This window comes from Talpa europaea (genome assembly GCF_964194135.1).
Source record: "Talpa europaea genome assembly, chromosome: 1".
Taxonomy (NCBI): Eukaryota; Metazoa; Chordata; class Mammalia; order Eulipotyphla; family Talpidae; genus Talpa; species Talpa europaea.
Window position 1 is genome coordinate 131479731 of NC_140073.1, and position 133223 is coordinate 131612953.

A 133223-nucleotide genomic window follows, 5' to 3' on the forward strand; every position below is an offset into this window, starting at 1 on the left:
TGTGAAAAGGTTTTAAAAAATATTGTTCTTTTTCTGTTTTCTTATTTAGAAAATTCCTAACACAAAAAATGAACCCCTCTACAGCCATCACCAACTTAAAACAATTATCAGTGTGTTTAGCAATTTTAGTTGCCTTATCCCCAACATTATTTTTCTAGAATAGTTAAAAGCAAGGAAATTATGTCATTCCACATATAAGTACTTAGATTGCACTCGAACTATAGAACTGTGCTAAAACCATAACAACTATGCAAAATTAAACAATTTCTTGTTTTTAAAAGGATAATTAATTTTACCCAAAGTACAATTATTATCTATACTTTGCAAAAGGAAGGAAATATCTTCCATGAAGACAAATGTGGGAAATTTAACTCTAATGTCAGTAACAGAAATGGTTGTACTTTTTTTCTTTTTTAAACAACTCAAAGTTATTATCTTGGAGTTTCTATAGATCAGAAGTCTTTTTTTTTTTTAGATTTTATTTTATTTTTATTTGCGTATACAAGAGCTGGGGTGTAAGCCAAAGGTGTGGGGGAGGGTGCAGGGGAGGGATATAAGAGGATTCACCAGAAACAGTGGGGAGCAGAACAGGTGGGCTGACTGAAATACAGGATTGAACTCATGCTGCAGTGGTGGAGATAGCGTCTTAGTGATGAGTCTTGACCTCTTGTGCCACCAGGGAGGCCCTAGGCCAGGCTTGATAAGAGCATGACTTGATTGTTTCCTCAGGTCTCACTGGTCCAAAAAAAATTCTTACGATCACCTAATACCGTATTTAAATTTTTATACTTGTCTCAGAAATATCATTTTAAAGTGGTAACCAGGGTTGATGCAGTGGAAAAAATGGGGAAATGTTGTCAGAAGTATACAAATTTTCGTTTATGCAACATCATTGAGTTCTACAGATCAAATGCGCAAAAGGGTGACACTAGTTAGTAATACTGTATTGTATCCTTGGCATTTGCTAAGAAAGCAGATGTTAATTGTTCTCATTTTTTAAAAAGATTTATTTATTTATACATACAGAACTGGGGTACAGGCCGGAGATGTGGAGGGTGAGAGGATTCACCAGAGACAGAGCGGGGAGCAGAACAGGTAGACAGACTGAAATACACTGCTGAGGGGAGCAGTGGGCGAGACAGGAGAGGTCTGTCTGCTGAGCCATGTGGGTCTTCTCCCTGGCGGGGGATCCAGCTCCTGCTGCAGTGGCTGTGGATAGCTTCATAGGTTGTGTCTTAACCCCTTGCGCCCCCAGGGAGGCCCTCTAACTGTTCTCATTTTTAAAAGTTATGTGAGGGATAAATATGTTACATTAGCTTGATTGTGGCAAACTTTTTGTAGTTTGTATTATTCATCTATCAAAACATCCCTTGTACATCTTAAATATATACAATTTTTATTTGTCAATTATACCTCAATAAGCTCAGAGGTAAATACCATTTTACAATCAATTTGTTGAGATCAGGATCCAAACAAGGTCTACATGTTACATTTTTCAGCTCTATCTCTCAAGTCTTTTCAATTCTCTTCTTATTCTTCTCTTTAATGACATTGATTTGTTAGCGAAATCATCCTTCCTGATTTAATTGGTTGTTTATTTCCTTAGGTGTTAATTCACTTCTCTGTCCTCCTTTTTTCTTGTAATCTGGTTTTAGATCTACACAGTTGATTAGATTCAGGTTAATTTTTTTTCTTTAGTCAAAAAATGCATCATAAATAGTGCTGTGTTCTTCCTTTGTGTCCTATCAGGAGACTCAAAGTCTGCATGCCTAGCCTAATTTTAGTGGCGTTAACATTGATCACTGGACTCAGATGGCATCAATCTGACCTTTCATTGCAAAGATTCTTTATCAATCTTTCACCAGTGATTTTAGCATTCATTGATGATTGTTGCTTGGATCAAATATTGCACTAGGGATTGCAATAGTGATTTTCTGTATCTATCACTTCTTTTGCATTTATTAGCTGTAATTCCTCTATGAAGGAGAATTTTCCCCTCATTAACTATTTGATAATACTAGAGAAATAATGTCTATAGAAGATACAAAATATGTACTTGGTTTTTCCCTTTTATCAATTGTCAGAATAATGAGTTGGTATACTAGAAAACTCCAAATGACCATTTTTATGTACTCACTATAAACGTATAGTTTATATCTTTCATGTATTTTAATTTGTTGTGGCCATTATTGTTTTTGATCTTCAAATTGTCCCATCTTAAGCCAAATGGGAATCCCTTCGCGTTGCTTCCTATGTTCTTCTGTTATGACTTGCATTGACTTACGATGACTGGGGCATCTTTCTTGATAACTTTCCGGATTTCATCCTCCAGACATTGGCCACCATTTCTCCATGGATGCTATGTTCGTTTGAATGGAAACTGATGCTTAGAGACCACAGATTAAGTATTAGAGTTGCTTACTGTTATTGAATTGTCACTGTTTCTAAGTCTTTTTGGTTGACAGGTTTTTTTTTTTTAAGAAAAAAATGATAAGTTTAGACTAATATTTTCAAATCAAATTTAAGATTTTTTTTTACTTTACTGGCTAAATTAATAAAGACAGATGCAAAGACTGGAAAAAGTGCAAACTTTCAACTGAGCATAGTATAATGGTTTGAAAAAACACCGTTGGAGAAAAGAAAAGGACTCCAAAAATGTAGGCTGGGAAAATCTAGCTTTAAATTATCAATAACCTATAATTTTACTGCTAATTAAAAAATGACTGCAATTTGACTTAACACAGATTCCCTGGAAACAGCCAGAAGCAAAAGTTTATGTGCTAACACTTAATTTGATGGGAGGGCATCATTTGCAATGTCAGGGAAGTAGAAGTGAGGGGAAAGGGGAAGTAAGGCCGAGAAGCGAAAGCAAAGACTTGAGGTAATGCCACATCAAACAGTGCTGGTTTCATAATGGTGGAAGCACATTCCATGAAAATCCCTGCACTTCTTGATCTTGTCACCTAACCCTTGCAGAAAGTTGCTGGAGAAGAACCTTTGTTGGTCCATTCAAGCTGATGGCCAGGCACTGAGGTCTGTGCTTGTCAGTCAGTTTCATGTGTGGGGCCTCTTTGATCTGTGCCCTTGGGAGGGAGCAGTAACAGTGGCCAAACCACAAGTCAGAGGAATGGCTTCTCCCACTATGAAGTCAACCAGGCCATGGAGGTAAGTCAGCCAGCTAACCTGAGTGGCACATTAAACTGGGCCTGATTTACAATCCAAAATGAAATCATCTGTCTTCTGTTCTTATTTAGAAATCTTGGGTAACAAAAGCTGTTTCAGACACAGAACTAGAAAACATCTGAAGAAGTCATCTAATATTTTTCCTTAACTTTTACAAGACCATAAATTATTTTATTTTTGAAATTCTGAAGGATATTTCCCAGTTTCCCTCACTAGTTCATTTTAGTAGCTAAACAGCATTTTAAGCCTTAAAAAATGGAAAGCTATTCTCTTTTAGCATACTTGTAACTAGATGAATGATCCTCTGCACTAATAAAAATGAGATTTAAATTCTAAAACTTAATTTCTAAATTCTGAAACTTTTGGTTGATAAAAAAAAACTCAAACCTGGTCAGACCATGTAACTTTATATAATGAGAGTCACAATCTCCCTTTAGAAAGAAATCAGGGCCTCCGTGGTGGCACAGCAGGTTGAACGCAGGGCTGTAAAGCTGTCCGCAGCCTCTGCAGCACCGGTTTGATTCCCGGCTGGCCAAGGAGAAACCCATATGGTGCAGCAGACCTCTCCTGTCTCGCACGCTGCTCCCCTCAGCAGTGTGTTTCAGTTTGTCTACCTGTTCTGCTCCCCGCTCTGTCTTTGGTGAATCCTCTCACTCTCCCCGTGCCTCTGTTCTATAGCCCAGTTCTTGCATAAATAAATAAATCTTTAAAAAAAGAAAGAAATCATATTTCTGACAAAATTATTATACTCAAATTATAATAAATTCTAATGAAATTAATAAATATTCTAATGAAATTAATAAATAAAAATTAATACCTTCTGTTACTCTGTTGATTGTCAATCAAAAGTGTAATGGCCTGTCTTAGTGTAACTAGTCGCTTTTAATTTTTACTAAATATCTCTAACTTAAGTAAATATTTAATTTATTCAGTTTGGAGTCTCTTGTGGAAATTTTGAAATAAAACTTCAATGTCTACTCATATTATATGAAGGGGTTTTTAAAAGCCATCATGAGATTCATATAGCAAATATCCATAAATATTGGTGTGGTAACAGACATGATATGTTCGTGCATGCATGTGTGTGTGCCCCACATTCTGTCTTGTCCTGATTAGCGTATTATAATTATAATAACCTTAGGAGCGTCTCAGAGAAAAAAGTTCTGTTCAGAGCCTACAAACGAGCTTGAACTAGTTCCTTGACTTGCTGTGCTATTAATACAGTAAACATTAATTACACTTATGTGGAGGACAGGAGAGAGGGAAAGAAAGTGGTATTTCAAGCAAACCTCACTCTCCCTCATTGGGTAACATCATTTTCTATATAATAAGAACACAGGTGGTCACTAGATAATTTTTGAATCAATGAATGAATGACCATCCCTCTGGGACTATCAGATACACTATTGCTTCAATGCAAAGAGATGAAGTAGATATCTCCAGCTTTCTTCCTGTTCTATGACTCTGTGGTTTCTCTGACTATTAAAAGTTGGCTAGATTGCAGATGTATTCTAAAATTTGAAAAGCAAAATGCTTTCAGATGAAAGGCAAAGAGAAAATATTTCTCAATCTGCCCACTTTAGCATCAGAGAAGCCTAATAAATATCATTATTATTTACAAGGATGAGAAATATAAATAAAAAAAAAAGCAGTGCATACCAACAGCACTAACTTGTGACTGGACTAAGAAACTTTGCCAACTTTTATTCTACCCAATAATTAGCCACCCAGTTTTCAGTTGTGCTCAGAGGAATGCAGACAGCAGCCTTTCAGATGTATAGTTTCTTAAACCGATAAGGAAAAACTGCTGAAGTCATGAGGCTGTTCAAGGCAGAGCCCATGTGAGTCATATGAAAGCTCCAGCACTGCTGACCTCTGGCAAAAAGGGAGTGACCGAGGACAGGAGAGGCAGAGGGGGAGAGGTTCAAGTGCGGCTTTCTCCTTGAACCTAGAAGATTATGGGTCAAGAGCTGTGTGCAAAGACTCTCCAGCCTGGATGCAGCTGCCATCGCTGTTGGGAGGGAGGCGATGCACACAGCTGTCAGAGGAGCGCGCCTGTGACCATGGAGGCTGCGATCGAGGTATCTGTATCCCAGGAGGAGCATCTTCCTCTTTAGATAGATGAAGGAGTTCAGAGACTCCTTTTCTGAAGTAGGGTCAGATTTTTCTGTGATGGCTTTAAACCATTAAAAAAAAAATCTGTTATAGTCACAGAATTTATGGCTGTTGTTATCAACTTTGGGATTTTTTTCTTGTAAACCAAAGGGGAAGAATTATGCTATGCCTGGGCTGCAGGAAACTCACTTCAAGTGACAAAGTTGTTCTCCTGAAATCTCTGAAGTATTAAATTGCAGAGCTGACCCTCAAAAAACAAGCTGCAGTATTGGTATACTACAGATTCAAAATTTCAGTAATTAGCTCATGTTTATTAGCAATAGTAAACTAGATAATTATTCTCCTGAAGAGAGAAAATAAAGGGACTTGGGGGCAGGAGGGTGGGGGAAGGCTGCGTTAAATGCAGAAAATTAGAAACCATCCATCAAGAGAGTCTGGCTTACCTAAGGATTAAAGACATATTTTTGGGTGAAGAAAATATGTGGTGTTTCAGCAGTTGATATCATTATGGTCTCTTTTAGTGATCTGACATTTAGGTTACGGACTTCCTTTTTGAGGGTGTAGGAAGCTTAGAAAATATTTGAAGAGTGAAAATTAGGCAAGTAAAGAAAAAATGGTTTATGCCAGCTACTGAGTCTTGACTTTGCAAAAATTTTATTTGTGTTTTCTTTTTTCTTTAGCTAACAGACCTAAAAGAAGCATCATGTTCTATGACTTCATTTCACCCCAGGGGACCTCAGGCTGTCCATGCCCGGAAGTTCAAGAGTAAAGGGCCAGAGAGTAACAGTGATTCTTTTCAGGAAGAGGATCTGAGGCAGGGTTTTCAGTGGGTGAGTGAGCAGCTGATGTTGATCCAGAAGAAATTAACATTTGCTTGTCTAGGACTTAGCAGGCCTTCCCAAGTATATTGTGGGAATACTGTCTAATTTTCCCTGGGGGGGTGGGTGGTGTGGGGAAGAAGGGGAGGTAAGGGAGGATATGGGGGGAGGGAGCCAACACTGAAAAAAGTGCTCTTTTTTTCTTTTCCATCTCTCACCCCTCCCCATTCCCCTTAAACAGAGGAAGAGCCCCCCTTTTGGGGTGGCCTCATCTTACTTGAACTTGGAGAAGCTGGGTGAAGGTTCTTATGCTACAGTTTACAAGGGGATTAGCAGGTGAGTGACTCATAGCTGGTAGAGACTTCAGACTTGAGGAGTCCCCCACCCCAATCCTCACTTGACATTATAAAGCCAGGTGGCACATGGCAGAAGTTCAAGGCTTCTGGGACTTGAGCACAACACCAAAATCAATAGGAAGAGACAGGTACTTTAAAGAATCTTGAAAGAAAAACAAATATATCCTGCCCATATTTGAATCTCTAAAATGTTATCAGCTTTTCTTTTCTTTTCTTTAATTCAAAGAAAGTAGACTTTCTCTACCTGCTCTTCAGCCAGGTGGGAAGTGCAGTTGGTAAGGTGTCTCTAAAGGGTTTTTCATATACCTCCTTAAATCAGTGACATATTTGCAGTAGCAACCTTGAGAGTTTCTTCATTCTTCTACTTTGTCTTCACAGGAAAAACTGAAGTTGGTTTCTACAAAGTATGACATAAAAAAAAAAAACAATCCTGGATTTTCCACATGTGCTAAATATACAGTGTAACTGGAGAATAAAAACACTGCTTTTCCAGAAGTCAAGTGCCCATTTTGACTGACAACAAACTGTCAATCATGCTTGAAAGCTCAATGGGCTCCACTGCTTTTTAGGCAAGATGGGGAAGTCAGAAGTTCTGGTTTCCATATTATGTTACTCCATTGGAGCAAAACTAATGGCTCAAAGGTGGTTAAATGTTAATTTACAAAATTTAATACAGATACAACAAGACTGATTATTATTTATCTTAGTGCTTTGTGTTATTGTTTTGACTTGTTAAGACAGATTTTAAAGGAAATATTTTTTAAATTTATATGGAAAAATAATTTAATTCACTTCCATATGCTGTCTTAGGAACTGAGAATATAAAATATTTCCTTCAAGGGAATTAGCTTAGTAATATAGCAAAAAAAAAAATTAGAAATACTTGTCCAAATGCACTGAGACGCAGAAAAGAGTATTCATGGCAGCAAGATTTGCAATAGAAAAAGCGAAAATATGATCACAAACACTGGCCAAATAATCACCATACAATGAAATAAAATAGATGTATTAATGTGAAAATTAGACAGTATTCCCACAATATACTTGGGAAGGCCTGTTAAGTCCTAGACAAGCAAATGTTAAGGTTTTAAAAGATGTTCAAGGTTTTAAAAGAAAAAGACAACATATAGAACAATATCAATCCTGTGATTTCATGTAGAAAAAAAGAACTCAGATGTACTGTACATGCATAAATTTATATGTGCATAGAGAAGTCAAGAAAAATACATAAGTGCTTATTAAAATGTGATACCCCTAGTGGTTGAAACTAGGGTAGGGAAAGAAGGATCGCTCAAATTTTTCTTTTTTCCCTACCGTGAAGGCATTACATCTATAATTTCAAAGCAAGTTTTAAAATATCATGGTACTAGGAATTTAATAAATTCAGCATCAATTACTAGTTTAAAACTCTAAGCAAAATCAGAATGGAATGGTAATTCTTCATTATGATGTAAAATATTAAGAGCCCACATACATTTTTTTTTTGTTGTTGTTAAATACTGGAGACATTACTATTAAGTGAGCGATAGGGCAAGAGTGTACACTATCCATTATTGTTAAAAATTATAATGTTCTAGTCATGCGATGAGAAAAAAATACAAAATAATTTTTGTGGATTATAGTATTTTTGACAAAAAGCCAAAAGAACCATCTAAGAAGCTTCTGGAAGTAATAATATAGAACAACAGTAAGGTGAATGGTTGTAAGATCAAAATATACTTATCAAAAATTATTTTATAGATTAACAATATCAATTTGAAAATGTAGCAGGGGAAATTACTCTCACAATAGCAACAACAAAAATCATTAGCATCAAAAATGGGCAGAATTCACATAAAGATTCACCAAAGGATATAAAAGACTTGAAGAAAGAGCCAGACAGGCATTCATTCAATCTACTAACATTTTGTTAAGTGCCTGCTATATGCCAGGAACTGTTTTAGCCAATAATGATTCATTGGAGAACAAAACAGACAAAAATCTCTACTCTTATGGAGTGTACATTCTCGTGGGGCTGAGAGAGGCAATACAATAATTAGTAAAATACTGAGTTTCTCAAAGAGTGAAAGTACTTTGGAAAATAATAAAACAAGTGGTGACACTGTGAAGTGAACTCTTGAGCAGAGACTCAGACACAGATAAGGAGTGATCTGTATGCATATATAGTGGAGAAAAACTTCAGGCAGAGTGAAAGCTAATAACACATCCCTGAGGCAGAAGCAGGCCTGGCATTGAAGGGGGAGAATGGAAAGAGATGAAGATGGGGAGAAGTTGCAGTAAAGTGGTTGCATAGGATCTTATAGATCATTTCAGGAGCCCTTGAAAGTTTAGGATTATTGATTAGAAAATCTGGTAGTGCAAAGATGTCAATGATTCTCTAATTTAGAGTTGTAATGTATTGTAAATGTTCAAAGGCTACAATAATTAAAACAGTGTGGCATGAGTATAAGAAAAGACAAATCGAGAACATTTGATTTTTATAAGTCCAGAACTGTCAAAAATTCAAACATTAGTAAGATCTAATATATAATCATGGTGATTGTATGTGTGTGTGTGTGTGTGTATGTGATTTAAAGATTTATTTTTATACAAGAGCTGGGGTACAGGCCAGAGCCACAGGAAGGTGAGAGGATTCACTAGAAACAAAGCAAGAAGCAGAACAGGCAGACGACCAAAATACACTGCTGAGGGGAGCAGCGGGCGAGACAGGAGAAGTCTGCCACACCATGTGGGAATCTCCCTGGCTGGCTGGGAATCGAACCCATGCTGCGGACAGCAACACAGCACTGCGCTCAACCAGCTGAGCCACGAGGGTGGCCTAATCATGGTGATTTTTTAAATCAACAGAGTGAAAAATAGAGCCCAGTCATTGGAGCTGGGATGATTTTTAGCAATTTGGAAAAAGTAAATATACAATATGAATTCCCAGTGGACTCATTTCAAGAGTTACAAGAAGAAGAAAACCTATAGCAATTTGAAGGATAGGGAGTTCTATGTCACCTATAGAATGGAAAAGTCTCTATTTGTAACACTTCAATCAGAATCCATAAGGAAAATTGGGAATGTCCTTCTAAGCATGTTCTAGGGAGCCCTGATTCTGAGACACCTTAATAGATATTTTATTGAAAGTTACCATTGTAAAATTGACACATGGAACCCTAGAACAAATCAAATGCAATCCTTTATTGTCAGTACTCTTTGCATCTGTAAAATGTCAGTACTATGACTGTCTAAGAAAGAATAAGAAAAAAATCTAAAAATATTAACCATTTTCTAAACATATTTGACCAGGAACATTTTGTGGGCTTGGGAGGCTTTCACAAAACTGCTCTGAGTAAAACAATTTGGAAAATATTAAAACTTTAAAGTTCAAAGTTTCAAAAATGTGATATGGAAAACAAAAGAAATCAGTACGAAGTGCATGAAAAATATTTTAGTGAAAATGTTGGCAATCGCTTCTCGGCCTTTTGGCTAAGATCAAGTGTAAAAATGTTGGCAAATTGCAAATAGGCAAATTGCAAAAGAACACTAAAGAACAAACAGAGTTATAAAAATTCAGTTTTATAAGTACTTATAAGTTTTATAAGTTAAAGAAATAAATTAAAATGTGATAAACCTTTTTACCTACTAGTTTAAGCATGAAGATTAAACAAAACATACCCTCCAAAACACACCCCACATTATGGAAGCATGTCAAAGGGATACATGAGCCAACTAAAAGAGCTCCCAGAGGACACACTTGAGCAACAAAATAAATAAACCAGTATTAGATTTTAACTCAGAGTATAAAATAAATAGCTATAAGTACATACTAATATAACTAAATCGTTCAATAAATTTGTGAATGGGAGAGAAAAGATAAATTTCCTGTACAGGAAAATTCCATATAATTCATGTAGATAAGCCCTCTCAAAGAGGTGGAGCTAAGTCCCTACTCTTGACGTGTGGCCTACACACTGACTTTCTTCCCAAAAGTACAATGTAGAAAGTAAGTGGGGAGAAGTGTAATCACAGTGAAGAAATCTGACAAACACTCCCTCCTCTAGGTGATTAAGGCCAATATCAAAAATCATAAATTATGATGATGCTATGAGCCCTTAAAATATTATGATAAAGATTGTACTTTATACCTTCCCCAAAATCAGTCCAATTATAAGAAAAACAGAAAAATTCCAGTAAGGCCTCCTATTGTTCAAATAATTGATCAGGAATGCCCCAAATTGTCAAGGTCCTTAAAAACAAGGACAGGGGGATCAGCACCATGAAGCTATCTGCAGCCACTGCGGCATGAGTTCAATCCCTGGCCAGGGAGGTGACTCATATGGCTCAGCAGACCTCTCCTGTCTCATCCGCTGCTCTCCCTCAGCAGTGTACTTCAGTCAGTCTGCCTGTTCTGTTCCTCGCTCTGTCTCTGGTGAATCCTCTCATCCTCCCGCATATCTGGTCTGTACCCCAATTCTTGTATGCATGAATAATTAAAAAAAAATGAAACCTTAAAATAAAAAATAAATGATACAGCACACAAGCCTGTCCAGTGCTGGTGAGGGAGAGGTGGCATGACCACTCTGTGGCATAACTTGGGAACAGGCATGCAAAACAATAAAATGTATGCATTGCATACTACTCGGTTTGGCACTTCAACCTCTGCCATAAAAAAATAATAGGGGCTGTGTGGAAAATTTTACCTACAAATATGATTATTACCATATTTTAATTTTTTTGTTTTTTTTTCCCTCAACCCACTGTACCACTGGGGAGACCCCTCCTGTTTATTTTATTTTTATTTTTAATATTTTATTTTATATAATATTACATCATTTTTCATCTTTGCACAATGTATGCATTTTCATTTTGGTTATATTCCCCATACTATTGTGCCCCCCCATTACCATATTTTTATAACAGCAAAAAAGTTAGAAATAATTTTAAAGCACTTGGAATTGGCTAATTATATCCTAGTGTATTTATAAGATGAAATATTATGTCATTATTACATATCACATAGAATAAGAATGAAAAAAGAAAAAGTTAAATAGTGCAAAACAGGTTATTGGTAATATGCTATGACTCCCACTATATTATAAACTTGTCTTAACTTGTATTTAAACGTGTATTAAAATCTCTTAGCATTTAGTGAACAAAATGATGAATATGGGAGGGCAGAGAAATATTCATGGGTCAAGGGCAGATCAGGGAGCACCCAGGAGGCCATTGTAAAACTCAGGCTTTTATTCAGAGTGAAATGTAGAAATAATAGCGTGTTTGAGAATAGAAATGGCTTGTTTTTACTTTTGTTTTAAAAGGATGCTTTGAGCCTACTCTGTTGAAAGTAGACAGTAGAGGTGCAAGTGTTCAAGCAGGGAAGCTACTGGAAGTGAATACAATAATTCAGATGAACATTAAGTATGGCTCAAATATGCCTACAAAGGGAAATAAAAGGAAAAATATGCATGTTAGGAAAAAATATTCATGAACATGTTATGAAGATGGGTTTGGTGTTTGGGTGGGGGAATTTTGTAATTTTCTGTATTCTCCAAATGTTCTAGAGTGAATATATAATACTTTGGTAAAGAGAAAAAATTGTTTTGGTACATATTGAATATATGTATATGACATTGAAAACTTTATCTTGAAAAAATAGATTCATATGCTAGAATCTATTTTGAAGGAAAACTACTTTGTTAAACTTAAAAAATTCTGTTGTAAAACATCTCAGTGTGTCCTTTCCCCAATTCTTCTAGGATAAATGGACAACTCGTGGCTTTGAAAGTCATCAGCATGAATGCAGAGGAAGGAGTCCCATTTACAGCTATCCGGGAAGGTAAGGACAGTTGGAGTGGAGACTTAAGAGATCTGTTTTAAGTCCTTGATTTGATTAAAAACAAACAATGCATGAGTGCCTCCCTAATGGAGCAGGGACTAAAGTCTCAGTGCCATAGACTTAAGAGATCTGTTTTAAGTCCTTGATTTGATTAAAAACAAAAAATGCATGAGTGCCTCCCTAATGGAGCAGGGACTAAAGTCTCAGTGCCATAGTGCTATCACCAGCCACTGCAGCATAAGTTCTATCCCTGACCAGGGAGCTGACCCTCATGGCACAGCAGACCTCTCCTGTCTCGCCCGCTGCTCCCTCAGCAGTGTATTTCAGTCAGTCTGCCTGTTCTGCTTCCCACTCTGTCTCTGGTGAATCCTCTTTCCCCCTGCACCTCTGACCTATATCCCAGTTCTTATATGCATAAATAAATAAAATCTTCTTAAAAAATGCATTGAATCCATCCATTCAGCATAATGCTTTTGAAATTTCTAGAATATTGTAATTACAACTTTATTTTTTTTTAAGATTTATTTTTATTTATTTATGCATACAAGAGCTGGGGTGTAGGCCAGAGGTACGGGAGGGTGAGAGGATTCACAGAGACAGAGTGGGGAGCAGAAAAGGTGGATCTACTAAACACTGCTGAGGGGAGCAGCAGGTGAGACAGGAGAGGTCTGCTGTGTCTGACTGGGGATTGAACTTGTACTACAGTGGATGCCGATAGCTTCATAGTGCTGAGTCTTAACCCACTGTGCCACCAGGGAGGCCCACAACTTTATTCTTTATAACAGATTGCCAAGTGTGTTTACACTATCATTTCATTATTTACTCTTGAGGAAACTAAAATTCAAAACTATTATATTAGTTGACCAAGATTATAAACTCAATGAGTATTTACTTAATACCTTTTGTGTGTTTTTGTGCCTTGCTAGGTGTTAAATCTAAAATCCCAGAAAAATCCACATAAAAGAGGGAAAAATAATGTAATCTCACAAAATCTCAGTGGGCATTTTACCTGAAAAAATTACAGATAGGTCTTGAATAACTCCTTGGAAAGCATGTGCTTTCAGTGTTGTGCTTATATTTTCTCTATACCCTGACTAGGATGGCAAATGGATAAGGAACTTGGTGTCAGATAGACTTTGGTTTTGAATCTTAGATCTACCAATCACTACTGGTATGACCATGGTTAGATTGCTTTATCTATTTTAGATTTAGTTTATTTCAGACAGAGAATAATAGAACCTATTTCATTAAGTTGTTATGCAGATTAAATAAGGCTATGCATATAAAGCACTTGTCACAGAGTTTCTTTCCAAAGTTCAGCAAATGTTGCTGTTATTACTCAATTCTTTCTCTTCCCTTAGTGATGTCTTGTTTACCATCATGATGACAGATACTTTCTAATATAAAAATCAAGAAACCAATATATGAAAATAAATCATTAAAATGCTATTTATTAGCCTTTTACATGAACCATTTGTGAAGAAAAGAGATAGGATTGCTGTCCATCTCAGCAAAAAAACAGAGAAATGACTCTTTCCTGGTCTTCATCTCCTGTTAAACTACTTTTCCCTTCTTAATGAGCAACATAATATATGCAGAGATTATTGTTGGATGTTGTGAAGGATAAAGGGGAAAAAAAAAAGACCTGATCTTTGCTCAACATAATTTTCAGTCTTAGCACAGATGATTCAAGTTACAAGTGTTATAATGGAGGTTAAAAAAAAGACCTTGTAAACTAAGATGAAAACCAGTCAGTCTCAGTATGGCTAATGGAGTCAGTAGATTTTGAAGTGAGTCTGGAAAGATGGGTTATGCAAACAGGCATGGAAAAATAATTCAGAAAATGAGTTTATAACTGAATTTGATGCCACTTCCAAAACTCTTTCAGAGCCTCTGGGAAATACATCATTTTGAATTTAAGTAGAATGGCCAAATGGCTTTGGGTTAGCCAGCCATTCAGCTTGGTGGGATCAGGTGTGTTCTGGAAGAAAGCATGGGTTTAAGTGTTTAATATAATGAAGGCTGCATTTACTAATGCACTGATTAGTGGTCCCCATGAAAGAATGATCAAATTTAGAAACAGATACGTGGATATGTTAAAAAGCATTTCTGAAGATATTGGAAATCCCTAGGTCCACAGCATAAGAGAGTGTCTCTAGGCCCAGGTTCACTTATTATCATGGTGGTGTTTGCTTTGTGTGCTCTTGAACTTGCCTGTTGCCTATAAGGCTTGCCTGGCTCAGATTTTGCCCACAGCCAAGTTTTTCAGGTAAAGACATTTGACTTAACAGTGAAATCTTTCGCTGGTTTTGCTAACAGATGGTTCTCAGCAGGGTTCAGAAAAGCTGGATCTGTATTGTTCTGTATGCTAAATGTTTCTTTTATTGCATATTTACCAAGGAATTGCCTCTCCACCACAGGTGTTTGCAATTACATTTAGTATTCAACTGTGAACTTTCTTGGTTTGTTTTATGGACTTACCTTACTGAATGCTTTGCTTGTATAATATTAAAACCACAAAAGGATTTTTTGACACATTGGAGGTTGTTAGGCATCCAATTTCCAACAATGAATGTTTCTTTTCTCCACCAATGTAAAGGCTGGGAGCCCTGGTTAGAGGAGCCTTCTCCCCTCAAGATGATATGAGGCCCCACTTGAAAACTTTGGCACTGTCCCATTTTTCCTGCAAGAACTTCAAGGATTTGAGACCAGAGAGACAGGAGGTTAAATGAGAAGGGCTGAACGGCAAAATAATAACAGCTGGAGTTCATTAGTTAAAATCCAGGGTCACTAGCTAAAAAGGCAACCGAAAGCCACGTGCAGACTTCTTTAAAAAGCCTTGAAGCAGTTATTTTCCTGAACAGTTTGGCTGCTCTGATGGTATATCAGCCAAAGATTTATTAAGTAGGATTTTATTGCATGTATGGTCTTTCTCTATATAGTTAGAATACATGTGGCAGTTTATTAATCAGGTCATTTGGAATACTATTTGATCTTAATGGGTAATATGAAATTAGCAAAAATATGAACAGCACTAAGGAAAACATACCTTAATACATGTGCCAGATACTTCTCATGTGTTACCTCTTTCAGTCCTCTTAACAATCTTTGGATGTAGATATTGCTATTAGTTTTCCAATATGTAGCCATCTGTAGGGGGGCAGGAAGACAAGGAGCAGGTTCTGTGATCCAGCAGACAGAGTAAAGGAGAAGAGAGAGGCCTGGAGCCCTCAGTGGCTTTTGCAGGCTTTTATTGGGCTTTACCAGGCACAAGGCAGGCAGGGTGCTGGGGGAACACAGCAGGCAGGGACACTGGGGGGCCGGGAGGCTGGCAGGCTTCCCAGCACTCTGCTTGGGCTCTCCAGCGTTCTCTGGTGGTCTCTGCTTCTCTGCTCTCTGCTCTTTCGTGGTTCTGCTTCTGCTGGCGTCCCCGTGATGCCGCCCTTAAAAGCCCAGTCTTAGCCCAGGTGAATCCTATCTACATATGCCCACACCCTATTCCAGGTGCCCTCCATCAGGCATGCATTCAGGACCACAGGGTTCCATCATCTATCCTAATGGCAGGAGGGCAGAAAAGCCTGATACTTTTACCTTATCCTACACCATCATTCAACCAAATCACTCTGATTCAAAAATCCATGCAACTCTCCATGCATTCATTCTACACACATTTGTTGAGCACCTCCTATAGCCAGACACTCGGCTGACTGTGGAGCACATAGTAGTGCCCTCAATAGGTGTGTTTCCTACCCTTTTGGTAGTGAAAAGTTTAGCTACCTCCATAGCCACTTAAAAAAAAAAACTTCCAAAACTGGTTCTAGAATTTATGTATACATACATATGTATATATAGTTTTTCAAGTGATCCTTTATTGAAACATTTTCCTTTGTGGCTCTTAACCAACTGTGCACTCCACCACATCACTATTGATGTAATTGATGATATCATGAAGGTGGTAGCATCAACATGGCAGCCCAGACTGAGCCAACCCCAGGATCTCTTTAATGGCGCCATAGAGTTCTCTAAAGATCAGCGCCGCATCTGTCAGTCTGTGCTGACAGTCATCAAAAGTGATATTTTCATTATGCTTAATGTTTTCCTGCATATTTCTGTCTCCTGGTGGTTCCTTGAGGGTGTTGATGATGAGGCAGAGGCAGAAGGTACCACCTCATCTGGACCTGTTATGCCTGGTCAATTTCACTGTAATTCTCAGACCCTTCCAGTCATAGGTTATCTTGGTGAAGCCCTCAACAATTTTGTGGGGGGGACAGACTTAGGGGAGCCAATCTTGGGGACTGGAGAAGACCTGGAACTGAGTTCCCCACTGGTGCACCTCAGGTATATGACTTTAATCTTGTTGAAGTTGAACTTAAGTGGCATGTGAAGCAGCTGAACCTGAATTTGGGTTGTAAAAAGTCGCTCCTTAGCCTTCTCTCAACCAAAAGCCTTAAGACCTAGAATTCTATTTTTAATGTTTATTTTTATAGTCTGGAGGAAACATTTTCATTTGACTAGGCTAATATTTTAAGTTTTTATAAAATAATATTTTCACTACTTTTATTAAACTATCAACAAGTTACTAATGTGCAACATTTTAAATATCTTTCTATAATAATAGGAACTTTTATTTAAACCCAGTGCTTTTAGACTCTTAGAAGCACTTATTTAGGAAACAGTGATATAATTAACCTTTTTTGTAAACTAGACCTATGATAAAATTTCCCACTCTCCTTACCCCATTATCTTTTTTTTTTTTTTAACTTTGATAGCAATTCTGGGAGGTAAGGTGTGTTATTTTAGTTGTAGAGGTGAAGAAATCGGCACCGCAGAGAGGTTAGAAAACTTGTCTGAGATCTCAGAACTGATAATCAGAGTTGTTAGGTATTAGAATCCATTCCATTCTATTAAATATCTGTAGGGTAAAGTAAAAAATGTCAGGCTTTTCTGCCCTCCTGCCATCAGGATAGATGATGGATCCTTATCCTGAATGCATGCCCGATGGCGGGCACCTGGAGTAGGGTGTGGGCACAAGGTAGATGGGATTCACCTGGGCTAAGACTGTGCTTTTTAAGGGGGGGCGTCACGGGGACGCCAGCAGCAGCAGAAGCCAAGAGAGAATCCGAAAGAGAAGAAGCCCGAAGCAGAAGCAGAGAACGCCAGAGAGCCCAGATAGAGTGAAGATTTGCTGGGGGCTGGGAGGACTGCCAGCCTCCCAGCCCCCCAGCACCCCTGCCTGCCATGTACCTGCTGAACCCCAATAAAAACCTGCAAAACCACTGAGGACTCTGACTCCTCCTTTACCCGGTCTGCATGGGATCAGAAAACCTACACTGTGCCCGTTCCTGCCCTTACAATATCCTTTCTACTTTATTAAAAATCTTTAACTCAAGCATTTCTCCTTAGCAATGGTAAAAATAAAAATAGAAATCTGTTTTTATAATATAGTTGTATAATCATTTAGCAAAATACAGACACACACACTTTCAAATAATATATAATAGTGTATATTTGTCAGTTCTGATTCTATCAACTCTATAGCATTGAGTTGTGATATTTAATTAGAAACAGTTTCAGCTAAGAATGTGTTTTTTTTTAAGATTTATTTATTTATGCATACAAGATCTGGGGCACTGGCCAGAGGTGGGAGTGGTAAGAGGATTCACCAGAAACAGAGTGGGGAGCAGAACAGGCAGACTGACTGAAACACACTGCTGAGAGGAGCAGTGGGAGAGTCAGAAGAGGCCTGCTGTGCCATGTGGGTAGTTCCCTGGTGGGGGATCTAACTCATGCTGCAGTGGCTGCGGGTAGCTTCATAGGGGTTGTGTCTTAACCCCTTGCGCCACCAGGGAGGCCCCTCAGCTGAGAATGTTTTAAGATCACTTCCTGGTAGAAAGCCTTACAAAGTACTTATTCCCAATCCATATGTGAGAAAACTGAGCCAAAGTTAACTAAGGAACTTCCCCAAGGTCATACAATGAGATAGAGGATACCAGATAAATCATCAGAGGATACCACTAAATCACTGCTCACTACAAATAGATTGTAGCATGTCTGGTTGGCGAGCATCTTTCAGTGAATGTAGTCAAATTTCATCACGGACATAGTACATGTGCACAGAGTCCTTTTTATAAAACAATATTATGCCAAGACAAAAGTATGTGATCAGGGTTATAATTACAAAGAAATTAGATGGTAACTATCTAACATTTATCTTAATATTTATCTGAATGTATATAGATATTTTATTAGAATGAATAAATCATTGACTCATTGACTTGATTTGTGACAACAAAGTCAGAGAAAATGTAACATCAGCAACTACACACTTTTTAAATCATTGCCCAAGGGGGGCTGGAGGTGGAAATGGCTTCATTATTGAACTCCTACATAAACTTATTACAACTGTCTGGTCTTTATTAATTCACAAGCACTTATTGATGTTCATATGCCAGGCCTGTGTTAGGTATTAGAGATACAAAAACAAAACAGAACAATCCATGCCCTCAAAGAGCTCATACTCTTAGCGGGGCCTTTAACTACTAGGCACTCACTACATATAGCCATGCTCCAGAACTTTGAGAGTCAACCCTGTTCTTGTCATCATCTTTTATAGACCAGAGCAGAGTAACATCAGGATGTTATGACCCATTGCACTTGCAAAGCATCAAATTTTTCAAAATTTCCTCAACTGCAAACCCCAACAAAATTGATAAAATCAAGAATTTAAGGTTTCATATCATTGCAAGATGAAAATGATAATTTTTAAAAATTGTTAAATATCTATATGAAAATCAGATTAAATTCCATTTAATATTCAACCAATTGGTCACTCTGGACACCTTGGACATTTAAAAAATGTAAGGAAATCCTTCACCTTTTTAAAATGAGCTGGGTAACATTTCATCATGGGTCATTTTTCCTGATTTTTGGGATTATGTTGTTTTCTTCTGGTTTTCTCTTTGGTTTTCTACCAAATTAGTATATGCAAAATTCTTAAAACAATGCCTTGGCATGTAATAAATGCTTAATGAATGTTAATTATTATTACCATCATTATAAACATATTTTTAGAAAGCTATAAAGACACCCCAGTTTATCCTTGTGTCTTTTCTTTGAAGAAAAATAAAGCCAAGTATACTTAGAACATGTGAATTATTAAAAAAAAAATTTCCCAGAATCAGAATTCTGATTTTAGGATCTCATCCCTTCTCAGCTGGCCTTTGCACCTCTCAGATGATTATCCTGCAGGACACACTACATTTTACTATGAAGTTTATGAAGTAGAAGATTTTTTCTTCTTGGGTACAAGACCCACACATCTGAAATTGTAGGCATTTTAGATGCTTCCAGTGATTGGAACGAACAATATACCAATACTTTAAGACAGATGCTTTAGACATCAGCTACTCTGCGATATAAATTCTCCATTACTACTCATTAATATTCACAGTTTCTGTATAAATACTTCAGTAGTTCTGAGTTGTTGAAAAAAGCAGTAATAGTTATGGCCATAACACAGATTTTATAATCTAAGGAAGAAGACAACCAAAATAAACAGAAAATAAAATTATCTTTAGCAGAAACAACCTGTTCCAACCTATATCATAGATATAAAAATGATAGCAGGTCATTAGTGACATTAGTTCAATAATAAATACTTATTGTGTGCTTACAGTATACCAGATATTGTTTTAGGCACATTGGCTATAGCAATAAGCAAAAAAAGACAAAAGCACCTGCTTTTGATGGAGTTTATATTCTTAAGAATGGAGACAGACAATAAATAGATGTATCATATGTCAGAGATGGCAAATGGAGAAGAATAAAGCAGGGTGCAGGGATAGAAGATCACTGGGTGGTGAGAAGAAGAGGACTGCTCTGTCATGGAGAGGCGTCAGGGAAGCCAAGACCATATATATCATTTGAGTAGAAACCTAGAGAAAACATGCAGAGCAATGAGATAGGATTCAGCAGAAACATTGGTTGTTTTAAGTCTTGGGGAAGCAATGTGTTTGGAAGTGTCTAAGGAATAGCTCGGAGAGCAATGTGGCCAGAGCCAAATAAGCAAGGGTGGGAGTGAGAATTGATGAGGGCAGGGAGGTAATGAGGCTGCATGGCCATTGCAGGTCTTTTAGATCTTACTCTGAGGGAGATAAGACACCCTGGAGGGTTTGGAACCAGGAAGGAGACATTTAAGAAGCTCCATTTAAGAAGGATCACAGTGGGGCCTCCCTGGTGGCGCAGGCGGTTGAGTGCAGTGCTGTGAAGCTGTCCACAGCCTCTGCAGCACGGGTTCGATCCGGCCGGCCAAGGAGAAATCCACATGGCGTGGCAGACCTCTCCTGCCTCACCCGCTATTCCCCTCAGCAGTGTCTTCGGTCCGTCTGCCTGTTCTGCTCCCCGCTTTGTCCCTGGTGAATCCTCTCACCCTCCCTCACCTCTGGCCTGTACCCCAGCTCTGGTATGCAAAAATAAATAAAACCTTAAAAAAATATATAGCTGGTCTCTCTGAAAAAAAAAAAAAAAAAAGAAGGATCACAGTGGATGGCTGTTCTGTGGAAAAGAGACTATAGGAAGGAAGGAGGCAGGAGACACTTGAAATAATTCAGGATATAATGGTGGTTTGGCCCAGCATGATGGCACAGGGGATGGCAAGAAGGGGGGAGTTCTAGACATGTTTTGAAGGTATTGTAGGCAGATTTGCTGTTAAATTGAATGAGGATCTGAGAAAAAATGTTGAGCAGAATTGCATGTGCTGCAGTGGAGACTTCTCATCAGATGGATTAATGGTTTAAAAGATTTCTGCAAGGAAATTGTAAATCAAAGATAAGACTAATGCAAATATAAGCAAACAACAGGGAAAAGTCAAAACCAACACTTTTCCTATTCTATAAAACAAAATTTATCAAGAAAAGCATTTAAAATATTTATACCCACTATTGTTAATCATGAGCTCCATCCTAAGTAGATATTATTCCTTGAACTGTTTAACAAATGAGAGTATGAAGCCATTATTAACAAAACATGCTATCATGATTTTAAAAGTAAACATCGGAAACTTTAGTAATATATTTAAGAGAGGCTAAAAATGTATTTAAATAAAATTAAAATATCTTAATATTCTTAGCAATTCCAGCTTTACCATATCTTTTCAATATCTAATTTTGCTGTGTACTTTGTAATGCTGGAGGTGAGGGAACAGGAGGGTGAGAAACTCAGGAACATAACTTATTAAAATAAAACACAAGCACTTTTAACTGATGTTCAGAAATCATTGTAAATATGGACAGTGTTGAACACTCTAGCAGAAACAGCACATAAATAAAATTTTAAGATGTTCATCTGGGAGTTGGGGGTTAAAAGTTGAAGGTGGGCAAAGCAGCTAAGTGCTGGGATATTAATTCAAATTTGCAATTGTATGATGGTTTACATTTACCAAGAGTTCCGTGCATGGGCTCTGACTCCATCCTCATGTCAACCCTGTGAAGCCAAGTTAAAAAGGGTGTTATTCACCATACACAAAAACCAACTCTAAATGGATTAAAGAACTAGACATAAGACCTGAAACCATAAAATACATTGAAGGAAATATAGGCGAAACACTACATGATATGCACATCAAAGACATCTTTACAGACACATCACCCAAAGCAGTGATAGTGAAGGCAAAGATAAACAGCTGGGACTACATTAAATTAAAGAGCTTCTGCACAGCAAAAGAGACAATAACCAAAACAAAGAGAAACCCCACCGACTGGGAGAACATATTTGCACACAACACTAATGATAAAGGACTGATCACAAAAATCTGCAAAGAGCTGATGAGACTCAACAAAAACAAAGAAAATAATCCAGTCAAAAAATGGGCAGAGGAGCGAAAAAGAAACTTCTCTGAAGAGGAAATGCAAATGGCCAACAGGCATATGAAAAAATGTTCAACATCACTTGTAATCAGGGAAATGCAAATCAAAACTACAATGAGATACCATCTTGCACCAGTGAGAATGGCACATATTAAAAAAACTAGCAACAACAAATGTTGGCGAGGGTGTGGAGAAAAAAGAACTCTCCTGCACTGTTGGTGGGAGTGCAAACTGGTCCAACCACCATGGAGAGCTGTGTGGAGATTTCTGGACCTACTAAACATAGAGCTTCCATATGATCCAGCAATTCCACTTCTAGGTATTTACCCAAAGGACACAGAAACATCAATTCCAAAGAGCACCTGCACCCCTATTTTTATAGCAACACTGTTTACAATAGCTAAGCTTTGGAATCAACCCAAATGCCCAAAAATAGATGACTGGATCAAGAAGATGTGGTACATATACACCATGGAATATTACTCAGCATTCAAAAAAGATAAACACATGCAATTTGCAGCAACATGGATGGAGCTGGAAGGGATTATGCTCAGCGAAATAAGCCAGAAAGAAAAAGAAAAATACCGGATGGTCTCACTCATAGCAGGAATCTAGAAAACTTAAATAAGGGACCAGGAAAAAGAATAACTATAAGAAAGAAAATATCAAAATCAACAAACAACTATGAACCAGAGACACTCTATGGGGGGGGGGAGGAGAGATTGGGGTCAAAATAAGGGGATTGTAATTGTATGGGGAATATAAAAATGAAATTTAAATAAAAATAAAATAAAAAATAAATAAACACTGGACACTGCTTTGGGTGAGGTAAGGGTCTTTTTTGGCCTCAGTAACTCTTTGTTTTTCCCTGGTTTGTTAAATAAATTCCATAGTTGTTGTTCCCTGAAAAAAAAAAAAAGTAAATGTCTATTGGTTATGCTATCCTGTCTATGCCACGTAAGTTGATTACAATGTGAGTTGACTAAGACATAAGAACTTTGACTGGCCTCTAAAAAATATTTTATCATAGGGCCTCCCCTGGTGGCGCAGCGGTTGAGCACTGGGCTGAGAGGCTGCCTGCAGCCTCTGCAGCGCCGGTTAGTTCCCTGGCCACCGTAGAGGGTCCCACCAAAAAAAAAAAAAAAAAAAAAAAGGTGTTATTATCTCTTTTTCTACGGAATGATTGAAAGTTGGGTTGAGATTCTTTCATGAGTTCAATCAGCTAGAAAGTGAAAGATCTGGGGGGCCTCTCTGGTGGTGCAGCGGTTGAACGCTGGGTTGCGAAGCTGCCCGCGGCCTCTGCGGCGCCGGTTCGATCCCCGGCTGCTCCCCGGCCACCAGAGGAGGGTCCCACATGGCGCGCAGACCTCTCCTGCCACCCGCTGCTCCCCTCAGCAGTGTACTTCGGTCCTTCTGCCTGCTCTGCTCCCCGCTCTGGCTCTGGTGAATTCTCTCACCCTCCTGTGCTTCTGACTGTACCCAGTGCATGTACAAACAAACAAACAAACAAACAAATAAATAAATAATACATGCCTCTTTAAAAAAAAAAAAAGTGAAAGATCTGGAACTCATTAGAGTTTCTGGCTCCATGGTCAGATGTTAAGACACTTGACAAATATATCTGATAAGTTAAGTGCTTACTCTAGGCTGAGGATTGCTCTAGATGGTGTGGTAGCCTTCGGAAAAGAGGAAAAGTCACTCCCTCTGTTCCCATGTAGCCTCAGTCCCAGACTATGGACATTAAACAGATGCCTGTGAAACTACATTTACAAAGCAATGTTCTTGTAAAAGTGGAGTGATAAATTTAGCTTATAAGGATTCAGGGGGCAAAAAGTAAGAGTTAGCATATGAGTCATTAGAGCAAAGGAGGATTTACAGGTGTAATAAGGGCTCTTTGGTGGTAAGCGTTTCCCACCTTTGAGCTTATGTACACAAAGAAAGAAATTTGCTGGCTCACAGATCAGATAACTGGGCTTACGGCCATCTCCCTGTATATGTCACCAGGAATCCGTGCTTTTCCATTCTCCAACACAGGTTTTTCTGCGTTAGTTTTATTCCCCAACATGCTCTCACCAAAGTTGGTAATCTGGGCACAGCAGCTCCTAGCTAAATTCTACAAGCTCAGTTCTCACCATGGACAAGAAAACACTTCTTTCCAGATGATACCATCAAAGTAGGGTTCTCCCAGGCTTGGGTTTTGTGCCTATAAATACACCAGTCACTATGGCTAGGGGATTGCTGTGCTTTGATTGGCCAGACTTGGATCACATATCCACCCTTGGGGGGTATCAGTCCCGCCAAATAGCATGGGGCTGAGTAAGAAGATTGTTGGTTACCCAGAGGAAAATAGAAGTGTCCCCACTAAAGAGAGAATGGCTGCCATAGGGCAAAACAATAGAGGATCATTACAGCAAGGTAAGATTCCTAAAGAAAGTCACTTTGTCCCAGAATTTGAAGGAAATATTTGAGTGTGTTTTAATTTTATAGAATTCTGGGTGAGAGTTGGTATAGGAGACTCATGTTATGCAGATATACCCTGGAGAACACTGACTGAAGTTTTGAAACTTAAATTTTACTTTCCTTTAAGTCTGAAGGATGCCATTTCTTCATGGAGGAATATCATGAGCTAAGACTCACCATTTCCTTATTGTGCCTTTCTGGCCTCCACCTTCCTGAAGCTAGGTGTTTTCCTATCTTTGGAACCCCTAAAGATAGCCTACTCACTGACTTTCTGAGGTAACCTCTCCCCTTTACGGTTTCCTTTAATCACCTAATAATAACCATTATTGAAAAAGCAAGAAATAGTCCTCAGTCCTCCCTACTTTTACCCCCCTGGAATCCCCACATTTGGCCTCTTTTCTTTTCATGTTTGGATTTTCTTCCTTCGATAGAAGTCCGTGGTTCTCCCTTTAAGATATCCTTACACTCTCTATTATATTTCAACAATTATTCATTCACTGCTCTTATCCCTGCTAACTACCAATCACATCCATGGACCCTGATGACCCACTATGGGACTTTGAATTTTAGAGAATGGTCACACTCCTGCTTTCCAATGACCTTCATATTTCCAGGCCTCCTCTCTTGTACCTCTGAAGTGGAGATGATAAAATTCCCAAAGGAAAGCATTTGCAAAGTGCTTTGAGTGCTTTGATGAAATTGATTAGGTAAATGGAAGCATGCGTTTTGCAACTAATCTAAACTGTAAGAAAAATAAATTATGTAACACAATGATTCATCATTTAGCAAATAAGGAAGGTCATTTGTAATTTTAAATGTTATTTAAAAATAAGAATTTTTTTCAATCAGTAAAAAACAAGACTTTGATTTGAAATGTTTTAAAAACAAATATTGCTTAGTATCTTTAAAACAGTACTTTCATTATCGATGACTGAATTAACATTTTGTTTTATTTTTCTAGCTTCTCTCCTGAAGGGTTTGAAACATGCTAATGTTGTGCTCCTGCATGACATCATTCACACCAAAGAGACACTGACATTTGTGTTTGAATACATGGTGAGTTGCCACAGCATCTTACAAAGTAAGGAAAAAGACTAGTGCTCACATAATGAATCTGTTAATATTTTATGGCATGATAAAACTTTCAGTACAATGTGGAAAGTGTCATGGAAATTTTCGTTATTGTGATTACTAGAAACTATTGTTCTCATGCTCATTCTTTAGTTCTACTTCTTTATGCAATATATTTGTTGTTTTTTCCCTCCCCCATCACCAGCAATAATAAATAAGCACTTTTGAGTTTGCTCCCTAAATAAAGCTTTTGCACTTATTTTAATCACTATGTGGGCATAACTCAACATTTTCCCAGACAATAAAAATGTAAATCACAAGGATTTTAAAAACTGTACAAAAGTTTACAAAAATAATAACTCATTTTATATTTTTGAAAGAAAAAGTATTCAAAAAACCAGGAATCACAAGTATGTGTACTTATCTTGCTTCCCTGGAAAGTGAAACATGCTTGTGTCATTGTGTTCAATAGCAGTCATTTAAAATTAGCATCTCTTTGTGCTAAGAAACAGGGTTCCTTCTAAGAGCAGTCAGTAAGAAAGACACATTGTGTTTGACCTTAACAGTGGGGGTCTCAAAAAATCTGGTTTTGTACTTTTTGCAACTTATTCTCCAAAATTCTAAACTTTGTAATACCTCTGACAATAAAGTCTCTGGTCTGCTTTGGGACCTTATCCAAGCATGGCTGACTCTGCTCTCCAACCATTTTGTCTAGCATACAGACTTGGCCCAGTATATGACTCAGCACCCAGGAGGGCTTCATCCTCACAATGTCAGGGTGAGTACTTTAAGGTTCAGGACTCCTCTCGCTTGCCCACAGAAGGAGAATTTTGAAGCAGACTGCTACCACAAGACAAAGTCTCATGATACTAAATCAGAAGAAAGACATCATTGATGGGCTAGAGAAATTTTTTTTTTAAAAGGGGTTGCCCCTCAAAATATGATGCAATATTTATCTGTTTTCTGGGCAGCCTAACACTGTCAGTCATTGTTATCATCAAATGTATCTTTAGAAGTGTAAGCCAATTAAAAGGAAAGAAGTGAAGCTAGGTCATCATAAAACAAATACCTTCTTTATGGTGGTCTATAATCAAGTTGGTGTTATGGCTATAGTTTCCCAATAGAAGTAGGAAGCAAACTAGTATCTTTGTTGGCTCTTAATCAGTTACCCTTTTGCCTGCTCTATAGATCCTATTATATGTGGGACCAACTTCCAGTTTTCTAGTCATTGGAATATCAATAACAACAAGCTCTTAACTAGAGGTAATGCACATTTGTTATACATTTTATTTTTTTATTATTTTTTAAAGATCTATTTTTTTTTTATTTATACAATAGCTGGTATACAGGCCAGAGGTGCAGGAGGGTGAGAGGATTCACCAGAGACAGAGTGGGGAGCAGAACAGGCAGACGGACCGAAAGCACTGCTGAGGGGAGCAGCGGGCGCAACAGGAGAGGTCTGCCACGTCATGTAGGAATCTCCTTGGCTGGCTGGAAATTGAACTCGTGTTGCAGCAGAGGCTGTGGGACAGCTTCACAGCACTGTGCTCAACCTGCTGCGCCACCGGGGAGGCCCTGTTATAAATTTTAGAAGCCATTTGTAGTTCATACTTTCCATTTCCATTAATATAACCTTATGAAATTTATATATAAAGTATTTATTCATTTAATATTTACATATTCATTGATTATTTCATTCAAGAAATATTTAGTATTATATTAAGTTCTGAGGTTTCAATAATGAATAAGTTGTATTTTTTGTTTTCAATGACCTTAAATAGGGCATAACAAGCAAAATGATAACTATGGTCGTTAGCTAAGAATATTATGAAGACTGCATAGTAAGGGAATCTCCATTCTTAGAGGCAAGAAGACAAAAAAGCTTGAAGTCACAAGGTTGAAGAGAGTTGAAAACCAATGTTATAGCTATTGAAAGTGGGATAGAGTACTAAGTAGGGAAGCCAAAAAGGAATGTCTAGTGATGAGTTAAGGGCCCTGGTAAAGATGAAAACCATTAAATTATCCGTATGATCATGGAATTCCTTTTAATGACAATATTTAGAAATTTGAATAGAGGTGCAGAGAAAGCAGTTGGACTGATTGAAAAGTGGGTTTTTGCCAGATATGTGAAAGGAAAAGACAGTTGGGCAAATTGAAAAGATGGAACTGAGCATAGTCTAAGGAAGGAAGTGAAGACATGTAGGTTACTGACAGGAATGGATAGAGCAAGGGATGAAAGGCATAGAGAGGAAAAACTGAAAAAAGTTTTCAGGCTTGAGTGCCCACACATAACAGATGCTGTGCTAAATGCTGTGAAGGATAAGAAGACATAGAAGTCATGATTATTTGTCCTCAAGGCACTTACAACCAAACACAAAGAAAGGGAAAAAAGAAAGGAAAAAGAAAAGAGCAATATACGCCAATAGTATTACAAAATATTTATGAATAATGCGAAGGAGGAAGTAAGACCTAGCATTGTAGACATGCAAGGAGTAACAGGTATCTTCTCATTTAAGAGGCTTCATTAAGTCAAGACATAAAACAAAGCACTGTATTTGAAGGGGCTGGAATAGGAGAAGATTTTACAGGAAGAATCTTCTCACCAAAGGTATGGAACTGGGAAGTGAGAATGTGTTCAAGGATTCAAAAGTCATAGACCGTTAGGGGTAGCAAGACCGCAGTGTCTTTCAAATCTTTGGGTTCTGAGCTATTAGTAGGTTATGAAATCAATTTGATGATTATAACCAGCACTTTTAGGTTTTTTTTTTTTAATAGAGGCATTTTTTTTATTTATTTATTTAGTTAGTTTGTTTGTTTTGTTTATACATGCACTGGGTACAGTCAGAAGTGCGGGAGGGTGAGAGAATTCACCAGAGTCAGAGCGGGGAGCAGAGCAGGCAGAAGGACCCAAGTACACTGCTGAGGGGAGCAGCGGGCGGCAGGAGAGGTCTGCGCGCCATGTGGGACCCTCCTCTGGTGGCCGGGGAGCAGCCGGGGATCGAACCGGCGCTGCAGCCGCGGGCAGCTTCGCAACCCAGCGCTCAGCCGCTGCGCCACCTGGGAGGCCCATAACCAGCACTTTTAAAAATGAAGTGGAATGGATGAGAGAGAATAGAAAATGATAGTATGTTACACTTAGTACTTAGTATCGCTTATTTTGTGCAATGTGTGTTCTAGTTGAAACTGTATATCTATGTATGGATGTGAATATTGGGTATGTATGTGTGTGTATATATGTGCATGTGTGTATATACATACAATAGATATTATATATCTATTTCTTATTGTGGATTGCAGTCAAAAAAGCTTTAAAAAACACTGGGCTGATCTAACTAACGTCCTCATTTTGCAGAATTGGAATCCAAAGCTTGAGAGGACAAATATTTTGCTAGAGGTTATAGAATTAGGGTTTGGCTTGGCTAAAAGTGATTCTTTGTTAAAATTTCTTTCTACTAGTGCCATACTCTGTTCCTGTTTGGCCTGAAATGTAGAATATATTCGTGAAATAGGATACGTAAGTCTGGGGAAATAGATTGGGGAGATGGCTGAGAGCCTCACTTTCTAAGATGTGGACTTTATTCCTTAGACAGTTGAGTCATTAAAAAGGTTTGAGTTGAGAGAGAATGACATGATCAGAAGGAAATTTATGTAACTGTGGTCTGTGGGATAGATTAAAGAGAGGAGACTGGAGTCAGGGATTCCAGTTAGGAGTTTATTGATGTGGTCTAGCCCAGTGCTTCTCAAACTTCAATGAACAGACGAATGACCTGAGGATCTGATGCAGTTAGTCTAGGGTGAGATCTGAGCTTGTGAATTTCCAACATACTCCTAGGTGATCACTGGTTGAGGACTATACTTTAGTTATAAGGGTCTAGATAAGAAGTCATAAAGGCCTAAATTATGGTAGTGAAGGTATGAATGGAAAGGAATGAAAAATGGAAACAAGAGGCAGGACATGGTGATTAACTGTGCGTAAAGAGGGAAAGGGTGGTGCCAAATCTGACCAGTTTTGAGTGTGGTTCACCAGGAGAATTGTAGCTCTGTTAACAGAAATAGTTGGCTGGGAGAGGAAGAGGAGTGTCTTGTTTTAGACATGGCGAGTTCCTAGTTGAAATGGAATATCCACAGGTAGATGAGCAGCAGGTAATGGAAAAGGAGATTCTACTCAGAAGGGAGATATCAGCTGGAGACACAGATTTGAAGATAACTGACTCATGAAGTTTGCAATTAAAGACTGCTCCCCGCTCTGTCTCTGGTGAATCCTTTTACCCTCCTGCACATCTGGCTTGTTCCCCGGTTCTTGTATGCATGAATAAATAAATCTTTAAAAAAAAAGAAATAACACTGAGAATCATATTTGACAGCAAGGACTTTGTAGGCTTTTGAGGGATGTACTAATAAACAGAGGGTTATGTTGGAGGTAGATGGAGGCACAAATGAAGAAGTTATCCAATCAAAATCAGTGGGGGTAAGGATGAGTTTCCCAGAGTAGAGGCAGCCGTGACAATGCAGAATGCCAGAGGGGACATGGTACATTCCAAGAGCTAAAGATAATTCAGGAAGGCTGGAGTTTAAAATTAGCCATCAGGGGTAGTTAGAGATGAGATTTGAAAGGTAGTGAGGAGCCATAACATGAAGGGTCATGCAATGTCAGGCTATTCTGTATAAAGAGTCATTAAATGATTTTAAACAAGGAGTTGATAAATTCTGAGTTTTATTTTAGAAAGATCACTCAGATCACATCAAACTACATAGATTAAAGGGAGGATAGCACTTTTTTTTTTTTACTATTATGATTCCCTGACCATATTCTCTAGTTTTTCCTTCTGTTCCCACCCTTGTACCCATTTCCTCATCTCATTCTGTAAATGCTGGTGTCTCTTAGGTTTCCAGACTTGACTAAGGCTCATCAGGGCAATAGTGACACAGGTGAAAGATGATGGTGGAGGAATGTAGACATTCATGAAATCAGTTTCTTAGAACTGATTGGAAATGGAAGAATCAGCAGTTATTTTTCTAGCCTTCTAGAAGGCCAAGTATGGAGCCCTAAAGAATATCAATATAGAGCAACATGGCGGCGAGGAGACGCTGCGAGTAAGATCTCCCATTAAAAAAAGTTAATAGGGAGGAAAAGCGGCAGGTCCCAGTGAGAACTGGGACACGGAAGATAAACGGACGACTCCAGCAAACTGCCCGAAGAAGAAAGTTGCCATAAAAGAGGGCGAGAAGGGAGGGAAGCGCAGAACCCTGCTCCCCTCCCCCGCCCACAGAGGCGGCACTCTCCGACCGGCAGAGACGAGGGAAACAACAAACCAAAAAGCCCAACAAGAAAAACGGATGCAGCAAGCGGGACTGTGAGTGGAAAGGAACTATTTCAGCCACCACACCCCGTGAACGGGAGCTGAGGCGAACCCTGCAGGATCCACCGCGGAGGTGAGCTCCACGCGCCATTAAAGAGAGCCCCACCCCCCAGGAGGAGACCAGCACCAGCACACAGCCCCAGCCGCCCGGTAAGCTTGCGCGAAAGCGGCCCTCGGATTGCAGCTGCCCAGGCCCCTGCGCCTGCGACCTAGGCTTGCGGGGAGACGGCGGAGGCCCTCCCTGAGTGAGCAGGAACAAGGTGCCCAGGCAGGGGAGCGGGATTCAAAAGGCGCCATTCCCGCGCCACTGATCTGGGCTACAGCCCGCGTCCTGGAACTGAGGGCTTTGGAACTGAGACCCGGGCGGAGGCCCTCCCTGAGTGAGCAGGAACAAGGCGCCCAGGCAGGGGAGCGGGATTCAAAAGGCGCCATTCCCGCGCCACTGATCTGGGCTACAGCCCGCGTCCTGGAACTGAGGGCTTTGGAACTGAGACCCGGGGCACGAAATTAGGGGCGTGGGTTCCCCACGACGGTGGGGCACAAGGCAGACACAGCACCCCAAAGCCGTTGAGGTGTACCCTACCATCCCCGCTCTGCTCCCTGTCCCACGGGGTGGAAAATCAGCTCCCCAAGGGCTCTAGGAGAGATCTCTGGCGCCACCTAGCGACTTGACCCCAGCACAGGCTACTGAAGGAGCTAGTGGCCAGCTGGGGAGTTAGCCCACACCGGGCCCCTTCCGAACAAGTAGTCTGAGCCCACAGGGAGAGCGAGCACCCACAGCCGGGGCAGACCAGGCGCGCAGAAGAGTGTGCCTGAGACCAGAAGCGCAGGGAGTGTGTCCCACATCACCATTTTAGAACAGGGACATTTCTTCAGTAAAGACTACCTGCAGAAGGCTTCCTCAGGAGCCAGAGGTGAGCGGGGGAAGTTCGCCCACGCCAGACCCCCTCTGGCCTGCAGTCCAAGCCCAGAGGGGAGCAGGAACCCACCGCTGGGGCAGACCAGGCGCACAGGGGAGTGTGTCCCCACATCGGCATTTTAGAACAGGGACCTTTCTCCAGTAAAGGCTGCTTGAAACTGACAGATGACTCCTGGAAGAACCAGAGGGGAACAGAGAAGCCCACCCAAGATGCCGGCAAGTCCCAACAACACAGTGTCCCAACACATACGGCAAATTAGAAAACAGACAGTAGGGAGGAGAAGAACCACACGCAACCTAGCAACTCTCCAGAGAAAAAGCACACCACAAAAAGAAAGCCAGCCCCCAGATTGCAACGACAATAACTTGGAAGAATTTCTGAGCCTTCCAGAAAGAGAATTTAAAATTGCCGTGATTAAAAAACTGACAGAAGTCATAAAGGAAAACAATGATAAGGGAAAAATAATCAACGATCAGAAGAATGCAATTGAGTCCCTAGAGAGGGAAAACAATGGTCAGAAGAAAGAAATTGAGTCCCTAAAGAGGGAAGTAAAAGAAATGCAGGAGATCAAAGAATTAATGGAAGAACTAAAGAATTCTGGGAAAAGCAATGAAAGCAGAATAGATGAAATGGAAGAACGAATAAGTAATCTTGAAGACACAGAAATAAAAAGAACCAAAACAGAAAAGGAAAGAGAAGTACGAAGGAAAAAGAACGAAGAAAGACTTCGGGAACTATCTGACTCCATGAGGAAAGGAAATATAAGAGTTATAGGAATACCAGAAGGAGAGGAGAGAGATGTAGGAACAGAGAAAATATTCAAAGAGATAATTGAAGAGAACTTCCCAAATGTGAAGAAGGAGCTGAAAATTGATATACAAGAAGCAAGAAGAACACCAAACTTCCACGACGAAAGGAAAAATACAGCAAGACACATAATAGTAAAGCTCCCAAGAATCCAGGACAAGGAAAAAATAATGAAGCTGGCAAGAGGGAAGAAACAGATAACATTCAAAGGAAAACCAATCAGGCTGACATCAGACTTCTCCGAAGAAACACTACGGGCAAGGAGAGAGTGGAGGGACATGGTCAACAGACTCCAAGAAAACAGATGCCAACCAAGAATACTCTATCCCGCAAAGCTCTCCTTCCTCTTTGAAGAAAGAATATGGACCTTCCCAGACAAACAGAAACTCCGGAATTTCATTGCAACTAAACCCCCACTCCAAAAAATACTACAAGGAGTCCTAAAGCCAGAACCTCAGAGCGACGAATAACAATGAAAGAAGGCCAAAAAAAAAAAAAAGTTATTAAAAGAATAAATAAATAAAATCAAAGGAAAGACAAACACAATGGCAAATACAGATGTTAACATATCAATATTAACTCTAAATGTAAATGGACTAAACTCTTCAATAAAAAGACACAGAGTTGCAGCCTGGATTAAGAAACAAAACCCAACCTTTTGCTGTCTCCAGGAAACACATTTAGCTACAAAAGATAAAAATAGGCTCAAAGTTAAAGGATGGAAAACAATCCTACAAGCAAATGGACCAAAAAAGAAAGCAGGAACCGCTATACTTATATCAGATAAAACAGATTTCAAACTCAAAAAGATAAAAAGAGACCTCAATGGTCACTACATTATGATCAAGGGGACAATACTTCAAGAAGAAATAACACTCATTAACATATACTCACCAAACGAAGGAGCACCAAAATATATCAGACAACTGTTGTCCTCTCTGAAAACAGACATCAGAGAAAACACATACGTAGTGGGAGACTTCAACACACCACTATCAACAATGGATAGATCAACAAGACAAAAAATAAGTAAAGAAACCAAAGCTCTAAATAAAGACCTAGAGCAATTGGGCTTAACAGACATCTATAGAACACTAAACCCCAAAAAAACGGAGTACACATTTTTCTCAAGCGCACACGGATCATTCTCCAGGATCGATCACATACTGGGGCACAAGACAAACATCAACAGATACACCAAGATTGAAATCATATCAACCATCTTTTCTGACCATGAAGGCATCAAACTAGAAATAAACCATAAAAAGAAGGCAAGGAACTTTCCTACCTCATGGAGATTAAAAACCACGCTACTGGAAGACCATTGGACTAATGAGGAGATCAAAGAAGAAATTAAAAAATTTTTTGAATTGAACGACAAGGAGGACACCAATATCCTAAATGTATGGGATGCAGCAAAAGCAGTAATAAGAGGAAAATATATAGCAATAGAAGCTCACATCAAGAAACAAGAAAGAACGCAAAGAAACAACCTAATCTCGAAGCTCAAAGATCTAGAAAAAGAACAACAAAAAAACCCCAAAACCAGTAGAAGAAAAGAAATAATAAAAACCAAAGCAGAAATAAATGAAATTGAAACTAAAAAAACAATCCAAAAGATCAATGAAACCAAGAGCTGGTTCTTTGAAAAAATCAATAAAATAGACAAACCCCTAGCCAGGCTCACAAAGGAAAAAAGGGAGAAAGCACAAATAAACAGGATCATCAATGAAAGAGGAGAAATCACAATGGACACAGCAGAAATCAAAAGAATAATCAGTAACTACTATGAACAGTTATATGGAAACAAGTTTAACAATCTAGAGGAGATGGACAAATTCCTACAACTCTACAATCACCCAAAGCTAGATAAAGAAGAAATAGAACACCTAAACAGACCAATTACAATTAGCGAAATTGAAATGGTAATCAAAAACCTCCCCAAAAACAAAAGCCCAGGACCTGATGGATTTACAAATGAATTCTACCAAACATTCAGAGACGAATTAGTGCCTATCCTTCACAAACTCTTCCAAAAAATTGAGAAGGAAGGGACAATACCAAACACGTTCTATGAAGCCAACATTACACTAATACCAAAACCGAACAAGGACAACACAAAAAAGGAAAACTACAGGCCAATCTCCCTAATGAACACTGATGCAAAAATCCTGAATAAAATTTTAGCTATCAGAATCCAACAATGTATCCATAAGATAATTCACCACGACCAAGTAGGATTCATTCCAGGGGCACAAGGATGGTTTAACATCCGAAAATCAATCAACGTTATCCAACACATCAACAAAAAGAAATATAAAAAACATATGATAATATCAATAGATGCTGAGAAAGCTTTCGACAAAGTGCAACACCCATTCATGATAAAAGCCCTTGAAATTCTTGGGATACAAGGAACATACCTCAACATCATAAAGGCCATCTATGACAAGCCAACAGCCAGTATCATTCTCAATGGTGAAAAGCTGAAAGCAATTCCATTAAGATCTGGAACAAGACAAGGATGTCCACTCTCACCATTGCTTTTCAATATAATACTGGAAGTCCTAGCCAGGGCAATAAGACAAGAGAAAGACATCCAAGGAATCCAAATAGGAAAAGAAGAAGTCAAACTATCACTATTTGCAGACGATATGATATTATACATAGAGAACCCCAAAAACTCCACAGAAAAGCTAATTCAACTCATCAATCAGTTCAGTAAAGTGGCAGGATACAAAATCAACACGCAAAAGTCAGTAGCCTTCCTATACACAAACAATAAATCTGAAGAAGAAGAAATCAAAAAGACCATCCCTTTTGTTATTGAAACAAAAAAAATCAAATATTTGGGAATAAATCTAACAAAAGAGGTAAAGGACCTATACAAAGAAAACTATAAAACACTGTTAAAAGAAATAGAAGAAGACACAAAGAAATGGAGAGACATCCCCTGCTCATGGATTGGAAGAATAAACATTATTAAAATGGCCATCCTTCCAAAAGCAATATACAGATTCAATGCTATTCCAATCAAAATTTCAATGTCATTCTTCAAAGAAATAGAACAATTATTGATGAAATTCATATGGAATCACAAAAAACCCCGAATAGCCAAAGCTCTCCTGAAAAAAAAAGAAGGGAATGGAGGCATCAGACTCCCAGACTTCAAACTATACTACAAAGCCATAATCATCAAAACTGCATGGTATTGGAACAAGAACAGACATACAGACCAATGGAATCGAATAGAAAATCCAGAAATAAACCCACAGATTTATGGTCAACTAATCTTTGACAAAGGAGCAAAGACTATGCATTGGAGCAAAGAAAGTTTGTTCAATAAATGGTGCTGGGAAAACTGGGTCGCTACATGCAAAAGAATGAAGCTTGACCACCACCTCACACCATACACAAAAATCAACTCAAAATGGATTAAAGAACTAGACATAAGACCTGAAACCATAAAATATATAGAAGGAAATATAGGCGAAACACTACGTGATTTGCACATCAAAGACATCTTTACAGACACATCACCCAAAGCAGTGATAGTGAAGGCAAAGATAAACAGCTGGGACTATATCAAATTAAAGAGCTTTTGCACAGCAAAAGAGACAATAACAAAAACAAAGAGAAACCCCACCAACTGGGAGAACATTTTTGCACCCAACACTAATGATAAAGGACTGATCACAAAAATCTGCAAAGAGCTGATGAGACTCAACAAAAACAAAGAAAATAATCCAGTCAAAAAATGGGCAGAAGAGCTTAAAAGAAACTTCTCTGAAGAGGAAATGCAAATGGCCAACAGGCATATGAAAAAATGTTCAACATCACTTGTCATCAGGGAAATGCAAATCAAAACTACCATGAGATACCATCTTACACCAGTGAGAATGGCACATATTAAAAAAACTAGCAACAACAAATGTTGGCGAGGGTGTGGAGAAAAAGGAACTCTTCTGCACTGTTGGTGGGAGTGCAAACTGGTCCAACCACTGTGGAAAGCTGTGTGGAGATTTCTGGACCTACTAAACATAGAGCTTCCATATGACCCAGCAATTCCACTCCTAGGTATTTACCCAAAGGACACAGAAACATCAATTCCAAAGAACACCTGCACCCCTATGTTTATAGCAGCACTGTTTACAATAGCTAAGCTTTGGAAACAACCCAAATGCCCAAAAATAGATGACTGGATCAAGAAGATGTGGTACATATATACCATGGAATATTACTCAGCATTCAAAAAAGATAAACACATGCAATTTGCTGCAACATGGATGGCGCTGGAAGGGATCATGCTCAGCGAAATAAGCCAAAAAGAAAAAGAAAAATACCGGATGGTCTCACTCATAGCAGGAATCTAGAAAACTTAAATAAGGGACCAGGAAAATGAATAACTATAAGAAAGTGAAAATCAAAATCAACAAAAAACTATGAACCAGAGACACTTTTAGGGGGGCGGGGGCGGGAGGTGAGGGATTGGGGTCAGAATGGGGGGCTGCAATTGTATGGGGAATATAACAATAAAATTTATAAAAAAAAAAAAATAAAATGCATAGTGAAGGACAAAAAAAAAAAAATAGATAAGTCTGTGCCACCCTCCAGACAGAAATTAATTAAATTAATTTTGATAACCTTAAAAAAAAAATAAATCTGGTTTTTACAATAAAAAAAAAAAAGAATATCAATATATTAGAGATCAGCAGAGAAGGTGGAACCTATGAAAAAGCAGCTAGAGCAGTAAGAGGACAATTAAGAAATGGTGGTACACCAATGAGAGAAAGAGCTCCAGAAGGGGGGACATGGGCAACACTACCAAAAGCTGCAGAGAGAAAGAGTGAGAGGTATTCATTGGATTTCCAGCACAAAAGACATTGGTGACCAAAGTAAAAACATTCTGAATGAAGATCATGGCAGAAGTCATTTTTATAGGAGTGTGAATTTGTTGTTCAGAGGACAAAAGTTTGCATTTGATGGCAAGATCCAGTGTATGACCTTGGGAGTGAGGGGCTGAAATGGAATGGAGAAGCAGATCTTATTGCTGAGGAGGTTGATTGAGCTTGTTCACATGGGAATTGATGTTAAGGAGACAACTGTCTCCCAGGTCCCCAAGTTTTTAGGAAATGATGGAGATTAGTGGGGAATAGCATGAATGCAGTGGGAAGATGTAGTCAAATGGCATAAAAATTCAGGAACAGGGGTTTTTACTTAAGGATGGATGAAGTAATGGTTTTGAAGTAGTATTGGGGAGATGGGAGTTTAATAGTCATGGGCCTCCCTGGTTGCGCAAGGGTTAAGACACAACCTATGAAGCAATCTGCAGCCTCTGCAGCATGAGTTCGATCCCCAGGCAGGGAGCCATCCACATGGTGCAGTAGACCTCTTCTGCCTTGCCCACTGCTCCCCTTAGCAGTATACTTTGGTCAATCTGCCTGTTCTGTTCCCCACTCTGTCTCTGATGATTCCTCTCACCCCCCACACATACCTCTGGCCTGTACCCCAACTCTTGTATGCATAAATAAATAAATCTTTTTAAAAAATAGTCATGGAGGCTTATATTTTGAGTAGTGACCATAGAAGACAAGAAGGTAATCATAGACTGGCCTGTGTTGAATGTCCAATAGAACAAGTTCCAGGAATCCCTGATGAGTGGGAAGGCCTAGCCTTCCCTGCTGGAGTTGGCTGACAGATCCGATTGTGTTTTTGAGGGATTCCCAGCCCAGGTGGCACTAGTCCACCAAAATTCTTTTGTTCCCAAGATCCTCATTGTGTTGGAAACATAACAAACCCCTGGGGAATGGGAAACCTCTGTGGAAAGAGTCACCCACGGTCTGGCTCAATGTTGACTGAGAAAACACCATCAATTTTGGTCATATTATTGGGAAAGCTTTGGTGGTGTTGAAGCAAGAATTCAGGTTGCAAGGGATTAAAGAGTGAGTGGGTGGTGAGGTGAGTTAGCAGAAACTGCAATTTTGAGAATTGTGGCTATGGAATATTATACCTTAATACGACAGTGCTTTACCATTTACAAATGCCTGTAGACATCGGTGGAGCCAGGGAGGAAAGGTACTGAAGAACAAGGAGGCTGGTGGGTGTGACTAACTAATTAGTGAGAACAGCTTATACTTGGGACATAAAAAGCATCTCAGACTAGCCAGTAGAGGCTGTCTCCCACTCAGCCAGCCAACTGTTTCCTTCCCTGTCATATTATAATTTTCTGACTTTTCTCAGGATAGTGTATGGAGTTAAGTAAGTCTGAATTTGAGTGCTGGCTCTCACTCTTTAGACATTTTAAAGTTTGCTTGAGCCCTAGTGTTCTTATCTGTAAATCACAAACAAGCATATTTGCCCCACAGGCTTGTTTTAAGGATGGCAAAAGGTGCTATGCATTTCCTCAATGTTATTTTTCCTTTCTTCCTTCTGTCTCTAGCCCTCACTGTTCACTGTCTTTCTATCTTACCTGTTTCCATTTCCCTCTTTCCTTAGCACTAGCAGATTGAATAACATTTTTAAGCACAGACTATGGCATCTTATCTGGAATTGAATTTATATTATCTTTTTATATTATATTATCTTTATATTATCTTTTCCATGGGTATTTAGATTTATAACTGATTGGACTATCAACATTAAATATCAGCATAGGAATTTTGTGGTTTGTTAGCTAATAGGATGATGAGTGGTAAAATCAGAAGTGTGTGTGTGTTTGAAGCACCGAGAAGAAAAAGCATTGGGAAGTCGGAGCCAGTGAATACTTGAAATAGGAAGTCTCAGGAAACGTTTGACATTCCTGGATGTCTTGTGAACCTGGTTGGGACCTGCATGGAGCCTACCTAGCCACAGCTGTGCTGTGCTACGTAAACTCGCAGGCTCCTACTTTGCTCATGCCATGTTGCTCATCAATTTACTCAGTGTCTCCAATTCACTGTTAGGTCTGTACAGGTCCCAGCTTCTCTGAAGCTCCTACTTACCAAGATGTGATGGGAATGGAGGATGTATCTACACAGGTCTGCATCTGCTATTTTGCCAGTATCCCCAGGAATGCCAAAAGTGACCCTTTCTTTTCTGAACTGCCAGAACATGTTCTCAGATGGCGTAGGTCTTTGTAAACATTAGTTGGTGATTGAATTCTCAAATGCCATTGCCAATGGAAAAGAGCAAAAAACACAGAATAGTAAGCATTCTTTTCCTCTCCTTAAGCTTTTCTATTGGCTGGACCATAATAATGTTTAGTTTCTGTACCTTATAGCCACAAATTGCATCTTCAAATTTGGTCCCAGAATATGCTTTTCTTGTTGTACCTGTCGCCCCACACCACTCTCCATCTTTCTTCTGTCTACTATTTATTCCTTGTTATCTTTTTGAGGGATAATTTCTTTTGGTTTCTCTTTCCTCTTTATATTATATATTTCCCTTGTTTTCAACGTTGAACTTAAGACTTTAAAAATAGGTTTAAAAAGATAATGGTTCCTTTATTTCCTAATACCATCCAAGAATATATTTCCTGGTCTGTCTCCTTGTGTTATGTTTTAAAAAGGATTCATATCAGAGTGCATGGGAAACTTAAACAGTTGTAAACCTTAGAATATCATTTCCGGGTCAACTTTGATCTTACATGCCAAGTTCATTGGTGGGGAAGAAAAATTAAATATCTCACATCTAAATCAATAACTAGTGTTCCAAAGGAAACTTCAAAGTTTCACTTTAGATTTTTAAGGAAGTATTATGCTTTCTGTATCAAAGACATGCGATGTCAGGAAAAGCCAGAATTCCTTTGTTTAGTACCTGGTCTACTTACTACCTTTCCTAGTCAGTCTTTTCTCCTCTGAATATAAAATTGCTTCTTCTTTTTCTTCTTCTCCGTTTTTGGTTTTTTTTTTTTTTTGGTCTCTCAAGAGACACTTTTACTATATTCTTTCAGATGACTGTTTTTGATTTAGAGGAGAAATCAACACATAGTAGCTCAAATCTGCTTAGATAAGGTGTTCATTCCTTCCAGCTTTTCATGTTTCAACTTTTGCGAGGCCTGGCATACATCCACCACCAACACGTTCTTCACAGGGACCTGAAACCTCAGAACTTACTTCTCAGTCACTTGGGAGAGCTCAAACTGGCTGATTTTGGTAAGTCACCCCTCGAGTCACTTTCTGGGATGTGAACAATGATGCTTTTGTGTGCACATGTTTAAAGCATTGACTAGGGCTGGCCTTTGAAAAGTAGAGGCCCAGGGAATATGAAGCTTTGTGAGGATATCAAAGCACCATATAGGAAATGTGAGGCAAGAAACAGGGAATCGGTAGCTTCTTAGGATTCCATTACGCCCCAGTCTAATTGGATCCTAAACGTGGGCACCTCTACTACCTCACATCATTCTGGATATAGAGAGATTTGAAGAATGAAGTATACTTAGTCTGTTACCCTAAATCTGCTTTGCATACACAAGTTCTATCAGAGTAGATCAAGGTTATCCCAGTAGGGCAGGATAAAGAGAGGTAAACCCCAAGATGTAAGGTAGATTTCTGCTGGGGTGGTGGCTTCAGGACACTTGTCCCTGTTTACATATATATTGATACAGGTGTCATGCTAAAGATATCTGAGATTTTTATTCTCATCAAAGTGATGCAGATTTCTCCAGGTGTCACTATATCTTTCCATGTTAGCACTTGCAGTTTTATAATTACACACACATATGTGTGTGATGATTCTGTTTCCTCCACTACACTGTACACATTATGAGGGCAGCCTGAGTCCATTTTTGCTTATTTTTATATCCCTAGTGACTGGCTCCATAGTAGTTGTTTGATAAATATTTGTTGAAAAACTGCTTTGCATTAAACATGGATTTGCTATTTGCCGTAGTAATTTCACTTCTAGGCATCTATCCCACAAATTAAAAAAACACTAATTCTAAAGGAAACCTGCACTCCCATGTTGATTGCAGAACTATTTACTAAATTACCGCAATAACCTAAGTGTCCCAGAACAGATGAGTGGCTCAAGAAGATGTGGTATATGTACACAGTGGAATACCACTGAGCTATCCAAAAAAAAAAAAACCCTGCCATTTGCAGCAACATAGATGGGGCTTAAAGGGATAATGCTAAGTGAAATAAGTCAGACAGAGAAAGATAAATGCTGAATGATGTCACTAATACTGGTTTGCATGAGCTGAGGACTCACTCTTCTGTTTGGTAGATGTCAAATGGTGGTAAAATAGCTGTAATCCTTTATTCTGAAACAAGGGTTATACTTTATGCAGGTCCAGCTTTCATCTGGACATGTTAACATTTAACTGATATTTGCTTATCAATTTCCCACAAAAGCAAACCTGTTTATTGAGGTTTCTTTCCCAGCTATATATCATGTCATTCTGTGAGATAAGGAACTAACTGACAAAAAATATTCTCATTTGCAGAGGAACTTGAGAATGACTCCTCAGAGATCCTACCAAACTAATTTGGATTAGCAGTTGCCATCCTATAGCCACTAACCTAGGAGTTTCTGGACTGCAAAAATGGAGGGTGGTCATATTAACTTGGACTGAGTTCTGTTGTTATTACAGAGACCCCAAACTATAAAAAGTAGAAACTTAACTTTCTCACATACCTAAGCAGAGATTGTATGGTGACTCCAGGGTATGTTGGCCCACACTCAGCTGTTGTGTGGCCCTAGCATGCCTCGGATATTGCCCCAACTGCATACTTCTAGATAGCTGCCACCTCCTTCTTTTAACAGTCTGAAGGAAGGAGAAAAGGGAAGAATGCTTAACCCCACCATTAAGGGTGTGATCTACAAGTTCACATGTCATTTCTGTTCATATCATATAGGCAAGAATCTGGTCACCTTACTACACTTAGTTGTGAGGGGGGCCACTTCTAGCTGTAAAATAGGCCAAAAATTAAGAAATTCACTTGATTTCACATGAGAAATTCACAAGGATCAAATAGTTGAGCAGTTGTACTAAAAGCACACAAAGTTTGTACATTATTTTTAAAGTGTTTATGTTGCCAGTTAACTGTTGTTGGCAGAATGCATCTCTGTGGATTTCCAGGAAAAAACAGGACAATGATTTATGTTTTTTCCCTTCGGTCAGGTCTTGCTCGGGCCAAGTCCATTCCTAGCCAGACATACTCTTCAGAAGTTGTGACCCTCTGGTATCGCCCTCCTGATGCTTTGCTGGGAGCCACTGATTATTCCTCTGAGCTGGATATGTGGTAAGGGTAGTACCAAAAATGAAGAAAATATGAATTATCCTACCTGTGAGGGTGGTATTATCATCTTCACTATATTTTAAATAACAGTAACATTTATATACAGAAACATAAAGTATTATCAAATACACATTGCACTTTACTTTTCCAATCATTCTGTGAATTTTTAGCAATTAAAGAAAGATTCTTCTGAATCTGATACTCTTTCTACCACACCCCCTCTCCTAGCTCTCTCTGTCTCTCTCTCTGCCTTCAGAGAAACAGACTATACTCCCAAACCACAGATACACACACTCACACACGTGTATACTCACACACATGCACACATACGTCTGCGCATGTGTGCCCACACACCCCTATAGTTCAATGACAGATTTAAAAAAAACAGACCAAGAGTCAAAGGACCCAATTTCCATGTCAATTCTATTTCTAATCAATTACTCTGAATAAATTGTTACCTTTTTAAAAAGTCATGTATCCTCTTTGTGTCTAGTTTCTCCATTTTCAAAATGAGAGTGAGTAACTCTCCTCATGAAGGTTTCAATGGAATAATAGTACAAGAACCATATAGATGCCATCAAGTAAAATGACATCTTTGGGGGGGCTTTTGAATTAAGGGAGTGCAGTAGTGAGTGTGGGATCTCAGCAATCATCATCTTAGAGGAGTGGTGTGATGTGATCTGGATCTTATTTCTGAAACTAACAGTCATTCAGAGACCACAGGAGAAGGTAGTAACTTTGCAGTCATAGTCACCTCCTCAAAGGTACTAAATATATTATTTATTTCAATTCCTTAGAAAGCTTTATATAAACAAAAACCCTGTTGCTTTTCTTTAGTTTATCATAGATTATAAAAACGTAACAGTATCCTAAAAGGTTAACTTAAGCTTTAGGATTTCCAAAGTATCGAGAAAGATTGTAGAAATTTTCTTCCAGTGTACCTGAAGTCACAGATTTCCCAATACCTCATATCATTTCTAGAAATATCTGTGGTAGTCAAAACCCTCCTGAAACCATCAGCTCCCACTGCTTTGCACTTTCTCATCAAAGGCCATAGGTGGACTCTAACTTTTTCAGCTCTTAATGATCTCTCCCTAGTTGTGATTCACAAGCAGAGTTTTACTTCTACTCATCACTTTCAAGCTGTCTTATTATGGAACATTTAAAATAGTCAAAAAATATACTTTAAGTATATTACATATATATTATATATTTCAATGTTTCTCAGCCAGGGTCAATTTTGCTCCCCAAGTGCATTTGACAATATCCAGAGCCATTTTTATGCCATCGCTATGTGGGGATGCTATTGTCATTTTGTGGGTAGAATGGCCAAGACAGCCCCCCACAACAAAGCTCTCTGCTGTCCAAAATGTCCATAGTGTCAAGATTGAGAAACCTGGTATCAATGAAGAGACACAATCAAGTGACTTCCATGAGTCTCACTAGTATACAGCTAGAACATAATCCACCAACAGCCACATTTTCTTGTTTTTTTTCCCCATCCATCTGCCTCTTCCTCAGAGGGGCTTCTAGCTTGAATTTTTTTTTTAATCTTTATACAAGAACTAGGGTATAGGCCAGATGCATGGGAAGGTGAGAGGATTCACCAGAGACAGAGCGGGGAACAGAATAGGCAGACTGACTGAAATACACTGCTGAGGGGAGCAGCTGGCAAGACAGGAGAGGTCTGCTACACCTTGTGGGATTCTCTCTGGCTAGCTGGGATCGAACACGTGCTGCAGAGGCTGCAGACAGCTTCACAGTGCTGTGCTGAAACGCCTGTGCCACCAGGGAGGCCCTTGAATATTTTTTTATCATCATTCCCTTACCTCTTTTAAAAATAATATTTTTTATTTTTAATTTTACATTGATTCTAAAAGGTATTGTTTTGTTTTACCTGCCTTAGAGTTATTATTTTAAAACAGTGTTGTTTTTTTTAGTCTTCTGTGACTTGCTTTTTTCACTCAATATGTTTCTACACAGCTAGACTTTATGTTGATGAACATCTTAATTGTTTAGTTTGTGTTGTATTTTGTTTTGTTTTCCTATCATGCTTATACTTGGATTCAAGATTTCTCTAGAGTACTTAGGAATAGATTTGCATGTCCTAAGGTATGTGAATGTTCAACTTCGTGAAATAGTGCCAGATTATTTTCCAAAGTGATTGTGATAATTTATATACCAGCAATGTGTGATAGGCCTTTATCCATATCTGCACCAACTTTGTAATAACAGATTTCTTAAAATTTGCTAATCAAGCCTGTACAGTGCTTTCACATTGTGATCTAATTTTGCATTTCCCTAATTACTAATGAGGTTGGATTTTTTTTCATGGATTTTTTTGCCACTTGTGTTTTCTCCTTTATGTGTCTTTATTTTATTTTCCTTTGGTTTCTCTAAGTTTCTTTCTCCCTCTCAGTCGCTCTCTTCCTTTATAGCTTCATTAATTCACAGGAGTTCTAATATTCTGGATAGTAATCTATCATTTAATTTGGTTACTCTCTTTAACTTGGTTACTCTCTTTCATATTTTAATACATTGGGAATTGATTTCTGTATATGCTAACCGATTGTCTCACTCCAATTTCTTCCTTGAACTGTCACACCAAATCTCTCATATACCAAGTTTCCATAAACACACAGGTCTGTTTCTGGGCTCTGTAATTCTGTTCCACTGGGGTCAATGTAACTGTCTCTGCCCCATATCCTAATGTATTCATTTCTTTAGCTTTCTAATAATGCTTGACATTTGGTAGTATAAATCTCCCCTCTTATTTCACCTTCTTCCTCAGAAGAGCCTTGGTTACTTTTCCCCTTTGAGTTTTCATAATTTTAGATTCAGTGTTTCAAGTTACATGAAAAATTCTATGGGATTTTAATTGGAATTACATTGAAAATATAGAACACTTTGAGAATAACACTTTTATAATATTGTTTCCAATTTTGAAACATGGTCTATCTCTCCACATGTTTAGTTCTACTTTAATGTCTTATAGTAAGTTTTATGATTTTCTCTCTAAGGTCTTGCATATCTAGAGCAAAGGTCCTTGTAAGCCTATTTCTACTGTTTATTGTTTCTTTTGGTTCTTGCATACAGTATCTTTTTTCCATGTATATTTAGTTGTATTTGACAGTGATATGCTAATCTTCCTTAAAATTTAATCGTGAATTTTTTGGGGGAGTTTCAAGGGGAATTAATGCCCTGCTTTCAGGCAGATAGGGGAGGCCACAGCTTGTCCTCTGCTTTTTCTTGATTGTCTTCAGCTTAAAACAATCCTTATACTAGAGTGGCATATTTTGGGGTGGCATATTCTGCTCCCCTATAGTTCTTCTCCTCTCTTTCATATTTTCCATCTCCTTAACTTTCTGTGCTGCATTCTAGGTAATTTCTGCAGTTCATCAAGCCAGTTCTGTAAGTCACTCTTAAACAATGTATCCCTAATCTTTTTACTCTATATACAAAAATGTATGATATCCCATTTGTAAATGGCTCATGAATTTAACCATAAATATTGATAAGACTTGAAAAATAAAATTTAATTATAAGTTAAAATTACTATCACTACTCTTATCCATTCCACTATTATTATTGGTTGCCCAGTACAACTTAAAAAGAAAAGTAATGTAGAACTAGAACAATAAGCATCTTTCATTGAGTTTACTGCATTTATTCACTCCTTAAATAATTGCTAGATATTGGGTGTTTACATTGAGAGTTTTCTTCCTCCTTTTTTAAAAAAAATTAAAGTAATGAGAGAGGAAATGAGTAGGGAGAAGATTTCTAATTGACAAACGAAGAAAAGCGGAGGAGAATCCTGTTAGGTCATGCTGTAACACAGGGTACAAACAGAATGCCTTTGTGGAGGCAGGTGACGCTGGGTGTGAATTACAGCTTTTGTGTTAAGGAAACTAATTACGACACATAGTTCAAGAATGTTTCCTTCACTATAAGCCTAGTGTCAGTGAGAGTACAAGAGCAAATTATTAAACTATGGAAAATGTGAGGTAGGATATATTGGTAATACCTAACAGTTAGAACCAACATCAGTGAGTCTGTAAACATCTTTTCTCGCTGCTACTTTTTCAGAACTTAAAGGATTCCACTAGTAGTTTCAGTGAGAAAAATCAAATATTTTATGATGAGTAACCTTTTGTTTTTACTTTTTTTGCATTGTGTTAAAATGTCATAACATAAAGTTTACTATTTTACCATTTTTGAATTGCTGTGCAAGTCATCACTACTGCCCATCCCCGAAACTTTTCATCATCCCAAATGGAAACTCTGTACCCATAACTGAGTATTACTCTTTCCCTGTAGTCCCTGGTAACCTGGTTCTTTCTGTCCCTAAGAATTTGACTACTCAAAGTACTTTAATTAAATGGAATCATGTAATATTTGACCTTCCATGTCTGACTTACTTCATTTAACATAATGTTTTCAAAATTCATCCATTTTGTGGTAAACTGGTTTTAAAAGAAGGATTTACTTTTGGTGCATAAAGTCCCCTATTCAAAACTGACTTTACGCAGTTTCTGGTAGTAAGACTACAAAAAGTTGTCCCAATCTGTGAGATTCTTTACAGTTAGATATCATACTGCAAACTTCCAAATGTAAAGTGTAGCCCAGGGTAAAGCAAATGGAAATGTCATGTGACTGCCATATATTGTGTTATTCTGAATTAATTTCAAAAAATTTTCATATGGGAAAATTTCGTATTTCATAATTTCTTTTTTCAAAATATCATATGGCTCCTTGCACCTCCAAAAAATCTAAAACTCCTGAGATGGTTTATTTGCCCAGAGATTGCCTAAGGAATTTGAGGAAATTTTTCTCTCTTGTGGAAGAATTTGTTCATGCTCAGAATAGAGAAAAGGTTAGAAAGAGAGCTAGTAAAAGCAGAAAACATAAAATATTTCCTCTAACTTAACTGAAGAGATCACAGTGCATCTCTCCTTTCTGGAAGGATTCATTGTTTGATCCCATCAGGTAATAGTCCCCTCAACCTCTGCTGTCTGTGAAGTTCCCCTTCATGTACATGGATTGCCCCAAAGGTATCTCCATAGAACATAAATCCTCTGAGAAGCCTAAAAATATGTGGGGTATAAAGAGCCACAAGAATGAAGATTTAAGGCAAGAAAGGGAAATAAAAATAAATAGGAACTGGTTCCCTTTCTGGACCTGAACATTCAGAATATTTAAAATGTTTGCTTAAGATTAGGCTAGAGTGGGCAAAAGCAATGATAGCCATACAACTTGTATTCTTAATTTTAGGGAGCAAACAAAAATAAAAAATGTTTCTGAAGAACAAATGAAAAAAATAGGAAGAGGAATTTTATGATTTTTTAAAAAAATTTTTCCATTTACTTATGCATAAAAAAGCTGAGGTGTTTGGGGGAGGGGTTGAGAGGATTCACACAGACAGAGTGGCGAGCAGAACAGGCAGATCTACTGAAATATACTGCTGAGGGGAGCAGTGGGTGAGTCAGGAGAGGTCTGCTGCAACATGTGGATCAGCTCCCTGGCCAGGGATCGAACTCATGCTACAGTGGCTGTGGATAACCTCAAGGTGCTGAGACTTTAACCCCTTGCACCACCAGGGAGGCCCAGAACTGTACGATTTTTAAAGAATAATGCCTAAACTAGAAAATGCCTTCCATCTTTCCAACTTAAGGAACACAGATGTATTTCTATATCATTCCATTGATTGGTATGTATGTTCCAGGTACCAAAGTAAAATTAATTTAGGAATGTTGTTTGTCTTAGAAGTATTCTAAGTGCATGTATATATGCACACATGCATTCACACACTGCATATGTAGACATAGATATAGATATGTCCTTTGATTCTTGATTTGTTAGGTGAATGAAGATTAATAAAGATGCAAAAGAATACCTATATGGCACTAACCATAAAAATGCAAATGGCAGATTTCAACCAAACATCAGTATTTTATTGAATAATACAAACATCTACTGTTGCTAACTTACATAATGGCCTTAATATCTAACTTTCTTCAGTTAATTTTGTATAATTTTGTACACTGTCCTTGTGATGTGGAAAAAATACCAGGAAATTGTATAACAAAGTGAATTCTTTCTGGCTCCCCCCAGCCACCAGTATGAAAAGAAATTATCTTCCAGTTTGATGATATAGGAAAGAAAATTAATAGTTCACCCACTTAATCTATTTTCAAATGCACATCTCTGATCAGAATGCATCTTACAATAGCAGCCAGCCAGCCAGGCTACAGTTGTGACTGTAGTTACCATTGCATATGTGTGAACATCAAAAGTGCCAGCATCAAAATTTGTAGAATGGGTGTCAATGACTTGGAAGAAGGTCTTGCAGACAGAAGAGGTTTTTTCTTCTTCTTTTTTTTTAATCCTTAGCAACCAAATGGTTGTGGGGAGAGAGTGAATCAGACACGTTTAGCAACATTCTTTAAGCAGGAGTCAAAAGTAGGCTAACCCCACATAATTGCAAGGTCAATTTAGGAGCCAGCATCAATGACTCTTAGTTTTTTTATGGATTATTTTAAGAGATGCTGCATCATCAAACTCCTGAAAGAGGACGATATCATGGATAAACATAGACATCAAAGAGTCTGAGTCAAATGCTGAACTTATTTCACTTAAGGTTCTACTTTTTTGCATGCACAAGTATGATATATGATAAAATAATTTGTCTAATTAAAAATAAAATTATAAAAAATTGCATTAGAGTAGGGTAAAGTAAAAATAAATATTATGTGAAAAAATTTTTAAAATTTTGTAACAGCCCTTTCAATAAGTAGAAAAGAGCCATTTTGAACATGTATGTCGTAGTTTAACTGGAAGGGGGTTTTTCTTGTTTGTTTTCTTAATGGTATATAAAATAATGGTTCCTCTTACCAGGACAGTATCTTATATTCAGTGAAACAGAGTCTTCAGTCTGGAAGTTGAGTACTTTCCCCTCTTCTCATTAAGTGGATAGTGGATGTTCTTGAATGAGCTAAAATGCTTGCTATATATAACATATTCCTAAATGCTAGATGCATTCCATTTGAATAAAAGATTGCATTCTTATTTTGGTGTGGCATAGTCTCTTTGCCCGAGACTTTTATTAGCATGTGGCCCCTACTTAACTATCCCCAAAATACTTCTTGAGAGGAGAAATGTTACTTCAGTTTCTCACATGTGGTTTCCTTGTAAGTGTCGGCTGACTCCTGTTTCCTTTGCTAGGGGTGCAGGCTGCATCTTTATTGAAATGTTCCAGGGTCAACCTTTGTTTCCTGGAGTTTCCAACATCCTTGAACAGCTGGAGAAGATCTGGGAGGTAAGAAAATTCTTCACAGGAAGATCTATATGCATTTCAAACTTTGAACCAAATTTGCCCGAGAGACAAATGAAGCAGTCCGTCTACTTTGAGATATTAAGCTATATATTCAGGTTGTGGAAACTGTGGTATTTGCTTTAGTAAAAGCACCTTGGAAATGAGTGGTCCAAAAAATATCTATTGTCTCATAGCACTCCATGAATCTACCTGCTCCCTATTACAATTGTCTCAATCTCACAGGACCACTCTGATACTCCTACTTAAGTATAGCCCTGATTTGCCAATCCCAGTTCTAATTCTATCATGTATTTGGCCGTGGATATTTTTCAGCTGAAAACAAGAACAAATTTTCATAGAACTTTGATAAAACAAAGACTTCCTATGTTAGCATGAGAGAAGTATACTATTTATCATGCTCCTTCCAAGCCAGATTCTTAAGATATCAAGCTGTTCTTAGTTATGGGGTTCCATTTCTTTATTCATTAGTTATTCCTACTTCATTCGCATTTAATGTCCTTTGTTTCTATCTCCCTTATAGATTATCAGCCATGTACTATAGTCATATTTCTGGTTTGGGGGTGATTGTTTTTAATTGTGGTAAAACATACATAACATACAATTGATCTTTGTATAAAGATCACTGGCATTAATACATTCACATCATTGTGCAGCCATCACTGTCACCCATTTCCAAAACATTTTCATCATCCCAATCTGAAGCTCTGTACTCATTAAACATTAACTCCCCGCCTTTCCTCACCTAGCCCCTGTCACTACTCCACTACCTTCTGCCTCTCTGAGTTTGCCTGTTCTAGGTAGCATGTGTAATAGGAATCATACAGTATTTCACTTCTGTGTCTGGCTCATTTCATTTAACATATTATGTTCAAGCTCATCCACACTGTAGCATGTACTTTAAATTGGGGGGGAAGGGCATCATTTGTTATCCTGGAATCTGTTTCCTTTTAAGTTTACTTGTTTCAAGCGGGTATCTGGAGAATTCTTGGTAACAGTCTCCCATACAGAAAGAAGTCTTGGGAAATATTGCCCTAATGGTTTTTTTGTGTGCAGGTGAGAGAACGTTTCTCAAACTCTTTTACATTTTTAATTTCGTTGCTGCAAACTTTTTGCTGGTCTAGGAATGTTGTAAATTTTTTATTTTTAAATTGTGTTCCCAATGTGGAGTCCGAGTCCTACATTTATTGTTTTAAAAAAAGTAAAAAAAAAAAAAAAAAAAGGGTTGAGTGCATATTTAATAACACATAAAAGTAAAGAAAATCCTCAGGGAACATTTATGAAAAGAGAAATGAGTTAGGGGGTTGACAGCTCATTTCTATGAAGAAATTCTATGCAAATCAGTCTAGTGCTGCAGACTCATGACCCAGAAAACCTTGTATTCTGGATAAATTAAAATGTGCTTTGTGAATTTAATATATTTTATAGAAATTAATCACTATAATTAAATTTTGTGGGGAAACATCAGAAAAATGAAGAACTTATTTTTCAAGCCAAAAGATTCTTTCTCAAAACTCTCCTGCAAGACAGATAAATGCAACCTTCAAATAGCATTAGTAGATGCTATAACATTATCTAGGCTAGGAGTCGCCTAACGCAATGGCTGTGGAATCAGATCTGGGTTTGAATTCTAGCTATTTCCTAGCTATATGAATGTGAGTAAATTATGTAGTCCCTCTGAGCTTCAATTTCCTTCTTGTTAAATGGGGCTAGAAACATCAACTATAACTGTAGAAATGTTTCAATAACCTGACTGCTAATAAGCCTTCCCTAACATTTAACTGATTGTTCTGTTTTTCTACATAGTATTATACCTTATACACAATAGAGGAAGCACAAATAACCTAGATCTCACCTTACAATAATCTTTAACCCATTTGAAGAGGTTTTCCTAATCACTTACTAGGGAAAAAACACTTATTGGACAGCATTCACCATATAAAATACTCTGCAAGGTTTTGTATGAAGTGACAAAGCATGAAAAAATGTGAAGAATAGGAAAATTGCATGATGTGTGGCTTCAAGTGTTGACCAGTCTAGGTGGGGCAAAAGGTGAAGTATATGTAAATATATGTAAAGCAAACACAAATATATATATATATATATATATATATATATGCAAAGGGATGTCTATATAAGTAATAGTAATCATAATACTGAAATAAGATATGCTATTGGTATATTTAAAATGTTCTATATAAACTGATTTTTTAATATTATATACTATGTTTAGTGATTGTGCTCTTGAAAGCAATAATTTACAATTCTTTGCATGTAGCACAGCACTTGAAGATCATAGAACAGAAAGAAAAGGCTAGACATTTCTCAGAACCTGATGACCCTCTAGCTAATGATTTAAGTTTCCAGGACTGATCTTGATGACTGATACCATCTGAAGGATATTTTAGGTAATTCAGTAAGTGAAAGAATTTGGAATAGAATCTGGATATAATGTTTCAAAACATGAGTGATGCAGCAAAAACAAGTGTGTCTTAATAAATCAGTCCAACTGGTCCTTACCAGGAAACCACACTCATTTCTACCATTATTTTTATTACCCTGCAATGAATCAAAGGGACTTATTTAGAACATTATGACAACTCATTACAAATTTAAAACAAGTAAACATATTAGAAATAACACTGGCCTGGAATCAGGAGACACAACTTCCGAACCCAGCTCTAACTTTAGGTAATGAAGTAGTGCAAGTCACATAACCAACCTCTCTGAGTCTCCAGCATCTTAAATTGTATTTGATTTTCTGATTCCATAAAGTTGTGACTTCTTTGGAGAAGGCATAAAGAGAACATTGTAGCTTCCTATCATTTTTAATCATATTTGTCTCTTCATTAGATTCTCCCCTGCCCATGAGTTATCAATTTGCATAATTCAATCTAACTTTCAATATGTACTGATCAAAGAAGTAAGTTTCATATTGCTTAGCTATAGCTGATGAGTGCCAGGAGCTCATATTTATTAAACCTCATTTCCCTTGGTCCTGTCCAATCAGGTAGAGACCATAGTTTTGTTATCACATGTGCAGTTCCACGCTCTGGGGACAAAGTGACAGTCATCCCATTCAGTAACGCACATCTACTCTGTCTTGTATATGACTACATCTCAAGCACTTTAAAAATTACAAATAGCTCCTGAATTTGTGTCTTACTAAACATAGGCTACCCAAGTGAAAATAGTAAAGCTATTTTGGGTTCTACAATATTGATGTAGGAATTGCTTCTTTGAAAGCAGTGGGTCCATCCTACTTCTCTCAACTTCTAACCACAACTTTCCTCTACATTTATCCTGAGATCTCACTTTCAGGAAGTAAGACATAATGAAAAGTGCTGCATCTTTATTTCACCATCTTTCTCAACTCTGTGTGTGTGTGTGTGTGTTCACATCTGAACAGTTGTCACCGCTTTCGGACCCATTTTTTAGAACTCTAATCTTCTCAATGAATGTTTTTAACAAATAATCCCAGATGCACTTCTAAAATCAGAATGAAATAAACTATGCAGACTTTAAATCCATTAATCAAAATGCCTTAAAGTTTCCATTCCAAGAAAGGCAGATAAACAGCCCCTGCAGCTCACTGTGGTTTCAAACATAGCACTCGCTAGCTGCCTTTTAAGAGCCTTCAGGGAGAGAGTAAATCAACAATTTTTGGTTTTCAGTTTCCCAGACAGTGAAGTGGAGCTTTAGTAATTTTCTCAAGTGAAAAAGAATTCAATAACTTTCAAATAGAAACTGAGCATCAAATTTCTAAATAAAGGATATTGAATTTTTGTTTGAACTTTTAACATCTTAAACCTTTTAGGACAATGTTTCAGAATTTTTTGGTGTCCATTTTACTGGTCTTAATTAAACATAAGACAAAATAGCCAACAATCCTAGTAACTTTCACCTTAAAGAAAATATGGATGTAGCCATTATTTCCTTTATTGTTTTCTCCTTGTTATCTTTACTTTCTTCTCATTGTGTTTTGGCAGCCCACAGAAGATGTATAGGTACATGTGAATCACACCCACTTGTTTACATGCACATCTGTGCAAATACATAAGACGGTAGGTTAAAAAAGAAGAATTAGCTTCCCGTCCTGTGGACTTCTTCGACAAAAGAAGAATTAGTCCAGTTGGTTTTTCAAAATGGATTCTAGGATCCTTAGTGTTCCCGTAGGCTCAGGGTGGCTGATAGGAAAAGCCTATAATCCTCTCAGCAGCTTTTCAGTTTGTTTAGGGAATGGATCAAAGAAAGAAGTTTTTACTGGGTGGGTGATTTTTTTATTATATGAGAGAAAATAGCACTTGAGTGTCTTTTGTTTGAGGACAAGCTAACAGGCACTACAGAGTATACTTCTCAGCCAGAGTTCTAGTCAGTAAGCTGGCAGATATTAAGATTCTGAATTCCTGAATGATTATTATCAGTCAATTGATTTCCTGCCATAACAGTTGGGCTGTCATCTATATTCAGCATTTTGCACATGAATTTGTATGAGAACTTCTTCTTAAAAAGATTTATATTGAGATATGATGCTTTGATTTTATACTCTGAGATTTTTGTTTTCATGTTAATTAAAAATTAGGGCTTCAATTTGATATTCCTCAAAAGAATGAGCTCTTTTTCAAGTGATATTACTATTACAATCCCCCAGTTAAAACTTACATACCGTATTTCTCTGTTAAGCCACAGAGAAAACAAGAAGTTGGTAGAAAAAAACAAGTTAGATTTGGGATCATTTTTTAGCCAACATTCTACTGCCTAAAGGTCAGTGTTTAAATCCTTTTTAATTTGAGCACCTCAGGGAACATTGGAATGTCCTTACTGAGGCATAATTTAAACTGACAAGGGTAAATTGTGTCTCTTTATAGCCCCAACTCCCTACATGGTGACCATGCAATAGATTTTCATTGATAAGAATATGACTTTAAGTAAGGCTTTGATCTGCCTCAGAATAACTAGTGAATTAGTGAAGACACAGGTTTAAGACCTGTGTGCATCAGGGTTCTCCAGAGAAACAGAACCAGTAGGATATATACAGATTTATAGAAGGAAATTTATAATATTATCACAGTTGGCTTATGCAATTGTAGAAGGTGAGATTTGCCACCTGCAAGAACTGGTGGTATAATGCAATCTGAGGCTAAAGGCCTGAGAACTGAGGGGGCCACTGGTGTAAGCCCTAGAGTCTTGAAGGCCTGAAAACCAGGACCAATGATGTCCAAGGGCAGGAGAAGATAAATGTCCCAGCTCAAAAGGAAAGAAGAGAGATTTTGCCCTTCCTTTGCTTTTTTGTTCTACTTGGGCCCTTAACAGATTGGATTATGCTCATCCACATTGATAAGGGTGAATCACTTTACTCAGCCTACCAACTTAAGCGTTCATTTCTTCCAGAAAACAACTCACAGATTCACAGGAATGACACATCCCTTAGCCCAGTCTAGTTAACATAAAATTAACCATCACAGGCCCATAGGAATATACTACAGCTTTCTTCCCATGAAATTATAAATGTTGGAAAAACCTAAGTTTCTTGTATATATCAGCTGGTCTACATGTCATACACCTAACTCTCCCTTATGCCTCCCTGATCGGTCTTTATGTCTCCATATCTGTTCCATCTACCCTGTGTCCCACCCCCTCATCTTTCTTTGTCTCTCTTCTCTTTATATAGGTGTTGGGAGTCCCTACTGAGGACACTTGGCCTGGGGTTTCTAAGCTGCCTAACTACAATCCAGGTAATGTTGATCTGAACTTCTTAATGCTCTGAGAATTAGAAGTGTGAGAGCTTGGCCACAAAACAGTATGTCCTTGTTTTATTATTGACTCAACAGTGATTATAGACCTGGACAGCTTTTTAGATTCATTTCTCCTTGAGCAACCCTTGTATAAGGAGGATACTGAGCTAGTAGTTGAGGTTAGATCAGCACCCCCACTCTATAAAACACAAGTAGCCAGCTGAGTAAGAATTTAAAATAACTATTAGTTTCAAAGATGACTACCATTGCACTGATTTGCTAGGTTATTGTGTCCATAAAGCACAAAAAGAGCTAATACAACAGAAAGGAAGTAGATGCTCCTTAAGCCTAGGACCAGCCAAGTAAGACATCTCTCCATTAGTGAAGAATCCATCCATTGCCTCTATACCTGACACCTGGTTATTTTCTGTCACACATTTGGTCCCTAGAACTGACTCCTAGTGTTGGATTTTAGAAGTACTGCAAGTGTTGTCCCTGGGGAAAGTCTCTGAGAAATGGTCCCATGGCTGTGTGTGTGTGTGTGGTTGGGGGGGGGGGGGGTGGGCTCAGATTACCTCATAGTCACTTCCAGAATGTGAAGACAAGGGAGGAGGTAAGCAGTGAGCTTCAGGGTAAAAGACCACAGTGGAGGCTGGAGAACCAGGTGATGGCCATTCCAAAACTATACTCTTGCTGGCAGGATTAAAGGAGAGGTTGGTATGTAGAGATAAGGACAAAATTAGGGTGAATGTGACCCAAGTCACACCTTCCAGTCTTTATCTCCTTGTGTCGTCACATTACTAAAAACAGCTTTTCCCCAAATTGTTATTTGTAACTTGTATAAACTATTCCAGGAAGGGTTTCTTGAAAGGAGACTCTGTAGGAAGATTTAAAAGATTAAAGAGGAAAACAAAAGACATAGAAGGCTAGTTCTTTGTCTTCTTTTCTCCAGCATCTAATACTTTTACTCAGCTATTTACAGAAAAATGACCAGCCTTTGATTATCAAAGATAGAAAGTATGGAGAGGGGGAATTAAAGGAAAGTGGTCAAAAGGTAGAAACTTGCAGTTTGTACAACATGTACAACATGATCGCTGGATGATATATAGGAAAGTTGTCAAGTTAGAGAGTAAATGCTGATAATTCTCATGACAAGGAGAATTTGTTTTTCCTTTTTTCCGTTCCCTTTTTATTGAGTCTGTATGGAAAGATGGCTGTTAGTTGAACCGGTTGTGGTCATCATTTCACAGTACATGTAAGTCAAACCACCGTGCTGTGTTGCCTTAAACATATGCAGTGATGTATATCATTTAGTCCTCAAAATTGGGAGGGAAAACCAACTACATGTAAGGGTCTCTCAGGCACCCTGAGTTGACTGGGCTATGGAAACCCTACAGCACGTCAAAGATGAACTGTAAAGTTAGGTCTGCTTTGTGAAGTCTCATGTGCATTGCTAAATGGCCTTAGGGTGACTTACAAGTAGTTTGCGATTTCTAACTATTTTTGCTACAGTTTAGCACCTGAGAAAAATGCCTCTCCAGCCATAAGGCTTGGGATATTTCCTTTTTTGTTCTGAGGTAGAAAAAAGAACATTGTCTTATGGAGGCCATGGTCCAGCCTGCAATAGGCTCTATCTCCAGTTGCTTTGGTTTCTAGGAGAATTTGTTTCTCTCCTTTTTCCACCTGTCTATACCTCTTCCTACCCATTCTCCTCTCCAGGTGAAAATGGGATCTCTCAGCTTCCTACCATTGCCACAAGCAGAACTTTAGGGTCACAGGTTGGTTGTAGAAAACAATGTGGATGATGTCAACACAAAGCTGCTATGATAACCATGTATGTCCCTCAAACTTCAAACATTTGGGTTTCAGATTGGTTCAGGCAATAAACAGAGATCCTTAATACAGAATGCCTTGATGAGAACAGGAATGATAAAAATGTGGCCAAAATGCCTCCCTAACAAATTCTGTATGAAATAACATAACTGAGTTCCAATAAAACAGCAAGAAATACATTGCATTTTCATTTTGCTGTTGCTGCAAAGTGATGTGCAATTTTTTATTTATGAAGAGAATTCTCCAGGCCCAACATCAATAAGAATCTTACTTTGCATTGTTTTTCTAGTAAAGATTTAACTCAAATTAGTAAAAGTTGTCAAGCTCCTACTACCTATCAGGTGCTGTATTATGTGTTGGGTCTGCACTACATTCTTGAGTCCCTGAGATTGGGTTTGTATTGATTCATCCCCTCTTTCACCAGCTCTTTCTACTGGCACACTCACTTGTGAGCCCCACTCCCAAGGAGCTGGGCAGAATGCAGCGGTGGGCCAGACCGCTTGTGGAAGGGAGTCATAACCATAAGTTACGGCCAAGATGTCTAATCCCATATTTGTAAAACTTAAAGTCCAGCATATTTTGGTCATGGAGTCAGTGCTAGTAATAAAGCAGTCATAAGGACTATATTTTAAAAGGGTCACTCACATTTGTATTCCATGGACATCCCCTTACGTGAATCAAGAAGTCCCTTTGAGCTACCCGCACTCCCACCCTCAACCCTGAGCTGCTGCTGCTTCCACACACATGAACACCAGTGATTAAGGGAATAGGAGAGAGGGTGGGAGCCAGAAAAATGTCACAGAGAGACTGTTAACACCATCCTGGCTGAGATTTCCCTTCCTTTTCTTTTCATTCTAAGCAGTAGTAAGATTCCCTAACTTTGAATTCAGCTGGTATCGGGGTTATGAAGGAGCAGGAGAGCTCAGATCTTGGCAGAACAGGGCCTCCACGGTGGCACAGGGGGTTGAGTGCAGCGCTGTGAAGCTGTCCGCAGCCTCTACAGCACAGGTTCGATTCCCGGCCGGCCAGGGAGAAACCCACATGGTGCGGCAGACCTCTCCTGCCTCACCTGCTGCTCCCCTCAGCTGTGTCTTCGGTCCGTCTGCCTGTTCTGCTCCCCACTCTCTGGCAAATTCTCTTACCCTCCCGTGCCTCTGACCTGTACCCCAGTTCTTGTATAAATAAATAAGTCTGGCCTCCCTGGTGGCGCAGGGGGTTAAGCACCACACTATGAAGCAATCCACAGCCACTGCAGCACAAGTTTCATTCCTGGCCGGCCAGGGAGCAACCCACATGGTGAGGCAGACCTCTCCTGTCTCACCTGCTGCACCCCTTAGCAGTGTATTTCAGTCATTCTGCCTGTTCTGTTCCCCATTCTGTCTCTGGTAAATCCTCTTACCCTCCGCATCTCTCTGGCCTGTACCCCAGGTCTTGTATGCATGAATAAATAAATCTTTAAAAAATAAATAAATAAATCTTAAAAAATATATTTTAAAAAAAGAACTTGACAGAACAATCCAGTGTCCATCACTGTCCACACTGTCATTTCCAAGCTCTGTCTGGACAATATCTGGGAAGACATTTTGTGTTTATACCAGTTTAAAAAAACAAAACAAAACACCTGGTGTTTACCCAGCTGGACAGATTTTTCTGATCAGTTACCTGTTTTCTTGGGGCCCTGATAAGTAGGGTTATAGATTTTCTAGGCATCAAAGTCTTGTGCCTGATTAAATCTGGGCAAGGTAAGAGAGAGATATAATTTTAGAGACAATTGACTTCCTTCCTTCCTTCTTCCTTCCTTCCTTTCCTCCTTCCTTCCTTCCTTTCCTCCTTCCTTCCCATCCTACCTCCCATTTTAAGCAAGCTGACTGAGAGCTCTGTGTCCTCCACTTCAAAGGGCCAGTTGTCTTATTTTGATGTGGGTAGATTGAGAAGTAGGCTTTGAAAAGTAAGAGCTCTTTTTTTTTTTTTTTTTTTTTTTTGTTTAATCTTTTCTCCTGGGATAGCTTTCAGAGCAATATATCCAAGTGTCAGTGAGGAGGTTCTGACGAGCACGGATTCCCAGACTCTCAGCAGGATCATTCTCTAACAGAAATATAAAAGTGAAATATTAAAAACCCTGGAACGTGAACTCCATCTGCAGAGTAGCCAGTGTCTTGCCTGCTTGCACCATGGGAAAAAAAGATCTCCTTGAAAAAAGAGGGAGGAGAAAAAAAGTGCTTTGAGTAAGAGGTTTACAGGTTTAGTAGAGCATAGTAACATCCCCTCAAAGAAGTGGGTGTTGCTCTGTGACCCCCCAAAATGCTCCTTCTTTGACTCAGCCGCCGAACACTAACCCTCCCCCAACAACACACCCCCTTTTCACATGCTAACTGAGGCGCCTGTGATTGGCTGAACAATAAACTGGTCACACTTGCTAAAGGCCTGCCATCTTTCACACAATTAGCTAAGACACATTAATCAAACTGGCGGGGACTGTGCTGGCCTCCTGAAGAGGGGGAGGGGAGAAATTTTGGTGATCCTTAATAAAAGTCCACAAGAAGCAATAATAAAGGACAGCATGCTGAGGAGATTCTACTATCAGAAAGTCTAAAAAGATGAAAGCCCCAACTGATACCCCATCTGGGATATGCTGGGTTTGTGCCATAGAGGATCCCAGAAGCTTAGAGAAATTAGATATTGGGCTTGGCTACAATCTGCTAATATGAGGCAGTCGTGTGAATTTAAAGGGTAGACATTTATGTAAAGTTCCTTTGGCCTTATTAGCATCCCCCCTGTTGTGCCTCAAACCCTTTGGGTCCAACTGAAACCAATAAGGTATAGAAGAAGTATGTTTAGAATCAATTAATACAAAGTATTAACTGCCAATGTGTTGCTCTTAAATTAAGTATTTGGAGAATGTTAAAAATAGTTAACTTTTCAAGGGGAAAAAAGTCAACTTTCATGCTTTCAATAGTAATATTTTCTGACTTTACTTTTCCAATTCCCCTTAAATAGATTTTCCAAGCAAAATACAGAGCTAATAAGAGCATACCTTGGAGACCAGTCTGCAACAGAACCATGTAGGACTTTTAAGAGAATCAACTAAATATTTAGACATTTCTCAGCTAAAGTAAATGGAAGCCTTACTCCTCGGAGGTTGTTCAGTCACCATCTCATTAAATGCAAAGATCCTGTGATAAAGAAAAACTTTTTTTTCTGCCCACATGATTATAGCCCCGTTGTGGTTTTTAATGTGTCATTGATTGTTTCATCCAGCTCCTTTTGCTCCACTGAAAGGGTCTGTCATGGCTCTGTTTGCTTCCTTAAACACGGTTTTTGAAAGCGCTCATGCTGTGTGAGCTCAAATCCTAGCATTAATGTACTGCTGGGTTCATTTCACAACACTCAAAAGCACTGAGTTTAAATCCCTCTCGATTCCATTTGAGGCACCAGAAGACTTTATCCTTCTCCACTAATGGTTCCAAGTTTACATCTAGATACTGGGGGTCAAGGACAGGAGAGGATTTAGAAATAACAGCGCATGACATTAGTCAATGCATTTGCCAAATTGGCAATTAGTTCCTGATGTGCGTGTAAAGCATTTTATTCCTGTCTCTTTGATGCTTGTTCCCATTGAGAAGGGAATAGAGTCCACAGAGGCCTTCAAACTTTTAAAGAAATATGTGCTGAAAATCATGCCTGATTTGTGACATGAGCTCAGCTGCAGGGAAGCATCCGGGATTATCCTGGTTCTTTCAGCCCCAGGAAAGAATACTAACATGGAAAGATTTCCACTGGAGGAACGTAGTGGAAATCAAAAGGCAGGAAAGCGGTACTAAAAGCCCTGCAGGGACCCAGAATCAGATGTACTATAAACGATAGTCGAATGGATCCTGCTGATGCCCAGTTATTTTCAGCACTCCTGTTTTTTCAACTTTTGACCACCAGGTGGAAGCAAGAAATAACGGGGATAGAAAACTGACACCAGACCTCACTTTATTACAGCAATTTAGCCATAGTCTTGGAAGGTTTTATCTTGATCTGAAATCCAGTGCAAGAATTCACTTCATCTGACACCACTATGGGACAGATGATGATTAAAATCTGAAATGATCCTTGTCCCTATTGGGTAGATGTAGAATTCCCATGCTTTGTGCTTTAAGCTTCTGAGCACGTGTTTGTGTGTTTGCTGTGAACACACTGTAAGATCTATATCAGTATCTGCTCAGTCTCATGACCTATTAACTGAAGGAGTTATTCAGTAGGCTGAACCAAGGAGAGAGATAGTGATCTGAGAGTTTTGACTATGGGCATCAACTCTTCCATGGAATGGCAGCTCCAAGCTCCTCCTTGTCTACCTGGAGGCACTTGAGAAAGTTACTTATTTCCTTGTTCCCTGACCTGCAAAATGGGAGAAATCCTATCATGCTAAGTGTCCCTTTTGTTCCACGCACAAGACAGCATATTGCCAATCCTTACTACTGCCTGCCAGAGTCCATTTTACACTGATGGAAAAAAGAGGTTTTCTAACAGGTCCACACATAGGCATTTTCTAGATTGGAGATGGGTCAATCCATATAGCTAACCCTTGATCACCTTCTGTTAACTGTGCTGAGTTCCTCTGTCTCATATTGCAGAGTTGTTCTGAGAAATAAATGAAATTATTGGATTGCATCTGCCATGGTACCTAATGTTTTGAGATAGGATTATAACATCTTGTTAGTTGTATGTATACAACATAAAGATTTGATGGATATATGTATTATGAAGTGATTACCACAATTAGTCTGGTTAACTCCATCATCACATAAAGTACCTAACTTTTAGTACCAACAAAAGTTAGTTCCCACTCTATTTTATCTACATGCTACATAAGAGCAGCTAATTGTAGGCAGCATTAGTGTTATCATTATTTGCTTCACCCAAAGCACAGTATAGGGAAAAGGGTGCTAAGGATTTTTACAAGGCAAACCTGACCACTTCTAGTATGTCTGGTATCTTATATGTGCCCCCAAACTGGCACGTAATAGTCAGCAAATATTTGTTAAATGAAATCAATGATCAGGAGTTAGAGAAATCTGGGTTCTAGTTCCAGTTGCATCATCTAGGACTTGAATAATTCTTATTCTGACTGCTTTCACAAGAAAGTTCATATGCTATTATTCACCTTGTTCCTGGTAATCATCCCTGTTTATTGAGCACTAACAGTGATTTTACATGTATTTTACATACATTATTGTACTTTGATTCACAAAAACCCTGTCAGATCAAGGCAATGTTGTCATCCCTGCTTTATAGATGAGAGCTGAGTATAGGAAGGTATGTCTTTCCTAGAGTCTCCTCGTCATTAAGTGACCCAGAATAACAAGACATATTGGACTCCAAGGTGGTGCTCCTCACAGTGTTCCACATTACCTCCCAAATATCAACAGACAAATAGAATGATCTGGCAATAAAACAATGCTCTGAACTAGAGATGAACTAATATCACTTTTCCAAGTTTGTTTCCAGGTGATTATGTCCTCTGTCCAGACTTGTTTTTAGAATCTATGAGCTTAATGGCATCCTTCTGGAATGTAAAGTGAGTGGACTCCCTACCCTTGGACTCCAGCAGCCCTCACTCACTCCAGCTAATGAAGCCACCAGTGTCAGGGACTGTACAAATCTTTATCAGGCTCGTTATTGTTGGACTAATGCAGGGCTGCCGAAGCTCCTGGGGAGTTACTATTAACATCTTTATTAACCCGTCCCCCAAATCAGTCAATGAATTTCATTTAGATACACAGGCCACTTTGATCTTCATTAATAGTTTCTTCTGGTTTCTACAGTTACTTTTAGTTTTCTCACTCTAATTATTTGATGGCAGTTATTAGTTTTTATGGCGGGAGACTACGCGACCTTAAAGAAGTTACAATTAGGAAAGATTGCAAATGAGTGAAAGCAGGTTTAAAAAAAAATAATTTTAAGTAAAACCCTGCTATGTTCCTTCCCAGTTCAAGAGAAAGGGCCTTAAGGTTCCACATATCACGATACTTCCTCAAATCAGAAGCTCCTGCTCCACTCATGGCCAGTGGCTTGTCTCATCAATCTCTACAGAGCAGGAAACATGAGTGGGCTCTCTTAAGTTACATTTACACTTTAAAAATAAGGTTTAGTAAATTTTATTTCATTTTAATTTTGCATCCACATATCAATTTTACTTTCACTCAACAAATATTTATTGACTGCTAGGGACTGAGTCAAAAATAAATAAGACATTGATATCTGCCTCAAGGCATATAGTTTAGAGGAGGAAGCAAATGAATAATACAACATGCATATTATTATTTCAGCATCCCCTGGGGACCTGTAGGGACACTAGGAAAAAGGCCCCTTTCATTTGTCTGAGGGATTTATGGTACTATCTGAGAGAAAGAGACACAAACTGGGTTTCAAAGATGACTAAGTGGACCTAGTCACCCATTTTAGGTGAGTAAGAGGGGAAGGACATTTGAGACAAAGGAACTTTGCACAGAGGAACAGGAAAGTAGGTTTATTTGGTAATATACCAAGCAGGTCAATTGCTCAGGGAAGCAAGAATGTTGGCTTGTGGTGGGCCATTGCTGGAATTTAATCTGGAGGAGTAAATGGGACCCAGACTGGAAAGTGCTTTGTCATTAGCCTAAGAATTTGGACTTTAACCAATAAGCAAAGAGAAGGCATTGGATGATTTTTAGCAGAGAAGTGATATGGCAGTGTTTAAACTTAAAAAAAAAAAATGTTTGGAAAACTACATATGAAATTGCATTGGTGGTGGTGAAAACTAGAAACGATTTAGCAACACTCTAGTCTTCTCAATTCTAGAAAAAACAAATAGGAAGTCACAGCTTGAGCAGTGGCAGTGGATAAGGAATGGCGGGACAAATACAAAAAGCATCTAGGAGGTAGCATCAAAGAGAGACTGTAACTCAGTGGATTTAAGTTGTGAAGAAGAAACTTATCTCCAGTAGGTGAGAGAATGATAGCACCGTTCACTGGCACAGGCAATAAAAGGGGGGAAGGAACAGATTGGTGAGGAAAGCTGTAGTACTAGGCTTGAACAATTTGAGGTTTGTGATTTCCTTGGGAGATCCCAAATGGAGATATAAAAAATGGAGATATACCAAAAAAAAAAAATGGAAATAGAAGCCTGTGATTACACGAGTCCAATCTAGAAATACAAAATTGGAAGAAGTCATCTGCTTCTGGTGGTTTGTAAAATTCCAAGTGTGTAGAGAAATAAAAGGGCATGTGGAACCCTCAGTCCTGAAAATATCGAAGGTTCAGGAAAGGGTGAGGGGTCTTTGGAAGCAGAGAATTTACAGTCAGAAAGGCTGGAGATGACTAGGAGATAATAGTCATCATAATGCCATAGAAGTCATTTGATCAGAAGCAAGCCGGGGGAGACCAAGCTCCAGGTATGTGCACTCCTAGTTCTGAACACCTGGCTGCAGGTGGTGTCCCTTCAGCACTTACTGAGACTGCAGGGCAGCAGTAAATGTTTACTGATGTATCATGAAATACTATATACTCCAAACAGCGTGATCATGCCACAGCTCAAACTTCACTTGTAGGTGTGGGCAGACATTAAACATGGCACTGCCCCCAGGATTATGCCCATTCCCTCCACCTTCTCCATCCACCCACCGGGAGCAGGACCTGATCTCCCCTTCCAATGCAAAGTCCATTTCCTTAAGAACAGGCTTCAGATGATGGGATATTTTCTTAGAATTCATAGGTTTCAATGCAGAGTTAGAAAAATGACAAGTCACAAATACGAGGTAGAGTTCAGGCTCAAATGCCAAGGAGCACCCTTGGTAAGAACACTAGCTTTCAGCATCCTGATGATGATGCCCAAACAGGATCCTACAACCTACTTGGAAAAGCCCTAAAAGAGCCAAGCTTGGACTCCTTGAGCCAAAGACTAATGAAGCTTTAAGCCAACTAGCCACCTGAGGGAGAGAGAAGCAAGTTGCTGTGAAGGCCTTTGTTGTGCAAACAAGCACCAGGCAGGTTCACTATCATTCAGGCAGATTGATGAAGGAGAGTTCTGGAGCCCTCGGTGGATTTTACAGGTCTCAGGGAACCAGGTACACAAGCATAGCAGGCAGAGAGGCAAGCATGGGCCAGGTAGGAGGGTGAGGGGCTGGGAGGTTGGGAGGCAGGCAGCTGAGACCCCACCAAAACCCCATGAATCTCTGTGCTCTTTCTCTGGGTCTCTCTGGCATCATCTCATGGTCTTGCCTCTTCTATAGTCATACTGCTCATCCTCTCGCAGCTATTGTCCATCTGAGTGATGCCACCCTTACAGCCCTGGCCTCTAGTCTCAGGTGTGCACGCTTACACATGCCCACACCCACAATCAGGCATGAGTGCCCCGCACCCATGCTCCCAAGCGCCTTTTGCATTACCACCATCAGGGCTGCAGGTGATAGCGACAGAGGCTAGTGGCATAAAGAACTTGATTAAATCATTTACCCATCAGCCTGAGTATGTGTATTTGGGTGGAGATGAAGCGCGACAGATTTTTGCAATGCAGTTTTAAAGTTACTGCTTGAGATAGTGGAACAGGGCTAACAACATTATCAACTATTTAAATATATGGTATCTCAAGAATGTATTGTGTTCAGGAAATTCCAAAGGAGTAGTTCAGTAGACTGCACTATGAGATAACCTTAGGGTGAGTGTGGCAACACTCTAGTAACTAGAAAATGTTTTACCTTGAGCTTAGGCTCAGAAAGTGCCTGGTTTTATCAAACCACCAACAACTCTTATAGACTAATGTTACCATACTTGAATCAGCTATGAAATGAGCATTTTCATTATTTATTTGACTATGGTTAGCGATAGTTCTTCCCTGTTTTTTAACTTTAGTCCATTTAGTTGGGAAATTAAAATGATCAGCTTTTCTACTTGCCTTTTGCAACTTACTTTGCTTCTCCTATGTCAGATTACAGTTGAACTCAAATGAGAACTTCTAAAATGAGAACAGCAGAAAGGAAATGGAGAAAAATATTCCATCATCTTTGGAAGGAGAAGGGCAATGAGCTACTTCTAGACCTATTATTTTTAGAGATATTTGCAGCAAAAGAAACGGACTCTCAAAATGGTTCTGTGTAAATGCCTGTTTGTGGGCCCTTCTTTCATTGATCTCTAAGAGTTTAACTACGGGAAAAATCAATGGAAGAGAGATAAGGTCCTTCAGCACCAGGTTATCTCTGTAAGAGTAGGACAGGGAGCGGGGAGGTCACAAAAAGGCCCTGGGCTTTGGCTCTACTATAGAAAAGCAATGTGATGGATCGTGGACACATCGATCCTTCTCTCTCAGCTAACATAACTGCAACATCGATGTGGGAGGAGAGATAGGCACAGTGTAGGTAAGATGTGGGACCACAAGGGACTACAAGGTGACTACAGAAGAGGCAAGACCATGAGATGATCACCTTTTACTGATAGAATTTATGAGAACTGATCTTTCCCTTGTCATGCTTCCATTTTCACATCCTGGAAAAACATATTAAGTATGCGTCAGACACTATGTTTTGCAATTTTTATATCCATTGATTAATTGAATTCTCACAATAAGCTCACTTGAGGAAATGAGCCTGAGACTAGCGTGTGGAAGTAGCTGGTGAGTGGTAGACCTGCCTGTTTTGCTAGACCAGGGTCCTCTGCCTCGTTCAGTGCCACACTAGAAACATCTGGAGACTATTAAAGTCAGTAATAACACAACAGACTCCCCGGGCTCATTGAATCAGACTCCAGGGGGGTGGAGCCACGGCTTCCTTTTTCAAAACTGTCCCACATGATGTTCATGTGCAGCTTGGCTTGAGAACCACCATGTTAGACCAAGCTACCCCTCCACAATGATGGGTAAAGCAAGAAGAGAAAAAGGAGTAAGACTGACATTTATTGAGCCCCTACACATGCCAAGTGCTCAATCTTATCTAATCCTTTCAGTTAACTGGAAATTTATTCCCATTTTACAGATTTGGGGACTTCTAAATTGACTTAACCAGAGAGGTTAAGTAATTTCCCTCCACATCCCAGAACTCATAAATGGCACAAAGGACATCCCAGAACTCATAAGTGGCAAATGGACATTTTGTGTTCACGTTACTACACCAACAACTAAGAGACAGGCCTCTGGCCCACGCTGAGGACTCAAACTCAAGTCAGGCTGGTAAGAAGTGCAGCTTGGAACAAGTTAGAATTTCAGCAGAGTGAGAAAGCAAGTCATCGAAGGCTTTCAAGGGGAAAAATGAGGCAGGAAGAACTGAGAGAAAAGAAGAGAGAGAAAAGCAGTGTTCATCAAGCAAGAGAGAGAGGTAGAAAGGGGCAAAATTGAGGACACACTTGTATTATACTTACTATCCTAACTCTCACGCCAACTCTGTGTAGAGGGAACCAGGTATTCCCTGTCTGTGCATGAGAAAACGGAGACCCAGAGAGTTTAAGTTGCTCCCTTTGGTGGCACAGCTGGGAAGTGGCTTTGTGTGGGTTCAGAACTCTCCTAACCACACACCTTTGACACTGCCCATCACTTTTCAAAGGAAAGAGAAGCAAATAGGGGTTTGTTTTTGTTTTTATTTTTTGCTCCAAGGCAGGCACTTCACATACATTATCTCAGTGAATCAAAAGATTCAATGAGTCACTTTGTCTTTGTGAGACAAGTATGAATTCTAACTTGAGTTAGGGAAACAGGTTGTCCTCAGTTAAGATGTCTTGCCCAAGGTCAGAGAACCCGAAGCAGCAGACTGAGCCCTAGGTTCAGTGCTCAAACCCTAATTCAGCTACTTCCACACCCATGTTCCACAAGAACAACACTGAACTGAGAAATATTATCAATATACTGAAGACCAAAAACAAACAAACAAAAAAAAACAAAAACAGCCCAACACATAGAGCTTAAAGAACAGAAAAATAACATGGAAGAGACTTGAGTGGATTTTGTTGTGTTGATTGGCAATCGGAATAGGACTGAATGAGCAAACATTTTAACTTTGGGTAGGAAAGAACCATAAATAGGCAGCAGAAAATGGTTCAGAAATACACATACTAAACAAATGCCAGATATTCTTATCTTTACCGGTTATTTGAATTTAGGCCCAATCATCTGAGCAGAGAGTAAATAATCTGCATATACAATCACTTCCCTTAGTGCCCACCTAGGACTATAGAACACCAGCAGAGTGATTCACATCTGATTGCATCTGACCTTGAAAACAACTTAAATCGCTTTCTTTTGATAACTCCTTTTACTCTACAACCCGTAGCACCGTAAATTCCATTTTTTATTGAACTTACTTTTGAAGTTATAAAACAATGTGCTCTTTATTAAAGAAAATACAGTTAAGAAAATAAGCATAGAAGTGAAAAGGGTAAGCCCCTGTAACCACTCTCAATATCTGGCAGGTGGTCTTCTAGGTCTCGATATTCACATACAGACACATAGGTCAGTATTGTTAAAATCATTTTTTGAGCAGCTATGATTAAATTTTTTGTTGGATAGACAGTCTTGGCGTATTCCATTCCTACAGGAGTTGGAAGAAATCTTCTAAAACCAAAACAATTACATTTCCAGCCCCAGAATAGTATGAGGTAGAAACATTTTAAACGAGAGTTGAAATACTCTTTTCTCAATTTTGAGTGGGAAATAGAGGAATTGGATACGGAGTGTCAGCTTATATATATCCTCTGCAGCTCCTCTGATGGCCCTTACCCAGAGGAAGCATTCAGTTAATACTTCATGAATGAATGAGAGAAGTGTCTCCGATTCTGGTGGTTATATTTTGGGTTAAGCAGTATCATTACCAAGAATAACAGAAACATGTGTATATGTGTAGTAAATGTTATCAATGTTATAAAGTGTTCCAAAGAAAATTACAAATTTTATTATCTTACATTTTGAATACAGTTTGGATTCTTGAAGCCAGGATTTGCTTCCATTTTTACCACAAGTGACATATAAAATCAGCCCTGTTACTTTTAACCACTTTTGAGACTCTGAGACGGCTCCCTCGTTTGTCATGTGACTTTTCATGCATGTGTGCTTTGTTCTCTCAAATGAATTGTAAGCTCGGCCAGGGTGGGGAGGTTTCTTTTGATTTCTTTTGTGTTCTCCCCAGCCCTTAGTACATGCTCTGCACACAGATGTTAAATAAATGTTTGTTGACTTTACTGAATATTGTGACTGTATTAGTTTGCTGGGGCTGTCATAACAAAGTACCACACACTGGGTGGCTTAAAGCACAGAAATTTATTGTCTCACAGTTCTGGAGGCTAGCTCTGACACTGAGGTGCTGGCAAGATGGCTTCTTTCTGAGGGTTCTGGAGGAAGGACCTGCCACAGGCCTCTCTCCTTGGCCTGTGGATGGCTGCCTTCCCCTTGTGTCTCTTCATGGCCTCTTCCCTGGGTATATCTAGCTCCATGTCCAAATCTTCCCTTTTTATGAGGGCACCAGTCATATTGCACTAGGCCCACACTAAAGGCCTCATCTTAACAGTGTGTCTGCAACAGCCCTATTTCCAAATAATGTTGCATTCTGAGGTACTTGAGTTAGGACTTCAATGTGTGAATTTATGGGGACACAATTTAACCCATAAGAGTGACCTTCCATAAAATCATAAAAATTCGGAGAGCTTAGAAATATAGTTTGCTTACCTGATACCTTAATCTTCTCTTGCCCAAAGCCAAGAAGAGCATTTAGAATTTTACTAATACTTTTGGCCACAAGATTTTAAGATTTTTTTTGTTTTGTTTTGTTTTTTTGACATTTCTGTGCATGCTTTCCAGAATGGTTTCTACTGCCTAAACCTCAAAGCCTTCAGAATGTCTGGAACAGGTAAGTGCCCCACCTTGCAAAGTTTATCTTTCAGCAGGGATGGAGGATCACTCTCCTAGACTTCAGTCCACTGCACATTAGCCCCTGGAAGATGCATCTGAGAGAGCCAGTCACCTGTGCATCTGTTAGTTTTTCTCTATGAACCATTTTACTTTCAGTGAGTTTGGTCATTAAAATTGTTTTGTGCCCCCTCAACCATGCCCGAGGCCCTGAGAACGAGGGAGTGTTGGCCTGCAAGAAAACCTAGTGGGTTTATTATTCTCTGACACAGAGAAACCAAATAACATCATTGAGTGGCTATTGGAGTGGGGGCAGCTTGATTCATGGAGGTCATGCTTTCCCAGGCCCTCTCTACGCAGTCTCTTCTCAGACCAGGGCAGACTTTTATTACTAGCTTTCAACAAATCCCTAGTTTCTTTTGCAAAGTAAAACAGATAATAGAGACATTCCGGGAATGGTTAGCTAACTAAGCCGTGCCAGGCAACCTCAGGGCTAAGAAGAACTCAGTGTTTTCGGACAATGACCAATTACAATAACCAGTATTATTTGATCTGAGAGTAATTAGCTGAGGCTCTGTTCTTTTTGCTTCAGTGAGGAGGCAAAAAGGGCAGTGAGGAAAACATCAGAGACAGGGGAAACGAGCTCAAATGTCAAAGAAAAACACACTCTCGCAGGTGGGGAGAAGGGAAAGAGTTTCACCCGCCAAGATCCTAACTGAACATTTGATCCTTGTTCTTCCCTGAAAATGTGGTAGAGTTTAACCTAACCAAATTTTGTTTGATTTCCACACACTTACTGTTCATATGCTTTAAAAAGCCTCTCTTCCATGTGGACTGCGTACCAGAGTACAAAGAGTAAAATAGGTCGGAACACAAAGCTGCGAACTACCGGAGGATCTTTCACTGGGAGGGACGGGTCTCCCCGGGATATCTGCACACTCCGCTCTTATTTTCAAACGCCCTGTATCACCTGAAACTCCCCGTTGTTTTGGAGACAGGTTCCAGGGCACTGCTATTTATCATTTTGTTCAAGATGAGCACTCTTGCTCCCGCCAGCATAGTCAGGCTCCTCTACCTAGAGATACTTGGATTTCAGCGCTGCCCTATGGCTTTCTTTCATTCCATCGCTGACGTCCAAATTAAATGGTAACTCCAAACCTGCAGACCACCTTGGTCCTCTGTGCTGCTGCTGTTGGCACTTGTCACATGGCAGAAGAAAGTGACACCAACCTCCTGCTATTGTCCTACCCGCCCTTCCTCCTTCGAGCTGAGCGATATTTTAGATTTGTTTTGGCTTGAAGACCACTTTGGCTTTTCTGGCCACACAATACTCACTGCCTCTGCCCATTGCCTTGCTCCCAGCAATACGTTGGCTCAGATTTCTAGCTTCTCTCTGCTCAGACCATCAGAGCAAGGAGTCAGTAGCTGCTTGCCAGTAGCTACTCGCCACATGTGCCCATTTAAGTTTAAATTAATCAAAATCAAATGTAAAATTCAATTGCCTAGTTCCACTAGTTGCATTTCAGGACTCAATAGCCATGTGGCACTAGTGGCTATCACGTTGAGCAGCTGAGAGATGGAATATTTCCATCACCACGGAAAGTTCTACTGGATAGCTCTGGCCCAGATAGTCACAGGAGCAAGTTCCTGGCTCTGGGGAGGGCTTTGTCCTTGAAAAAGGACTGACGTTAGCTGGGATGTTTGCTGTGCGCCTAGCTGCATATATGATTCCATTTAAGCCTCACAAATATCATTCCCATTTCAAAGAAGAGAAAACAGAGGCTCAAAGAAGTCAAGTAACTTGACCAAAGTCATCAAGCTAAGTAAGTGGTGGAGCTTACCAGACTTGGTATACAGATCTCTGTGGTTTTGTCAGTTGAGTCAAGTCGCTGAGCTTTCTACACTGGTTCTTCTACACGATGTCTGCAGAGGTACGGAGGGCTGTGCTCAGGCTGTAAATGCACCTCAGGGCCTTCCCTGGGGTTTGATGGTAACCTGATTCACATGGGCCCAATAAGGTCACACTCACATTTTAGATTGGTGGGAAAATTATAGAACCGTGTCTCATGTTATTTCATCCTATTTTTGAATATACTATCAGGTCTGCTTTACCACATCCTAAGCTGACAGCATTTTAAAAAAGTACTCTCCTAGAACAACAAAGGGGTCATTATTGGGAGGAAAAAAGAAACAATGATAATTGAATAAAGCCTGTAACTTAGTTAGTAGTATTGCACCAATATTATATAGGAAAGCCCTAGAAAAGAAGTCTTCACATCCCCCATCAGGACCTAATCTCCTTTCTTTGACTTGCCTGGTAAAAATGGTTTGTTCTTCTAAGTGTCTCTACCAACCTATCCTGCTGGCTCCATCAGCCTTTCTTAACTTTCCCAGACACTGACACAAACGCAGTGAAGTAAAAGCAGCACACAGCTATGCTATCACAAATTCAAAACAGGTTCCCTAGCCTTCCTTATTCAATCAGATCGCAACTCATAAGCTGCTCCTACAGAGTAATTCTAGAACAATTCTACTGTTGTGGGCTAATGTATAGGACTGTGCAGAGAGAACAAATCACTGATGGGGATGAGTGTGGTGATGGAAACCTATAGATGCATTGTTCCCCCACCATCACCCACCCGTTCCCGGAAGTTCATAGAGTGGGTTCAGACCCCAATTTTAGCACACATTCTACCCCTTCACTCTAGCAAGATGGACCAGCTAAAATTTTTTATGAGATTTTCTCTAATCTCCTTTCAGCCTAGCAATTTATATTAGCTTTCTCACTCTAACCCTCCATTTCATTGACCCTGAAAACCTGTGCCAGGGCAGGGCACCCCAGATGAAGAAAGTACCCACCAGCCCTTCTTCAGGCCACAAACCACTGAACAGGCCTCCACCCCAGCTTTCCTTCCCTCCTAACTGGCTTGGAAATTCGCAAGGATAGGGAATTTGCAATTTTCGTCTCTCTCTAATATGTCTGTGAAGCAATTTCTTCTGAGTTTGAGGGCAAAGTTATCTGTAGAAACACTTTCATGTCCTGGGAATCAGATATCTGGAAGTTTCTTATGTAAATCTTAGGCAAAATTAGGCAAATTACAAGTCTGGACCAGGACTTCCAATTTCACTGCACCTGGAGAGGGAAAGGAAAGCTCTCCTTTGTTGCTTCAGGTTGGCACATGTATGCCACATTAAGTAAACCCATCTAGTTTTGCTTAATTGGCAATTTGCATGGCCATGCAACTTAATTCTAAATGTCCGACATCATCAGTCCTGTGGTTAATTGCCCCCAGGATCTGCACAGCCATCTCCCTGGTGGCTTTCCACTTGTAAACCTGTCTATAAGCTCTAGAGATAAGTATTCTTAAATGATTGGGACTAGGTTAGCAAAGACTTTCAAACATTATAAGGAAATAGGATACATGAAGACCCACAAAGCCTACAGGATCAGCGCCTTTTGCCCTCCTCAACTTCATATCTGGTCTTTCTCCCCTTTGTCACAGGCCAGTCACTGGCCTTTCTCCCCTTCATTAAAATCACCCTTCTCCCTCCCACTCTAGGGTCTATATGAGCACCACATCTCTCTGCCTGGAATCCTTACCCTTCCCTGCCCCAGTTCCTCAACTCTTAGCTTACATGTCTCTTCCTTAGGAAAACCACCCAGAACCACCTCCTCTAAGTCAGATATCTGGACCTTTTCCTTCACAGTGATATTATGCATTTGTATGATTATTTGATTAATGTGTAACTCCCTTAGTAGATAGCTGCCAGAAGGAAATCTTACCTGATATCCCAAGCCACTCACCTGCTGGCATATAGTAGCTGCTAAATGAATGGGTTTGCTCAGCTCCAAGCTTATAAGTCAATATAAGGTCAACTTGAAGAGTTACCCTTACTATAATTTAGGGTATAGGTTTCCCTTTCAACCCCAAAATAGAACCCTATTGCCTTTCATTTAAATGGGAATTTTTTTTTTAAGATTTATTTATTCATACTTACAAGAACCGGGGTAAAGGCCAGATGTGCGGGACAGTGAGAGGATTCACCAGAGACAGAGCGGGGAGCAGAACAGGCAGACTGACTGAAATACACTGCTGAGGGGAGCAGCGGGCAAGATAGGAGAGGTCTCCCGTGCTGTGTGGTATCTTCCTGGCCGGCCGGGATCAAGCCAGCACTGCAGAGGCTGCGGACAGCATCACAGCACTGCGCTCAACCACCTGAGCAACCAGGGAGGCCTCTAAATGGGAAAATTTTTGAGCATTCCCAGACCCAAAATTATACTTGTCAAATCATACCAAATAGGAACATTCTACTTTCCAATAGCAGAGTAGGGAGACTTGTAGAGTTTTAGATAATAATCTCAGGAGCTGAGTTGCAGAAACACTGTTAGGTTATTTTCCACCCAAGCTTCCCCCTCCAATGTCACCTCTATCTTTGCTCCCTCTCTTGGATTTTTTGTTTACAGAATCAGAATTGGATCCCAGAACCTAGAGCAAATTTCCTATCAGGCTTTTCTGCTTGGTGGGGACTACCTTGTCCCTCAAAGAAGACTCCTTAATTATATATTTCTGCTTCTATAATTGCAATTCTGTGTCCTTTATATACACACGATGCCCAGAGATTCTGTGGCAGGCAGAGAGAGCTGAATGATAGGATGCTGAGATTTTTGCCTATGTCTTGGTAACATGACAAGTAAGAGTTTCAGCTTGGGGGATATTTTTCCACTTGCCATCAACTTTGGTAATCTCAAGAAATTTTTATTTGAAGGATTCTTCTAGCTATCTCCTTCCCTTTACTACCCCCTCCCCTTTATCTTTCAGAGGGAAGGCCTTTGCAGATGCTATATTTTTCTCTCCTACTTTTCCAGGTTGGGCAGGGTTCCTGAAGCTGAAGACCTGGCATCTCAAATGCTGAAAGGCTTTCCTAGAGACCGAGTCTCCGCCCAGGAAGCACTGGTTCACGGATATTTCAGTGACCTACCATCTCAACTGCACCAGCTTCCTGATGGTGAGTGTGTGTGCGTGTGTGTATGTGTGTGTGTGTACACATTTAGGTTTTGGAATCCAATTACTTTCTCTGAGCACTGGAAAATCATAGAATTTGCAACTTTTAAGTGAGCTTAGTGATGCTTTTGCCTGGGAGGCACAAGATGGGGCCCCCATCTTGCCTGAGTTTGCATGAGAGTCTCTGAGCCTCAGGAGCACTCGTGGGTGGAGGGGACACAGCCCTCCTTGCAATGATCCAAATATTTCCCATCTACACACTTGTACTTTGAAATCAAATGAGATGAGAGTTACTTCTGAGTTGTTTGCTTTAGCTTGCATCTGCCAGGAGAAGCAAAACCAAAGTTTCTAACAACCTCCTTTTTTCCCATAGGGAGTAAGATGATAGGTACATGGATATGTCATGAGAGGAGAGCTGGGCCTTTCTTGATTGGTAATCTGATGCAGCCAAAGGAAGCACTGGGGTGGGACAACAGGGAGAAGGGAGTGTCTTCTCAGGCAGGAAGCTGAAGGGACAAGTTATCCAGAAATCAGCTTTGTGCCTGGCCTCCAGTTATCTCCCAAATCTGAAATCTGCTGAGGGATCATGTGGCTGAGTCTCCTCATGTTTCTCAGAATGTGGCCAGGAAGGGCTACGTGGAGGATGTGGGCAGTGCGGTCATGGCCTGAGCTATTTGGGGGGGAACTGTCCTTAGGTGGGGTTTCTTTGAAAATATCCAGTGTTCATTTGAAAGCAGTTTATAGAAGTCCTAAGCTGGAGAGTAGAAAGCTAAGAAGGAAGGCAGATGGGCTCAGACTGGGAAGAGGGTACTGGGGTAAGGTGAGGTAGGGTGACAGGAGGGGGGTGGTGGGAGTGGGGCTACTGCCCAAGGGGCATAGATATGGTCTAACCAGTTTCCAAGCTTTGCAAATGCTCGGCTCCACTGCTTCTAAGACATTGTTCTGCAACAGCCCAAAGCTTTTCATTTGGGACTTCTTGAGATATTTAATTATTCAAGTGAGTCACTTAGGATCTCAAGAAATAACTGTAATCATCTAACTGGGGTTAATGTCTTACTTAACCCTGTAAGAAGAATCAGTCATCAGTATTTATTAAGCTGCCGTTAAGTGTCAAGAACATATTAAGTGCTATAAAAATTGAGAGGAAAAAAGAGGCTCGTTGCTGACCTTAAGGATCCTACAGAGTGGGAGGAAAAGAGGGTGAGGAAGAGGAAACAGGGCACCCTTGTACATATTAGCACAAATCATATCTAAACAAGTAACGTCTGTGCAGCATTAGCTGCAGATGTTCAGAGAATATGTGAGCGCTAAAGGCCGTTCCGTAGAAGCACAGGAATAACTCAAGTGAGATGGATTAAACTGGAGGTGAATTTGGAGTGGAATTTGGAAGGCGGGAGGAGGCACAGAGTTTGGCATATGGGTGGAATAAAAGACATTCCAGGCAGAGCTACAATTCTCCCTTCCTGGTTCCAACCCCACTCCCACCCACTCCCCCACTCCCATCCAGTCCTTCTCCCCAGTCTGAGCCCCTAGATCTGACTGTCTTAGCTTTCTTCTGTCAGGCTTGAGACTTCTAGCTGCCACTTGACACAAGTATTCTCGCTTGGGCACAAGCGTGTGCGCGCACACACACACACACACACACACACTGACCTCTCACCTCCTGAAGATACTTCCCCCATCAGTCCTCCTCCAGGATCTATTACTACAAACTGAGAATTGCTGGGGATCTTCAAAGTTTTCTGAGCACCACATTTTGTTTGCCTGATGAAGCATTATTAGGAAGAAGCAATCACTGTTCAAACTAATGTGTTATTAGTAATTTGGGTTTTGTCTCTTCCTGGACAGAGAAAGCAAAGCCAACACAGGAACTCTGTTCTGTGTGTGTGTGTGTGTGTGTGTGTGTATCTGTCTGTCTATCTGTCTTTCTCTCTATGTGCACGTTCGGGTATAAGGGAAAAACCAATCTGTATTCCTTCTCTGTTCACCCAGCTGCAGAACCCAAATCTACTTTGACACTTTTAGAAAAATGAAAAGATGGAATCTTGCAGGAGCCTGCCTGCACTGGGGGGGGAGACGAGGAGAGCTCCCAGCAGGAGGGAAGTTGACTTTTCTTTATACATATAGGGGTTTTTCCATGCAGAGTTTAAATTATGCCTGATAAAAGGAGTTTCGTGGATGTTTCAGTTCTTTCAAATTCTCCTGGCTTCCTCCCAATTAAATGAGGTTTGTCAAAGCCACAGGGCTCTGCTGCTGCTGCCTCGGCCGACAAGCACTTCCTGCAGCGACATCTCGAATCCCCGAGGGAGAAGATGAAAGGGCCAGCGCCAAGAGACAGGCGAAAGGGGGGACAGGAGTGTGTGTGTGCGTGTGTGCACGCGCATGCGGGAGGGGGTGCAGAAATAGGTTTAAAGACAGACCGACAGACAGACAGTGTGTGGGACATGTAGACAGGGAAAGCAAAGCACCAGGAAAATTGGACAGAAATGTAGAGGAAGAAAGAGAAGTGGTTCTGGCCATTTGTGCACCTGGATGGCAGTGGCCCTCACCAAGGCCACAGCTACTAAGGCTATGCTCCCTTGACTGGGCAGTGCTGGACTACTCTTTCATTGCCCCTGGCAATGAGCCTTTATGAAGAGCCTCTTTTGCAGACAGGGAGCCCCAGCCTGTTATCACAGTTCCCAACCTGCAGGGACAGTGTCTCTATCCCTGCAGAGGGCTGCCCCAGGCATAAGAACTGTGCAAAAATAAGACATGCTCTTGTGAGTGCTTTGTAAAGAGAGTTTCCCTGCCATAATTATGCAAGAAATTTTGCTCTCTGGTGGCATTTCAATATGGAATCATGTAGGGACTTATATTTATATCATTTTATTATTCTGGTTTTGTTCTGGTTGCTGGATAACAAAGTTGTCACTTTAAAATATATTCTGTTTCCCTTTGATCTGGAAGATGCCAGTTCTTATTGTCTGTCCTCTGAAGAAGACAATTTAAGCATGAAACCTGTGACTGGGAAATGTGTGACGAGTGGAAGGCTAGCCTAAATCCCGGTGCAAAGCGGCAGAGAAACAACCCCCCCCCCCCCCATGCAAGAGCTGTTCCCGTCTGTCAACGTCTGTGCTCATGGTGCCAGGAAGTCCTGAACACTTTTATCAGGTTGTGGTTGTGAGCTGATGGCCAGAGGAAAGCTGGGGGTTACTGGGCATGAGAAACCAGGAATTCTAGGATTTGTTCCCTTTTGGAGAGCACTCTTCCGTGGCACTCTTCCGTGGAGAAGCGTGAATATTAGGATGGCAGGCATGTGGGAATTTCTGCCAAGCACTGACATTTTCCCTTATTGACTCTCGAACACCTGAAGAAACATTTGTCGAAGGAAAAATTATTGGTAGTTTCTCTCAAAACAGCAAGCTAATTGCTTCTGCAGATGGCTCGGGAGTCGCTCTCCCACTCAGCCGCCGGCTGACGGCCACACTTGTGGTCCTCATGGCTGAGCCAGCTGCGCAGGGCGCGGGACGTCAGCTGGGGCAGCGGGGACCTAAAATTAGGCCCTTGGCAACTCTCTAATCTTAGTTGCAGGTTCAGCTTCTTCATTTAATTCCCTTTGCCCTCAGCGTGAACTTGGGTTCTGGGAAAAGAACATTGTTTAATGATTCAGGGGTGGGGGAATAGAAAATCATTAAGCTGTCCCTTCTAGAAACTGGCTCCACTCAGTTCTTGCAGGGAGCCTTCCAAATGTTACCCATAGAAAATTAAGACTGATTTTGGAACCTAGCCATTTTGAACCACAGACACTGATCCACAAAAGTATTTTTTTATCTGGGGCAGTAAATGCCACGTGATTTAGGAGTCTGGTCCTTAAGCCCTGGTCCTTGATTGGCAGGACTTCAAAGACTGTCTCTCCCTGTGGGTTGGTCCCATTTTGCCTTCCAAATCCCAGGCTTGAGTCTCTCCCATTCCTTCCTGGACTAAATCCCCCTTCTCCTTTAAAACAGGTTTCGGCATCTTAGCCAAAAAAAAAAAAAAATCCTAAAACTTAAAAGCTTGTAATTGTTTCATGAGTTATTTTGCAAAAACTGTGGACCAGAGGCCTTCTTATTGTCAAATTCTTTTGTACTTGTGAGGATGGAAGGAGACATAGCATTTACTCTATCCTTCATCACAACACCCTAGTATGTATACTCTGGAAGTCCTTCAGCAGGCCTTATTTGCAACATCCTCCTTAAAATCTGGTCATTTTTTGGTTTGCTCCAATAAAAGAACTTCAGGCCTTCTTTTAATTTTATCTCTTTAATATATGTGAAGATGCCTTGATATCACTTTCCAAAGTTCACTCCTCTAAGCTACATTCCTGTAACCTTCCCTGCCATGCCCAACCAAATATAGATTTTGTTTCTCTTACTCTTTAGCCATAATGTTTCATTATTCTATTCTAAACCTGTTTGATCATTTTCCTTATCTTTGATAATATGAATCCAACATAGACCCAGGCTTCTACATACTGAGAGAATTATGTCCTACTTCATTCATCAGATTTACTGAGGGCCTATTAGGTGTGATATTGAGGGATACAAAGAAGAATTAGTCACGGGCCCTGCCCTCAAAGAGCTTACAATCCTTTAAGAAATGAGACAGGTGTATAAATAGCTGCAGATCAAATGTGACATGTGTTGCACGTCTAAAAAGGACAAGATTAACTCCAGCTGTGGGGCTCCAGAATGACTTTGTGAGTGGGTTTGAAAGATGATGGGGTCTGTTTGGCTGAGGAGGAGGCTATCCAGGGAGAGAAATATTCTTCTCTTAATACTGTCTAACATCATTCTGAAGGTTTTTCTTTTTAATAATAGTGCCATATTCCATCCTAGTTTTTGTTCTTTGTCATTGTATGCCTTCTTGCCTTCTTAATGGTCCCAGAGAAACTTAGTTCAGTTCTTTGTATGCTAATGATTTTGAATTGATTCTAATTATTGCTTTTATTGTCTAGTTCATTTAAATTAACCAGAATATTTTACCCTTCTAGAGGCTAGGTTTTAGGGGTTGGGAATTATGGGAAAGAAGGAGGGCAGATTCTGAGTTGCATCTCATAACTTTATTCTGCTTTTAGAAGTTTATAGCTTAATTCAGATCACTCTCTATATCATTTAAATCCTCCATTAATCACTAGTGAAGAAGCAGTACATGAAAGAGTAAATTAGGAGAAAAGTATCCTCCAGAACACACTTCTTCTTTACCTTCTGTACTCAAAGTTGTCCTCAACCCATTCCAGAACATTAGACAAGATGTTAGTGGAGATATGACTTATGGTATTCCAGAGAATTGTATTCTAGAAATCTGTGTAAACCAAGTCCCTTAGCCCTACCATGTCCTTAAATTGCATAAATTTGTTTGCATTATTGGCTAAAAAAAGCCTCCAAGATAAATCCACAATAAAGAGTTAGAGATCCTTAGAAGGGGGAAAGAATCTTAAAGCTATTGCTTATCTTCATTATATAGATAAGTTCCTTACACCCAGGGAAGAATAATTGTAGCTACCATTTATTGGGCATCTATGTGCTTTACATAAATTCTCATTCAATCTATATGCTAACTGGTGATGCTGGACTTACCATTCGCATAGTACATATTAGAAAATCAGGACTGAGAAAGTCTTAAGTAAATTTCTCAAAGCTGTACAGCCAGTAAATGAGAGAGCTAAAATTTGACTGCAAGTCAAACTTCCAAGTGACTGTCTTCTTGATATTCATTGCTGCTTGTGTAAGATCACATGGAAACCTAGTAGCAAAGCCAGGATTAGGACCATGATCTTGACTCCCTGTCCCGTAATCTTTCCACTGTCTCATGCTCTCGCAAAGTTTAAAGCCTACCTAGGAAAAATTCCACATGCCCCTGTTCATATGTTTAATATCTCACAATTAAGAGAGCTCAAACTCATGTTTAATAAAGGCTCATCCTCCTCTCCTCTTCTTCGATCCTCAGTGTCATCTAATCTTTTCTGTTTGTTTTTTTTTTTAAGATTTATTTATTTATGCATACAAGAACTGGGATGTAAGCCGGAGGTGGGGGTGGTGAGAGGATTCACCAGAGAAAGTGAGAAGCAGAACAGGCAGATCAACTGAAATACACTGCTGAGGGGAGCAGTGGGCGAGGCAGGAGAGGTGTGCTGCACCATGTGGGTTGCTCCTGCAGTGGTTGGTGATGGCTTGATTGTGATATCATTAACCCCTGTGCCACCAGGGAAGCCCTATTTTTGTTTTTTGTTTTTTTTTTAAAGATTTATTTATTTATTTGTTTGTTTGTTTGTTTATTTATTTATTTATACAAGCACTGGGTACAGTTAGAAGTGCAGAAGGGTGAGAGAATTTACCAGAGCCAGAGCGGGGAGCAGATCAGGCAGAAGGACCGAAGTACACTGCTGAGGGGAGCAGCGGGCAGCAGGAAAGGTCTGCACGCCATGTGGGAAACCCTCGCCAGCAGCCGGGGATCGAACCGGCGCTAGAGAGGCTGTGGGCAGCTTCGCAGCCCAGAGCTCAACCGCTGCGCCACCAGGGGAGGCCCGGGGGGGTTTTTTGGTAATATACAATCACCCTTGGTTTTAGATTTCTTAATCAATGGTGGATTTTTTTTTGTTTTACTTTGCCATTCAACTTTATAGGAAAAATATCAGAAATCCAATGGAAAACTGGGCTAAGGCATAAAATAGTAGTTTCCACAAAGGAAACAGAAAGGAACATACCAACACATAGAATAAATAGATGGCCTAACTAGTGATTAAATAAATCACTAGTTTTTTCCCTTGACTTAATGACTCCCAGTGTCGGTAAGACTGTGGTAAAGTTTTAAATTTCTCTGCTGATAGTGCTGTAAATTGGGGCAACCTTTGCAAAGCACTGTGGCATATATATCAAGAAACATTAAGAACAGTCACAACCTCCAACCCCATACTTTTGTTCCTGGATATTATCCAAAGAAGCAACTGAACAGGGGAAACAAACCAAGATGCATAAAACTTATTCATTACAGTCTTATGTATAATTTTCCAAATTGTAAAGTAAAAATAAAATAACATATTCAACTAGAAAACCAATTGGACATATGTTGTTATATTGACTCTGCTGTACTATATAACCAGTTAAAATGATAATTCATAGAAGTAGGTAGTAATATGGAAATATTTATGACATGACCTAAAAGAAAGTGGGATAACAAACTGCATATTATAATGCAATATACCTGTGAAGATGCATTATGTATATGAGCAAAACTGCGAATAGTATGCAAAAATATTCTCTTCTCGTTTAGGAGGATTATGGGTAATTCCCCTCCCTTTTTTTTTTTTCAGTTTTCTTTAATATTGATGTTACATTGTCTTTATTGCTTAAAAGAATGAGGCAAGACAAAGGTACAAGGAGTCTGCTGAGAGTTAAAAGATCTGACTTTTTTCCCCCAGTGTAAGACATGTCTTTTTTCTTCATAAACCTAAATTCCTCAATCTGTACAATGGGTTAGCACTAATTTCCTTTACCCCAGATTGACAGAATGTTTACTTTATAAAGCTTTTAACTCTATGAATACAGGGTTCCTATGCATGCCATTCTGGGAGAAGGAGAGAAGGGAGAGAGAGGAAGAGATAAATAGGCACTAATTAATTTTAAAAGGAAGGTCATCTGCTTTAATCGGAAATGCATATGTGCCGTGCCCCTAGTCAGAGTTTTAAGCGCAGTCCATGTTAGTTAGCAACTTCATTTTAAAGTACTGTGTGATCTGCTAAGCTTTGAAGATATGAAACCTGTATGCATGCAGATGAGCTGAAATGACCGCGTAGTCACAGGCAGGGCGCACTCTGCATAATTAAATGCACTGAGCAACAACTCCAGCTGATGGAGATGGACGATGATGTGTAAGAAAGAGTAGTGCGAGAACCACATGACAAGAGCAACTACGAGACATTTTGAAATGATGGTTTAATTTCCAAGCTTTCTTTTTAACTTGTGCTTTCTCTTTTAGCCTTTACAGGCAAATAAAAGAGATTTGATTATCTTGTTTCCTATGAAAGGTTACTAAGCTTCTCGATTCCATTAAGTCACTTTCTGCACTCCAGTGCACCGAGACTTTGAGACTTCACCAGGTTATCAGCCCAGGAAGAGTAAATGGAGACACCAGGATCAGATTTCTAAAGGAAGGAAAGTTAAAGCAAAGTTTGAAAGGGGTGACAGCCAACAGCCATGAGCGTAGGAACTCAATTAGACAGAAAGATAACTATCTCATTATCTCATTCAGAAATGATCTAAATACATAAGAATCTAAAAGTTTTAAATAAACTTGTCCTACTGAATGTCTAGATGACTGAATTTCCCTTCTCAAAAAATTTTTAAACACCCACTTTCATATTTATTTATTCTAAGCACAAAGCAGCTGCAATAATTATGCTGTCAGATTCAGTAAGCTAATGAGGAGTCAGCCCAAGGAAGGTTTTGCATTTGTGAGATTGCTGCAGGAGAGCTGCTCTCCTGCTTTTATCATGCTTTCTCGCCTTTTTTTTTTTTTCCTATTTACTTTTTCCTTTTCTATGAGTTGGGAAGGAGAGTCAGGCAGTCCATAGCCAACTTGGAGACCTTGGTTAGAGTTGTTTTCCCAGCACTGTTCTGCCAGATAATGTCTCTCTCTACATCCCTCTCATACCTTCTCCCTCTCCTGCCCCCCTTTTCATTCCCTGTCTTTCTTCTCCTTCTCCTCTTTTTCTCCTTTCTCTCTCTCTCCCTCCCTCCCTGCTGGAGGAGCAAGCAAACCTGGAGGAGATCCCAGCCCTTCAAGTCACTGTCCCCAAGGCAAGAGGACACTTCTCCCCAAGGGAAGTTCCCAAAATGGTTTGGTCTTGAGCTGAGTTGAGAGTAATCTGTAGTTTATGTACTGTTTGTTTTAGCTGTTTGACTCTTCTAACTATGGCATGAGCTAGCAGAAAGTTGAATACAGAATTCCATGTAATAATGTACCTGTGAAATGGGTCATGCTTAGCAACAAAATGTGGTGCCTCTCCTTCCCAGCCTAACAGGTGAGTAGCTCCAAACTCCAGGAGCCAGGGCTGCAGATTACGGCATCTCAGAGAGAAGTCTAGGTCACATAGGCGGGGCAACATTGTAGGTCTGTTTCTTCTCTCTGGGAATGAGCAGCTTCAAGCAAACAGTATCATTAAGGCATTTTATGCTTCCACCCAAAGCTAGAAGGTTCATTTTTTTTTTTGTTAAATTGTGCAATAAGCAAATTGTGAGTCTTGGGGAAGCACTGCCCACCTGGAAGGCTGTCCTGAGTGGGTTTTGTGGGTGTGCTTTAGGGCAGTGTGGTTGCTGCCTCTTGCTTGTCTTTCTCACATGGTATCCATGCTTATCCTTGTAACAATGGCTACTAGTTATTAAACAACACAAGATGTTTTGCATACATTATCTCCTTTAAATTTATAGCAATCTCTCCGGAAGTTTTAATCATCCCCATATTGTAGATGAGCTCCTTCAATATAACTTTTGGAGTCTTGGCCATGATTTCAGCATAGTGAGCACCCCAGAATAACACTTGCTTAACAAATGCAAGCATTCATCTAAATGCAAACTGCCAGCATGCTGAACTAACCAAACACATGAGTCAAAGGGTAAAGATAATTATCTATTTCAAAATCTCCTTTTTCATTAACAAAAGTTATACCTTAGCATCTATTTTAAATAGATTGCCTAATGTAGCTAAAAGCATTTGCATCTTTCTGAAACATACCCTAGCCCAGCATGAGACTTGTTCCCTGTCATCAGGACTAAAGCCCAGACTCCTTGCCTTGACAATCTCTCCCTTCACCATCTGGGTACAATGCATGTTTCCAACTTTATCTTTTAAAGTTGTCTTGCTCCAACCATCCAAGATTACTTCTCCATCTCCCCAGCACTCTCCACCATGCCTTCACTGCTGTCGACACTTCTGCCTGAAGTATGCTCCCTTGGAAGTCCTTGACTATTGAGAGCAGAGTCATCCTTCAAGCCTCAGTAGGCACTTGTCTATGCTGTCCCTGCGCTTATAGTCACAGGAAGGGGGGGGAGGGCTTTCATAACTCTGCTTGTGTCTCACTTGTGGCCCTCATTTGCTAGTGTATGTGTGTCCCCCGGTTCTATACCTATTTTTGCCATCTTCACCACCTAGCATAATGCCTTACCCAGGTGAAACATACTGGTAAGTATACATTGACTTGAATTGAAAAGGAGGCATTTGGCAACTCTTAGTTCATTCAGTGCAGTGAGTTATCCATGAGTCAGTAAAAATCATTGGTAGATAAATCAGATGAATCTGGCTAATGCTTTCGCTTTTCTTTTGGTAGCAAATTTTAATAGTCATTTTAAAAAATACACTGTGAAGGAGAGCAGTGAATAATACGTTGTTTTTTTTTTTTTTTCTTTTCTTTTCTTCCCTACAGAGGAATCTTTGTTTACAGTTTCAGGAGTGAGTCTAAAGCCAGAAATGTGTGACCTCTTGGCCTCCTACCAGAAGGGTCACCATCCAGCCCCAGTGAGCAAATGCTGGTGAAAAGAAAGGGTGAGATCACCAAGATCCTTCCAGGTGAGTGATCCCAACAGCGAGGCCACCGTGAACAGAACTGAAAAGTGATAGCAGCCAGGTGGTGAGGGTGGTTCCTGAACTCAAGGGCATCTCTGTTCTGTGTCCGGTTCTTCCTTCCCACTCTAGGGACAGGCAGCCCAGCCTCTCAGGCTGTGAAAGGACAGCTGAATGCACATCGCCAGTCTCTCCCACTCCCCTGAGAAGTGGTAATGCTCCTGACGCAGAACTTACAGGTCACGGCGAGGCCTGTGGCTGACCATGTGGAATAAAGGACTACATCTGGCATCTTGAGTTTCTTAACTTAGCGTTTCTCTCTGTAAGCTCATAGGACAAAATCAGAGATCAGGGTGACCAGCCATCCCAAATGTTTCATTAAGAATTGCTTCAGGCTGAGCAAATCCTAAGATGTGGAACATTTGGTAATAAAATTGGCATAGTCCCATGTAAAACAGGATGTTGGGTCACCTTAGTGGTGCAAAGGACCCCCTCATCTGCCCTCTGGTGCCAGGAAAGAGCTGGTTCAGAGCCTGGCCCAGGAGATCGTTTTAAAGGCCCGTGAGAATGCAGTTATCACAGCTACGGGCTTCCTCCTGCACAGTTGGTTACAGGGAGTCCTCTCTTTTTCAGGGTGAGTACTGGGGACCATAGGAGCCTGCTTGGAGAGTTACGAGTGATCCACAAATGTCACAGACACAACTGCTCTCAGGAGTCATCTTAATCAGCTGGGGGCAGCCCAGCCTTCCAAGGTAATCTTGAGAAGGAGGCTGAGGAGGATTCCCCAAGGCTACCATACCTTAAAAGGAGTTCTGCTGGTAGGCGGGACATAGTGACAACTCCAAAAGCTACTGTAGTTTGGACACACCCCAGATGTCACAAAAAACACTTCCCATACAGGGCCTTCTGTATTGAGCAGAGGGCACAATAATTTAGAGAGTGAAATCAAGGTGGAACCTGGTCACAGAATCAGCCAACCTATGACCCTGGCTATACCTGGCTATATCTAAAGCACAAGCATTAGAGTGATTTGGTAATCCATTTTGTAACCACAGCTTGCCTGTGCTTCCCATCAGAACTTTCGGAGCCTAGATAGCAACCACCAGCACACTACCCCCCCACCCCCGCCCCCCCCATGTCATTCAGAGGGCAGGATTCAGCTCTTTGCTGCTTTTTCTTGGATCTCTCTCTTTTTGGCTATTGATATTTAAAGGCAACAGGCAAGGAAGGGCTGGCAGGTAGGCCATTGTAGAGGCCAGGACAGGACCACAGTGCAGGTTTTCTGATCCCATGCAGAGCGGGTGAAGGAGGAGTCAGAGTCCTCAGTGGTTTTTGCAGGTCTTTTATTGGGATTTACCCGGTACACAGCAGGCAAGGGTGCTGGGGGGCCGGGAGGCTGGCAGGCCCAGGTGAATCCCATCTACATAGGCCCAGACCCTACTCCAGGTGCCCGCCATCAGGCATGGATTCAGGACCGTAGGTTTCCGTCATCCATCCTAATGGTGGGAGGGCAGAAAAGCCTGACATTTTTTCCTTACCCTACAGCCATGCAGGGGATCTGGGAGACACCAGGCTTGGGGGGCCGGGAGGCTGGGAAGACAACTAAGCCTTTGTCTGGGCTCACACTCTGGTGTCTCTTGCACAGGCACCCTCTGGTGGTCTTGCCTCTCCTGTAGTCATGCTACTCATCCTCTCACTGCCGCTGATGCTGCTGCTTTTATCCCCGGCTCTAGGCTGTGTGCACACACACACACATGTGCACACTCACACTCCAGTTCTCCACAATCAGGCACGTGTGCCCCATACCTACACCCCAAGCACCTTCTGCATTAACACCATTAAGGCTGCAGGTGATAGCCACAGAGGCTAATGGCATAAAATACCTGATTAATTCATTTGCCTTACACATATATACATCAAAGTGTCCTTCTGGATATTCTAAGGACATTGTATTTAGAAATTTGGCAAGATAAGGGAAGTTTAGAATTATAATTGTCCCTCAGAACATTTTATGAAGAACATGAGTCTATTTTGACAATACACAATACTATGTTATTTTCCAAAGCAAACTATTTCCTAGCACAGAGAATTCACTAGAATGCCATTTAAACACATTAGTTAGGAGAATAGGACATACCAGCGTTATATTCTATAAAGTGAAGGATTTGCCCTTCAAAGACAATGATGGAAATGGTCTCAGGTGGTTGTGCTCCATAGCATTGTTGTGATTGCTGCTGTGACAACTTTTATTTTTCTAAGTGATTGGAAGATAGGGAGATAATGCAGCCCCTCTTCTGTCTAGTGACTTTCCACAAAGAATTGTCACCTGCAGAAGTAAATTGGTCACAATAGAAAATCAATTAAATGCAGTGTGTCAAACTCGGTGTGTGTGCCAGCACTCGAAGACTGGAGGACGCAGATTTAGTCTATTGCTGTAAGCTCATGATGTCCCTAGGCCTCTGTTGCGAACATAAGGAGATAAAACCCGTAGGAGATGAGCCACAATAGGGAAATGCTAGCGCAATTAAACTGTTTAATAAATGGCTTGGGATCAGCAAAATCTTGGTGTGCTGGAGTTAAAGAGACTAAAAGCAGTAATCACACAGACACTTGGGGCCTATGAATCTTTTCCACTAAATTGAATTTATGTTAAAATATTCACTTTTCTGGAGATTCAAAATGTAAATTGGGATATTAGGACTTGTAACTGGCAGCAATGCCTCAGAATTGACTTTTTAAAACATCTTCAAAATGTCATTTTCAGGTATGGGGAAATTTCTACTGATGTTTTCTACAGAATAATAGAGGGATTTTAAATATATATACCATGTCCCAGGCACTTTACACGTGTTATTTCAAAGCTTGGTGTGTTTTTGAATAGTGGGATGTGATGAATCACAACTGTAGTTATATATCCAAAGACAAATTTTGATTATTTTTTATTTTTTTTTTTTTTTTTTTTTTTTTTTTTAGAGGCATGCTTTATTTATTTGTTTGCTGGTCTGTTTGCTTGTTTTGTTTATACATGCACTGGGTACAGTCAGAAGTGCGGGAGGGAGGGTGAGAGAATTCACCAGAGCCAGAGCGGGGAGCAGAGCAGGCAGAAGGACCGAAGTACACTGCTGAGGGGAGCAGCGGGCGGCAGGAGAGGTCTGCACGCCATGTGGGACCCTCCTCCGGTGGCCAGGGAGCAGCCGGGGATCGAACCGGCGCCGCAGAGGCTGCGCGCAGCTTCGCAACCCAGCGCTCAACCGCTGCGCCACCGGGGAGGCCCAAATTTTGATTATTTTTAAAGCTTTCTTACTTCTTTTCACAAGAGGTAAGATGCTACTCTGTTAAAATTTATTATCACCTTTTCTATCTATAATGCACACAATTCCATCCCTAAATTTACAATAATGTTTCAACAGTTTTCCTTACTCAATCCATACTAGCTGTTCATTATTTTTATTTTATTTATTCTTCACTTTATTTATTCATTGCTGCTGTTTCTGTTTTCATTTGTTTGAGCTTACTAAGAAACTTCATATCTAATTCTACACTGTGCCAGGAATTTTTATACCATCACCTGTGAAGGGTAAATGAAATTGCTCAGGCTTTTGCATCATCGGCCTCTGTGTCTATCATCTGCAGTCTTGAAAGCAGGAGGCGCTTGGGAGCATGGTCTTGGGGCACGCATGCCTGATTGTGGGTACCTGGAGTATGGCGTGGGCCTACCTACCTAAGTGGGCACACCTGAGCCTGGAGGTGTCACAGAGGACAGAGAGCAGCCGGGGACGCCCAAGAGCCCCGCACACACAAGTGGTGTAGAAAGATCATTCAAAGCCTGAAATAGTCATTGAGGGCTCCAGGACTCTGATTTACCCATCTGCCTAGACCCGTCGAGAACCTGCCTTGTGCCTTCCCGCCACTACAACCTGTGACCTAGAATATTTTAAACATTAAAATAAGCAAATGATACAAAACACTTGGAGAAAAAGCATTGAAGGTTATTGCTATTGTCATTTCCCTAGAATTTAACAGTGATTGGCTCAAAAGTTAGACACAGACTAAGATAGTTTGTGAAAAGGATTTCTGAATAATTTTGTTATTTGATAGAGAGATCCCTGAGTCAGGAGGTAGATTTCCTGACAGGACAGATGGGAGACTGACAATTGAAAGATCTTGGAGAGGGAGCTGGTGCTTACAGAGGCCTGTTGATCCTCTGCTCACTTACAATTGTCCCCAACAAAAGGACTTCTGTGGCAAAGAGAGGATTAGTCTAAAGTTTAGAAATGTCTCCAGGGAAGGTGGTTTCTTGGATAAAGTTGTCAACAAAAGGACTTGCTTAAGACTCTTTCTTGTGATTTCCTAGGGGGCGCTTCTTCCTTCGGTAACAGGATTATCAAAACACATTACCACCCTAATCAGATTTTAGGCATTTGGATTGAGCTGATAGTTAGAATTAAATTTCTGGCTATCTTTCTATTGAATTGCAGTTGTCTTTGATGATACAAAAAGTGATGATTAATCTAAGCTTTGATTTGATCATGGAGATATTGAATAGACATGGAGCAGTAAAGAGTTCCAAGGATGTAATTCAACCCCATTGCACCATCAGACACACATGAGTGTGCACACACCCGTTACCCTCAAATAAAATGAGAGGGTCTCTGATAACACACGTACAATCTTCTGCAATTACTCCTAAAGAAAGCCAGGGAAATTCTAACTACTTCTGTCTAGGGATCATCTACTCAGGAAATAGTTGCCCAGAAATCAGAGACTTCTTTAAGCCTCTAAAAGAACAAGGAGGAACCAATTAAGAAGAAATTTTAAGACAGTAATTATACAGCCAAAGTCTGAAATGGTAGAAGGAAAAACTCATACAAATAGTCAAAAGAAATTCACCTTAGTGGGTATTTGATTTGTCAAAGGTATTTGACAAAACCTGCCAGGTATTCCTGAAAGATGAAACTGTGTGGGTGGAAGATGGGACAGATGTGTGTGCTCAAAGAATGGTGGTTATTCAACCTAGAGAAAGGCCAACAGTGGTGAGGTACAAGGGTCCATCTTAAATCCTGAATTTGAATTCTGGTCAAATGTTTTTCATGAATTATTTGAATAAAATCAGGGAAGATACACCACTTATTCATAAAACTCACTGAAGTAAGTACTGTTATTATTAAATTATTACTTCCATTTTACCAAAGAGGAAACTAGTTCAAAGTTAAATAACTCCTCCCTGAGAGTACACCAGTGTTAAGGTACAGCCTCAGGTCTGGCTGTCCCCAGTGTCTCTGATCTTTCCAGTAATCATGTACATACTAAATCTGTAGAATACACAGCTCTAATGAGGCAGCTGATATTTAGCATTAGATCCTGATTCAAAAGACTAAGACCTTGCTGAAAGCCAAGTGTACCACTGCACACCTAGTAGAATGGCCAAAATCCAAACCTCCAACAGCACCAAATGCTGGTAAGCATGTGGGGCAACAGGAATCTCACTCATGGCTGGTGGGAATGCAGAATGACACAGCCACTTTGGAAGATAATTGGGTGGTTTCTCCCAAAACTAAATATATAGTTTTACACATACACACACACACACACACATATGTTGGATATATAGTATATATCCAACAATCATTCTCTTTGATATTTACCCAAAAGAATTAAAATCTTATGTTGACACAAAAACCTGTACACAGATATTTATAGCAGCTTAATTCAAAATTGCCAAAACTTGGAAATAACCAAGATGTCCTCAGTAGGTGAATGAATAAATAAACTGTATTCAATCCAGTTAATGGAATATTATTCAGTGTTGAAAAGAAATGAGCTATCAAGTCATGAAATGGGGGAAACCTAAGTGAATATTGCAAAGTGAAGGAAACCAGTCTGATGAATCTACATATATTATCACTACAACTACATGACATTCTGGAAAAGGCAAATCTCTGGAGACAGAAAAATGATTAGCATTTGCCAAGAGTTAGGAGGGAGGGGTGAATAGATGGAGCACATTGGATTTTTAGAGCAGTGAAACTACTTTGTTGACACTATTCTGGTGGATACACGTCATTATAAGTCTGTCCATGTCCATAGAATGTACAACACCACAAATGAATCTAAATGTAAACTATTAAGAGTGGATGGTGATGATGTGTCACTGTAGATTCATTAATTATAAGAAATGTACTGCTCTGGTGGGGAAAGTTAACAATGGGGGGTGCTATAATTGTGTGGGGGCAGGTAGCATATGGGAAACTTCTACAACTGCTCAATATTGCTGTAAACCTAAAATTAAAAGAATCTCTTTAAATATAAATTAAAAAACCAATGAGCAACAAACCAGTGCATTTTTTTTCTGTCAAATTTCATCTGATTTCATTTCTTATGTTTTAAGCTTAGAATGTCAACAACTTATGTAAGACTGTAACTTAGTGGAAATGGCAATTTTAAGTAAGTTAATAGTACATCTACCTGTCTTCCAAAGATAATACTTTTAGGTGATAGAAAAGAAGGATTAAAACAGTTTCCCAGAGAAGGGAACTAGATTACTCTCTACTGATCAAATCACATCTGAATTATTGTCAGGTTTGACTCTACTCACCACATTTTAAAAGAAACATCAAGTTGAAGTAAATATTTATTGTGCATCTACTAGCTAATCCTGTTTAATCCTCTTAACATGACTAAGAGGTAAGAATAGTTATTCACCACTTTATGGAGAAGAACACAGAATCACATTTAAGAAGCTAGGATTTGATGTTCCAATTCTCTAGCCCCGATGTCTGTGCTTTACCCACTGCCACCCCCAGCTCTGTGCTGCAGGCCACAGGAAGGACTGCTAGATTAGAGGGCATAGGGGCCAAGGCATGGAGGATTAGCCCAAAAAGAAAAAAAAAAATGGGTCAGAAAAACTCCCTACACAGGGTAAAGGGTTCTCACAAAGCAAAGGGACTGGGCTGCTACTGAGTGGCTGCTGAGCCTGGACAAACACATTGAAAGCTCAGAGATGCTACTTCTGATACAGCAGGAAAAATTCTTAAACAATTTCTTCTGTTATGAGTTCCCATAACAGTATTAGACTTCCCCTGCCCTCAGGAAGATATGGCAAGTTGTAGGAGGAATTCCCATACTGGGGATAAAAATAGCTGACCTCTAAAGTCTCATCTAATTCCAAGATTGCCTAATAATGGCATTTAGCTGTGGACTGACTAGTAAGATGTTCTTGTTCCACTCATTTTATTTTTTCAGAAAGGATTTTTAAGGTGGAAATTCACTAAGTTATTCCCTTTTATTATAGTGGTACTGTGCTCCCTTGTTTTTCTTATAAAATTAATATTCACCTATTCAAAAGCTTAATAAAAATTATATATAGAACACCAAATTATCATATAAATCCTCCTTTCTTGATTTTGTAAAAAGAGCATTCCTGGTATTTGTGTGTATGTTTTTCTTCCCATGTTTTTGTCGATTCCTTTATATAGACATACACCTGACTTTTTAAAACACAGTTCACTTTTACTCAATTTATTGTTTTAGTTATTTTAGTGCTGCTTATTTATTCAGTCACTGGTACTACTTATCTAATAGTTCTGTCTCCCAGGTCCATAATTGGATGATACTTTCTGGCCTTCTGGGAGTGGATAGGTCTGTATGATTAGTGCTGGCCAATGAGTTGTGACTGAGAGTGATATGTGTCACTCCAGGGCCAAGGATTTATTTGATTACCAATGCAAGACCCTCCTGTAGGGTAAAGAAAATGTCAGGCTTTTCTGCCCTTCCGCCATCAGGATAGATGATGGATCCTTGTCCTGAATGCATACCTGATGGCGGGCACCTGGAATAGGGTGTGGGCATAGGTAGATGGGATTCAGCTGAGCTAAGACTGTGCTTTTAAGGGCGGCGTCACGGGGACGCCAGCAGCAGCAACAGCAGCAGCAGCAGCAGCAGCAGCAGCAGCAGCAGCAGCAGCAGCAGCAGCAGCAGCAGCAGCAGCAGCAGTAGCAGAGAAGCCGAAGCCGAAAAGGAAGCCGAGAAGCAGCAGAACGAACTCCAAAGAGCTCAGATAGAGTGAAGACTTGCTGGGGGCTGGGAGGCCTGCCAGCCTCCCAGCCCCCCAGCCAGCACCCCTGCCTGCCATATGCCTGGTGAACCCCAAATAAAAAACCTGCAAAACTACTGAGGACTCTGACTCCTCCTTTACCCGGTCTGCATGGGATCAGAAAACCTGCACTGTGTCCAGTCCTGGCCCTTACACCTCCAGATCTGTTTTTATTTTCCTCTCTGTTACAGTGATCAGCAGCACTCATTCCAGGATGAAATGTGTAACAGAGTGCCCAGATGACATGACAGATGTAGAGAGGAAAAGTAAAGTAAAACTTTGCTTTGAACCATTTATATTTTGAAGTTATTTGTTACCATGGCAAACCTAGTCTCTCCTAAGTCTGGGGCACCCAAAACATACCTGCACTGTCCAACATAGTAGCTACTGCGCACATATGGCTGTTTTGTATTTAAATTTAAATAAAATGAAAAATTCAGTTTCATGGTCACATTAAGCACATTTCAAGGACTCGATACCCACATGTGACTTGTGTCTACCACACTGCATGATGCAAATATAGGACATGTCCCTCACTGGAGAAGGTTTTCTGTTGAACGGTATTGATTTAGAGTGCTAGGATATTTATGAGAGTTGGTAAGAATACCTTCTAAAATTTCTTGATATTTTAAGTGTCCATCTAGTACCACCTTGGAGTTCCTTTTGAAAAGTTCCTCCTTTTTTAATGAACTATCTGGGAGCATCCAGACGAAGGTACTTTCTAGAAGAAAATAAATCACTCTGAGCAGTGACATTTCTTAGAACCAAAGAGCTAAGAAATTCTTTCCTAAAGGTTACATTAATGCAGAGGATTAGCATCTTTTTATTACAATTGACACTTTTCATAAATGAATTCCCAGGGTAGTTTTATTTTAGTCCATCCACTCTGAACCTATTCACATTTTCTCATTCTAACTCTTCTCAATTTCTGCATAGATTAATGTGCTCCTGGAATAAGATCTGAGGTGCTCAGGAAGGAATTGGTCCAAGACTATTGTCACTCTTGTAAAGCATTATTTGTGTTGTAAGAACAAGAAAATCTGAATCAAGATATAAAATAACCCTTCCTATCTATTCATTAATTCATTCAACAAACATTTAGATACTAGAAATATAAAAAAATTGACAGTTCCCTCAGGGATCGCTGAGCCTAGTGAGGAGTAGATGGAAATAAATGCAAGTTCCAATGACAACATGTTGGTGGTTCTAGCATAGAACTAAGGACAGTTGAGCTTTGTCTTAAAGTGAGTTTATCAGGCAGGCAATTAAGAAGTTAGCTTGGTGTGGGAAATAAAGAAGGGAAAGAGTGTTTTTGACTATAAAGAATCAAAAACCTCAATTCAGTGTCTTAATCCCCGGGGATATTATTTCACAAAAGAATTCCACAATTCCAGGATTGGTTCACTTAATGCATTGATGGTGTCATCAGTAACCCAGGTTCTCTCTCTGTCTTTACTACATCTTCAGTGAACTCCATTGCCTTAATTCTCAGTCTGGTTCCTATCACAGTCACAAGATTTTCAGCATCACATACAGTCATGACAGTGTCCAGTTGAAGGAGAGGGTGTCTCTTCCTGTGTGCTTCTTTTTCAAGAAAGAATAATTATTTTCACATTATGTTGATCAGTCTGTCACATCACCACTACTCCAGTGCTAGCAAGGGAAAATACATGGCTGCCTGAGAACATTCAGGATTTAGTTTTGATCTGAAGCTAGGATCACTTTTCCTGAGGAACAAGTTCCTGAATAATCAGTTTTCTTTTAACTGAGGAAGTGGGGAAGGCGTGATGGGCAGGCCACCAATAGGGTCTATCAGAGCAATTAATTGATTGTGAGGTCCAGCAGTGTGGGAAATAGTGTGGGTGAAAAGTGGCTGTAAGGTTTCCAGTCTGGGGGCTTGGATGACTTGTTATATCATTCATAGCCAGGTACTTCATTTGGGAGAGAGGGTTGTACGAATTTCTAGAAATCTTGAGCTTAAAGTGTGTATCAAACATTTGAAACTGCTGGCCTGGAACCAGGAAATAAGGATCGACTCTATGTGGACATCATCTACATACTGATGTCCTTGAAGCTCTAAAGATGTGATTTCCCAAGAGGACATGTGCAAAGAGAGAAATGTAAGGGTGAAAAAAAGAAGAGTCAGCAAAGGGGACAAAAAGCAATAATGGCTAGAAATTGGCCAGGAATTATAGATTCTAGTAGAAATCTAGAATCTAGTAGAAATCTGCAGTAGAAAACAGGAATCAGGGCCTACCTGGTGGTGCAAGGGGTTAAGTCTCAGCACTATGAAGCTATCCACAACTACTACAGCATGAGTTCAATCCCTGGCCTGGGAGATGACCCACATGCTGCAGCAGACCTCTTCTATTTTGCCAGCTGCTCCCCTGAGCAGTGTATTTCAGATCCACCTGTTCTGCTCCCCATTCTGTCTCTGGTGAATCCCCTCACCCCCCACATCTCTGACTTGTACCCCAGTTCTTGTATGCATAAATAAATCCTTTAAAAAAAAAGGGGAAAGAAACTGGAATCATTCCTTATGGCAGAAGTGAAGAAGAAGGTTCCAAAACTGCATCACCTACAGAGAAGAAAAACATCAGGAGAGTGTAAAATATGCAGGCTAGGCACTTTGCTGGCTGCTGGTCATTGGTGACCCCTAAGGGGATATTTTCCATAACATGGTGATCAGAAAAATACAGTGAATTAAAGAGAGAATGAATAATAAGAAACAGAAGCAGGGAATATCCTTTATGAACTGTCACAAAAGAGTGGAAAAGATGTAGTACTAGCTAGAGTGTGGAAGACTGAAACATTTCTAACTTTGCTTAGCATTCAAAATAGCTATGCATTTTTATGTACTGAAGGAAAAAGAAAGAAGTTAGAAGCATCTAGAAGTTAGAGAGAAGTTAAAATGGATAGTCTAAAAATACCAGGATGCTTCCTCCTTAAGTTTATTCTGGCTCTTCCTTCTGCCTGGAATCTTTCTCCTAAATATGCACATAGCTAACTCCTTGACTACTTAAAGCCTTTGTGCCTGTTCTAACTGTGTGTGAAGCTTATCCAGCTACTCTATGTAGATCATCTATACACCAATACCCCTCACCCTGCTCAGTTTTTCTAAAGCATGTTATCACTTTATTTCGTGTTCAGTAACTAATGATTTACTTTTTTTATTTTTTTTCCCTGCCCCTGCTAAAAGTTCCTTTAGGACAGGGAACTTTGTTTTAATCATTGATGTAAATCAAGCATCAAGACCTTGACCAATCTCTTGCACAGTTAAGTCCTCACTAAATGTCTTTTGAATGAATGAACTTGCATGTTTTCGAGTGCAGTCCAGCATTCCTTTTGTGCATTGGTTTGTTCTGGGGTGTGTGTGTGTGTGTGTGTGTGTTTGTGTGTGTATGTGTGTGTGTGTATCATTTTCTAATGCTCCCAATAGAAAGTAAGGTCCACAGAGCAAAGAGTTTGTAATCTTCAGTTCACTGATATTTCCTGGGCTTCTAGAATTGTGCATGACACACAAACAGTGCTTAATAAGGATTTGTGGGCTAAATAAATGAGTTAATCGATAAACGTTCAGAGATTGACGGGATTGAGATTAAGAGTCTGTGTTTGCTGCAGAGATGAAGAGACAGATAACCTCAGAAAAAAGGAAAGCACATGGATAAAGATTTAGAAAAGTTCTGAAGATTGCTCAGCCATTGAGCAGAATCAAGAGTCAGACTGTTTTTGCTTAAATGTCGCTCTGTTGCTAACTAGCTGTGTGACCTTCCACAGGTTACTTCACTTCTCTGTGCTTTCATTTCTTTCTTTGCATAATGGAGATAATAATTGTACCTATCAGTATCTATCTTGGAGTGTTGCTTGTGAGTGTCTGATACATAGTAAGCATGATAAAAATTTGCTCGTAGTATTAGTGGTGGGGGTAGTCACTGTAGTGATATAATAGTAGTGGTGATGGAGGTGGTGGTGGTGGTGGGGGAGTGGTGTTCCCAGTGGTGGTAGTCATATTAGTAGTAGTCATAGTAAAGTGGAAGAAGAAGGAAGCAGGGGAAGTAAAGTTGCCAGAGCCAAAAAGTTCTACCTAGCAAGTCAGGTAAGAGTCTAGAATAGTCAGAAACACAGATGGAGACTAAAAGAGCAAGTTTGGAGCCTGGAAGGAAGTTGGGGGTGGGCAATGACAGCACCTGGCCCTGTTTCTGTTTGTGACTGTGATTCACTGTGGATCTGGCTAATTAGAATCAAAGGCAGTTTGATATCAAAGTTTATTTGGATTCTATTAACTTCTTACTCTAATAAACATTCAAAAATGAAGATTAGTATTTAAAATATAGATATTTTCCCTCCAATCCAATTCCAATTCCTATAGATTTATATGAAATTTTATAATGGCTCTGATTTTTTTGTGTCCTCTCTGCCCTTTTCTGTCTTTTGTTTCACTTTCATGAATTTGAATGTTTAAACAATGCCTGGGAAAAGAGCTGGGATTCGAGGCAGTGCATGAAAAAGGGACAGGCTAATTGTACTAACAGAGCCCACTACAATGGCCAAGACAGACCACACATCTTTGAAAAAGACAATTCCCCAAAAGAGTGGCTGGGGAAGGCAGATAAAAGACCTACAGTGGGTCATGTGACAGGTGTCACTTGAGTAAAGGTATTGGGGCCAGAGATAAAAGCCCACTCCTTGGGTCACATGACACAGCTTCATTACACTCCCAGCGGGGGGCTAGAGAGTCTGGATGCCATTTTTACTTATTTATTTATTTGTGGTTTTTTTCTCCCTTATTCTGTGATAATGAGAAAATGTTTAAACTCCCATCCCTGTGTTTTAACATTTCTCCCTGCTGACAGCAGCGGGATACCCCTTGATCAACTGTCAGATTGGAAAGTACAATTTTTCTGGAAAGTAAACAGCATGTTAGCTGGTTGGAAATAATTTTCTGTTTATTGGTAGCTGTTAGTCTAGAAGTGATGGAGCCCTATGACAGCACTTGTCAAGTAAGGAATAAGAAATAAGTTTGGAAATGCCGTTAAGACATAGCTCTGACAACAAGGACTGACTATTTTTTGATAGAAATGTACTCTAAAAAAGTTCAATTAAAGTGGGCAAAAAACTTTTTCAGTTTCTACTGCTGGAGATCCTTCTGGCAAAACTGACACAGAATAAAGGCAAACTCATGAAGTGAGTTGGCAGGGTCTTGGCAGTCACTGAATCCAGCCCCCCTTGTTCACTACTGGGGAAACTGAGGCTCAGCCAAATGCCTTGAACTCCTTACAAATAATAGGGAAACATAATAACTATCTGTATCTTTTAAAAATAAAGGTTGTGTTTACTCTTACATATCATGCTTTAAGTGGAAAAAACTGGTGGAGGCAGCTAATCATTTTGACCTACCTATACTTAACAACCAGGTTTAATGATTTACACGTAACACGGAACTTTTTTTTGTCAAGTGGCTAAAAACACATCACCATAGTCTTTTATTGATTAGACCTGTTGTCGTCAGAAAGGTACAGGCTCTAGTAGAAATGATATATAGTCTCAAGCTACATATAGAAATCAGCCCATGCCTATCTTGAATTAGGCTACTCCTGAGGTCCGGATTTGTCCCAGAATTAACCTCATTTCTTCCTCACAGCTACAAAAGTGTTACCAGCTGCCAACCATGTGCCTTGCCGTACATATTTCCAAGAAATATGTCAAATGCTATATGTCTGAACGTCTTCTCCCCCAGATCATAAACAAAGCAAAAAAAAAAAATCTCCATTCTTATTTTGGTTAATAGTATCACCATCCCCTCATGGCCCAATCTCCCTCTCCCTACCTCATAAATATCTCCACTCTCTCCACTCTCTCCATCACTAAGGCCAGGCAGGCCACTGACCTGTAGTTCTCAAAGTGAGGTCCCTGTAGAAGTAGCAACAGCAGCAGCATCTGGGAGATGTAAATTCTCTGGCCTCACCTAAGTTACACTGAATCTGAAGCTGGGGGGACAGGGGGTGGTGAGGTCCAGCAGCCCACATGTTAACACCCTTCCAGGTGGTTCTAGTACACTGAACTTTGAGAACCGCTGCCTGGCTGTTTCCTCCAGGCCTTGCCCAATATCCCCTAACTGGCCTCCCAGTCACCAATTTCTTTCTTCTCTGGAATATCCTTCACACCTGTGGTTCTCAACTTCGCTGTTGCCTAGGTCTCACTCCCAGGAGTTCTTCAGTTGTGTTAGTGTGAAGAGTCAGATATCAGGAATTTTTTAAAAAGTTCCCCATGCTATTTTGAAAGCAGCTTCCACTCAGCTCCTGCTAAAAAACAAATCAGATAATGTCACTATCCCCCTAGAAAAGTCGCCATCAGTCATAGGAAAAGTTCTGAAGGTGACTCTACGGAACTCACCCCAGCCAACCTCCCCAGCTGGCCCCAGGAGCCCTGGAGTCTCAGTCACTTCCTCTCCACTCAGCCACCCAAAACTTCTCATCTTTCCCGAATGCCTTTGTCTGTCCATATCCCTATACCTTTGCACTTTCTTGTCCCTCTGCTGGCGATGTCCTAATCTTTCCTGCTACTGGTGAATTCCTACTCGTCTTTCAAGATTCAAGACTCATCTTCCTTGACTGCTCCTCTGGGACCCCAGAACATCTGTTGCTATGACGGTTGTCTTCCTCTCTTAGCTGCTGTTTTGTTTTCTGCGGTTTCAGTTACCTGCGGTCAACTGCAGTCCAAAAGTAATACGTAAAATAAGATATATTGGGAGAGAGAAAGAGATCATATTCTCATAATTTTTATTACAGTATATTTTTATAAATGTTCTCATTGTATTATTAGTGCTTGTTAATCTTTTACTGCATCTAATAAATTAAACTTTATCATAGGCATGTATGTATAGGAAAATAGCCCAGCATATATACAGGGTGACAGTACTATCTGTGGTTTCTAGAATTCACTGGGGGTTTTGGAAGCAGCCCCCTGAGGACAAGGGAACTACCGTGTATCTCACAGTAATTATTAATTTTCCTTCACTAATACTTACTGCATCGGTTTTAGGTCAAAAGAATGTTTCAATTTTAAATTTTATCCCCAGTGTCTAGTGTAAGTGGGACATTGAGAAGATAATAAATGTTGGTTAAATGAATGAATTGAAAACATAATGACCAATATTTGCTGCTTCTCACTGAGATCAAATCATAGTGCCTTCTGTTTTTCTTTCCAGAATCTGTAAAACTTGCATGGTTCGTATTATCAAGCCTGCATAGCATGACTGGGGTCAACCAGATCTAGGTTTTGTCATTTGCCGGTCTTCACTTTCTGATTTTTAAAATAGTGTAAATAATACCTACTTTGTAAAGTGAGTATGAGGAATCATTGTATAAGACCCAGCGGTGGGCTTAACAGAGTAGGCACTAAATAAAGATTTTATTATCATAATAAGTAAAACTCAATGAAAAGGAGTTAAACTGAGTGGAGCATCTGTTTATACATGCCTCACCCTTCAGAGTTTCTGACAGGCAGAAACTGTTTTATTTATCTGTATGTTCCCTGGGGTCAGGAACACAGTAGGATTCATTAATTAATTCAGTCACTCACTCGACAACATTTATTAAGCTAATGAATGAAATGAATAATATTTGGGTTAGAATGATGGCTTGCTGTTTGGGGGCACAAAGGGACTCACACATTTATCCATCTTACAAAACAGAATCACAAATCTGGCAGCTGAAAGTATCTTAGAGATCATCTTGAAAGCTCTTCATTCACAGGTGAGGAAATGGAGATGATCAACCAGGAAAAAAAATTAATTTCAATATTTAGTAAAGAATTTCTTGGTTGATTCGCAGCAACATGGATGGAGCTAGATTGAATTATTCTCAGTGAAATAAGTCAGAAGGAAAAAGAAAAATACCAGATGGTTTCACTTACAGGAGGAATAGGGGAACCAAATAAGACATCAGTGTAAAAAAAATAATAACAATACAAAACATGGGCCTCCCTGGTGTTGCAGCAGGTTGAGCGCAGCACTGTGAAGCTGTCCACAGGTTCTGCAGCACGGGTTCGATTCCCAGCCAGCCAGGGAGCTACCCACATGCCACAGCAGACCTCTCCTGTCTTGCCCACTGCTCCCCTCAGCAGTGCATTTTGGTTGATTTGCCTGTTCTGCTCCCCACTCTGTCTCTGGTGAATCCTCTCACCCTCCCACGCTTCTGGCCTGTGCCCCAGTTCTTGTATAAATAAATAAATCTTTTTTGAAAATACAAAGCAAAAACAGACAATTATAAATCAGAGACATCCTGCAGGGGAGGAGGAGGACGAGGGACCAGAGGGAGGGAGGGAGGAGCACAGGGGACTGAGGTGATGGTGCACAGGTGCATTGGTGAAGGAAATTCTATGGGGATTACACCTGAGGGGTGGGGGGAAGCAAACATTGTTTAAAAATGAACAATGATGTAAATAAATAAATTTTAAAAAATAATAATTTCTTGGTTGCGAATTGACTGATGGTGACCGAGTAGGAATACAAGTCCTTGTTTGTAAAAATTGACCCTAATAGTGACTTATGCAGGGAACAATAACTAGACGGCATTAATTTCATGTGGTAAGAAATTGGGAGGTTGAGAAGAATTTTATGGAAAAGCACAGGCAGAACCTGTGAGAGTAATCAATTGAAATTTTGTCAGTTGAATATTGAATATTATCAATTCCACATCATATAGTTCTATTCTTGGTAAATAAAGCACCTTGTGCCCATTAAATATGTTTTACTCAGAACTTTCAGAAGGCAGGGAGAAATTTGGATCATTTAATAGGTATGATTCAAGCACAAACCCAAAGTGGATAAAAGTGTTTAGCATATAATGCCATAAATAGTCCTCTTTTAAAAAATGAATTATCTCAAAAGGTGTGTCCACGAGATCTGAGTCACTCTCAAGAGGCGTGAAAGCTGCCTCCAGTCTTCTGAGCAGCCTAATGTGGAGTCCCCAGTGTGTGCAGTGACTCAGAGTGGCCTCAGAAAGGCCGCTCTGGGAGTGCAAAGGTGACTTTCCAAAGTGTTGGTTGCAGATGTGCAGTAGGAAAATCCAGGAGCTCTTTGCACCAAACAACCAGCACCACCCAATCTCAGGGGCTGATGGCTAGGAAGCCTCCCAGCACAAGGAAGCTGGCCCCGTGCCCTCCCTTAACCCTTGTCTGCAATCCCAAAATGAAACAGGCTGTGAATTAGTTTGCTAGGGCTGCCATGCAAAATACCACAGATTGAGTGAATTAAACCACAGAAATATACTTTCCAACAGTTCTGCAGGCTAGTGCAACCTCAAGGTATCTGCTGGGTTGGTTTCTTCAGAGGCCTCTGCTTGCCTTGCAGGTGACACCATCCACTGTGTCTCACATGATTGTCCCTTGTTCTGTGTTATCTGTGTCCTAATATCCTCTGCTTATAAGGACACCAGATTAGGGCCCACCTATATGACCTTATTTTATCTTAATCACCACTTAAAGGCCTTATCTCCAAATGCAATTTTAAATATATACTGGGGGGGTTAAGATTTCAACGTATGGGGCCTCCCCTGGTGGCGCAGCAGTTGAGCGCTGGGCTGCAAAGCTGCCCACAGCCTCTGTAGCACTGGTTCGATCCCCGGTCACCGGCGAGGGTCCCACATGGTACGCAGACCTCTCCTGCTGCCCGCTCCTCCCCTCAGCAGTGTGCTTTGTCAGTCTGCCTGTTCTGTTCCCCGCTCTGGCTCTGGTGAATTCTCTCACCCTGCCACACTTCTGACTGTACCCAGTGCTTGTATAAATAAATAAATAAATGGGTCTCCCCGGTGGCTCAGCGGTTGAGCGCTGGGTTGCGAAGTTGCCCGCAGCCTCTGCAGCACCGGTTCAATCCCCAGCTGCTCCCCGGCCACCAGAGGAGGGTCCCACATGGCGCGCAGACCTCTCCTGCCGCCCGCTGCTCCCCTCAGCAGTGTACTTCGGTCCTTCTGCCTGCTCTGCTCCCTGCTCTGGCTCTGGTGAATTCTCTCACCCTCCTGCGCTTCTGACTGTACCCAGTGCTTGTATAAATAAATAAGCAAACAAACAAACAAATAAATAAATCTTTAAAAAATAAATAAATAAATAAATAAATAAATAAATAAATGTTAAAAAAAAAATAAAAAAGATTTCAACATATGACTTTTGAGGGAATATGATTCAGCCATAACAGGCCTCCTGGCTATGAAACTGCCAACTTCTCTCATGCAAAAGAAAGCTGGATGGATGAATGGACAGACGGATGGATAGACAAATGAGCAGCCAGGGGCTAAACTGCAAACAATGTTCCTCTGGCCACTCAGGGTTTTTTTAATGTCACTGTGTGAGAAGACACCATGGGAAGGGGGGAAGAAGACGGGGAACCCCAGGCACGATTGGGGGTCAGCAGGCAGCCCCCAGCCCCAGATAGCAAGCTGCTCTCCAAGAACATGTGTTAAGAAAAGTGTTTGATCAGAGTGTGAACTTGTGGGCCGAGTAGAATCACTAAGTGGTTTTGTCTGTCACCTCCTCCACCCCATTGGAATTCAGCCATAATCTGATGGAAACACTTTGCCCACTTTCAGGAGATTTTTCCACTATCAGTAAGACTGTTTTTCATACTTAGGCTATCGCCAAAGGCTTTCAGAACAGCAGTACTGCTTCCCCTGGGAGGCACACCTATCTCAAGAGTGGGGGCTTGGGAGGTCAAAGCCACTCTGCTGGAATGTTCAGTTAATTGAGGTTTTCATTCACATTTAATCACAGCCCCTGTTTCCCCGAGCCCTGACTGAGGTACAGCTCCTGCCTCATCTCCCCAACTAAGGAGGCTCATGTGACAGTGAAGTAGGTGGGCTGGTATTCAAATCCAGCCCATGTGGTTCCAAAGTCTTGCTTGAATCCCTGCTCATGCTATCCCAAAGTCACTGTGAAGAGAGCGGACAGGCCTTCCTAAGCTGCTATTTGAGAAGGGGTTAAAGGTGCCAGCACCAGCGTCAGAGAGCTGGGCTCAGATTCTGACTCCACAGCTTGGTAGCAGCTTTGGGGCAAGTTATTTAACCCCATTAAGCCTCAATTTCCTCCTCTGTAAAAATGGTCCAATTAGAGTCCTACCTCTGATGTTACAGTGAGGCTTCAAAACACACCCACCAAGAGTGTTCAATAAATAATTGTAACTAGTAGAATCATTTCATCACAAATATGATCCATATTGTGGATTTGCTCCAACCTAAGTGTGAGTGTGTGTTTGTGTGCACACCATGTATTGATAAAGAAAAGTAGCAACTGCTAGTTATCAGACACTACCATGTGTCATGAAATAAAGAAAGTGTTTTATCTAAATGACCTTGTGTTTTATGTGTTTGACCTTATTTATTTCTTTTTTATTTTTTTATTTTTTTTAAAGATTTATTTTATTTATTTATACAAGCACTGGGTACAGTCAGAAGCGCAGGAGGGTGAGAGAATTCACCAGAGCCAGAGCGGGGAGCAGAGCAGGCAGAAGGACTGAAGTACACTGCTGAGGGGAGCAGCGGGCAGCAGGAGAGGTCTGCGCGCCATGTGGGACCCTCCTCCTGTGGCTGGGGAGAAGCTGGGGATCGAACCGGCGCCACAGAGGCTGCGGGCAGCTTCGCAACCCAGCGCTCAACCGCTGCGCCACCAGGGAGGCCCTTATTTATTTCTTATAGTCATCTTCTGAGATAGTTAATATTATAATCCTATTCAGATGAACAAAATAAAACTCAGAGAGGTTTAGTGATTTGCTTAAGATCACAAAGCTAAAAATTTAGTTCCTGGGCTCGCTCCAAAATGTAACTCTAGAATCACGAAGATCAGTGTCCCTTAGCAGTAATAAACTTTAAAAAAAATTCCAAAAGTTTTTACCTTCAACTGTGCATTATCTTTTAAAGAAATGGCTTTGAAAGGAACCAACTGATCCCATAAATGCTGCCATTGTTCCTACTCTTTGGCCCTCAGAAACATCCATAAGCCAAGATAACCATTCAATTATATTATCATCATCTTTAAATCTAAAATAGTATTACTTGATTATTCATCTTATTCCCCAAGCTTTGATCTAGGTAAACTTTGGCTGTTGTTAAAAATCAAATCCACCTTTAAACAACAGATATTTGCCCCTAACAAGATACTCCAAAGAATGCACTTAAGTGTCTAAAAAGAAACCATCCAGGGTGTTGTTTTTTTTTTTAAGTTTTTTTTTTTAATTTTATTTATTTATTTATACAAGAACTGGGATACAGGCCAGATGCATGGGAGGGTGAGAGGATTCACCAGAGACAGAGTGGGGAACAGAACAGGCAGACTGACTGAAATACACTGCTGAGGGGAGCAGCGGGTGAGACAGGAGAGGTCTGCCGCACCATGTGGGACCCTAGCCGGCTGACCGGGATCAAACCAGCGCTGCAGAGGTTGCAGACAGCTTCACAGCACTGCGCTCAACTGCCTGCACCACCAGGGGAGGTCCTCCAGGGTGTCTTTTAACAACATCTTTGTAATAAGTGATTCATCTTCAAAGAAATTGCTGTGATGGGAGACTGAAGTGGGATGCATATGCCCTGATATGTTCACTTAAAATACACCTTAAATTTTCTTATATATAATCCTAATTAACTTTCCTGAAAGCCTGACACTTGGCTTTGCTAAGGCAAGGAGAATTGATCAAGTCACAAGTCTTTTTGAGTTGTTCCTTGCCTCGTCTTAACTTTTTATTCAGTGAATTATAAACTGAGAAAGTGGGTTCACTGAGGAAAGAAGCCCCCCAAACAGAGACACCCTCATATATATAACTTGAACTGGCTCTTTTTTTGCAATATTGAGGCCTAATCCAGAAATGGCTTAGGCCCTAAGCCGAAACCTAAATTAGTAGCGAGAGAGAATATGTTTCAGTGACAGGGCCCTGAAAAGACAAATCAGAGATTTGTGTGCAACGTCCTTCACTAAAAACCCACATGGTGCAGCAGACCTCTCCTGTCTCACCTGCTGCTCCCCTTAGCAGTGTATTTCCGTAGATCTGCCTGTTCTGTTCCTTACTCTGTCTCTGGTGAATCCTCTCACCCCCCACACCTCTGGCCTGTACCCCACTTCTTGTATGCATAAATAAATAAATCTTTTAAAAAAAAAGTCAGCAACTCTCTCATTCATGGAGTTCCCCCATGAATTGCCTCCCAATTGCTAGAAAGTTGACATTGCATCTGACCCTGGACAGCACTGGGTAACTTTCAAAAAAATTTCCCCACGTGATTTTTACATGGTCTATCATTTGATAATCAATTTTATGCTGACTTATGGGACCATCCTCTCATAACCTTTCTCTCTCTTCTCTCCAATACTTAATAAATCCGGGTGGCTAACTCCATCCAGAATCATTCTTTTTTTTTTTTAATTAATTAATTTATTTATACAAGCACTGGGTACAGTCAGAAGCACGGGAGGGTGAGAGAATTCACCAGAGCCAGACCGGGCAGAAGGCAGAAGAGCAGAGCAGAGCAGGCAGAAGGACCAAAGTACACTGCTGAGGGGAGCAGCGGGCGCCAGGAGAGGTCTGCGCGCCATGTGGGACCCTACTCTGGTGGCCGGGGAGCAGCCGGGGATCGAACCGGCGCTGCAAAGGCTGCGGGCAGCTTCGCAACCCAGCACTCAACCTCTGCGCCACCGGGGAGGCCCTATCCAGAATCATTCTAACAGGGTCTGGTTGTTTCATCAGACCCTGCTTAAATCCCTTCTTCTGAATTCTCCCAAAGCACAGTCCTCCTATCTTTTGCAATAGCATAAGTTCGGTTTCTTTAAGTTTTGTCAATTCTCATTTTGCCTACGCTGATGCACCATTCCTCTAAAAACTCCCCCTCCACACACACCCTCATACTGTGCTTCCCAGATGTTCACAACCCTGGAACATCCCAGATAACAAAATAAACTCACATTGTAATTGTCTGAGCATGTTGAACTTCACTTACTTGGGTCTGGTTCCCATTTGTCTTATCAATTAAGTGGTAAAACTTTAATTATTGTGGTAGACGACAAAATAATGGTCTCCCAGACATGTCCACATCCCAATTCAGGAGCCTGTGAATACGTTACATTATGTGGCAAAGGGAAATTAAATTTGCATGTTGAATTGGGTAGCTATACAGCTGACTTTCAAATAGGGAGATTATCCTGGATTATCCAGATAGGCCCCATATTATATTGCAAGATCCTCAAAAGTGTTAGAAGCAGAAGAGGGGGTTGGAGTGACGGTTGCTAGTTTTGAAGATGGAAGATGAAACATTGTGAGCAGCTTTCTAGAAGCTGGAAAGTCCAGGGAAACAGATTCTCCCCTAGAGCCTCAAATTGGAATACAATTCTGCTGAGATCTTGGTTTTAACCCACTGAGAACCATCTTGACTTATAAAAAGTGAAAGTAACAAATTTATGGGCCTCCCTTAGTGCTATACTGTGGCAGCCAGGCCTGGGCTACTGGCTGACTTGTGGTGCAGCAGACCTCTCCTGTCTCACCCGCTGCTCCCCTCAGCAGTGTATTTCAGTAGATCTGCCTGTTCTGCTCCCCACTCTGTCTCTGGCTGATCCTCTCACCCTCCACATCTCTGGCTTACATCCTAGTTCTTCTGTGCATAAATAAATAATAAGTATTTTTTAAAAGGTAACAAATTTGTATTGTTTTAAGCCAGTAGATGCTGTGGTTTGTTTCAGCAGCAACAAGAAACAAATATAGTTAGAGGGTGACTTCCTGGCTGCTGGGGAGCAGGTAGGTAGACCCCCTTCAAGGGGATTTGGGTGGCCATATGGTATTCACAGCAAGTAATCAATATCTGTGTAATCAATGTCCTGAGATCTATCTACATTCCATTTTCTCTTGATATGACAAGAAATATTATTATTTGTTTGGTGTTTCTTATGTTTGGTGTTTCTTATGTAACCATGTTTAAGGACTTTACGCCCCCTCATCTCTAGTCTTAAGAAAGTAACTATTAGTTCCATTTTACAGATGAGAACACTAAGGTTCAGAAACTCAAGACTAGTGAAACAACTTGTCCCAGGCCACCCAGCTCGTTAGGCCACAGAGCCAGGTTTTGACTTCAAAGCCAACCCACTTAATCCCAGGCCTACCACAGAACACAGAGAAACTCGACCTCAGGAAGCAAATTAACTTTTGCAAACATCAATCTGACGCAGCAAGATTCTTGGCCTTCAAAGAAAGATAAGATTATATTCAGTAAACTCTGCTTCCTAAATAGGAAAAAGGGCCTAAGACTGTTTAAGGAGATATTAGACAAGGGTTGAAGTGGAAAAGAACTTCTGTGGCCCAGAAGGGTTGAGTAGATCAAGGGTGTACTACACGCTGTAAATCAAAGTTAATTACATTTTTGCTCCACACTGTACGTGGTGAACGGGGTCATAATTTTTACGTATGCCCCAGTGTTCTCTTTCCGAATACAAGCTCCCAGGGGAAAGGAGTTAAGCAGTGTACCTTTCCTCATCAGGCCCCAGCCCACATCAACACAGGACGGCACATAATAAATACCATTTGGTGATTTTTTTTCCCTTCAGTGTCATGGCCCAGACCCAGTCTAACGGCCTATAATGCAATAGTATTCACTGGAGCCCTCTCCCTGCAGGGTGGGTCCAGAAAATATGGTGCTCTGGCAAACGCTGTAAAAACTCCCTTCTTTAATAAGGATCCTGGTGTCCCGTGATGGGGGCTATAAAATCGAGGCCCGGCTGGTGTGTTCATAGCCGTATGGGCCCATTAACAGCGTCTGGTTCTGTGCTGACATACTTCATATCCTGAAAAGGAGAAGGTGGTCACTGGTGCAAAAGCGAAAGCATTTATTATAAATAACACGAGGTGACCCTGGAGTAAACACAGCTGTGCCCTGGCGGTGTCTTGTCCGCGGTGCTCCCTCGGCAGATTAAAGAAATCCATGTTTTATGGGGCCATCACTTATTCTGTATATACACCACAGAAGGCTGCTTTTCCATCAAACCTTGCTCACTCGCTGCCTATAAGGTTTCAGGCCTGGAATTGTCTAAAGAGGAGATGCTTCCCCCAAAAACTTATTCTTGCATGGTCTAATATTTTCAAAGGCTGATGAGTATCAGTTCTTATTTATTCCTAAATGATTTACACAGCATTTCTGGCTCTGGAAGTCTCTTCCCACATACTCCTCAGCCCCCTCCCTGGCAGCTGGAGTTGGTGGAATAAGCACTAGATTTATCTAGAAAGGTTGGGGACCTGGCTCAGTCATCTAGTCATTGTAGAGTTTGAAGGTCATTCCTTTAAACTCACTGAGCCTTATTTTTCTCCTCCTTAAGTGGAGAGAATGAGCATTGCTGCTTAGAATTGTGCTGTGTTAGTCAGGTAGTCCCCAAATTAGGAGGCAGAGGGAAAAGTGAATAGAAAGAGAGGGTAAGGTCCTTTAAATTTCTGGGGGAAAAATGAGACTATGTATGAATGTTATTATATGTATATTGTATAATATGCTATACAATTATAATATATATATTAAAAATTTGCAAATATTTATTAAATATATAAATTTCAAAGCACACAAGTGTTACAAAGATACTGTATATGTATATTCATATGTGTATAAAACTTGCATCTTTTTGCCTGTTTTCAGTGAGGGCAGCAGCACACATTTGATTGACAGTGGCACATGAACTGGGCTGAGCTCTCAGGGCCGCCACACAGCTCAGGCACCCTGCAGTGGGTGGGAGGGACCCAGTGGCCTGTGGTGGTTTGCCCACAAGGATTCCAACACTTCTCCAACCACTTCCTCCTCCTTGGTCAGAATTAGATCTAGAAAAACTGTACCTTTCGTTGTTTTCCATACCTGCTACAAACTGAGATGATGGAGAATTTTCTTTAGCATTGAAGAGCTGTCAGAGGGAGGAGAGAGTCCTACTTAACTAGATGTGTCTGTATTCCACACAAGAATTAGATTTTTACAGAAAAAAGCTATCAAAGTCACCTGTCTGGAGACCCAGAGAAGGTTCCCCAGAGGCTTATGGCTGCCGACGGGATAAGTTGAATTTGGCCAGATAAGGAAGACAGAGTGGATGGAGCAAGGCATGAAGGCCAGAGGAAGCCCCATCCATGAAGGTCCGGAGATGTGGAATTGCACGGATGGCAGGATAGCATGGTGCAGCCCCTGCTGAATGGGCAGTCTCAGGAAATGGCCTGGTAAGCTAAGTAGGGGCAGCTCATTAAAAGTTATATGTGTTTCGACTTTATCTTAAAGGGGAGGGGTTGAGGGCTTGTAGAAGGAGACAGGCATGATCGTGCACTGGGTCACCCCATGATTAAACGTGTTTTTTTCCTTTTTTCATCAAGTCAGAGTCATTAGGGATGAATTGGGACACATCTGTCAGACTTTAAACAATCAGTCCAGTGTTTCATTGTGTTGATCACCAGAAGATCACAACCTCTTACAGGATGTTATCCTGTTATCACCATGAGGGTGGGTGTGTACACACACATACACACAAACTCATGAACACAAAACCACTTTTAACTTGCCACATCAAGATTTCCTCAAAAATGGAAGCCATTCAGGGCCTCCCCTGGTGGTGCAGCGGTTGAGCGCTGGGTTGTGAGACTGCCCGCAGCCTCTGCAGCGCCAGCTCGATCCCTGGCCACCGGCAAGGGTCCCACCAAAAAAAAAAAAAAAGGAAGCCATTCAGTTACATAAATGAATAAAATTTTTCTGACATAACAGCTTTCTCTTTTAACCACTTTCTTGAGAGTAAATCACACACCATTCAATTTACTCACTTAATGTGCATGATTTAATGGCTTTTGTTCTATTCACAGAGCTATGCAAACAACACAACAATCAACGTTAGGACATTTTCAAGACCCAGAAAAGATAACTTACAGCCCTTAGCATTACCACCCAAACTCAACCCCCTCAGCCTCAGGTAACCACTAATCTACTCTCTTTCTTTATAGATTTGCCTATTCTGGATATTTCATATAATGAAATCATACCATTTGTGGTCTTTTGTGACTGACTTCTTTCACTTAGTATATAGTCTTAAAGGTTCATTCGTATATGTGTCAGTACTTCATTCCTTTTGATAACTCAATAATATTCTGGCATATGGGGGGGCAGGGAGGGGAGGGATTGGGGTCAGGGTGGGAGGGTGCAGTTGTGTGGGGAATATGAAAATAAAAAAAAATTGAAAAGGAGAAAAAAAAATTCTGCCATATGGATGTAGATTTTACTTAACATGTTTATCACTTGGTAGATTTTTTTTGATTGTTTCTATTTTTTGATTATTTCTACTTTATCTTGAACAATGCTACTATGAATACTCATGCACACATTTTTATGTGGAGATATGTTTTTATTTCTCTTGGGTAAATATCTTGGAGTAGAATCGTTGAGTCATAGGGTATCTCTATGTTTAACATTTTGAAGAACTTTGGACTGCTTTCCAAAGCAGTCGTATCATTTTATATCCCCACCAGCAGTGTAGGAGAGAAACCAATTCATTTTAATGCCAAATTCTCATTAACTCCTATAGGAACTCCCCCTTGCATAGAAGGACTGGCTCTTGGCCGTTAATCCTGAGGGAGGAGTAGGAAGTGGTTGCTGTGGCTGTCTTTGCTTTCAGCCCTGCTGGAAGTTGTTGTAGAGTATCCAGGCTACTCCCTTTGTTTCAGGCAGCTTCAGCCTCTGGCTTGGTTGGAATGGAATGCTTATTTTCCTATTTCTTAGCAGTGTTTTGCAGAGGCAAATTCTTTGTGATCCTTGAAATGGAATAGTACAATTTTATAGAGTCTGTTGGTGGTAGTTGCCACAACAATACAAATAACTGTAATACTTTAAATTATTGAATGTTAGCCTTTCAGAGACAGTAAGGGGACTATATGGTCCAGGCATGGTAAATAAGCTGCAGCTCACAGGCAGTCTAGTCCAGTGTTGGTGTGTGGGATTATGCAGCTCTGTCCAGACTCAGAGAAAGGGCTGGGTTTGATTAGTGATGTCTGCTCTGGTGATAGGAGGGCATTAGTGGTGAACAGATGTGCAAATATGCTACCTATTTGCTTCACCTGATTGAAGTCAGCCATAGTACTGCTGAGGACACAGTCAAGGTCACACAGTCAAGGTCCAGCTGGGTAATGATGAACTTGGAACAAAAATAAGTTCAATGCCTTATCCTCTGTGCCACCCTGCACCAGTTCTGAAAAGTGCCTCATAAAGGGACCTATTTAGAGACTGGAAAATGTCAGTTTCCATCCTGCTATGTTCAGACAATTCTCATCAATGCCTGTGGGAATTACTCCATTAGGGTAATGAGTTAATGATTATAAAGGCTTGGTAAATGCTAACTAATAAAGAGGGGCTATTCTTACCTCCTGAACCCCCATATCTCCTGCACTCATGTGGAACGTCCTTTGAAGTCCACAAACTTGATGTATTTGTACACAGGGAGTGTGGAAGGGGGTGGGTTTGAACCAAAGTAAAGAAATAAAACCTCTTCTGATTTGAGAGAGAATGACTGTGCTTCTACTTGAAGAAAGCGAAAGGGAGTTCTACAGTCAGCCCTGCGATCAACCAAGCCACATTTCCTTGGAAACAGTAAGGACCAAGGTCATTCTGAGGGAGGAAAATATTTTTTCCACAGGGGAGAAATGAATATTGACTATTAAAAAATAACCATTTTTAAAATCCTCTATGCTAATTTCACTAGAATATAAAATATGTTTCTCCTTTTCTACTTTATTAATGATTAAATTAATATCAACAAAAGATTATATAGGTGAACTCAGAAAACTTTTGTGACTAATTCCATTTTTTTCTTTTTAAATGTTCTTGCATAAAAATAGAAATAATATCAAAACAATGCCCCCTTCCTTCTGGCCCTCCACCTTCCTTTTCTTTGTCCCTTCCCCTCATCACTTGAGCGCCTAGTCTGGGCCCCACATCATGCCAGGATTCCAGCGAGGGAACAGCAGGCCCTGCACCCAAGGAGCTCAGCCCAACAGGGCCTGTGCTTGGTCCCTACCCGGGGGATAGCCACAAGCTGTCCCACAGTCCAAGGAGGCGGCAGAGACCAGCTGCCTGCAGGAGGAGGGGAGGGCAGGGAAGGCTGTAGAAGACAGGCAGGTGGTCAATGGGCAGAGAAACAGCAGAAAAGCATTCCATGGTCAGGATGCACGAAGGCATGGAAGATTGCCAGAACTGCAAAAGAAAGATTGAAGATGTGAAGCATAACGTGGATGTAGAGAAGATATGTTAGACAAAGCAACAGAAAGTGAGACTGGGGACAAGAGACCTTTCTTCTCAGGAGCCAGGGGTGGATTGACTTCAGACCCCTTCTGTAAAATGCTCCTGGTTTCTTCATCAAAATAATGAAATGAAATCATGAATGCAAGCGTGTGTGTGTGTGTGTGTGTGTGTGTGTGTGAGAGAGAGAGAGAGAGAGAGAGAGAGAGAGAGAGAGATTGAGACATGGGGGGAGAGGAAACATTCTATTTCTCCATTTATCTTTGACGGACATTTAGTTTGTTTGGCTTTTTGACAATAAATGATAAATAATGCTGCTATGAACATTAATGTCCAAGTTTTTGTGTGGCTCTGTATTTTCATTTCATTCAGTTATAGGTGTGTAAGTGGCATTGCTGGGTCAGAGATACTCTATGTCTGGCATTTTGAGGAACTATCACTCTCTCTTTTCACGTACCTATTAAAATCCTAATTATCTTCATTAACCACACACAGCAATCCATGCTCTGCCAGGGCTTTGTGTTTATGATATAAACAGGATATCTTCTAGCCCTGCAGTCAGGGCTGGAGGGTCCTGGGACTCAGGTGGGCTCTGCCTAAAGGGCTCTACATCCTGCCAGGGGATCCACAGATCATGATGGAACCAGTTTCCTTCTTGTCTGGCCTAAAATCTTTTCTTGGTTTTTGAGACAGTCACCATGACCAGGTCTGGGCAATACTTCCAGTAGCCAAACTGGGGAAGACGAAGATATGAAGAAACATGTCACTGAGCTAGCAGCAAGCCCAGGGTGGACAAGGGTCTCGCCTGCAGAACTGATTGCCCATCTACCCTGTGCCTGGCACTGTGAACCCAGCTCCTTATTAATATCCATTCTTAGAGAAGAGAAAACCAAGAGCTCGGAGATGAAAAACCAAGAACTCAGATGTTTCACAGAAACAGCAGGCAAAACCGAATTAAAGACAGAGGTCTGAATCCCTAGTTTGGCCTGAAAATGAGGCCACCAACCCCGTGATCTAGCCTAGAGACTAGAGTATAGCAAGGGCTGGCTCCATGTGCCCACGCACACCCATTCCACTATCAGTCAGTAACCCTTCAGCACCAGCACCTGGCCCTGCCCAGCAGAGCAGCTGCTGTCCCTGCTATTTTGGAGGTAATCATATATTTTTAATGACCTGCAAAATCTCTCTGTGAGAAGGGAGGAAGTGTTGAAATTAGGGCCAAGCAATTTGCATTGCGAATCAAGTTATCCTCCCTCCTGCTCTCCAAGAATATGCAGAAATAAATGCCTCCTAATGAACCCTGGGGGCTGAGGCTTTGATATGAATTCTGCTGGAGGGGTAAAGAGTTTTAGCCAGACTGAGACCCAGCATGAAGTTGGAGCAGGAGGGCCAGGACCATCCCTTTCAGAGCAAAGGAGAAAGGAAATTGGATTATCTTGCTAGCACTTAGTGTTTTGCTATCTCAGAACCAAAGATGAAAGCTCCCCTCTTTCAGATGTGGGGGAATTAGATTTAGCTCTGTTTAACCCACCCCACTCCTGCCTCCCGGGCCTGGCTTCACTTACCGACCCTCAAGCCTCTTCTGGACTCCTTGGGCCTACAGACCAGAAACTCCAAAGCCTTTGCTTTTTCCAAAACTAAAGAAGCCTATTAAATATAGGTAGGTAGGTAGGTAGGTAGGTAGGTAGGTAGGTAGGTAGGTAGGTAGACCATCTTTCTATCTGAAGTCAATCAGCCTTTAGTTCTGGCTGTCACCAAAAATACACCACTCATCCACCTATTGCTTACAGGGTTTGTGTTTATTCAGCACAGTGAGGGTGTGTGTGTGTGTGTGTGTGTGTGTGTGTGCGCGCGCGCGCAAGTATGTGCTTGTAGAAATGAGCCATGTGGGTCTGGCCTGCCAGCCAAGTGGTGTGGGTCTGAGGGCATGTGGATGTGGTATTTGTGTGGGCTTAGGAGTGTGTGGTAATGGTGGTTTGTGTGGACTTGTGAGAGAGAGGGGGTGGAAAGGCCTGCTCATGGCCTCCCCCAGGGAACTAGTGCAGATGGGCACAAGCCCAGCTTGGACAAAAGGAATCTGCAGGTGATTGGAGCTCTGTGTTGGATTTGTCACTCTGCTGCCTCCTTGCCATTTCCCCAGAACTGCAAAGGCATCCTTCTGATCAAGATTTCTCATCTTGGGCCTCCCTGGTGGCGCAGCGGTTAAGCGCTGGTATGTGAAACTGCCCGCAGCCTCTGCGGCGCTGGTTCGATCCCCGGCTGCTCCCCAGCCACCCTCAGCAGTATGCTTCGGTTCTTCTGCCTGCTCTGCTCTCCGCTCTGGCTCTGGTGAATTCTCTCATCCTCCCGCGCTTCTGACTGTACCCAGTGCTTGTATAAATAAATAAATAAATCTTTAAAAAAAAAAAAAAGATTTTTCATCTTCTCCTGCTGGCCCTGCCTGACCAGACCCTGGAGGCCCAGCAAAGGCTCTGGTGGGAAGTGAGACATCACACAAGGGGGCAGGCTTCCTCAATGATTCAGCAAATGAATGCATCCTCTATACAACCTGATCTCATAGCCCAAACCCACTGATCAGAAAGAATAAGATAGATTCTTCTAACCTTCCCTTTCCTTATCCAGAAAATAGGGATAGTAAAAGACCAATCCTAGTGGATAATAGTAAATACTTATGTGTTGATAAATGTGAGTTACTATAGAGGTGAATGGATTGGTCACGGGTCAGGGTTGTAGGATCCCTTCTTTGCAAACTTATTAGGATAAGATGATTTAACTTTCTGAAGATGTGCAGAGGGCACTACCACCACGATGGCCCTCCCACAGCAAAGTGGCCTGAGTTCAATCCCCAGCCAGGTTGCTAACCCACATGGCACAGCAGACCTCTCCTGTCTCACCCGCTGCTCCCCTCAGCAGTGTATTTCAGTCAGTCTGCCTGTTCTGCTCCCCGCTCTGGCTCTGGTGAATCCTCTCGCCCTCCCGCACATCTGGCCTACACCCTAGTTCTTCTATGCAAAAATAAATAAAATTAAAATCTTACAATAAAGGAATAATTCTTGAAAAAAAAAAAGTGCTGAGGGGTAATAGAAAGAGACCTGTGGGTTAGGTCCATAGTATAAGGAAGATCTCTGTTGACAAGGGTGCTTTCAGGATTTCCTCGTTTGTGATGGCACAGTGTGTATATGTTTTGGGAACTTGACTACATCAATGTGCCTTTGGAAAAAAAACAGAAAGGTAAAGAACTGTTAGAGATTAGGAAGAAACATAAGAGTCATATTAATCAAATGCAACATTGTTAGATTCTGATTTGAATGAATCAAATAATAAAAAAATTATGGGACAATCAAGAAAATTTGAACACAGAATATTAGACAATATAGAGGGATTGTTCATATTTTTAGATGTGATCATAGTAATGTGGTTATGGTAGAAGAACAGATAGTCCTTATCTCTTAGGAAACATACTGAAATATTCATACGTAAAATGATGAAATGTTTTGAATTTAATTTAAAATAATCTAACTGGTGGGGGCAGTTTGGGAAGTAGGGAGAAGTAGATAAAATAAGATTGGCAAGGTCAAGGGTCAAGAGGTTCCTTTACATTATTTTCTCTAATTTTGTGTGCTTGAACATTTCCATAATTAAAATATGAAGAAGGGGGAAAATCCCCTTCTGGAACTGCTTCTTGGAGGGTTGTTTTTGCCTCTCCCAATGTCACCAGGAAAGATGTTTCACCGGGGCCCTCAGACCCATGGGGAGGGGCAGGGCGGAGTGGTGCTTTCTTAGGCCTATAAATGAATACACTCAGCTGAAGTCATTTAGCAGGAAATTTTTTAATAAGAAAGGTCTGGCTTAAACGTTTCATTTTATTGGGGAGAGGGAGTGGAGGGAGATGGTGAATGGGGACGCCCTGACAACTAGTCTAACTAGTGCCAGACTCTCCCTTACAGGCAAGAATTGGATCATGTTAACCCTCTCACCACTAAGTCCTTTCCAAGGAGGCTGGCAAACCCAAGGTGGTAGCACAGGAGTGAGGGTGGGCCTGGAGAAGGTGCAGGGAGAGCACCAGCTAGTCATCTCTCTCCCCATACACTTGTGGGCCCTCAAGGGGGTGCTGGGAGTTTTCTTATTCTAGGGAAGCCATACCTGGGGTCTGGCCCTGTGTCTCATGTGTGACCCAGGGCAGAAAAGTAAAGGGGAAACCATCAATTCAACAGGGAGGTATTGAGCAGAGTAACCTAGTCAAAGAGGACTAGAGAGGTAGGAATCCGAAGGGGAATCTTAATAGAAAAGGACACATAAGGGACCCTGAGAAATAAAGTAGTCAACCCAAGGTGAGGATGACTGGTTAAATGACGCTGGAGCATGGTTCTTGATGGTAGCTGCCTGAGTGTCATGTGACCAAACTGGCTCTGCCTAAGGGCCGAGAAGACCCAAGAACCAGCGGCCATGGTTTAGGAGGTCAAAGGTCATAGCAAGGGACACTAAAGGAAGTCTTAGCTCCACTTTCTAGCCTCTCTTAATTGGCCAGTGACCCAAGGGTGCTACAGGGGTCAGTGGAATAGAGTACTGAATTTGGGGTCTAAAACCCAAGTTCCAGTCCCAGCTTTGCCATTTCTTAGAGTAAAACTTGGAGAATCCCTTGGAGTGTTTCAGCCTCACTTCCCCTGTTGGCTGACAGGGTGAATAATACCTGTTTCACAGGCTGCTGGAGTGGGGTATTTGTACAAGAAAAAGGGTCTAGGGTTGGAGACAAGGTGCCGTGGAGATCCAACACCATGAGCCACGTGACTTCAAACCACTCAGTGGGTGCCCCTGAGCCCCACTTTTCTCGTGTGAAAAAGGGGAGAGGAAAACCAGCCTAACATGAATACATGTAGAGAAAATGTAAGCAATGGTTCCACACAGTGCCTAGTGCATGGTTAGCACTCCATAATTTAGCAATTAGCATTGATGATAAGAACATTAACATTAGGGAAAATACATAAGAACATCAGAATTGGAAATATATTAGCATTAATGATACAAACTAACATGAATGATAAAATATAAGAACATAGATGAGGTTATATGTGGGAAATCACTAAGAATGGCACCAAGAATATATTCTGGGGTGAGAGAAGCTCAGATTGTCTGACTGCTGGTCATCCGAGCATTGACCTTGTATACTTGCTTTTGTTTCTTCACTTGGCGCACAGAGACCGCTGGCTTTTAATGCAGGCTCCCTTCTCCTCAACATGCAATAGACTTGGTAGTACCTACTAGATCAATAAAGACTATTGATTGAAATCTTTCTCCACAGGAGAAAAGCGAACAGAAACCACAGCAAGGCCACGATCCAAGGTTTAGGAGACAAGAGAGGGAGCTTAGAAGTTGGGGAAATAAAGGCAAAGCATTTTTTTTCTCATCTTGACTTAGCTGGGTAGTTTTGGGATTTGTACACCAAAAATTTAACAGCAAAACCAAAAAAAAAAATTTTCCTGCATGTATTATTAATACTTAAGATTATATAAGGATCTTTAAATAAAGGTGGGCAGATAGTCATCTTTCCCAGAGTCTGCACCCTGTGGTCACCGAGGAGACAGTTATGACACTTCCCTTGCTAAATTAAACCTCATCCACTTCACCCGCATGTGTTCTTGGCTTCTGCCACATGGTAACACCCGGCGCTCCTCTGGCCCAGGCCTCCGCCCCGGCTGGTCCCTACACTCCCACGGAGCGGGAGGCGACCCCAGTCAGATGCAGGGATGTTTTTCTTCCCGTCTGCCTCATGGGTCCCCTGATGGTAGACGCCCAGCGTGTGAAACTGCACACCTACGGAGCTGGCCTTCTGGTTCAGGAGGCCTCCAGGGGAAGCCAACAGTCCCACTATTTCCTGTGGATGAAGGATTATGTGATTGAAACAAATCACATCCTCATTCCTCTTCCCAAGTCACGTACGCCCAGCTCAGCCGCCAAGCATTAACAAGCAAGTGACATCAAGTCACGACTGAGCTGAGACCCCAGAATTTAACAATAAGTGTTTGAACTGCCAGACGCTTGTTTGTCTCCTGACAGTTCCATCTCTACACACCCTCCCTGCTGGTATTTTTTCAGGAAAGAAGACCCACAAGCTGGAACCAGCCCCTGTATACAGAAGAGGTTAATTTCCTCTTGCATAATTTCTCACTTGTTTGCTGCTGTGATCCTACTACCTTTCTTCCATTTTTTCCTCTCTTGCAGGCTGTTGGAAACTCTTTGCGTTTGAAGGGCTTCATGTCACATGAAGCTGCCAGCTGGGCACAGGCAGGGGACAAGCTCCCTGTTAACAAGGGACAGCACAGGCAGGAGCCCCAAAGGTCTAAAGCTCTTTTTACATGGAGATGAGCTGCCACTTGGCTCCTTCTGTAACTAATCACAGTGTTGTTGAAATACTTCTACTTCTGTTACAACCACTAATGCCCCAAATGAGGAACAGGCGCTTTGGGGTAACTTCAAACACAGGTTGGTCACTTCTCATTTGGGATCTTCCAGTCTTCCAAAGAACATCCCGGAAACCATAGTTTGATGGCAGGGCAAGGTTGCTGAGTCTGTTATCAGAGTTGGAGTGGGACTGGGATCTGCTGGTCTCCTGTTTAAACCAGGGCTGCCTGATGAAGGCTTGGAGGTGTGGAACCTGAAAAAAAAAAAGCAGGAGTCTTGGGGACTCCCTGATGGCGCAAGGGTTAAAGACAGCACGCCCAAGATATCGCCAGCCACTTCAGCATGAGTTTAATCCCCGGCTGGCCAGGGAGCAACCCTCATGGAGCAGCAGACCTCTCCTGCCTCGCCTGCTGCTCCCCTCAGCAGTGTATTTCAGTAGATCTGCCTGTTCTGCTCCCCACTCTGTCTCTGGTGAATCTCACCCCCGAAACCTCTGGCCTGTACCCTAGATCTTGTATGCATAAAATAAATAAATCTTTAAAAAGGAAAAAAAAGAAAAAGCAGGAGCCCCAGCGTCTCCTAGCCTGAGTTTGAGTCTTAGAGTCACTCCTCACTGGCTGTGTGAACTTGGACTATTACTTACCCTTTCTGGCTCATTTTTTCATCAAAAAAAAAAAAAAGAAATGTCAATAATATCAGGGTTGCTATGAGGATTCCAGTAATATAGACAGGTGGTGAACGCAGTGCCTGGCACCCAATAGGGGCTCCATACTGAAAGCTGTTTCAGTTGTGTTGATCTTGGCATCTGACACCTTCACGAATGCCCACAGACAAACACACTCCACTCATACACAAACACACACCACGCCAGACACACCCAGTGTAGCAAAGTAACTAACTTGTGATGTACATTCTCTCCCCATTGGTCCTGGGAAGCCAGATGGGGATCATAGTAAGGACAACAACCAACATTCACATTTCCCTTCCTGGTTCATAAAGCACAAACACCCACACCCTATTATTTAATCCTCAGAACTGCCCTGTGGGGTATATGTGCATCCTCATTTTTTCAGAAGGGAAAGCTAAGGCTCAGAGGAGTTAAGCGCAATACCCAAGGGCACACAATTTACAAATGGCAGATCTAGAACTGAAGTTCAATATTCTGTTTCCCACCCCAAACTCCCTGTTCCACACCCTGCCCATGCGGGGTGGCCAACACCCTAATTCCCCCCCAAACAACTCTTACCAGTGACAATGTGGAACGACTGCCAATGAGCTGCCTCTGTAATATTTGTATTTGAATGGGGGTGTCTTCTGTTGACTAGATTTTGACCCCCAAATTTACTGTAAAAAGGACTTTAAGGTCTAGTAAGGTCAATCACATTAACTTTGTGAGCAATTGTCTTTCCTTCTATATAGACTTGTCCCATACCTTGAGGCTATGACCACATGAAATAAAGGGAAAAATCATAAAATTATAAAGCTTTCCCCAATCTTTAACTTAGTGGGTCATAGCCCAGTGGGCCATGTGTCCTAGATTTCACTGCACCTTCTCAATGCGCTAGACTCAACCATGGGGCAAACTGAGGAAATTAGGAGTTTTTGAATGATATCCACACTTTGTTGGATCTTAGAACACCCTGTGAGTTGGTAAGAGGTAGGTGTCACTTCCTCTACACAGATACGGGTGCTGAGAGGTTTCATTAGCCTTAAATGAAGCCACAATCCCAGGCCAGCACACAGTGGTGTCCAGACCAGTCTTGCCCTTTCAGAAGAACACTTCTGTTACTCTTTCCTTCAAATCCTGCACTCCCTTGGAGTGTGTGGAATGAAGAAACCACACATACATTGCTCAGTGAGCCTAGGCACTAGCTGAGCCTTGACTCTGCCTCTGGGACAGTACATCACAGAGACCACCATGTCCACTGCCACATCGCACTAGGGTGTGGACCCTGGAATTGCACTATGATGTGGGTTTGGAGAATCCCCAGAGAAGACTCCCTCCCAAAATGGAAGCAATGAGAAGCACTCTCTGTCTTTGTAGGTGGGGGGAGGTCTAGACATATTCTCTAAGAATGTGAAGGGTTAACTGTGCCTGTCATTTTTCCTAGGACAAGGCAAAAATTGTGGAGTTAAATCATAGCAGGAAAATCCAGGGTAGACATTAAAAGGAATTTTCTCACCATGACAGTCAGGAGTAGCTGAAGTAGATTCATGTCAGAAATGAGAGGAAGCTACTACTTCATAGCCAGATTCGAAGGAACTAGGCAAGCTGTTGGGGCTGTCATAGAGACGAGAAGATTAGAGTCTAGGATTACAAGATCTCCCTGTGAGCCTCGTGGCTAAAAACTGCAAGAAGAGACCATATAAACAGAAAGTGTTACTACTCTTATTTTTAATTGAATAATCATTGCTTCCAATTTGGGATGATTTCAACGATGCTGCTTCTTGTATTTCTATTTTGGTTCTCTAGGGGAAATTTGAAGTTTCCTGGTAATTTATAATTTTAACCACAGTTTTCCTGAGGCAGTAAGTTTATATGGGAAAATAGTTCACTCTGAATCTTAAAATTTTTTTCTGTGGTGTAATTTACCATCACACTAAACACACATGTCATTATCTCATAAGCTCATAATTGCTGACTCCTCTCACCCTGACATCTCCAGAACAGGTAGTTCTCCTTTAAAGAACATATTGCAATACCAGCACAAAGTTTAGGTGCACTGGCATGACAGGTAGAGATGTTATTAAAAGTGGAAATGACACCCAGGAAAATAGAGACATAAAGACATTCTGTGACCCCGAACCTTCGTGATTTTTTCCTCCTTGGGCTGGAAGGTCCTGTCTTTCATATAAGTGATCATGTTGACCTGTAACTAGAGGGCACATGTTCAACAACCCTTGTGGACAATGATGGGTTTACATGGGTCCGGACACATCTGTGTCCCCTCTCCCTTGTGTTTATGAGATGACTCCAGAGGAACAAGTGGAGTTTGGGGGACTAAATCTCCAGCCTGCAGGCCTAAACGTCTGGCTGTACTTTATCCTGAGCTAGTCAGACAGCATAAACAATATACAAACAGAGTGACTCATTCATCGAGACTGTATTATGAATAGACCAATTCTTCCTAACTCACATCTTGGCACACAGAAAGGATAATGCAATATAATGATAATACAATAATAATTCAGGATAAAATTTAGATGTGGTTGTTTATAACCAAGTGGCTCCAGCCATTCCAGGCCATGCCTGGACACTCAATGACCAAGAGGTCAATATTTCATGCCAGCCATTGGAAGACATCCCACAGAGAAAACTGTTAGGGCAGAGCAGTGCAGGGCGGGAGAGGGCTCTGAAGTTAGAGGGCTTGGATTTGAGTCCTGGCTCAGTTACTTATTATGACCCTTGAGCGAATTATTTAATCACTTCCTACCTCAGGCCCCACACAGATGGACCATGGTTAATAATAGTATCTACTTCACATGGCTGTGCTAAGGACTAACTCCATGCAAAGTGCTTAGAGAAGTGTCTGGCACAGACCATGCCCTGCATAGGTGGCCACTGCTTCAGTGACTGCTGTATGTATTCATATTTTCTATGAATCAAAACCCCCCAATACATCCCCACCTCCAGTGAAAACACTCCTTCAGTTATCAATGTTGCCCTCCCAACAGCTGAATTCTAAGGTCTTTTTTTTTTTTAAAAAAAGATTTATTTATTTATACAAGCACTGGGTACAGTCAGAAGCGCGGGAGGGTGAGAGAATTCACCAGAGCCAGAGCGGGGAGCAGAACAGGCAGACTGACAAAATACACTGCTGAGGGGAGCAGCGGGCAGCAGGAGAGGTCTGCGTGCCATGTGGGACCCTCACCAGCAGCCGGGGATTGAACCGGCGCTACAGAAGCTGAGGGCAGCTTCGCAGCCCAGCGCTCAGCCGCTGCGCCACCAGGGGAGGCCCCTACAGTCTTTTTTTTTATCTCAATAATAAATGTGTGAATACGTCTCCTAGGTAAAATCTTAACTTTTGAAAATAATAAAACTCTTGAAAATAATAAAAAAATAGTAATTCAGACATGTCACTTAGGTCTCCCACCCAATTAATCTGAATGAGCAAAATGTTTTCATTTCTGCTCAGATGAGGACATTGAATAAATACATAAAGTCATAGTCATCCATGAGAAATCTATTTAAAAATGCCATTCCCCAGTATTTGGGGTTATTTTCTCCTAGTTCTTTTATTTTGAGGTGGTTATAACATGTACCTCCTTCTTGCTATTAAAAATTAATATTTTAAAACAAAGAGTTTCTCAGAAATAACAGCCAGGGCAACATCTTAACTTAATCTTGATCCTAATAAGAACTCTGGCCCACCTTCAGGCTTGAGGGGAATTTTCTCTCCCTTTCTCTCTCCCTTCTTGCTCTAGAGAGGCTGATCCTATAAAGTCCTGTTTTGCAACTCCTGAAAACCAACAGTCCTCTCCTCGCAAAGTCACATCAGAATGTCCCAGCACAGGGAGGAGGGATGAACTTTGACCTGAGAATTTGCCAGAACAAAGCCCCACCAAGCAGGACCTTGTGGTTTCACTTTATTTTCACTGATTCAGGTGCTCTTCCTCCATGAAGCCCAGCTCAGGACTCTGTTGAGAAAGACTTCCCTGGGGTTTGGACACCTACCACAGTCTCCAAAGACTGCCAGTCTCAGCCAATGAGTGGAACAATATTTTTGAAGCCTTGGAGAGAACTCTGACCTGCCTCTCAGGAATGGATGGTCTGATAGTCTGGAGTAGAGACAGGTCCAACAACTGGGCACCCGCAGAGGCTTCATGTGGGGCCCCAGGGCCAACAGAGGTGGCATTCATGAATGCACATCCTGGAGGGGGGATGGGCAAGATGAATGTGGCCAGGACTTTTATTGCCTACTGCCTTTGACAAATGACCATAGTTAGCAGAATGAGTTCACCAGCAAAGAAAACACAACTCACAGGGCAGCCATGGAATCCTTTGAGGAGTGCATTTTGTCTCCTCTGGTGGAATAGCCATCATCACAGCACAGAGAAGCAGGCCCCTGAGTGTGACCTGCACCAACCAGGCTTCCTTGTGGCTTTATCCCTGGAGTGGGTGACTAATGGCCTCAAAGATATCCAGTCCTAATCCCTGGAAACTGCATGCAAAAGAGACTTGGTGATGTGATTAAAGATCTTGTGATGGGGAGATAATCCTGGGTTATCTGGGTGGGTCCTGAATATAATCACAGGTGGATTTAGAAAAAGGAAGCTGAGGGAGACATGATTGCAGAAGAGGCAAAGGCAACATCATCACAGAAGCAGAAACCCGAGAGATGTTCTTTGAAAATAGAGGAAAGGGGGGACCTCCCTGGTGGTGCAAGGGGTTCAGCGTCAGCACTATGAAGTTACCTGCAGCCACTGCAGCACAAATTTGATCCACGGCCAGGGAGGTGACCCACATGGCACAGCAGACCTCTCCTGTCTCGCCCACTGCTCCCCTCAGCAGTCTTTCAGTCAATCTGCCTGTTCTGCTCCCCACTCTGTCTCTGGTAAATCCTCTCACCCCTTGGCCCCCCAAACCTCTGGCTTGCACCCCAGCTCTTATATGCATAAATAAATCTTAAAAAAAAAAAAAAAAAAAAACTAGAGGAAAGGGCCATGGGCCAAGGAAGAAGGCAGCCACTAAAAACCAAAAAAGGCAAAGAAACAGACTCTCCTCTAGAACCATCCCTGGTAACACCTTAATCTTAGCACAACAAAACTCTTCCATACTTCTGGCTTCTCCTTGTGAATCTCAAAATGGCTGCCAGTAGCCCAAATTCATTGCTGTTGGCTCTGCTGGGCAGACTAGGGTGGTGCTCCCAGCTGGGATCCAGTCAGAAGGACAGGAGAGATGTAATGGGCTTGGTTCGAGCAGATCACAAGCTCCAACCTAGCATGGAGGGGGTTGAGGGGGGATCAAACCACCCAAGAGCATACAACTGAGAAGGGGAGGAAGGGTGATTTCCCACAGGAAATTGAGGGTGTTAATAAGAAGGGGCAGGTGGAAATGGCCAGAAACGGGGGAGCCAACCAAAAAACGTCTATGAAATGTCTACAAAACTGATAAGGTTTTGTTGTTGCCGTTTTGATCTTAAATGAACAAGTTTTCTACCCTTCTTAATACTTCCTCTAGTGAATAAAATTTGCAAGGGCTTCCTTAATTGGGTACGTATGATATCACATTCTCCTTAACACTCCGATGAACAGATTTCTCCTTCATTAAGGCTACAGGGGTTTTAGATGCCAGGTCTTCCCTCAGTTCCCTCTCTGTGCTTCCCCTAAAAGAAGCAGTGCTGAAATATTGCCCTTGATTAATCACAGGCCAATTATCTAGTTTGTGGATTATCTGGACTCCTCCTTTTTCTTCCCACATCCTGCCTGCCTTTTAGCGATCCCCCTGCTCATTAACAAGCCTGCCTGGAAAAAAAAAAAAAAAAAACTTAAAAAAAGAAATAGAACTCCAAATAGGACGATTTAGCGCCTTAACTCTGGTAAAAATTTTTGAGAAAGCTAGAAATTATAGCGTGAAATTATCTTGAATTTCCATCATCTATGATAACCCTTCCACCTCTACCCCATCCTCCTTAGAAACAAACAGCTGAATCCTCCGAAAAGGCCCATCCCTTAGACACCCAGCCATTTCAAATGCTCCTTTTTTTTTTTTTTTAAGATTTATTTATACAAGCACTGGGTACAGTCAGAAACGCGAGAGGGTGAGAAGATTCACCAGAGCCAGAGCGGGGAGCAGAACAGGCAGACTGACAAAGTACACTGCTGAGGGGAGCAGAGGGCATGGCAGGAGAGGTCTGCGCGCCATGTGGGACCCTCGCAGGAGGCTGGGGATCGAACCCGCACTGCAGAAGCTGTGGGCAACTTTGCAGCCCAGTGCTCAACTGCTGCGCCACTGGGGAGGCCCCAAACGCTCCTTTTCTTGTTCTCTTGTTTCCCCAGGAACATTTAAATAGCTTTTTAAAAAATATTTTTAAAATCGAGACATTTATTGAGGCCTATTTAAAGGATAGCAGCTTAACTCCTCTGCTCAAGTTGAAAACTCAGACCCCACGTTTCCTGCTTCCCTAATGAAAGGAGTCAAATAAACACAATCCCCTTGCTAAATCGGGAAAACAAAGTAAAGTTTGAGACCAAGGGCATGGTGGGGGTGTGGGCAAGCTACAGCACTTCCCTCACCTCCACCAAGCATCTGTCACTATTTCTACCCACCACCCACCTCCAGCTGACTTGTCCTGAGCCTGGTAGGCTGCACGGTAATTGGTGATGACCTCCAGAATTCAAAAAAAAAAAAGCAAAAGGTTATCATTTCTGTTTTTTAAATAACTTCTTCCCCCAACATCTAAAAACAAAGATTTCCCTTTGGGGTTTGTCTTTCTCCTGACCATACCTGGGGGAACAGAATTTCCAGTTCAGCTGCCAGAAGAGAGCAGTGAAAGGAGTTATTGGGAAGACCCAGCAACTGTGTTCATGCTACACTGTGAGAGCAACCCAGGGCTTTAGTTTCAGTAACAATCCTGATGGGCATATGTTCACATCGAAGTCACTATTCCCACATTCAACCTGGAAGAGATAGTAGAAGAGTTGAGGGTTGTCTTAGTCCATTCAGGTTGCTATAACAAAATAGACCATAAACAACAAACGTTTATTTCCCACCATTCGGAAGATGGGAAGTCCAAGATCACCATGCCGCAGACCAGATGTCTGGTGAGGGCCCTGTAAAGGGCAGGAAGGGACACAGTGCAGGTTTTCTAATCCAGGAGATGGGGTATAGGAGGAGTCTAGAGAGTCCTGGAGGCCTCAGTGGCTTTTCAGGCTTTTATTGGGATTTACCAGTTATACAGCAGGCAGGGGTGCTGGGGTGCCGGCAGGCTGGTAGGCATCCCAGCCCCCAGCAAGTCTTTACTCTCTGGGCTCTTTCTGGGCTCTCCGGTGTTCTCTGGCATTCTCTCTGCTTCTCTTCCACTCTTGGCTTCTCCTGCTTCTGCTTGTGGTTCTGCCAGCATCCCCGTGACGCCGCCCTTATAAGGCCAGTCTCTCAGCACAGGTGAATCCCATCTACATAGCCCCACACCCTACTCCAGGTGCCCGCCATCAGGCATGCATTCAGGACCGCAGGGTTCCGTCATCTATCCTGATGGCGGGAGGGCAGAAAAGCCTGATACTTTTTACCTTACCCTGCAGCCCTCTTCCTGCTTCTAGGCAGCTATCTGTTCATTTTTCACCATGTCTTCACATGGATTAAAGGGAAGGAACTCCCTTGTTCTCTTCGACAAGGGCACTAATCCCTCATGACTTGAGAGATCCCTACTTCTGGTACCATCGGTTTCAAATGAATTTTCATGGGACACACATATTATCTGTAGCACGCACTGCCTTTATCAGCAACGTGGTCTGGCCCAAGTGTCCTGCATGTTTGCAGGCAGAGTTAAGTCACATGGTGACAACCTCCCCCAGCAAAGGTTAGAAGGGTCCTAAGCACCTGGGGCCCTCAACAATGTTCATGGTAACTATTATCATGGAGAATAATGGGGTGCTGAACCCAGAACCAAAGAAATGGACTCCAGATGCACCCACCCTAAATGACCTACTGAAGCAAAGAGCAACCTCTCTGAGCCTCAGTGGCCTCACCTGAAATGTGAGACTCAACACACTTCACAGGATTGTTCTAAGCATCAAATGCATCACTGTACAAGGACGTGCACACACAGTGGGTGTGTGCAGTTTGTCCCAGCTACAGGAATGGTGGAATTACCATCTGATGACAATGCTATTACACACACCTCCCCTCTAAGGGCTGCAGTCAGAGAACCCAAGTTTCAACTCTGCTCAAACTTGTTTGACTTCACAGCTGCCTCCCATGCCCACTGAGGATCAGGCCTTCTCCCCAGTGCCCTTCACACAGTTCCCTCTGCCAACTCTGGGTTGAAAATGTCTGACTTTGACTATGTGATTTCATTTGCTTCTCCAATCTCATTATTGCCCCAACAGTGGGCATCAGGAACTATGCTGAGCACTTTACATACACAATGTCATTCCCATTTGTAGGTGACAGTATAATAATGATCGTGCTTTTCCCATTTTTACACAGGGAAGATCTGAGACCCAGAAAAGATTAGTAACTTTAACATTCCCAGGACCACATGACTAACAACAGACAGGGCCAAGTTTCAAAGCATTGAGGGCCCGCTTGACTTTGTGCATTTTCTAACCCTTGGGTTTACTGCTGCTTCATTCTCTTCATCCAGGCTACCGGGAGGGCCAGCCAAGAGGGCAGTCAGGCCTGCTCTTGCTAGGCTGATAAGTAAAGCTAGATTTTCCTTCCTGGATCCTGGAGCCTCCTCCTATGACATCTGGTCTTCTGAGCCCCACTAAGTTTCATGCAGAACCTCTGAATAAGAGCCTACTCCCCACTGCAACCAACAGGTTCACAGATAAACCATGGCCAGCAAGGGAAGAGATCTTTACATCAGTCAGGTCTCAGGAACCTGAGGATTAATTGCCCTGCAAGCAGCTTGTTAGAGGCTATGTTGGCAGATGAGGAGAGCAGCAATAGAATCAGCCAATTAAGCAGCCAATGGTGCTGAACTAAACGTGACCTCGTACTTAATTGTTGATGTTGTTTCTCAGCAGTTTCTCACCAGTCTGGGTTTGGGGAAAAGAATGGGATGGGTGAGGGGAGAGTCAGGGCAAGAGGAGGGTGCTCTTTGTAGGAACCTGTCTGCTCAAGATTCCCATTTCTTTCTTTCTTAAGGGGACAGTAGCATCGCAGTGGTTTCCAGCATAGGAAAGCTTGGGAGGAGTAGCCTGTCTTTCAAAGGCAGCAAATAGATGATAAAGACACAAGTCCTTGTCAATTGAATGAAACAGTTGTGAACAGGCCCTAGACACAGACTCAGGGGCACAGCTCTAACAGGGATTATGGGTCAGTGCTAGAGGCAGGCACCTACTGGCAGGGTAGGAGCCTGGGTTTTGGTTTATAGAGTTCACACACGATTTGAAAGCTCTTTCCTCACTGCTCATTTCACTAAAGTGGTGATTAGGGAGTCCTTGGGTCCTCTCTATATTTCTCAGCAAAGTACCTGGAGTACCATGTTCAGTAAACTTTGGAGCCTGGAGAATAGTGCAGTTGGGAGCACAGATGAAGAGGGAAACAGTGATGTCTTCACAACTAGTTGGGACTAGCCAATCTGGACACTTCTCCTGTGCCTCCATGGCACCATGGAGACGTGCCGTTTGGATTTCCCCTTGAGAAAGACTTGCCAGTCAGCCACCTATTAGAGCCCAGGCCCCACCTCAGCTCTGAGGCTGCCCTCTTCCTGGGAGCCCCCAGTCAGCGAGCATGGCAGAGCACCAAGGCCTGAACTTCTTGCCAAGGTGAGACTCCTCTTCCAGGCAGTCTTGGCTTCAGACCTCCCCATTGAATTGGCTGGGACTTTATGAGATCTACACTGTGTTCTGAGGCTTTCTCTACTTGATTCTGCTTGCTCGCTCTTTGAGCTTTCACAGGCACTCCCCCCCAGGATTAGTCTGCTCATGCTGTCATAAAAAAACACCATGGACTGGGAGTCTTAAATAACAGGCATTTATTTCCTTACAGATCTGCAAGCTAGAAATCCACGATCAAGGGGCCATTGGGTTCTGGTAAGGGCCTCCTGGTTTGTAGATGACCACCTTCTCACCATGAGCTCACAAGGCCTTTCCACTATACCTGTTAAAAGAGAATTCTCTTTGTCTCCTTATAAGGACTCTGGTCCTATCAGATCAAGGCCCCATCTTTATGATCACATCTAAACTTCATTGGCTCATTAAAGTCCCTATCTCTAAATAAGTCACATTGGAGTGGAGGAGGAAACACATTTCAGTCTATAACCCTACAATATACTTCTTACACTCCAGACTATCTTAGCATCTGCTTCCCAGAAGACCCAACTCATAGAACCCTCTATCTAGGGGCATGTCCCACACCCAAAAGGCTGTTCCTTTCTCCCCATTTCTTCCCAGCCCTACTCAGATCCCCAACAGAAGTCCCCTCCCTGTTTGCTCTTGCCCCAGTCCCACAGGCCAGGCAAGTGTGGCCTGGAACTCTGCCAACCAGTGCCAAGAATGTCTTCTCTCAGATCCCAGGCTTCCAGAAAAGCATATGTGATCCTCAGACTAGTCAACAAGGGGGGAAAATGTCACAGGCTGTAGAAAATGTTCTTTGCTTTTCATGTGTGAGATTCTGAGTCTGTAGTGTCTTCTTATAAATCATAGCCATTGACCGAGTGCCTCCATAATGAATAAGATACCGAAGAAAGAAATGTGGAGCCCACCTTTGGAGCAGAGTCCATCACAGGTCGGGTAGGTGGTAGAGACATGGAGAGAATAAAGCACCAAGGGAGCCCAAAGGAGCAAGAGATCAGCTCAGCGTGGGAGGACGTTTTTATGCACAGCATTTGGGTTCAGTGTTGAATGACAGGAAAGTTGGAATATAATGAGCAGGAAAGGGGCAGAGATTCAAGAATAGAAAAATTCAGGATTCTCAGTTGTAAACAGCTCTGAAGCATGAAGTATATGGTGTTTTGAAAATAAGATTAGAATAAAATAATTTAAATAATGGGGGACTTTAAATGTTAAGGTATTTGAATTTTATGTTGGTGCTAGGGAATCATGAAGAGATGCCACTATGGGGACTGATGTGTTTAGACCAGTGTTCTAGAAACATAGGTTCTTGGCAGGACAAAAATGTAGGGGTTAGAGGTGGGAAGAGCAGTTAGAGTAGGTTCTAACAGTGAAAGTAAGAATGATGAGGGTGTAACTAGGCCAGGGAAGTGGCCACAATAAGAGGGATAATATTAGACATGTATTTCAGAAGAGAATGACCAATGAGATTGGACATGAAGTGAAGGGATGGAGAGAAGATGTTGGGTCATGAGTCTGAATGACCTACAAGATGGCCTCAGATTAGGAGTCATGCGGAGGCTGCGGTGAAAACTGCTGGAAGTGGAATCTGGAATTTGGGGGAGCAAGCAGAATAGAGATATGACTCTGGAAGTCATTCCCAAGGTTATCTTCATATCTGTGGTTCAGATAATGAAAGGAAGAAAGTAAAAAGAGAAGAGAA

The 133223-nt window shown here is 41.0% G+C and overlaps 1 protein-coding gene across 4 annotated transcripts; it reads left to right on the forward strand.

Moving 5' to 3' along the window:
- Positions 1–5141: 5141 nt before the first annotated feature.
- On the forward strand, positions 5142–86344 carry CDK15 (cyclin dependent kinase 15; the record flags this gene model as incomplete). Of its 4 annotated transcripts, none has more annotated exons than XM_084230557.1 (13): positions 5142–5264; positions 5979–6128; positions 6358–6452; positions 12214–12293; positions 25578–25672; positions 26403–26465; positions 40783–40906; positions 42877–42997; positions 50216–50309; positions 55996–56059; positions 70689–70737; positions 75604–75743; positions 86181–86344. In XM_084230557.1, the coding sequence occupies 13 exons, from the start codon at positions 5142–5144 to the stop codon at positions 86288–86290; spliced, it is 1308 nt and encodes a 435-aa protein (XP_084086683.1). In that variant the 3' UTR covers positions 86291–86344. The 4 variants fall into 4 exon arrangements, with proteins under 4 accessions (XP_084086683.1, XP_084086686.1, XP_084086684.1 ...); XM_084230560.1 differs by having other exon boundaries at positions 86199–86344; XM_084230558.1 differs by having other exon boundaries at positions 5985–6128.
- Between the last annotated feature and the right edge of the window lie 46879 nt (positions 86345–133223).